Source organism: Artemia franciscana, chromosome 11, assembly GCF_032884065.1.
Source record: "Artemia franciscana chromosome 11, ASM3288406v1, whole genome shotgun sequence".
Taxonomy (NCBI): Eukaryota; Metazoa; Arthropoda; class Branchiopoda; order Anostraca; family Artemiidae; genus Artemia; species Artemia franciscana.
Window position 1 is genome coordinate 40,480,874 of NC_088873.1, and position 138,598 is coordinate 40,619,471.

At 34.5% G+C, this 138,598-nt stretch overlaps 3 protein-coding genes across 3 annotated transcripts; 2 read left to right on the plus strand and 1 right to left on the minus strand.

The window, feature by feature from the left end:
• The first annotated feature begins 16,523 nt into the window (after positions 1-16,523).
• On the plus strand, positions 16,524-63,063 carry LOC136033222 (mitochondrial ribosome-associated GTPase 1-like). The gene is made up of 8 exons (XM_065713934.1): positions 16,524-16,656; positions 19,186-19,250; positions 25,664-25,861; positions 31,186-31,339; positions 39,277-39,435; positions 51,910-51,991; positions 55,386-55,492; positions 62,915-63,063. The coding sequence occupies exons 1-8, from the start codon at positions 16,575-16,577 to the stop codon at positions 63,019-63,021; spliced, it is 954 nt and encodes a 317-aa protein (XP_065570006.1). The 5' UTR covers positions 16,524-16,574; the 3' UTR covers positions 63,022-63,063.
• An 8,758-nt stretch (positions 63,064-71,821) lies between these two features.
• LOC136033223 (secreted frizzled-related protein 5-like) lies at positions 71,822-109,426 on the minus strand. Its single transcript, XM_065713935.1, has 5 exons — positions 108,905-109,426; positions 89,100-89,183; positions 83,944-84,197; positions 78,499-78,743; positions 71,822-74,831 (listed from the first exon to the last, which is right to left on the minus strand). Exons 1-5 carry the CDS (start codon positions 109,380-109,382, stop codon positions 74,759-74,761), a joined length of 1,134 nt encoding a protein of 377 aa, XP_065570007.1. The 5' UTR covers positions 109,383-109,426; the 3' UTR covers positions 71,822-74,758.
• A 7,879-nt stretch (positions 109,427-117,305) lies between these two features.
• LOC136032625 (uncharacterized) lies at positions 117,306-117,644 on the plus strand. Its single transcript, XM_065712898.1, has one exon. The coding sequence runs from the start codon at positions 117,306-117,308 to the stop codon at positions 117,642-117,644; it is 339 nt and encodes a 112-aa protein (XP_065568970.1).
• Positions 117,645-138,598: the final 20,954 nt, after the last annotated feature.

The following is a 138,598-nucleotide window of genomic DNA, read 5'->3' on the forward strand; positions in this document are numbered from 1 at the left end:
CAAAAGTTACGAGCCTGAGAAAATTTGCCTTGTTTAAGATAACAGAGGGAAACACCCCCTAAAAGTCGTAGAATCTTAACAAAAATGACACCATCAGATTCAGCGTATCATAGAACCCTACTGTAGAAGTTTCAAGCTCCTATCTACAAAAATGTGGAATTTTATATTTTTTGCCAGAAGACAAATCACGGGTGCGTGTTTATTTGTTTGTTTTTTTTTGTTTTTTTTCCCAGGGGTCATCGTATCGACCAAATGCTCCTAGAATGTCGCAAGAGGGCTCATTCTAACGGAAATGAAAAGTTCTAGTGCCCTTTTTAAGTGACCAAAAAAATTGGAGGGCATCTAGGCCCCCTCCCACGCTCATTTTTTTCCCAAAATCAACGGATCAAAATTTTGAGATAGCCATTTTGTTCAACATAGTCGAAAACCATAATAACTATATCTTTGGGGATGACTTACTCCCCCACAATCCCTGGGGGAGGGGCTGCAAGTTACAAACTTTGACCAGTGTTTACATATAGTAATGGTTATTGGGAAGTGTACAGACGTTTTCAGGGGGATTTTATTTTGTTTGGGGGTGGGGATGAGGGGAGGGGGCTATGCTGGAGGATCTCTCCTTGGAGGAATCTGTAATGGGGGAAGAAAAATACAATGAAAAGGGCGCAGGATTTTCTAGCATTACTATAAGAAAACAATGAAAAATAAACATGAAAACGTTTTTTCAAATGAAAGGAAGGAGTAGCATTGAAACTTAAAACGAACAGAGATTATTACGCATATGAGGGGTTCTAAAAATATTTTAGCATAAAGAGCGAGGTATTTAGGAGGAGATATTTACCTCGCTCTTTATGCTAAAGTATTTTTAGTAATTTCAACTATTTATTCTACGGCCTTTCTGATTCAGGGGTCATTCTTAAAGACTTGGGACAAAACTTACGATTTAGTGTAAAGAGCGAGGTATTAACGAGGGTACAAACCCCCTCGTATACATAATAAAATATAAGATTATGAAAGTTTGTTACGTAAGTTAATTCTTGAGTTACGTATATTTTTTACTGATAAAAACGTTCGTTAAAAATTGAAAGTTCTAGTTTCCTTTTTAAGTAACCGAAAAATTGGAGGGCAACTAGGCTTCCTTCTCCACCCCTTATTTCTCAAAACCGTCTGATCAAAACTAAGAGAAAGTCATTTAGCCAAAAAAAGAACTAATATACAAATTTCATTTTAATAATTTATGTACGGAGAGCCAAAACCAAACATGCATTAATTCAAAAACGTTCAGAAATTAAATAAAAAAAAACTAATTTTTTTTAGCTGAAAGTAAGGAGCGACATTAAAACTTAAAACGAACAGAAATTACTCCGTATATGAAATGGGTTGTCCCCTCCGCAATCCCTCGCTCTTTACGCTAAAGTTTGACTCTTTGCCACAATTCTACTTTTTAAAACAATCAAAAGCTTTAGCATAAAGAGCGAGGGATTGCGGAGGGACAACCCATTTCATATACGGAGTAATTTCTGATAGCCATTAAAAAAAAGAACTAATATACAAATTTCATTTTAATAATTTATGTACGGAGAGCCAAAACCAAACATGCATTAATTCAAAAACGTTCAGAAATTAAATTAAAAAAAACTAATTTTTTTAGCTGAAAGTAAGGAGCGACATTAAAACTTAAAACGAACAGAAATTACTCCGTATATGAAATGGGTTGTCCCTCCGCAATCCCTCGCTCTTTACGCTAAAGCTTTTAATTGTTTTAAAAAGTAGAATTGTGGCAAAGAGTCAAACTTTAGCGTAAAGAGCGAGGGATTGCGGAGGGGACAACCCATTTCATATACGGAGTAATTTCTGTTCGTTTTAAGTTTTAATGTCGCTCCTTACTTTCAGCTAAAAAAAATTAGTTTTTTTTATTTAATGATGGTAAAAGTTAAAGCTAGGTTAGGCTAGGCTATGTTAGGTTAGCTTAAATTTGGTTATATATCTGAAATGGGTTAAAAGCCTAACCTAAGCTAACTTAAACCAACCTAATCTAACCAAACCTAATTTAACCTGTCATCATCAAACCTCCCATTAAACTGAGACAGTTGACTGGCTACGCTGACTACATCCAAGGAGAAAAAAAAAGATATTTCTGATATTCACAGATGAATGTCGACATTCACCAATTCTGGACGTTCACGTTAACATATCTATTAGTATGAAGACTCTGTTTCATAGAGTGTCGGTTACTACAGAGGCATCTGACTCCTCACTTACAATCAGAATTCCCACCAGTAGCCCGAAAGCTCAATTTTATTATGTGTAGCACTGTACCATGCACTCGGAGTTGCTAAATTAGCTTGAAAGTGCTATTTTAGCACTATGGCACTCAATTTTTTTCTATATACCCAGTGTTGCCAGTTGTTTGGTCTAAATTTGCGCCCCTAGAAGGGAAAATGAGCCAAAGGCTCCATTTTTTTAGTGAACATGCGCCGAATGAGTCATTTTCCCCATCAAAAAAGTGCCAACTAGAAATATTCAATTCGCAACCGCCTCAAAAAGCACCAAAATGGCGCAAATGTGCCCCTTCTGGTCACTGGAGCAAATAATCACTGCTGACACGCAAATTTTGGCAATTGTTGCGATTTAAGAACTGACTGTGGTGGCAACTTTACTTACAGTTCGTTACCACGAACTTTTCGAAAATTAAATTTTGGTACCGTATTGGCAATTTTTTATGTTCCAGAAACCTAATATAACTAATATGCTGAAGATTGAATATGAGGGTGTCAATATTTAATCTATTCAGCATTTCAAAAATTGATTAAAACTCAAACGACAGAAAATATCCATACGATCTTAGGCTCTTAGCTAATTTAAGATAGTTCTATTAAACCAACTTTATCAAAAGTCGATGATTCTAAAATATTATATTTCAAAGATTTTTGCAATTTAAAATTAAATTGTATTTTTCTTGTTTTTTAGAAGATATTTTTCATCAAAAAAATAAAAACTAGAAAGAAAAAATATTGCCTTAAAGGTGCTCTTTCGAATATAATGCTTTCAACTTTTGTCAAATCAAAATTTAATGACTACGTCTCATATAAACTAAGGTGACTGAGAAAACAACAAATATTGAAACATTCCTTTATGAAGAAGAAATGTAAGAAGGTGTTTGAATCGTCATATAAATCATCTGAAGTCATTGATAGACGATTATTAATTAGCGAAAGATCCTCCAGAAGGTCGATTTGATAGCCTCGAAATATTTAATTTTGTCCTACGGACATTAATTCAGTCCATTACCTGGTGTCTAGGGAAGTAAGAGTCCATATAAATAGCCAACAAAAGCTATTGAATCCTCAATTGGCGGATTGAAGGGACTGAATCAATTTTAAAAGCAAATATATTTTGGGGCAAACACTCTATAACAGGAAAATGGTCAAATTGCAGATTTTGGCTGCATCATTATATTAGAAAGTTTTGAGTTTAATAAATGAAATTCTCCTGGATCTGTCAAGCCTTAATAATTTAAGTCTCAACATTTGAACTGATAAAGGCTTTTGCATATAAAGGCTGATTTGATGCGTTCTCCTCGTCTCCATCCCTTAGACTTAGATAATTTTATATTTCCCAAACTCCTGTTCGTAGTGATTTTATTCGTTTTACATTTGATTCCAATGTTCATTATAAGTTTTATTCATTGTATGTTTGTTTGCTATGATTGTTTATTTAGTTTCTGTTCGTTTTGGGTGTCATTTATTCTTTAATGATATCTATTCGTTTCGATCCTGAATTGTTATAGATATTTATTATGCTTTTTTTTTAGTTTAATATGGCTCTTTCCTTTTCTTTTAAAAACTTCTTTTTTTAAGTTTTTTTTTAATTAATTAAGTGTAATTCCCTCATACATTAGAATTAAAAACATTATTAATGACGAAAAGACACAAAATTTCCTCAGAAAGAAAACCTGTAGGGAAATTTTTATTTGAAAATCTATCCAATGCTGACTTTTTTCAGGTTGCTAGATTGAAAGGAGTTTGTTTAATCATGATTTTCATATGTCAAAGGAACGACTAATTAAAAAAAAAATTGAAAGCCTGACAAATGGACCTTTGCTGAGTAACCGTATTTTTACTCCGAGATATGCCCCACCGACTATTTTTAATCTCTCTTCTACAACACTTGAACCTAGGAAAATCCAAACTCTAAAAAAAGGGTCCGAAATTCTTTTGTCCACCGGAACAAGTTCTTATGGTAGATATAGTTTCCTCTTTAGAATTCTCTTTGCACAAATGCTATACATTTGCTCCTAACCCAGATGAAGTCGCGTCTTTTCTTAGAGACACCCTTTGCAACAGCCAAAAATAAGTTATGGCTCCTACTAATTTGACACCAAAAATTTCGCACGAACTAGAAATATTATAATAACTATATTATAGGTCTATTATAATAACTAAAGCAGACAAAAGCAAGTAAATTTTTGTCATGGATACGATAGATTATGAAAACAAAATTTATTCAAACCAAAAAGACAAAAATACAGATAAAAAAAAATAACTTGCAATCTTACTGATTATTTTCACAATAGTACTGATTAGTTGAATGAATTGAAAAATCTAAAAGAGAATGGTAAAACACCAGATGGTTTACCACCAGAAAATTCGCACGAACTAAAAATACTATCCAAACTTCGCAAAGACCCGTCTATTATAATAATTAAAGCAGACAAAAGCAAGTAAATTTTTGTCATGGATACGATAGATTATGAAAACAAAATTTATTCAAACATAAAAGACAAAAATACAGGTTTGTAAAATCACCTCACAAATAAATAACACAAATAAATAATAATCCCAAATAAATAACAAATAAATTTTTCCCTCGTGGTAGCTTCTGTCCAAAATATTAAAATTTACCAAAATTACCTTTAGGTCATTTTTCAATTCTCTTAAGGTCTCTCGTAGTAAGAACGAAAGACTCCGCTTCCAATATATTGGAAAATGGCTGTGTGCAGCCTTTAAACTTTCGCTTTATTCCCAAAATTCTAATTATGTATTTCTTTATATTTGGTTGAAAAACTAAAAAAAAATTATATATCAGAAAACATGGTAGTAAGAAGTTTTGACATAATTTATATGCATACAAATATTGATGTGGCAGTATTTGAGCAATTTTTAAAAATTATATAAAAGAAAAATATCATTTAATTGAAGATTCGCCAACACGAATAGATTGCGATGTTTTACTGACCTTAGTTAAATTTTGCAATAAGTATTCAATGAATTTTCAGTTCCGTAATTCTTTTTATCAGTCTATAAAGTGTCGACTGATGGGGCCACCTCTATATGGGTTACTGGCAAATATTTATGCAGAACACCTTGAAACAATAGCGGGACCTAAGAATATCATCCAATCTCCACAAACATCCATCTATTATAATAGCTAAATCAGACAAAAGCAACTCACTTTTGTCATGGATACGACAGTTTATGACAACAAAATTTATTAAAACTTAAAAGACGAAACTACATATAAAACAATATGTCACGATTATACTGATTAGTTTAGTAATTCGAAATTATAAATGAATTAAAAGCCTAAAGCAGATTGGTAAAATTATCCCGTAATTGTATAATAATTTTTCCTGTACTGGTATCCGGGATCATTGCTTTTCCTGAGGCCAAAATAATTTCAAAGAATTAAAGAACATGAAAATTGGAACTTGAAATGTTACGACGTTAAAAAATGACTATCGTATCGACATTTTGACTGACGAATTCAGACGGTTTTAACTGGATTTATTAGGAGTCTCAGAAACTCATATCCCAGGGATAGGAAGCATAAAATTAGGTGAAATAGAATTTGTTTACTCAGGCAGGAAGGATGGGGTAAATAGACAGGGAGTAGGGCTCATGATGAATAAGGAAGCTGCTAAGTCTTGTTTAGACTGTGAAGGTATTAATAATTGAATACTAATCGTTCATTTTATGACTAAAAAGTTCAGGGTGTCAGTTATAGCAGTATATGCCCCTGTTGAACAAACTGACGGAGATACTAGTGACTCAGATGAATTTTGCTTACAGTTACAGGAGCAAATAGACAGGGTACCAGGTAGAAATATGGTGTTTTTGCAAGGAGATTTTAACGCCCAGGTTGGTAGAAATAAACATAGATGGTATCCTAGCCTAGGTAAATTTTGTGTAGGAAAAGAAAACAGTAATGGCTATAGACTTTTGCAATTTTGTAGGTATAACAACCTAGTTATAGCCAATACGGGGTTTGGTCACAAAATGGCCCATAAGTTGACGTGGTATTCACGTGATGGTAAGACAGCAAACCTTATTGATTATGTTATTGTAAACCGAGGACTAACAGAATCAATATAAGATACTAGGGTGTATAGGAGTACTGTTATTGATGTTAAAGGTAAAGATCACCATCTAGCAGTGTCTAAGGTTAATTTAAAGCTGAAATTTTGGAAGGATAACTACCTAGTAAAATATTATACTGGCATGTTAATAAATTGAAAGGGAGCAGTAAATCCGGACTAGTCTCAGTTAAACATAGGAAGGGGGCCACAATTAGTGATAAGGAAAAAGTTAAAGAAAGATGGGTGGAACATTTTGAGAATATGCTAAACCGAGATGCAGTTGCAGGAAAAGATATAGATGAAAATGAAAAGTTTGTGATACCTTGGATGTGAAGGAAGATTTGTTTTATGAGGAAGAATTAGCGACAGTACTTAAAGGATTAAAAAATAATAAGGCTCCAGGTGCTGATAGTGTGATAAATGAGTTTCTTAAATATGGTGGCTCTGAGGTTAGAAATAAGCTACTGAAGATTATGAATATGATTTTTGAAAAAGCGGAAGTACCTAATGATTCTTAGGAAAACCTTAATTAAACCACTGTATAAGAAAGGTGACAAGAGTGAGTTTCGTAATTATCGAGGCATTAGCCAGGTCTCTGCAGGTAGCAAATTACTTAGTAATATGATACTTTTTAGACTGAGAGATACTGTAGACAAAGTTTTAAGGGAAGAACAGTGTGGTTTTAGAAAAGGTAGAGTATGTGTAGACCAAGTTTTCACTCTTAGGTTAATAATTGAGAAGTCCCTTCGCTGTCGAACATCTTTGGTCCTCAGTTTTATCCATTATGAGCAAGCTTTCGATTCTGTTGATAGAAAAGCGTTAGCAAAGGTCTTATACTTATATGGCATACCCGAAAAATACATTAAAGTGATTTGTGCTATGTACGAGAATAATACTGCTGCGGTTAAAGTAGGAAATGAGGTTAAGAACTGGTTTTGTGTTAAATTAGGAGTTAAGCAGGGTTGTGTTCTATCCCCATTTATATGGATCATTTTGATGGACTTCGTCTTAAGGAGCACAGGAAAGGCAATTGGAAACCACGGAATCAAATGAAGAGGAAAAATACTCCTGGACTTAGATTATGCTGATGATTTAAGCATATTAGATGAAAGTGTGAGCTAAATGAACGAATTTTTAGAGGTTTTGCGAGTTCAGGGTGCTAGACTAGGCTTGAAATTTAATGTTAAGAAGACTAAGTCACTAAGGCTAGGAATAAGTGAAGATGAAAAGGTGACGTTGGGTAACGAAAAGATTGATCAGGTTGGCAGCTTCACTTACCTTGGTAGTATTCGTATTCGTATTCGTATTCGTTTATTTAAAATAGGTATCGTAGCACTAAAAATGAACGCTAAATTACGCTACTTTTACAATTACAAAACACTTTTAGATTACACTTTTACAATTCACTTGTTAAATGTTCATACGAAATATGGTACAAAGGAATTTTCGAATCTGTTCGTACGGCACTTGACTGGTTCTAGTTTGTTGTAATACCTAGTATGTCTGCTGATTGATGCGGATGGTGGAAGTATGGATTGGTGCTTCTCGTTTGTTAATATTGATTTCCCAAATTTCAATATTAGCTAATGTCTTCGATCGAATAAAGTGGGCAAATTCTAGAGCTCAAGGGCACTTTCGTAGCTGCTGAAACTGGATCCAAGTATTATCCTAGTAGCTTGTTTTTGGACATTTTCTAGTTCATCTGCAATGCAAGCTTTGTTCTGAGTTTTGGGACCCCAAACGGGACACCAATACTCAAGGAAAGGCCTGATGTAGGTTGTATACGCCAGCAGGAGCTGACGATCAGAGAAGCCTAACCTGCGCATACTTGTTAAACCCTGGATTGAGTAGTGACCTTTGTGCACAATATTGCCTACATGCAGCTTAAACGAGCAGTCACTTGTAAATGTTACGCCAAGGATTGTTGCAGAGGAAACAATTGGAAAGAGAGCATCTGGGATAGTGATATATCGCTTAAGTGGATTAAATCGTAAAACTTTGGATTTCTGTTCATTCACTTGTAGACTATTCGACTTACACTGGTTGATGAAGTCTGTGAAGAAAGTCGGGTCAGACTGCTGCTTTGCTACTGCATTTAAGACTGTATATTTGAGAAGTGCAGACAAGTCATCAACAAAGTAGAAACGCTCTTCAAATTCCGCAAGGATAGGGTTGATGACGGCAAGAAATAAAAGAGCAGCAAATTTCGTTCCTTGGGGGCATCCACAGGTTAATTCTGACCACTCAGAGCAGGTATCTTCTGCAAACAAAGGGTAAACTGATTGCCGTCTTCCCTGTAAAAATTCTCTCACTCATAGTAGTATTTGTTTTTTAGCTCCCATTTCTTTCAGATTAGTTAATGAGGTCATGTGTTTGATAAGGCTGAATGCTTTTTGGTAGTCCGCCAGAAATAAGTCGACAGTACTATTAGAAGTGTCCAACGACTAGACGATTAAGTGATACATTCGCACTAGATATATTACCGTGTTACTGCCTCGTATGCAACCATATTGGTGCAAATCACAGGAGCAATTTGTTCTAACAAAGAACGGTAGATAAAACCCTCAGCTACTTTTGTTAAGTTAGGAGTTATCGATATTGGTCTCAGTTGGTCACAGGACTAGGGTGTCTTGACTTTCGATATAACACGGACATATGCAGCTTTCCACATCGTCGGAAATGATTGTTCTGAGAAACATTGGTTTATCGCTGTTGCGATAGGCTTGGCTAAGAAAGGTGAGTACTCTTTCAATAATTTCACGGGGAGTTCACCTGGGTATGAGGCACAGTTGTCCCGTAGCCGTCCAATTGCATAGTGAACTGTCATTTCTGACACTTCGACGATTTCATCAGTACTACTGCTGTCAATGATGTCACACATTTGTTCATCACTTACGGTTAGGTGGGTAGTACAAATCTGAGTAAGGAATTCGTTGACTTCTGAGGCTTTTATCAGACTACCGTCTGGGCTATTGATTCGTATTTCGTTTCCTTTCTTTTTGCCACTAAGCCGTTTTACTGCACCATGCCCCTTATGAGAATCTGACTTGAGAAGCGGTGTTATTTTTTCCCATACATATCTTTTTCGGGAAGCTCGGAGGTCTGAGACGACTTTGTTTCATATTTCGTTTGCATTCAGTATGTCTCCTACAGCATGGAGTTTACATCGTTCTTTGATCATTTTTTTTTATATTAGTATCTAACCGCGGCTTATCCGTCTCACATATCGTGCGTTCGTTAACTGGAAAAAATTCATGGTACATTTGCTGCAGAAACGAGTATAATGTCTCTCTCAACCTTTTCATCAATATTGGTTATAACACAAATTGGATCAAAGTCAAAGTTAGCGATCCACCTGCCAAATGTTTGGATGGAGCTTTCACTGAGGGGTCTGTAAACTATTTTAACCTTTTTTGGTTTCGGTATATGATCTCTGCTCTTTGATTTCTACCAGAGAACGTTGTGGTCTGACTTAGCGAGTGGTCCTAGGGAAACCGGTGGTTCACAAAACACCTCAAAATTCGTTAGTATGAGGTCTAGTATGCTTCCAGTTTCATGAGTGGCGACATCGACCACTTGTTTTAGATCCAACACGCGTGATATCCACTTTTTTTCGCTTAAGTTATAGTTTCCAGCTACGATGAAAGCTGGATTACTGAATTGTTTTCGAAAGTTGTCAACTTGATGCTGCAGAAGCGTCACTAATTCACGTCTGTTGTGAGCACCTTCGGGATAGTATACTGCAGCTAGAATGATGCACGAGTAAGTTCTTGGTAACTCTCTCGGTCTGCACCACAGCCAGATTGTTTCATGACAGGAATCGGAAGGGTTATTAAGTTGCCTGCATGGCAAGTCTTCACGGCAATTGATGCCTACTCCACCTCCACGTCATGTGTCGTCTTTGTCTCACTTAGTATTGAAGAAGTTCCGATAGCCTCTTATAGCGCCTGTTTCAGTAGTAATATCCCAACATTCGGTAGTTGTTGCTAGTGGTGTCGAGTTGATGCGTAAGACAAGTTCTAACTCGTCCACTTTATTCATCAGTGATCTGGAATTGCACAGAGTTAGTCTTGGGAAATTTGTTTTGGCACTTAGAGTGACAGGTTTTAGCACAGGAGGGGGATTATCCGAGTTGTTCGAAGCCTCGTCGCGGTCGTAAGGCTTCAATGTTGGTTTAGGTTCTAAGGAATTTATAGTAACTAAGCATGTCTCATATTGCTTATTCTTTGACTTTTTTGTTCCGCTGTCATTGCAAACTATACTGATTACTGGAATACTGTGATCACCGATATAAAGTACACGGCACTTTCTACGTTCTCAAACCCTTCTACCTGCGCGCTTGCCACACCATTTCTTTTTCTTTTTTGGCTTAAGCTGAACAGTATTGACATCTTCGTAAGGTTTGTACAGTTGGTATGCGATGAGAATTTCAATTATAGATAACACCAGCGGTCAGGATTTTAAACGCTTACTTTTCAGAATGCTTTTTAGGCTAACATCAGCTTCTTCTGCTTCTATTTTCAGATATATTTGTAGCAACAGAATCACTGCATAAGTGATTGAAATTATTGTCACTCGAAAATAGGTATACCTCAAACACAAACAAGCTAAACTAAAGTAGCATGGTATGCAAGCCTCAAGCAGTGAACATATTAAAAATAGAATAGCTAAAGCTCAGGGTGTTTTTTCACAGTTAAAAAAAAGTTTGGAAGAATAGGAAGATAGGTCTGCAAACCAAGATTAGAGTACTGGAAGCTACAGTGATGACAGTGGTCAAATATGGCTCTGAAGCATGGGCGCTCCAAAAAGCAGACGAAAATTTACTAGACGTTTTTCAGAGAAATTGTCTACGGATTGCTCTGGGTACCCGGCTGACTGACCGTATTTAAAACAGTAGGTTGTACGAAAAATGTGGTTCAATCCCGCTTTCTATGGCTATAACGAAAGAAAGGTTGAGATGGCTAGGCCACGTTCTGCGGATGAAGGATAACAGATTGCCGAAGATTGTCCTTTTAGGCCAACCGTCTGGGGTAACACGGAAAGCAGGTCGTCCTCATCTAGGTTGGGAGGATGTCATAAATAAAGATTTAAAACGGTTTATCAAAATTACAATAGCAAGGTATTGCTTTAATGCCTCTCGTACCATGTACGAAAATCTCCACTTCTAACATTGGAAAATGGCTATGTACTTCCTTTAAACCTCTGCTTTATTCCCAAAATTCCTACATGTATTAAGAATCCTAAGTATTTCTTTAGATTTAGTTGAAAAACTTAAAAATGTTAGTAAATCAGAAAAGTAAATCAGTAAATCAGTAGTTTTGACACAATTTCTAAGTATATAAATATTTATATGACTGTGTTTCATCAATAAATCAGCGTGGTGCTGCGGTATCAAACAGTTTGTGGCAATAAACTGTAAATTAGGTGCGACACAACTCAATAGTAACTGAAACTCTAAAAAACGGAATTTTGATACCAAGAGATACATCAAAAGAATCGGATTTTTATGCAGATTTTGAATATGTAGGTTTCATAAAGTTTAGTCATACTCATAAAAAGTTAAGAGCCTGAGAAAATTTGCCTTGTTCTGGGAAAAAAGTGGAAAAACCCCTAAAGTCATAAAATCTTAGCAAAAATTTCACTACCAAACTCAGCGTATCAGATAACCCTACTGTAGAGGTTTAAAAATGATATCTTCAAATATGTGGAATTTCGTATTTTCTGCCGGAAGAAAGATCACGGATGCGTGTTTATTTGGTTTTTTGTTTTGTTTTTTTCTCTTGGAGTGATCGTATTGACCCAATGGTCCTAAAATGTTGCGAGAGGGCTCATTTGAACGGGAATAAAATTTTCTACTGCTCTTTTTAAGCTACCAGAAAATTGGAGGACAACTAAGCCCCCTCCAAAGCTCATTTTTTCCCAAGTCATCGGACCAAAATTTTGAGATAGCCATTTTGTTCAGCATAGTCGAAAAATATGATAGCTATATCTTTGAGGACGACTTATCCCCCACAGTCCCTGGGGTAAGGGCTGCAAGTTGTAAGCTTTGTCCATTGTTTACATATAGTATTGGTTATTGGGATGTATACAAACCTTTTCAGGGGGATTTTTTCTGCTGCGGGGTTGGGGGAAGAGGGTCACGTGGGAGGATCTTTCCATGGAAGAATTTTTCATGGTATTGAAGAAGTTCAAACCCCCTCATATACGTAATAATTTTTTTCGTTTTAAGTTTTAATGTTGCTCCTTACTTTCAGTTGAAAAGACTTTTTTTTTAATTAATCTATAAATATAAAAATAAGTTGTCTGTGTGTGGATCTGTGGATCTGTGGATCAGGTGACGTCACCTGAAAAAACTGGATCAGGTGACGTCAAAACTGAAAAAACTAAAAAAAAAGCAAAAACTACAAAAAAAACTAAAAACTAATAAAAAAAATAAAAAAGCTAAAAAACTAAAAAAACTAAAAAAAGACAAAAACTACAAAAAAAACTAAAAACTAATAAAAAAGCTAAAAAACTAAAAAAACTAAAAAAAGGCAAAAACTACAAAAAAAAACTAAAAACTAATAAAAAAAATAAAAAAGCTAAAAAACTAAAAAAACTAAAAAAAGGTAAAAAACTAAAAAAACTAAAAACTAAAAAAAACTAAAAAAAAGGAAAAAACTGAAAAATAAGCTAAAATAAAGGTAAAAACCAATAAAAAACTAAAAAAAAACTGAAAAAACTAAAAAAAGGCAAAAACTACAAAAAAAACTAAAAACTAATAAAAAAAGTAAAAAAGCAAAACTAAAAAAACTAAAAAACTAAAAAAAGGTAAAAAACTAAAAAAAATAAAAAATAAAAAAAAACTAAAAAAAAGGAAAAAACTGAAAAATAAGCTAAAATAAAGGTAAAAACCAATAAAAAACTAAAAAGAAAAAAAGGAAAAAACTAAAAAAAATTTTCATCTAAAAAACTAAAAAAAACTAAAAAAGGTAAAAACTAAAAGAACTAAAAAAGAAAAAAATAAATGACGACACTCAAAGAGAAAGCGACCAGGACAAAAGGAATGTTCGATTAGCAATCAACAAAGCACCGGGACACAGGGAGTATAAATGACAACCAGGACATAAGTAAAAAAAAAACTAACAAAACTAAAAAGAAGGTAAAAACTACAAAAAAACTAAAAAGAAAAAAACTAAAAAAAGGCAAAAACTACAAAAAAAACTAAAAACTAATAAAAAAGCTAAAAAACCAAAAAAACTAAAAAAAAGGCAAAAACTACAAAAAAAACTAAAAACTAATAAAAAAAATAAAAAAGCTAAAAAACTAAAAAAACTAAAAAAACTAAAAAAAAGGTAAAAAACTAAAAAAACTAAAAACTAAAAAAAACTAAAAAAAAGGAAAAAACTGAAAAATAAGCTAAAATAAAGGTAAAAACCAATAAAAAACTAAAAAAAAAACTGAAAAAACTAAAAAAAGGCAAAAACTAAAAGGTAAAAACTAAAAGAACTAAAAAAGAAAAAAATAAATGACGACACTCAAAGAGAAAGCGACCAGGACAAAAGGAATGTTCGATTAGCAATCAACAAAGCACCGGGACACAGGGAGTATAAATGACGACCAGGACATAAGTAAAAAAAAAAACTAACAAAACTAAAAAGAAGGTAAAAACTACAAAAAAACTAAAAAGAAAAAAAAACTAAAAACTAATAAAAAAACTAAAAAATCTAAAAATCTAAATAAACTAAAAAAGAAAAAAAAAGGAAAAAAATAAAGGAGAAAAACAAAACTAAAAAACGAATGTATATACAGACCGGGACACCGGGATGCAAATGACGACCGGGACACAGGGAATATAAATGACGACCGGGACACAGGGACACAACTACAACGGGGACACCGGGGGAAACAGGGGGATATAAATGACGACCGGGACACCGGGACAGGGAATGGTTGATTAGCAATCACCATCAACAAAGCTCAAGGGCAATCATTAGAATCATGAGGTATAGATCTGAATACAAATTGTTTTCCCATGGACCATTATATGTTGCATGTTCAAGAGTCGGTAAACCTGACAATCTATTTATATGCAAAGACAATGGGACAGCAAAGAATGTTGTATATTCGCAAGTTTTACGTAGTTAAAACCATATATATATATATATATATATATATATATATATATATATATATATATATATCTATCTATATTCACAGGTGGGACATAGGGACACAACTACAATGGCGCGTAACTATTATGGCGCGTAACGACTTACGCGCGCGGGGGGGCTTGGGGGGGGCGCGAAGCGCCCCCACCAACTAGGTGTTGGGGTGGCGCGAAGCGCCACCCCAACAGCTAGTTATAAATAAAATTGACTTCCAGAACGCCGTCTGATCAAATTTCGGAAACAAACTTTCGGCCTAAATTTCTCTATTCCCCGTGATACTCGTTTTTACTAAAAACTAGTAAAAGTCGGTAAACCTGACAATCTATTTATATGCAAAGACAATGGGACAGCAAAGAATGTTGTATATTCGCAAGTTTTACGTAGTTAAAACCTAAAAAAAACTAAAAAAAAAGGAAAAAACTGAAAAATAAGCTAAAATAAAGGTAAAAACCAATAAAAAACTAAAAAGAAAAAAATGAAAAAACTAAAAAAAATTTTCATCTAAAAAACTAAAAAAAACTAAAAAAGGTAAAAACTAAAAGAACTAAAAAAGAAAAAAATAAATGACGACACTCAAAGAGAAAGCGACCAGGACAAAAGGAATGTTCGATTAGCAATCAACAAAGCACCGGGACACAGGGAGTATAAATGACGACCAGGACATAAGTAAAAAAAAAAACTAACAAAACTAAAAAGAAGGTAAAAACTACAAAAAAACTAAAAACAAAAAAAACTAAAAAAAGGCAAAAACTACAAAAAAAAACTAAAAACTAATAAAAAAGCTAAAAAACTAAAAAAACTAAAAAAAGGCAAAAACTACAAAAAAACTAAAAACTAATAAAAAAAATAAAAAAGCTAAAAAACTAAAAAAACTAAAAAAACTAAAAAAAGGTAAAAAACTAAAAAAACTAAAAACTAAAAAAAACTAAAAAAAAGGAAAAAACTGAAAAATAAGCTAAAATAAAGGTAAAAACCAATAAAAAACTAAAAAAAAAACTGAAAAAACTAAAAAAAGGCAAAAACTAAAAGGTAAAAACTAAAAGAACTAAAAAAGAAAAAAATAAATGACGACACTCAAAGAGAAAGCGACCAGGACAAAAGGAATGTTCGATTAGCAATCAACAAAGCACCGGGACACAGGGAGTATAAATGACGACCAGGACATAAGTAAAAAAAAAAACTAACAAAACTAAAAAGAAGGTAAAAACTACAAAAAAACTAAAAAGAAAAAAAAAAACTAAAAACTAATAAAAAAACTAAAAAATCTAAAAATCTAAATAAACTAAAAAAGAAAAAAAAAGGAAAAAAATAAAGGAGAAAAACAAAACTAAAAAACGAATGTATATACAGACCGGGACACCGGGATACAAATGACGACCGGGACACAGGGAATATAAATGACGACCGGGACACAGGGACACAACTACAACGGGGACACCGGGGGAAACAGGGGGATATAAATGACGACCGGGACACCGGGACAGGGAATGGTCGATTAGCAATCACCATCAACAAAGCTCAAGGGCATTCATTAGAATCATGAGGTATAGATCTGAATACAGATTGTTTTCCCATGGACCATTATATGTTGCATGTTCAAGAGTCGGTAAACCTGACAATCTATTTATATGCAAAGACAATGGGACAGCAAAGAATGTTGTATATTCGCAAGTTTTACGTAGTTAAAACCATATATATATATATATATATATATATATATATATATATATATATATATATATATATATATATATATATATATATATATATATATATTCACAGGTGGGACATAGGGACACAACTACAATGGCGCGTAACTATTATGGCGCGTAACGACTTACGCGCGCGGGGGGGCTTGGGGGGGGGGGCGCGAAGCGCCCCCACCAACTAGGTGTTGGGGTGGCGCGAAGCGCCACCCCAACAGCTAGTTATAAATAAAATTGACTTCCAGAACGCCGTCTGATCAAATTTCGGAAACAAACTTTCGGCCTAAATTTCTCTATTCCCCGTGATACTCATTTTTACTAAAAACTAGCAAAATATTTAAAAAAAAAATCCATGGTTGACAAATGGCAATAAAACTTGCAAGAAAGTCTTTTATATTACCAAGCAAAGAGCTCACCCACTGGTTCCCAGGTCATATGAGCAAAGGTATAACCTGTTAAAGGTTGATAATATTGAGTAGATAATATAATATGAGTAGATAATAAAAGTTGATAATATTGATAATATAGCATACACTAGTGAGTATGTTTGGATAGGACTTTCTTGAAATGCTTAGCTTAAAAAGCAGTAGAAGCCCACCGTATTACAAACATAAAATAGGTTAGTGTAGTTTATTAATAGAAAAAAGATCCATAATGAAATATCACTTGGGAAACATTATGATAGAACTGTTATAAGGAAAACCTGGTAAATTTGTAGCTGACAATGTAATTTTGTAAGGATGAAAGGGAATACATGACTTGATGTTTTTTTGTCCTTTCATAGTTCAATAATTAATTCTAAAGTAAATTACATTTGATCTCTTAAAGGGCTCAAAACATCCCATTGTGACAAATTTTTTAAAAATATATTTCTGAAGAAAAAAACTGGCTAGTTAGAAAATAGTGGTGGCTGCTTCTGGAATGGTAATTACTATTTCCGTTTGGCTTAATAATATAATGTTATTATGAGAACACATTTGTAAAAAAAAAAAAAAAATAAGAAGAACCAGAAGCCCATCAAAAATGACACCAGTTTTGCTGTTGTGTCATTTTTAGGGGTTTCATAATCTTTTTCAAAAACTCTTACAATTTTGGTTTCAAAATGATATGGTAAAATTCTAGTTTAGTGAATTCTTGCTATCTTGGAAAGGGGTCAGGTTAGGAAAATGAAACTTCCAGGGATGGGTCTACAGGCTAAAGTATGTCCTGGGAAGGTATTTTGAAGTACCTACCTCTACTCCCTCTCCCTCTAGAGGGTCCTGAATTTTGATGACCTTTAAAAATATGTGTGTTGTAAAAGTGAAACCTTGCAAAATAGATCTTCTGCTTGAATGAAATACAACAAAATTGTTTTCAGCTTCACAATTTTGCTCAATCCTAATTTATAGGGTTTTAAAGATATTCAAATACATTTCCTAATTTTTGAGAAAAAAAAACATTGATATGGCTCAGAATTCTACTCAAATAACAGGAATTGCATTTTCAGAACTAAAGGCAAAGAAAAAGCAACTGGTAACTGAAAATTAAGGTAAAATGTTGTTTTGTCAAAATTTCAATAGGTCATGTAGGCAAACTTCAGGGCCCTCTAGAGGGAGAAGGAGTGGGGATGGGCACTTTAAAATACCTTTCTGGGATATACTTTATCCTGTAGACCCATCCCCAAAAGTTTCGTTTTCCTAACCTAAATAACTGTCATAGCAGTAATTAACAGCTCTGGGACATTTTTTGTGGGTAGTAGTGACCTTTTTTTTAAAATGATGATTGAAAATATTACTTGGACAATTGAAAATGAGGAAATTTTTTTTTTTCAAAAATCATGAAGTATTATATTGTATCAAATCAAAAGAGTATAGATTTACTTAATTGCATCAATCCTTTTTTTTCAGCATTCTCCTTCTTCAAAGCATTTTTACAAATAAATTTGAATGAAAATAAAAAAAACAGTTAAGAGGCTTTAACAGAACATACAAATTCTTAAAGGTATGGTTTCCTAGAAAACACTGCTGTTATCTAGTGCCTGTAATGTAACATTGAATGACATTACAAAAACGTTGTCTATACAAACTGCCAGAACAGGTTTCCCAGAACACATCAAGTCTCATCATAACATCAAGTCTCACCATAATGTCAAGTATGAGTGCTTTCAGCTGTATGATGATTATGATAGCTATAATTAACAGCTCTGGGACATTTTTTGTGTGTAGTAGTGACCTTTTTTAAAAATGATGAGTGAAAATATAACTTGGACAATTGAAAATGAGGAAAAACTAATTTTTTTATTCAAAAATCATAAAGTATTGTATTATATTAAATCAAAAGAGTATAGACAAGCAAAGTTGAAGAAAACTTTGTGTAAAAATGCTGAGATGACAATTTGAGATAACACTACACTCTTCTGCAAACAATTTTTTTGTCATCTGGTTACTCTTCATCACCCAAATATACTAATAATTCTATGTCCATTTTTTCACTAGTTCACATCACACTGCTCAAGTGGGTGTTGAGTGACTATAATTATACATGATTACACCACTTTTCACGAAACCAATGGCTAGTCACTGCAAAGATGGCTATTATTAACAGCCATCATACAACAGCTGCTAGATAACAGTACTGAACAAGGAAACTCAGGAAATTAATTAAAGAAAAATACACTACAAATAAATCACCCTTGGCATTAACGCTTTACAAAGTTGGATTATAAAAGTAAGAATGCATATAACATTAGAATCACAAGCATTGATGTGGTAGAAAGTAAAGTTAAGAAAGTGTAGACAGTGAAGACAAATACTAGTTTCAACATTATTGTTTTTTGTTTTTTCACCAATTTGACTTTTTAGTCCTTCCATGCAAAATCTTTTGATTCTGCTATTCCTTTGTTGTGTCAAAATGGACATAGGTCTATGATAAATATGTTAGCTGTATATGGTGTTTTTTATCCAGTTTTAGAGTTTTGAATATACTTTATTTTTAGGTATGAAGCAGATGGAGGCAAAAATGAGCAAAGTTGACTGTGTGATTGAAGTTCATGATAGCAGAATATCCTTTTAATTTTACTTTTAAATCTTATGCTTTTACTTTCTTTTTAAATGGCTACAGGGCTGCTTAAGAGCACTTTTTTATCGACAGCTAATATTTAATTGGTTGTATTCTGTTTGAAAGATTTCTTCTTGTAATAAATTGATGCAAAACTGCAAAGAAAAAAAACAACTTGAAATCAAAATAATTTTTTAAAACCATTTGTAAATCCATTCAATTAGAATTAAGATATTTCCTCACCCTATTTTAAATTTAGGAAGTGAAAATGAGAATAATATGTAGACAGTGCTGTTACTACCATTAGGATAAAAACAAATAAGTCTGTATTTTGTATTCTTTTAAATGGCTACAATGCTTTTTAAGAACACCTTTTATCAACAGCTAATATGTCAAGATTGCATTCTGCTTGAAAGATTTCTCATTTTCATAAATTTATGCAAAGAAAATAAAAAATTGAAATCAAAATGTCTTTTTTAATACCATTTGTAAATCTCTTCCATTGGGATAAAAATATGTCCTAGTCTGATTTTAAATTTAGGAAATGAAAATAATATGTTAACAGTGTTGTTACTACCATGGGGATAAAGACAAATAAGTCTATTTTGTATTCAGAACCATTGTGTTGGAAATGATAATATCATCTGATAATCATTATTTATGAGAGAGTCAAACTGGAAGAGGGGACTCCCCTTGAGCCTACATGACACCCCTGCTGTTGATTATGCTTGGTAATTGAACATTCCTGTAAGGTCAGTGAACTAAAATTTGGTTTGAGATAAGGATTTGAATGACGTTATTGGTGAAGAAATTATAAAAGGGAGAGAGGGGAGGCAATGGAAAGGTGTTACAGGGGGATTTCGCGATGTTTTTTTTTTTCTTTTTTTTTTAAAAATCATGGAATGATAGTAAGACAAGGTTGAAAAAAAAATCAACCTCGGAAAATGAAAGAAAATCAAAATTCATTGTGAATATTCTTAAAGGATCCAATTAAAGTTTTTCAAGAAAACTTGACAACCTGAAAACATGAATTTATTTTTTTAAACGGTTAGAAAAAAGGGGTAAATATTCCTTTATTTTATAGAAAATGTTACACCATCTTTGAAGGCTGGGGTGCTGTTTTACCATTGGGATTGAATTTACCTCAAGGACTAGAAATTATAATTATTAAAAAGATTAAATTACAGAACTAGAAAAGTAAAAGATGTCCAAACTGGACTTGTGTTTTCATTTGACTGAGAGAACAATTACCTTACCTTAATTACCTTAATCCATCTGAGAGCTTTAAGGTCTTCCAGACCTGTAGTGCTCTTGAGTTGATGACTGCCAGAAGTAGAACCTCCACTACTTCTTCTCCCACTCTTTGTCAAGTTGGTTTTTGAAGGACTGGATGGAGGGAGCACTGATAGTTGAATCTTTCAGTTTATTCCAATGATTTATGACTCTTCTCGAAAAGAATGTTTGGCGAGTTTTAGATCGGGAGCTTGACTTTGATAGCTTCTTGGAGCGTCCTCTTGTGTTGTGCTGGCTGGTACTGAGATTTCCGCCAAAGATTGACTTTTCGTTCTTTAGCTTGTAAGTAAGCATCATATCGCTGCGCAAGCATCGGTAAACCAGAGTGGGAAGTTTGAGGTACTTGAGGCGGGCCTCATATGAGGTTGATGCTAGACTTCTTATGCATTTCGTTGCTCGTCTCTGTACGTTTTCGATGAGCCCCACATCTTGTTGATAAGAAGGACCAGCAAGACACATGCCAAAATCGAGATGGGGTCTGACGAGAGCCTTGTATAATTTTATAAATATAGATGCCTTTCTGCTGTTGATGGTTCGTTTTAGTAGTCCAAGACTGGAGCTTGCACGGGAAACAACATGCTGGACATGTTTTGCAATTGATAGCAAAAATGTAAGAAATGTAAGAGCGCTTACTCAAGTATGAAAAAGGCTAAGACCAACAAATAGTATTGTAAGATACACTGGAAATATGGTATATGTTCATTTGATTAAGGTGATAGAATCCAAATACTGACTAAGGAAATAAAGTTATATGTAGACTAATATTTGATGTTGAAATTACCGTTGTAATTGTCTTTCAAACATGGAACAAACTTCTAACTTCCTTAAATTAGCCTGTAGTATTCAACAGTGACGTTGTTTCAGTAAAGAAATCACTAACACGCTTAAAAAGAAGAATAATCCTGGAAATTTTAACTGGTTCCCCAAGCCATAGGGTAAAATAGGACATGATTACCAAAAGCAAATAAAAATAAAAAGAAACCTGTTTACTGTATGTGTTCTCTAGAATGAGGTATTACTGCTTGCCTTTAGGAAAACAAAAAAGCGTGTGCTCTCTTTTGAGCCAACTGACTTATCTAGTCTTGCCTAACTGGGGAAACTATTTTGTTACCCACTTTTTTAGCATCTTGTCGGAGTTTTCAGTTTTCAGCAACATTCTCAATTATGTAAAGTAAAACTTCATGGATAAACATCAAAATAGCAGGAATAAAAATATTTTAGGGATACAGTTATTTACTTAAAACACAATTTTCTTAGAATGAAACCCTTAAATGATTTACCTTGGAATATAAAAAATTTAATTAGAAAATACTGAAAATGAAGTGTGTAACACATATCTTAAAATAACTTTATCAAACAGTTTGTGGGAACAAACTGTAAGTAAGATGCAACCCAGCTTTGGTAACCGAAATTCTAAAAAACAGAATTTTGATACCAACAGATACGCCAAAAGAATTACATTTTTATGCTGATTTCAAATATGCAAATTTTATCAAGTTTAGTCTTACCTATCAAAAGCTACAAACCTGAGAAAATTTGTCTCATTTTGGAAAAAGGGGGGAAATGCCCTAAAAGTCATATAATCCTAATGAAAATCACACCGTCAGATTCAGCATATCAGAGAACCCTATTGTAGAAATTTCAAGCTCCTTTCTGCAAAAATGTGAATTTTGTATTTTTTGCCAGAAGAAAGATCATGGATGCGTGTTTATTTGTTTTGATTTTTGTTTTTTGAGGGGTGATTGTATTGACCCAGTGTTCCTAGAATATCGTGAGAGGGTTCATTTGAATGTAAATTAAAAGTTCTAGTGCCCTTTTTAAGTGATCAAAAAAATTGGAGGGCCACTAGGCTCCCTCCCACGCTCAATTTCTCCCAAAGTAACCCGATCAAAATTTTTAGATAGACATTTTGTTCACAGTCCCAGGGGGAAGGGCTGCAAGTTTTGATCTTTGCCCATTTTTAACATATTGTATAGAATATTGCAAAGTATACAGAGTTTTCAGGGAGATTTTTTATGGTTGGGGGGAGAGCTGGTTATGTGGGAGGATCTTTCCATAGGGTAAGAGAATTTTCCATGAAGGGGGCGCCGGATTTCCGAGCATTTAAAAAAAAAAACGATCAGAGTTTATATAAAAAAGGTTTTTCTACTGAAAGTAAGGAGTAACATTAAAACTGAAAACGAACAAGATATTATTACGTATATGGGGGGGGGGGTTGTCCCCTCGTCAATACCTCACTCTTTGCGCTAAATTTTTTTTATTACTTTCAAAAGAGCTATTTATTATAATTAAACGACTTTTGTGATGCAGGGGTCATTCTTAAAGAATTGGAACAAAATTCGAACTTTAGCGTAAAGTGCGAGGTATTGACGAGGGGGGAACCCTCTCATATACGTAATAATCGTTTCAAGTTTTAGTGTTGTTCCTTACTTTCAGTTGAACAAACTTTTTTTTTTTTAAGAACACATAAATCAATCCTTAGAATAAAACCGATGGAATACTCGTGCAAAAAAAAACTAAAAAATAAAAATACCCTATGTAATTTCATATTCCTACTGTTTACCTAAAGATAATACTATATTAATTGGATAGCGTTTTTGTAATATTTTTATTCCCTTTGATATACAAGTAGTCTTACGCCTTGTTATAGTTCTTAGCTGACAGGTTGTAACTAAATTCCATTTTACTAAATTAATTCATCCTAAATTAGAAAGAATCTTTAAATTTAAAAAATAATAATTGAGCCTGATTAAGAAGGGGGGGGGGTACTTATTTTCGGCAGGAACCAGACAAAGATTGGTCCTGTCTAACACCAGTGGATGGCAGGATGACTGATATTCTTCTACATGATCTGTCAGCACTAGCCTCTTTTACAATCTTCTGCCAAGCATCCCAATGACGACTGTATTGGTGGAAGCCACCTCAAAGATCTATGTCATTTTCAGTGGCGGTCTTAGGAGGGAGGACTGAGGGGAACTTACCTCAGTTCTTCTGCACGATCTGTCAGCAGCAGCCTCTTCCATAATCTTCAACCAATCTTTCCATTGGCGACTTTGTTGGAGGGAAGCCACCTGAAGAATCTATTTCATCCTAAGCGGCGGTCCTAGGGGGGGGGAGACTTGCCTCAGGCGCAGAAATTTAGGGGTGCAAAATTTCAAATAGATAATCCAGCATATATAATCATTTTATAAGTTTGAATTTTTTTTCTTATTAATTAATTAATTAATTAATAATTAATTAATTAATCATTAACTAATTAATTAATCAATAACTAACTAATTTTAGTTATTAAATGAAAATAACTAATTAATAAAATTAAAGTTAATTAAATCATAATAATTAAATTGAAATTATTAATAATAATAAGAAAATAAGCCTTTTGATTAATGAATAAATTGAAAATAATTTATGAATATTAGACTTTTTTTGCGAGACAGGGGGGGGGCTAATTAAGATTTTGCCTCCTGTGCAAGGGCTTCCTTGGTTTTTAGAGGGCAGAATTCGCAAGGCGTACAGTACATACTTCGTCATATTTGTGAGAATGCTCCTTAATTTTCCGATTTTTGCTGTAAAATTGGTTTTCTCACAACCAGCTGGAATTGGGATACATGAAAAGTAGTTGAACTCCTCGCAGTACCGACGGATTCACTTTCAAGTTTAATTTATTTGTGATTTTGGGAGTTTGTAGCTTGCTAATCATCAGACTAGCATTCTTGTACATGCAGGAGGAAGACCATAGACCATTTTCTTGAGTTCTCCAGACTTATTATTCAAAACAGCTACTCAAAGGGTGAAGTCGATCTTTGTAAGGGTAAATATGTTGTCTTATTTCTGGCCGACTACCAACGCTTAAGAGAAAGGAGCCACCCTTGTTTAATTCTGACTTGAGACTTCAAATTATGTTATCTTACTGTTGGCAGATTAAGAAGAGGGTTGGTATTCTCCTTTGTCTTCTTGCTCTTAATAGCAAACTGTCACTTCTGCTTTACTTTAGACGTTGTCAAGAAGGTAGGCCTACTTTTACTCCAATGATCGAAAAATCAATATGCTTAACTGAGGATATGGTGAATAATACGCCAAATTTTAGGAAAGCTAAAACTAAATATTAGCCCTTGGACCTGATGGCCTAAGGATGCTTGGCAGTAGGCCAAGCCCCTTTGTTCTACTTGCACAAGTTCGAACATGTCTCGAACTATAGGTGCTAATGTGTTCAAGGGCAATAAGGCATGCACAAGGGAACAATCTTTAGAAATTTAAGTCTATAGTGTGGAAGCAATGAACTTTTTTGCATGCTGACCAATGATCTGCGCTGTGCAGCTACCGGTCTCCTGATTCAATGCCTTCGGCTAGGAGTGCAGTGCGTGGTTGGGGGCAAATCATCCGACGCTTCCTGTGTTTTCCCCCAGATTTCTCCACGTACCCATTTAGAGCTGGACAGACTCTGGCTGAGCTTACAGGGTCAAACAATTGACCCTCGTTCCAAACCAAATAACCAGCGACACCAGGACTCGAACCCCTTACCTCAGAATTTCAAGTCCGGAGTGGTAATTCCAGAGCAATATATCAAGTGTATGGCTAATGTTGGAAGTAAACTATTGGTTGTAAAAAATATATATATACTTTAAAAGCACTTTTTTTCTCTCCAAAGCATAAAAAAATGAACGCATACTCTTTTACGAGGATGGTTTGTATCAGAGGTGTGGCTAGCGTTTCCAGCGCCCGGAGTCAAGGTAGGTTTGGTTGCCCCCCCCCCCCCCCCGCCCTCGTCACTACCGCAAAACGAGTAAACAAAACATAGTTTATTTTTAGGCTAAAAAACCTGACCCCCTAGCTACACCACTAGTTTTGTTTGAGTTGTATTAAACCAGAAAACTGAATGTTGTCATTGCACTTGTTTATGGGAAATTCTTCTTTTTTTTCATATCTTGTTGTCGCAATTGTTCAAATTAGTGCCTTTGTCTCTACATCTTCTGTTTTTTTTTCTTGTGTGTGTTTACAGATTGTTTTCATATTTTGCTGCACTTGGTTCGTTTGCATATGTTGTAGGCTCTTTCATTGTTTTTCTTTATAAACAAACCTCATTTTAGACTTGCACGTAGATTTTCCTTAACTGAATTATTTACATACCTCTTACTGGTAGAAATCCGCTTCTGCGTGACGTAATAACGAAGAACAAACCTCACATTCTCGTATTGAACAAAATGGATTTAATCACTGCCGAAGATAGAAGAAACGCACATCAAAAATTACTGAACGAGAGGGTAGCTGATGAGATTATTTTTACTTATTGCAAAAATGAACAGTCCCCTGGAATAAGAAAAGTAAGATGCTTTGGCCTTGCTCAGCTTCAGAGATAATTTTAGGGGGGACAAAGGGGGCACTTGCTCTGGCTTCAGAAAATTTAGGGGTGCAAAATTTCAAACAAAAAATCTAGCGGTTGTAATCACTCTGTATTTTTTTTATTAAAATATAGTAAAGGGCGCAGTTAATAAATGAAAATAATTAACAAATCGTTTATTAATTAATGATATAAAAATAAATAAAAAAACTATTAACCAATAATAATCAAATGATGAAATAATTTAAATAATAAGCTATAAAATGATAGAAAAATTATTTTATCAATAAATAATCCAAATAATTTTGTTAAAGTAAGTAGTTGTGAAGTAAAATATTATAAATAGTTGTAAGAGTAAAATTTTGTTAAAATTTGACCTGAAAAAGTTTGAGAGACATCAGGGTGGCGCTAATCAAGATTTTACCCCGGGCGCAAGAGATGCCAGAACTATAGAACTATTTATTTTAAAATCATACATAACATACAAAATATGCAAATATCTGGTCGAGACACAAGCTCGTTTTGCACAGATATTTTTTTTATAAACAAATAGATGGATATTCAGTCAAAATGAAAGACATGATATAAAGTGAATAGTAAGAAAAAATCAATAAACGTAAAGCTAATTACTCACCACGCCACAGTGGTCATACAGGTTTTCTTTTTTTTTCTTTTTTTATGGTTTTTTATCCAGGTTTCTTCTCTTGAATTGAACGCCAAAATCGCATAACTGCATATCAAAGTCTTTTTCATTATTCAGGTTCATTTATTTTCAATCGTACATGCGTAACATGCTAAATTTAGAATTATCTTGCAGAGAGACAAGCTCACTTTGCGCAAATATAAAAAAAAACAATAAATGGCTCTTCAATAAAAATGAAAGATTTGACAAACAAAAAAAATTATTAGAAAGATTTATAAATGTCAGATTAACTGCTCACCAGGCCATAGTAGACATCCTACCTGACGATACATAAAGAAAACACGCTCAATCAGCGACACGAAGAGGGATATCAAGACCCGAGTGAAACCCCCAATAAATAAAATGAGAACAATAAATAACTAATAATTTTCCAAAAGGAATGATTTAGCATGTCTATTACATGTTTTACCTAAATTTTGCAAATTAATTGAGGATGTCTTTCCTCACTCGGAATTAAAGCTAATTAAATCAATTAATTCGATTAAATCTAAATTAATTAAATCTAATTAAATCTAAATTAATTAAATCTAATTTCAAATTAATTAAATCTAATTAATTAATTCGGTAATTAAAGCTAGGTTTCTAATCCTAATTAGTTGAATGTAGCTGCCTCTTATCTTTTCAGATTCAGATTCATTTATTCAAAAATTCATATTCATCAAAATCTTCAACTTGCCCTATGCTTCAAGTGTAAGACTCCCCCTTTAGGTTTCTTCCAGTTATCTAAGAAACCTCAAAGTAAACCAATAAATAACAAGACCAAAATAACTAAAAACCAACAAACATATTACAAAATCAATATAACCAAAAACCAGTTAATATTAGACAAAGCTAATATTATCGAGAACCAATAAACAAATATCAAAACCAATGTAACTAAAAAACAATTAATATGTATAAAAATTTGTGTAGCTAAAAACCAATCTGATGCATGACAAAACTAATATAACCGAAAACCAATAAAGATATGACAAAATCTATATAACCAAAAACTAATTAACATTAGACAAAACTAATATTACCGAAAACACAAGACCAATAAGAATGTAATGAAATCAATGTAACCAATAAACATATAACATAGCTAATATAGCCAAATACCAATAAAACACAAGGCAGAAAACCAATCAGACAAACGTTTTTGGACCCACAAGGACACCCTCAGCAATATTCTCAGAGGGGAGTGGGAGAATCTGCAATAATTGTTTCATGGCTGAGGGGCTAAGGTTTTTAACAACTTCATTTTATTTGAATTTAGTTATTTAATTAAATAATTAGATTAACTAATTTAATGAGATTTATCTATTAAATTATTGAAAAATAATAATTTTAAAAATGCATATACTGATTTTAAAAAATAATTGATTAATTAATGCATTTTAATTTATTAAATCATTTTAAATAAACTGGATTTAATTACCAAGTAAGATAGAAGAAATGTATATAAAAACTTCTCCATGAAGTGGGTGCTGAGGAAATTATTTTCTCTTATTTCGAAAATAGACGATCCCCTAGAATAGCGAAAATAACACCTTGGCTTAACATATATATTATATGTATGGGCCAAATTTTCCAAATTAAAATAAGGTTGTCTCTCCTCCCCCGGAATTGCAAGCTGATCAGAGCCAAATTTCTAATACTAATTAACTAAATGAAGCTACTGCTTCTCTTATTTCTATTTTTCTAACTGTGGCGGTGAAACTACCCATCATTTTTTCAGGGGAGGAGGGTTCAAAAAAAGTTTCGAATAACAAGCAAATTTGCCCCTTTTTTTCTTCGTTTTTCTTTTGCCTTCTAATGGAAGAAGGGGCTGAGACCCCGTAAATTCTCGTCTTTGAACCACTTAGACCTTTGGATCTCAAGGTGTAGTATATCTGCAAGAAGGTGACAAAAACCCGACCTCATATTTCAAAACACTGTCTAGGGTTTTACTGGATATTACTGGTTTTTCTGGTTCTGCTGAATTTATTGGAAAGTTTTACTGGATAAGAAGGGGTTAAGACCCCGTATATTATCGTCTGTGAACTGCTTGGGCCTTTGGATCTAAGGTGTAGTATCTCTTCAAGAAGGTGACAAAAATCCTACCTCACATTTCCACACACTTTCTAGAGTTTTACTGGATATTTACCCAGCTTATCAGTGAGCAGAAGGGATAGGTGATGGAAAGGAGTTTCAGAATTTCCTTGAAAAGTTACACTAAAAAAAATTAATGTGATTTGGTTGTTTTTTATTCAAGCATTTATAGGTAAAAGTGTAATTGAATTACAAAGCATGTTCTTTGGTCCTCCTCAGTTAGGGTTTCCATTTGATGAGCATTTTTTGTGTTTGGATGATCTGGCTTGTGAGGATATGTCCAAGGTATCACTATCTTCATTGTCTCACATCAAAAGTGATATCTGGTAAGTCCGCGCAGGCACGAATCTCGCCCTTGCTGATATTATCTCTCCAGATGAATCTTAGAATTTGACAAAGACAATTTTTCTCGAAAGCAGTAATGTGGTTCTCCTATTCAGCAGTTAATTTTATGTATTTCTTAGAGAAACTCAGAATAAACATAACATAGCTCTGGAAGAGTCTGAGTTTTAGCTTCTGAGAGTATACTATGGATTCCCAGACTCGTAAAAGTCTCTGAATTGCTGCGTTTTCTAGGGCTATTCAGGTGTGTAGTTCTTTTTCAGAGTTACCACTGCAAGCTACTGTACTTCTTAAGTACTTGAAGCCTTTCGCCTGTTTGGTGTCTTCGTTTCCTAGTTAGATACCTATGGATGAACTGCCAATTGACATAACTTTAGTCTTTGGTATGTAATTTAAACCGTTCAGCTTTCTTAGAGAGTTTGTTCAGGTATTTCTGAAACTACTTTTTATCGGTTTCTATGAGCCCAACATCGCTCCTTTAAATCTGTGTCTTGAACAAGCTTTCCAGTAATTTGGATTCCACGTCTATTTATCGGTCTAAAGCTGTGGTCTACAACTAGGACGAAGAGAAGAGGTGACAGACACGCCTTGCTTGACACCAGTCATGACTTTGAAGAAGCCAGCGCTTCTGTCAGAGGCTTTAACACTGCATTTTGTTTCTTAGTTCATGGCAACTATTAGATGAGCTAGTTTCTTGGGAATACCGAAGAACTGTAGTATCTACAAACATTATCTCCATTTGTAGATTCATTCAGTATCGTGCGGAGAGTAAGTAAAAATAAGGTCGGCATAGGATAATTTTTTCTGGAATCCATGTTGTTTTTTACGCAAGTGAAGATCTAGTGTAATTTGGAGTCTTCCTAGTATTATTGTCGAGATGAGCTTAGCCGAGATTGACAGAAGATGGATACTTCTGTAGTTGTCCTATTCTTTTGCATTTCCTTATAGTTCGACTATAGTCCCTGTTGTCCATTCTTTAGGGAGCCTTTTGCTCTGCCACAAGAGTAAGAAGAAGGATATCTAGATGACAAGGTGCGTTGCAGGTTGGACCAGATCGTTTCTGCTGAATCAAGGTCTGTATGATGGGCCTTCGCTTTTCCCCCTTTTTTAGCTGCTGAAATTATCTCGTCGGCTGCCGACTTATCATCACTTGTACAAAGATTGAAGAGAGGCTGATCTGGTATATCAGGCGGAGCTACAGGTGTATAGTGATTTAAAAGAATTTCAAAACAACTAGCCCATCGTTCATTTTTGTTCCTCCACGTCTTTCAGGAGCCTCTCTTCTTCATCTTATACTATTCGTCATCCTTTACGTTGCCCCGCTCCTATATTTTAAAAATACATTTACCCCCCCCCCAACATTTTTGTATTGGCACCGCTGGACGGAGTTTCTTTTTTCTGGTTTATAGTTCATACATTAAGCTTTTTTTTTCTTTTTTTTTTGCTCTAGAGTTTAAATGCTGAAATTTTTATAAAGACATTTCTGGAAGGACTAAATTATTCCCGAGAAAGTCCACTCGGGTTAAAATATGTGATAAATCAAGGGATTGTTATTTAACCCTATACGTAACCACCCATCTCCCCTGAAGGGCCATAGGCATAGATGCCTTTAGGGGAGGGGCATCTATGCCAAACCTCCAAGAGTTACTCTTGGAGATTATTTTAAAGTAGAGAGAGCATTGTATCGACGCTATTCGGCAAAATATAACATTTCTGGCATATTAGCCTTTTTCAGTCACCCCTCCCTCTCTGTAAAAATTTCTAGAAATACCCATGGCATGGTGGCCATCTACATGTTATACCATTAAATCCACCACTGAAAAACAATAAAAATGATGCAGAACATTTTTTATTACATTTATTTTTACGATATTAACGATTTTGTTATAGAAGTGTTTTTAAATGGTGTTTTTCTTCGCTTTAATTGTTTTGTTCAGTTGTTTAATTCAATTTTTAATCGTTTTTGTATTATCTTTGCTTTTTTTGTGGCCACGACCCTGGGGTTTTTTTTGGTATCAAATATGCTATACTATAATATTGCAAAATTGTTTGGTTTTTCTATCAATTCTTTTTTACTCTTATGCTACAAACAGGTAACCTCCTTAAATCTTTAAATGTCTTAAATATCAGAAGGACTTCAAATTTCAGTAACCAAGTGTTGCAACGTGCTTGAATCGTTTTCCTTCCAGATCCTTCCGACGCTTCAGAAACTTCTAAAAAGAAAGCTGTCTATATCTGTAGAAACAGGAAGAACATCAGATATTAATCTAATGATTGTTGGAATACCAAATGTTGGAAAATCATCGCTGATCAATATGCTTCGAGCTAAGCATCTTAGTAAAGGTACAAAATTTTAATATTTCTTTCATATTTCTATTAAAATTATGAATAACCGGTAGGGCAAGAATAAAAATTGGGGAGAAAATTTTGAAAAAATTATCGATAGCGTGTTTGTGGAGGAGCTGGGATTTATGAATTTCACAGCCTAGTGGGGGAAAGTCCTTCCTATTGTGCATCTTAACGTACAGGGACTAAATTCTTCATTTGATGATATTGAGCTGTTATGTAGGACGAATTTTCGTCCTGCAGTAATTGGCCTATTTGAAGTATTTTTAGGAATGAGAACCATCTGCTTATGGATATTCCTGGATGTACGTCTATGTTTTTGTACCGAAAGACGGCAAAAAACGGGGGACTCGGATTTTTTATTTTGATTGATTATTTTTAGAAATTAAAATTAATACTGGCGAAAAAATAATTTTTGGTGAAATTTATAGATCTCTAAGCGGATCTACGGCGTTTTTTTTTTTTTTTTTTTTTTTTTTTTTTTTTTTTTTTTTTTTTTTTTTTTTTTTTTTTTTTTTTTTTTTTTTTTTTTATCTTGGAAGAAGCTCTTTTGAAAATTCGAAAAAAATCTAAAAATAATCATTCAAAATAAAAAATCCGAGTCCCCCCTTTTTTACTGTCTTTCGGTTCAAAAACATAGCAAGGAAAATTCATAAGCAGCTGATTCTCATTGCTCAAAAATGTTTTACGTAGGCCAATTACTGCAGGACGAGAATATTTAATTATAGGATATTTAGGAAATCATAGGATATAGCAGGGCTTCTTAAACTTTTTTATATAGCGACCCCCTTCAAGCTGAGGAAATTTTAAACGACCCCCTCCTCCATATAATGAAATATATATTAACCGTAGATGTAGATGTAATATCGCACTATTTTACAATGTAAATAAAATAAGGATTAAAGAATACGTACCCAATCATTTCACATATATATAATTGGAAACGTTGACGGGATATCGGTCGTAATAAAACACAATAAATAGAATGACATAAAACTATATATATATATATATTTATTCAATAGAAAAAATAAACTTTTGTAACAATTTTTTTTATAAGAAAACATAAAACTATATGTATATATTCAATAGAAAAAGTAAACTTTTGTAACAAGTTTTTTAATAAAAACATATTATTAACATCAAACAATATTAATGTGACGGATGTGATTGTTTATTTTTACACAAATAATTAAATCTAGGCTCAATTTGAGTTAGTGCAGATCGTAATAAATTTTCAACGTTTATTAAAGTTGAACAGTATTTTGATTTTATGTAAGTTAATGTAGAAAAGGCTGATCCACATAAATATGTTTTACAAAATGGCAGTAATTTGTTCATTGCCATTTCCGATAGTATTGCCATTTCCGATAGTAGGGGATATTCTGATTTGATTTCTATCCAAAATTCATGCACAGGCACTTGAGAAAATCTGAGTCGCAAGGTAGTATCACTTGTTAATTCGGCAAATTCTTCCTGTGCTTTTAAGTTTAAATAATCAATTTCTTCCATTTCAACTGAAAATGGATTGCAAATCCATTGTTGTGTATCGATATCATTGGGAAAATACCTATGCATGTAAACTTCCATATCCTTCAAATGATTAACTATAATTTTTGTTATAGGAGTATCTTTTTTTGAAATATTGTTACTAATTATATACTCTTCAGTAAATGGAAACATTTCGAGCGAGCCTTAAGTTTATTTTTTAACATAAACATATTAAGGCAGACTCCCTGTATTGATAAATTCATATAATTGATTTTATCAAAAATATCTGCCAAAAAGCACAGCTTGAGAAGCCATAAATTATCGTGAAAATAATCGGCCAAATTAGAATTTTGCTCTGTTAGAAATATAAGAACTTCATCTTTTAAAGTTAATAATCGTTTCAAACTTCGACCTCTTGATAGCCACCTAACTTCAGCATGTAGCAATAATATTAGCAATATAACAAACTATTAAGTGCTCGACTTTTAATAAAGTTAATGATTTTGACTGCATCAAAAAACACAGTGTTTAATTCTGGTGCAGTTTTTTTTAACAACAAGTGCCTCTCGGTGAATCGTACAATGTGTAAATGTAATATGATCATTTCCAGCTTTAACAAATGCTGTAAAACCAAGATCTTGTCCGGTCATTGCTGCAGCACCGTCCGTGCACACACCAACACAATTTTTCCAATTTAATCCTTCTTTTTCGAAAAACTCATTTACTTTTTTATAATATATCTTTTCCACGAGTATGACTTTCTAGAGGACGACAAAACAGTATATCTTCATGAATGCTTCCCTCATAAATATATCTAAAAGTAACAACTGTGCCATTTTTGAAATGTCTGTCGACTCGTCCAGTTGTATTGCAAACTTTGAGCTGTCTTTAAGCCTCATAAGAAGCTGTTGAAATTGATCATTGCTAATGTCTGAAATTCTTTTGGACGCAGTGTCATTTGGTAATGGAATTTTACTCATTTCAGCAGCATACTGCTTTCCATGAACAATTTCAGACATTCTTATAGCTGTAGGTAGTAAAAGTTGCTCTCCAATAGTAAAAGGCTCTTTCGTTTTTGCTATCAAATACGAAACTTCATACGATGCCAATAGATATTTATCATTCAAAGTAACATACTTCTCCAAAGTGTTCTTTTCTTTATTTGATGTTTGCAAAAGATGCTCAAAATATTCTATCGGCTTTTTTGATAACGTTGCATGTTAAGTATTCAAATGATGTTGCAGTTTTGACGGTTTCATGCTTTCTGCAGCCAAAACTTCTTTGCATATTAAGCACACTGGTTGTTCTTCATTGTTGTGAGAAGAGCATGTGAAGCCATATTGCAAATATGATTCGTCATATTTTCTTTTTTTGTTTTGCTAGAAGTCGGATTTGAAGCACTGCAACTTGGTTGTGACGGCGTGGCAGACTTATTATTTGGAATTTTAATTAGCCATTTATCCATGATGGTTAAACAATTAAACAAAATGTAGCTGAACTTTAACGTAATAATTAAAAACACCGACTGAAAATTACACAGTAAATGCACACGTGTCACTACTAAGACAAAGTTGAGTCCAAACTGAAGTACAAACAGTATGTGTAAGCTGTAAGGCGACGCGGCGTCTGGGTACTTATAATCACTAAGTTATCTTGCAAACACTAACGCCGGCGGCCAGACATCAATGTCGAAGGTTCAGTTGAAAATCGAGGAGCGCGTTGTATTTATTATTTTAAATGCCACTTCCATATTTTCATTTATAGGCCCTGCATAACAGTTTTGCATTGCCACTTTTTTTGAAAAAAAGTTATAATAAAACTACAATAGTATTTTGTATGATTTTTATTTGTATTTATATTTGTACGTAGTGTATATACTAATTTTAAAATTTTATTTATAATAATTGAAAAGTATCAGATCTTTGCGACCCCTTTCAGTAGTCTCGCGACCCCCCTGAGGGTCGCGACCCACAGTTTAAGAAGCCCTGGGATATAGGATATAAGTTTTGTTATTTTTGCAAAAGTAATTTTTTGGAACGTTGTCTAAAATCTCCGACTAGTTGGTCTGAAAGATCAACACCTATAGCCCCGTGGACAACAAATAAATTTCTACCGTTAATAAAAAGAAAGTAATATCTCTTGAAAGCTTATAAGAAAAGACCAAGCAACGAACATTTAATGGAAATATGCTAAAATCACTGACACGCAAAGCTAAAGTGGCATATTTTACCAGGAGACTTGTAGATTCTGGAAATAATGTTAAGAAGATATGGCATGGGATAAAAGAGGCTACACGAAAATCAACAAAACCACTAGGTTGCCCCAAATCTCTGAAAATGGATGATAGGGTGAATACAGATGAAGACGAAGTTCGACATTAGCTGATGAAATTTTTGTTGAGGTGAAAAAAAACAACAGCGGAACGTGTGCCTGCTTCTTCTAAAGTGCAGTCTTGGAAACAGTTTCTTGGTCCTCCGTGCTCTAAATCAATGGTTGTCGAGCCAGTCACAGAGCAGGAATTGGAGAAAATAATTTTAATCCTCAAGAATTCTTCTGCCGGTTTCAACCAAGTTCCTACTAAAGTCAATAAGTTCGTTCTTCCATCAATTACAAAGCTACTTTGTCATTTGGTTAATAAGTCATTGCAATTAGGAGTTTGGAATGCGACTTAAGTTGGCACGAGTGATATCTCCTTTTGAATTAGGTGACTGTGGCCAATCTCTCCTATCCGTCTTTTCTAAAATATTTGAAAAACCAGTGCTGAAGTAACTAATGAGTTACCTCGACGCTAAACAGCTTTTTCATAAATATCAATTTGGATTTCGTGCAAAATATTCAACGGAACATGCCTGCAATTGGCTTTTGAGTTCATACGGTAGTCATTGGATTCTGGTCTCACACCAGCAGCCATTTCCCTCGATGTTAGGAAGCTTTCGACAGTCTGACCCACGAGATCCTTATTGATAAGCTGTCTCGTCACGGAGTTCGTGAGGAGCAAGTGTCATGGTTTTCTTCATACCTCACTAGCCGTTCTATCGCTACTGAAGATTCAGACGACCAAGCTCCAGTTAATTATGGAGTGCCTCAAGGCTCAATTCTTAGGCCTTCACTATTCCTCGTCTACGTTAATGACCTCTATCGGCTTTTTACTACCACGACACCAAATCTCTGCTGTGGATTATGTCATAAATATGATTCCCGAATCGCACCAATAGCTGCATCCAATAAACATGAAGAATTAATCGCATTCGCTGATGACAGTACGTTACGTGCATTGGTGATAGATGAAAAATCCCTTACGCATTTTTCCTTTTTCTATTCTCTGTCTTTTATATTTCTCTTATTTACTAGAGTCAGTCCAAAAACGGGCAACCAGGATCATCCTGAGTAATAGAGAAATTTCTTACCATGATGCCCTAGCAACCCTTGAACTCCAAAGTTTGGAACTCCGTTTGTGTGACGGAAAAATGCAGCTTTGGCAAAATGCTGCTGTCTAACACTCCTCATCGTGACATTTTACCTCTGGAAGCCCCGACAGTCAGCCGTACGAGACAGAAGCTAAAACTTGTGCATGTGCGTGCTTGACAAACTGCTACCGGAACTCTTTCGTCCCTTTTTTACGTCATCATGTAATAGTGCATAATAACATGTTTTGTATTTCAACATCAAATTAGTCATTTGAGCTACGATTGTTGTATTAAATAAACCTTCTCTCTCTCTCTCTCTCTCTCTCTCTCTCTCTCTCTCTCTCTCTCTCTCTCTCTCTCTCTCTCTCTCTCTCTCTCTCTCTCTCTCTCTCTCTCTCTCTATCTCTCTCTCTCTCTCTCTCTCTCTCTCTCTCTCTCTCTCTCTCTCTCTCTCTCTCTCTCTCTCTCTTTATCCTTATCTTTACTATTGCTCGTCTGCTCGGATGTCTAATTTGCCGTATCTACTTTCCCCCATCCGTAATCTCCAAATTTCTGCCAATCCCGCCACTTATCCTCCTGTCCAGCTCTTAAAGCTGAAGGATATCTTTGATGTGCTCAATGGCATTGAGCACCCATATACAGCTCGAAATCGGGAGCATATACTGGTCCCCCCCCCTTAGTGTGGTCAGACTTTGGTCTTGCCGTTGCTCTGGGGCATGCCTGGAACTCTATTCCTGTTGGCGTTCGGAATTCCCATACCCTTGGTTGCTTAAAAAAATACCTAAAAATATTTTGTTGGAGAAAAATAGTTGGATGTAATATTTTCTAAATATTGGAATTTTAAGTTGGATTTTTATGGGTTTCATTTAGCGTTAGTTCTTTATGTCGATGATAAAGTGAGATTTGTTGTTGGTGTTAGGTGATCTGTAGATTGGTAGTCTCCGTTTGAGCATTTGTATGAGCAGTACTTCTTATTTATTTTTGTCTAGGCCTAGTTCAGTAACCTGTAAATGATTAATATTTAGTTTTAATTTGTTTTTTTTTATTGTAGTGTTTTTTCTTTTAAGAAGCGCGAAAGAATTGACTTCAGCACCGAAAATCGTTGTTTAGCACGCAAATTTGGGCAATTTTAATACTTTAGGATAATGACCGTGGTGGCAACTCCGCACATTAAAATACGGAAAAGATAAGAAATTGCGCAATACTACGTGACAGATAAAAACGGGTAAGGTCTATAACTTGTAGGTGTGTAAATTTCTTACAAAAGATGTATACAGCACCAATGCAAAGAGCATCCCATAGAACTTGTATTAAAAGTTACAGAAAAATAATATTGAAAGTAAAATTAATAAAAAAAAATGGCAATGTAATATCGTTCGGTGCTTAGGTTTGGGCATATTCAAGCTTATTGGTTCACCTGCACAATAATATGGCGGTCCAATATATTAATAACACACTGTCAAAACGAATTGGTAGATAATTGATAAAACAAAAGAGAACACAATAGGAAGACTTAACAGAATGAAAAAAAAGAAAGAGACCTATTTAACTTATGAAAATCATTAAATCAATCAAATTATTTCACAAAAAAATAAATAAAAGACAATGTAAGTTCATCATCCACCGCTAGGCTAGGCTGTCTGGTAGACAGACGGGAACGTAATAAGTGTGACTACTAGCATTTAGAGCGATGCAGAATATTTAAAAGCTTATAGGCACTCTTCTTAGGAGTCGAGGAGTGTTTTTCTATCCATTATTAATTTCTTTCTGATTCTGAAAAGAACTGTATCCTTCTTTAACTCATGTTAGAACGTGAAACATGAATGAAAATCATATCTAAAAAAGTTAATCTCTTGGAATGTTTTTCAGGGGATGGGTCTTCCTACTGAAAATGGATTTTAGGGTCGTCAAATTTCAAGTCTTTTCTTCGTAAACCTTGTTTTTAGTAAATGCCCCTCCACCCCTAACCCATCTGTGTAGGTATGTAGAGAACATATGAATGTAATATACTAAGTTACCCACAAAAAAAATACTTTGTCAATGAGAGGGAGACTGTCACCTTGCAGTCTTCATATTGCAAAAGTAGCCTAAAAGTGTCCCTCATAATAAAGGAAGGTTAGAAGCCGTCCCTCCTTGTCAAAAAGACCCTTTCCAAACTCAGTCAATGAAGCTTAAAAGTAATTCTCTATACTAATGGTCTAAGATTAAAAGTAATTTTCACTAATCGTCTATTTTATATAGATTGCATGGATCTTTTGAGACAGATGCACCAAATGCGGTATTATGGAACTAGGAGGCTGTTCAAACAAGTTTTTGATGATTCTAATTCTCAGAATTTTCAATTAATAGCATTTTAGCCCTATTTGGGTGAGAATTAATGTGTTTAGGCACACACTGGTAGAGCGTGCCACTTTACCGTGACGTGATATCTTTTGTTAATTAAAATGACAATAGAACTTTCAGTTTTTGTTTGAACAAGCCCTCTCCCGATATTTTACAGCCACTGATAGATTTGCTCATCTCATCTCTAATGAAACCTTCCCTCCCCCCAGTATGTTTGACCGACTCGTAAAACGTAATAAAAATGCATAAAACACCTTTATTGTGCGTTTTTTAAAGTTTTTTTTGTAACCCCCCCCCCTTGAATTGAAACTTTTACTACAGGATTTTCTAATAGGCTGAATCAGAGAGATTACTTTTTACTGAAATCGTTCCCCTTTTTCTTTTCCCCCTTTTCTAAATGTATGCAACTTTTCGTATGCTAATCAATTTTTATGTCTAACCCTTAACTTACTGAATTTCAAATTTTTAGGACCATCTTGAAAATTAGATGAACTTATCGTTATCAATAATCCTATTTTTATGCTTTCATTTACTTTTGACACAGGTTGTACTTGCCTTCCATTGTCTTACCACAAACTTTTTGAAAAATGTGCCATTAAAGAAACATCTAAGATACGTCTTAAAGAAACAAAGATTTCGTGCTCCCTCATTTATTTTTTTTTTTTATAGTAAAATTCTGTCAATTTTTTTTAGGCAATGCTGCACCCGTAGGAGCTGTTGCTGGAATCACCAGAAGTCTTCAAGAAAAAGTCAAAATTTGCGAAAATCCAAAAATATATTTACTTGATACTCCTGGTATTATGATCCCTGCAATTAAAGATGCGGAAACTGGGATGAAACTAGCAGCGTGTGGTATTTTATTTTTATTTGTTTTCATCTTCCTCGTCTTAGATACGATATTTATTTATTTTTAATTTATATCACAAGCCCTTAACGGCCAAATTCGAATTCAGAATTTTCTATAACCTTTAAAATCATACCTTTGTCTGGTTTTTTAAATTTCTTTTAAGATCGGATGCTTTAGAAACAAAACGCTTAATTGCCAATAGATCAACCATTTCACATTTAGAAACAATAATGATAACGATTTTCTTTCTATATTTAGCTGTAACACATTTCATTGCTTTAATTGTGTATTCCATTCCAATGTCTAAATCTTCTTTCCCAATAATTTGATAATATTTATTTTCCATTTTCATTTCGTTTAAAAGTTTCTCCTTTTATTAGTAAATAATTTCATTAAACAAATTTCTAAATCGAAAATAATTTATATATTAACATATAATTTACTATCAATGACCTCCATGATTGCTTTTCTTTCTTAAAATATAACGCAGTAAGTGGTATACGGATTAGCAGGTACTTGATCTAATAAAAGTTTAATTTTCTATAGCAGCAGTTGATCCACTTCGACAAATATTCGATTCATTCTTTGAAACATCAAAAAAAAAAAAAAAAATAATGGATATACTGTTTTAAAATCATTGTAACTTACAATTGTTCCACTATCAACATTTTTATGTTTATATCCTAATTGTAAAAATGATTGATAGGCGTTAAAATAATCTTCATTAGCATCACTGAAATCACATCTAGAATCTTCTTGTGGATACATTCATTATAGTTATTACTTAGTTCAGCTTCATATTCAAATCCTAAAATAAAACATAAATCACTGATAAACCAAAATTTATAATTCTCTTTCAAAATCATAACAAATTTCATTGTTGCTATATTGGATGATATACTGATTGGGCATCGATCTAGTGATGAATTGAAATGAAGAGCTAAGAATTAATTTAAACCCTCTTCATCATACAACCCATTGGGTATAACAACGTTAACCCATTCATCCTTGTTTGTTCCCCTGTGTTCAAACGTATTGTTTTTAAATTGATCTCTAATGTTAAACCATGAATACCATAGTCTACGTTGAGTTAAAGCTATTTCATAATCAATATTTCGATCCAACGTGATCGGATTACTTGTATAAGACTGTTCGATTTCACCTTTGTTACCACCAATAATAATCAATAACATTAAATAGCAAAGTATTTTTCATCTTAAACTTAAAATTCTGAGATAGTTGTTGTAAATGGTATTATAGTTATTTTTTAATAATTTTACTTCTGAATAATAAATCGAGCAGGTCAATAGCTTCGTTTCTCATTTCATCGGATGTATTTCCAGCAGCTCTGCTACCTAGCAAACTATTTAACTTTTCGATCATATCATTTGCGCTCATGTTAATCTCAGTTCCTTGCTGAGGTTTTATAACATCAAAATTATCTTTAATAGCTTTTGACCTTCTTTTGTAGATTTTTACGAACTGAGGCTCGATTCACTAGATTTCACACCTTTCATCTTGCATTCCTATCTTTAGTTAAGTGTTCCTGATTCATTTATTGCCTCTTTTAAATATTAATAATTTTCTAAATAAAATCTAGGCATTTCAAAATAGAATCCCTTAGGGTCATAGTCCTTGTGGATTTCTCTCAATAGTAATTTCATCTATCCTGGAATCGACATTAGCAATGAAACTTGGTTTATTTGGGGCTAAAATTGCTTGACTTGAATGAGCTTGATTGCTTGCTTGCTTGAAAACTTGATGCGTTGCTTAAAGGTTGATCCAGTCGTTTAAATCATCTTCTTAAATTAGTGTCATTTCCATGAAATTTATCAATAATCATATTTTTGTTTTTATTTCCTGCTTCAGCGATTAGAGCAACCATCTTTTCAGCATAGTCACGAAATCCAGCTTGCTCTAAGGAACATTTTTGAACTATACTTCTTTGTATCTCTCTACTTTTCACTATAATCGCTAGTAATTTATTCAACTTTTTAGGATCCATTTATAGAATGAAAGTGTTTGTTGAATGACTTTCGAGAGTTCTTTTTCGGAAGAACTACCAATAATGAGTTCACCATGTTTATCCGACAGTCCATACGTTATAGGGGTTTTATGTTTCACTGCTGCTATTTGAAACACTTCAAGTGTAATTTGGTAGGTAACCTTTATCAGAAACATCCTTACTTTTATTAATTCCAACCAAATCACCATCATTGAATTTGTTTGTGGAAGGTTTTTGAACTTCGAGATCTGGAAATAAATTAGTGTACGTCTTGTTTTCATTGTCTTTTTTAATCGCTTCTATTAGTTTCATTTTGATGGATCGATTATAATAATTGTTATAATTGTAAACGAAAGAGGGCAGTACTTCTATCCAATGTTCTGTGTTGTTATGAGTAAAATATTTCAATAATTTCTCTTTGATTAAACCATGTTCTATTAAACCATTCAACAATTTGAACTTTCAATTCACCTTCAGATGAGAACCAATGAATTTCATAACTCTCAAAAATATTTGAACATTTTTCATAAGAAATTCTTTACCTTTATTTGTTTGTAATTTTTTCGGTTTTCTATTTTTAAATAAATCCGTAAAATCGTTAATAATTTCCTTACCCGTTTTATCCTTTAAAGGAATACAACACACATATATACTAAGAAAATCGATGACTATAGGAATGTAATTAAAATTATTATTTTCACTTTTATACTGCTGCATATGAACCAAATTTGCTTGACACTGGTCATCGACGCTATGAATGTAAACGTGTCTTAGCTGGATGGTGTAAAGAATAACTGTTTGATTTTGAAACACTTCATTGATTTTAGTTTTTGATACAGTAGAACAATGTTCTTTTAATTTTCTACGTAAATCACCAATCTCCGAAAAGTGTGAATACTAGAGTTCTAAAAGTTTCTTTTCTATGCTACTCTTTACAGTACATAGACCACTTCCTTTTATCCAGGGTCTTTGCTCATTGCTTCCTTTTTTTTAAACGATTTTTCTTGCAACCACAAAGTCTACAAATACCTTTAATCAATGGCACATCATTTCTTTTTGAAACTGCCCTATTTAAAGACTCGGTTGCAATAACCTTTTTACGTCGCATACAAGAAATTTCCAGTTATTACGGATTTAAACTATTAAACAAATTTAAATTATTAAGTATATTAATAAACAGTATCAAATTTTTACGTTCTCAAGAAAGTCTCAAGAATAGTAAATAGGAAGAAATAAAATTCCTCAGGCTTGACTATTTTATAAGATTTGGAATCTTGATTAATCAAATCAGCTCTTGATAAATGGCTGACATTGCAGAAGTCATTAAAAGTTGTTTGCATCGAAAATCCAAATTCGTCAAAATAAAAATAAAATATCGCGTTGCGCAATAAATGGATTACGTGGAGCAGTGAAACTATTTGATATAAGAGCTGTTGGTAGAAAAGATAAACTATTAAATAAAATCAATAGTCATCTTAATAATAAAATATTAATTGAAGATAATCTAATGAGTTAGAATGTAATGCAAAGCGTCAAGATGATAAGAAATCATCTTGATTTAATATTTTATATTTAATATTATATACTAATATATTTTCAGTTTTCTTGGTTATATTACTATAAGGTTAAATATATTATATTTCTTGGCATTCTGAGTTGTATTAGTTTTCTTGGAAAACTAATATAATTATATCTAATATTTAATACAGATTTAATATTATTCCAGGTTCAAAAACAGGATTAGAAAAGGAAAGAATAAAAAATATAAAACCATTTCAGATTTACGAAATCAATTTAACACAATGAGAAATAAAGATATTATTGAACCTAAAAATTTTTTTAATGAAAACATTCCAACTACAGGAAATTATAATAAAGTGAAGAATAAGTAAAAGGTTATTTCGATCAATCAGAACTAGAATACTGTACTAGAATACTCATAACATACAATCATAGGAACATACAATCTGGACTAGAATCCTCAAAAACGCAATAGAGATTTAATCGGCACAAACAAAGCTAAAAAAGATGGGAATATTGACATTTTGAATCTATTTGTAAATAAGAAAAAAACAAGAGAAGTTCCAGTTATCCCAGAGTATATGTTTAAAGAAGAAGAACACGATAATTATCCAAGTATTCAATGGATTAGAGAAAATTCTCTTACAGTTAATTTTTCAATTATTGCAAATGGAGCTGATTTTTGACCACTTTTGACTGTTGTTAGAGATTATAAAAAAAAATTAGAATGAACGATAGAGATGGCTACAGAGTTCAATTTACAACACGGGTAACTTTTTATTCTTAGAAGGATAATGAAGAACTCGAGCCTATCCTTAACCATAGCTTTTCGCAAATTTTTAATAAAAATACTGACATTTAATAAAGCCATCTAAATAGTAATCAGTGGAATATACAAACATTAGCCATAGGGAATACACCCGAAACACGTTTACAATTTGAAAGAGTTGACGGAATTGATTATCGAATGACAAGATTTCCAAGTTATGTTGGAGGTACTTATAAAGAACTACTTGAATTTGTAAAAAAAATATAATGTAATGTTCCAAGTTATGTTGGAGGTACTTAAAAAGAACTACTTGAATTTATAAAAAATATAATGTAATGCAATGGAAAAACTGCTTCACCTGTGATTAATTTACTATATTTTGATAATCATTATGTTTTAATTAAAGATATAAGTAGATTACTTGCATCTCAAATCACTAAAAATGAGCATAAAATTTGTCTATGTGCATTCTGTGGAAAACACCTTAATGAACAAGACAAATTTGAAAGACATAATAAAAAAGAGAATTGTGAAGATCCGAACATCATAATGCCAAAACCAGGATCTAAAATTGAATTTAAAAATATAGCTAAACAAATGAAAGTACCTTACTGTTTTATAGCTGATTTTGAACCGTAATGCAGAATTTAATCAAAAGAAAAGTAAAAAGACAATTAAAGTAGCAGAGCGAAGGCCATTTGCTTATGGATTCTAAGTATGTTGTTCTTTTGGCATAGCAAAAAATAACTGTTATGAATACTTCGATGAAGATGCTAGTGGGTATTTTGTGGCTATCATAAGAAAATGTGTACCGAAATAGCCAATGAGCATTATTTTGAAGAATTTAATCAAAAGAAACGTAAAAAGACAATTAAAGTAGCAGAGCAAAAGCCATTTGCTTATGGATTTTAAAAACGTTGTTATTTTGACACAGCACAAAATAAATATTACAGATACTTTTGTGAAGATACTAGCGGGCATTTTGTAACTACCATAAAAGAAGTGTGCAAAGAAATAGCCAATGAGTATGAAAATAGGCAGAGAGATCATGGTTATACACGAGAACAAGTAAGAGAAAAATGGAATAATACAAATAATAAAAGCCGCCATATTTGTGAAAGGATATGGTAGATAATAATTTTCGTTAGGTCATGACTATATGACTGGTAATATACGTGGATTTACTCATTAGAATGTAATAAATCCTTTAGAATTCCCAAAAATATACCTATTATAATATACAATCTCTAAAAATATGACTCATTTATTTCTTAGAGAATTAGTACCTGATAACGGTATTTTGGATTCAGTGGAAAGTTTTATATCTATACTAGCTGTTGGGGTGGCGCTTCGCGCCACCCCAACACCTAGTTGGTGGGGGCGCTTCGCGCCCCCCCAAGCCCCCCCGCGCGCGTAAGTCGTTACGCGCCATATTAGTTACGCGCCATTGTAGTTGTGTCCCTATGTCCCACCTGTGAATATAGATATATATATATATATATATATATATATATATATATATATATATATATATATATATATATATATATATATATATATATATATATATATATATATATGTTTTTAACTACGTAAAACTTGCGAATATACAACATTCTTTGCTGTCCCATTGTCTGTGCATATAAATAGATTGTCAGGTTTACCGACTCTTGAACATGCAACATATAATGGTCCATGGGAAAACAATCCGTATTCAGATCTATACCTCATGATTCTAATGATTGCCCTTGAGCTTTGTTGATGGTGATTGCTAATCGACCATTCCCTGAGTCGCCATCGTCATTTATATATCCCCCTGTGCACCCCGGCGTCCCCTTTGTAGTTATGTCCCTGTGTCCCGGTCGTCATTTATATTCCCTGTGTCCCGGTCGTCATTTGTGTCCCGGTGTTCCAGTCTGTTATTTCTCTTTGAGTGTCCCGGGCGTCATTTATATTCCTTGTGTCCCGGTGTCCCGGTCGTCATTTATATCCCCCTGTGCCCCCCGGCGTCCCCATTGTAGTTGTGTCCCTGTGTCCCGGTCGTCATTTATATTCCCTGTGTCCCGGTCGTCATTTGTATCCCGGTGTCCCGGTCTGTATATACATTCGTTTTTTAGTTTTGTTTTTCTCCTTTATTTTTTTCCTTTTTTCTTTTTTTTCTTTTTTAGTTTATTTAGATTTTTAGATTTTTTAGTTTTTTTATTAGTTTTTAGTTTTTTTGTAGTTTTTACCATTTTTTTAGTTTTTTTAGTTTTTTTTTTTACTTATGTCCTGGTCGTCATTTATACTCCCTGTGTCCCGGTCGTCATTTGTGTCTCGGTTTTTTTTTAGTTTTTATTTTTTTTTGTAGTTTTTGCCTTTTTTTATTTTTTTCAGTTTTTTTTTAGTTATTAGATTTTTACCTTTTTTTAGTTTTTTTTAGTTTTTTAGCTTTTTTAGTTTTTTTTTCTTTTTAGTTTTTTTTTGTAGTTTTTACCTTTTTTAGTTTTTTTCTTCTTTTGTATTAGTGTGAAATAATTCAGACGTCATATGCGGACAAACATGACGTCACCTGATCCACAGATCCACACACAGACAACTTATTTTTATATATATAGAATCTATATATATAAAAATAAGTTGTCTGTGTGTGTGTGTGTATGTGTCGAGTGACGTCATGTTTGTGTGTCGACTGACGTCATGTTTGTCGACTGACGAAATTAAAGACCGGGACATCGGGACACAAATGACGACCGGGACACCGAGACATAGGGAATATAAATGACGACCGGGACAATCAAAGAGAAAGCGACCGGGACACAAGGAATGTTCGATTAGCAATCACCATCAACAAAGCACCGGGACACAAATGACGACCGGGACACAGGGAATATAAATGACGACCAGGACACATAAATGACGACCGGGACACAGGGAAACAACAACAACGGGGACACCGGGGGGCACAGGGAATGTTCGATTAGCAATCACCATCAACAAAGCTCAAGGGCAATCATTAGAATAATGAGGTATAGATCTGAATACAGATTGTTTTACCCATGGAAAATTATATGGTACATGTTCAAGAGTCGGTAAACCTGACAATCTATTTATATGCACAGACAATGGGACAGCCAAGAATGTTGTATATTCGCAAGTTTTACGTAGTTAAATATATATATATATATATATATATATATATATATATATATATATATATATATATATATATATACATATATATATATATATATATATATATATATATATATATATATATATATATATATATATATCTATATTTACAGGTGGGACACAGGGACACAATAGGGAATATAAATGACGACCGGGACGCTCAAAGAGAAAGCGACCGGGACGCAAGGAATGTTCGATTAGCAATCAGGGACACAGGGAAACAACAACAACGGGGACGCTGGGGGGCACAGGGGGATATATAAATGACGACGGGGACAAAGGGAATGTTCGATTAGCAATCACCATCAACAAAGCTCAAGGGCAATCATTAGAATAATAAGGTATAGATCTGAATACAGATTGTTTTTCCCATGGACAATTATATGTTGCATGGACGCCGGGGGACACAGGGGGATATATAGATGACGACGGGGACACAAGGAATGTTCGATTAGCAATCACCATCAACAAAGTTCAAGGGCAATCATTAGAATAATGAGGTATAGATCTGAATACAGATTGTTTTTCCCATGGACAATTATATGTTGCATGTTCAAGAGTCGGTAAACCTGACAATCTATTTATATGTACAGACAATGGGACAGCCAAGAATGTTGTATATTCGCAAGTTTTATGTAGTTAAAAATATATATTTATCTATCTATATTCACAGGTGGGACACAGGGACACAGCTACAATGGCGCGTAACTTATATGGCGCTTAACGACTTACGCGCGCGGGGGGGGCTTGGGGGGGGCGCGAAGCGCCCCTACCAACTAGGTGTTGGGATGGCGCGAAGCGCCACCCCAACAGCTAGTCATTTTATAAAACGATAACTGTTAATGAAACCCGATACGAAATGCATTTCATATATTCACTCCGTTTTATGGCTTCGTTGTTAGATAGGCTTTCTGAAAATTTAGCACAATGTGAATGTAAGGTAAATTGCAATTGTTTAAGGAATAATCTTAAGTATACTTTTGATGTATGTTGAAATACTGAATAATCCAACGAAACAATGAAGAAAGCGATTGATCCCTATGAATATATTGATAGCTATGAAAAAATAAATGATACTAAATTACCTTCAATAGACAAGTTTTATCCTAGATTAACAGGGGAGAATATTTCTGAAGAAGAACGTATAATAGCAAAATCTATTTGGAAATTATTTAAATGTAAAACATTATTAGATTACAATAAATTATACCTAAAAAGCGACGTTTTAATTTTATCAGATGTCTTTAAAAAGTTTTGAAATGTATGTTTAAAGAATTATAACTAGATCCACTGCACTTTTTCTCAGCATCAGGACTAGCATGGGAAGCTTTTCTCAAACACTCAAAAGCTGAAATTCCCTTATTTTTTGACAAAGATTATTTTTTAACAATGTTAAAGCTAATAATAAATATATGGAACCCTTTGATAAAACAAACCTTCAAATCATTTAATTTATTTAGATTATAATAACTTATACGGTTTGGCAGTGTCTCAAAATTTACCTGAAAAAGATTTAAATTTGTCAATATACCCAACCATTTAAAAGAAAACAACACCTCAGACTATTAGCAACAGTTAAGATATTACGTTCAATCAGAAATGAATAAGGATAATGTAGAGACAATTTATGAAGTTGATTTAGAATATTCAAGTGAGTTACACAATTTACATAAAGATTTACCACTAGCTCTTGAACATTTTCAATATATTTTAAGTACAGCTTTACTTAATAATATAAATTATGTTGTTCATTATAAGAATTTAAAATTATATTTAAAGTATGGCTTAATATTGAAAAAGTATATAGAATACTAGCATTTTCTGAGTCGCCTTATTTAGAAGAATGTGTTAATCATAATAATAAATTACGACAAAGGGGAACAAATAGTTTCGAGGAAGTTTTTCTTTTAATTAATGAATAATGCTTGTTTTGAGAAAACCATGGAAAATTTTAGAAAAAGAGCTAGTATTGAAACAATCACTAGTGATAAACAGAGACAAAAAATAATCAAAAACATAACTTTAGATGGGAAATAATCTTTTGCGAGAATTTCCCGGTAGCTAGCCAGAATGTTCAAGTCAAAAATAAATCGAGATAACCCTATTTATATTATAGTCACCTTAAAGACAGGTGACTAAGAATGAAAAATGTAAAAATGAAAATAGAGGACGTGTTATTGATTTATCCTACAAACAACTACTTCACAATCATCCAAGATTACCACTCTAATTTCTTCTCGATAAATTTGAAATCAATAAAAAAGCTAACTTTATTGAATACATAATTCATTTATCTCCTCTTCAAAAAGTAAAAATAAACAGATATTTTAAGACAAAAAAAAATTGCCAAATTCGAATAGAAAATATTGTTATTGGTAAAGAGTCTGTTGAACTATTGCTTAAAAGAAAACAAATTGAACAAATTGAATGAGGAAAAATAAAGAATAAAGATGTTTATATAAATATATCATACCATCAACTGATTCAAAATGGCGGCTTACTTTCATTTTAACACGATTAGCAGCTACAACAGGTAAAGCTGCTCTAACAAGTTGTGCTGCTGCATTAGGTACATACACTGGAAAGAAAATTACTGATAAAATTAATCATCCTTCAGATGCTAAAGGTGGAGGTTTAACATTACCGGGGATTTTACCGAAAGGTCGAGGTTTAAAATTACCAGGTACACACAAAATTGTTGGATCAGGATCGGAAGCCGTTGTTAAAGATCCTAAAAATGTGGTATACCCAAGGAAATACAAGTAGAAATGGTTAAAGTATCTAAATAGCAGAGAATTGTGAGATTTTACAATTCAAAGAACGATCACTTCCAAAAAATGAGGAACGCCAGAAAGAATCAAAAATCACATGATACCGCTGACAAATATTTAGTACATTGAATGAATTAGGTCATATACCTTATTTTCGAGGTGTTTTTTCCTGAGATAATTTACTAAGTAAAATTAAAAAAGAATGTCGTGTAATCAATTGTGACTGCATCGGATCGAGTGGGATGCATTGGACTTGTTATTTCAATGTTATTTCTATTTCAAATACTCATTTGTAGAATGTTATGATTCTTTTGGAATCCAACCTGGAAATGAAATCGTCAACTACTTAAAGACTTCAAATAAGCAAATTGCCTATCATTCTACTCAAGTCCGAAATTTTAACGATGTGAATTGTGGTTGTTTGTGTTTTGATTAAATAAAAAGAAGATTTAAGGAAATGAATCCACAGAATTTTGTCACTACTCAGTTTGTTTCTGACGCGTGTTTGGACTTCCTCCCAAAAATCTTTCACTGGTGAAATTCATCTGGGAAAAAAGCCAAAGTTTATTAAAGGAGCACCTAAGCGTTCAGTATCTGATGTTAAAATGATGTAAAATGAACTGAAAATTATGTAAATTTAGTGAATGAGATAGTTGAGGCCGAATCGGCAACTACTATACTACTGCTGTAGCCTATGATTCCTACTTTCTTTAAGTATGAAAGATATAGCCTACCCTCTTAAGCTGTTTGTTCCTATACTTTTTTAGATTATTTTTTGCTGACTTTAATTGACAAAAAGAAAAAAGGTAATCCCTAGATATTAAATTGTACATTTTGCCCTATCCCTCCTCCGACATTTTCGTGTCGACTGAAAATGTGAAAGAAACATTAAAAAGGAATTCCGAAAGTCGTTAATGTGAATTGTAATTCTGCCCATAATCAAAGAACAACTCTATTTTGACCAAAAGTGCAGTTTGTGAATTACCAAACTACCGATGCAATGCATGTTACCAAATTGCAATTACCCGTGCAAATTACCGGAAACTGATTGACTTCATTGGATGTACTTATCATTAAAAATTGAATTACCAATTTTTCTTAATAGCCGTGTAAGTTTTCAAATTGTTCAGTAAAAACATTTTCACTGTCCTTGGTAATTCAATTTGTTTATGTCCCTTTTCCGTACAATTTTTTTTTTATGCCAAACAAACTGCTGATTAACATATTATTTAGCTTATTCACTCTGCTTTAAAGTTTCCTGTCTTGTTACATGACGCTTTTTGAGTCACTGTAGCCCGCTTGCAGTGGTCTGATGCGAAAAAACCCGATCTCACTTAAGCATATGCTGAGAGTTTTTCTGTTGCAGCTTTAGTAACTGAAACCATCGTGTCTTAATTTATTCAAAGGGTTTATAATGGTTTTAATAGTTTTTTATGAAGGGTCAGGGGCGAACTACCCCTGACAGACGTGTTGAAATTCTCCCTCGGTGTGTCGCGCTCAAAAGCTGTTTTAAGGGAATATTACTCCTTACCTATTCCTTGCTTATCCTTTTACTTTTGTATCCTACTTTTTATGCATCCATTTATTATATGTTATGTTTTTATAAATTTTTCACCTTTTTGGCCAACCGTCAAGGGCCAAACGGAAAGTAGGTCGTCCGTGGTCGGGGTGGGTGAAATTCATAAAGAGAGATTTAAGGGAAATGGGAACTTCCTGGGAGTCTTTAAACAAATCTGGGTGGAGGAGGAGTGTGCGTGGCTGTGTTGGCCTCAGGGATTTGGTGACGCGCTGAGTTGTTATTAATAGTAGCATTATTTTTTTCAAATTTGGTATGCCCTTGTAAATGGTCCATGTCTATTAATGTTATCAAACATAGAACATTCATGATATACAATAGAAGTAAGAGGAAAGAGGGATGAATAAGCCTTCATCATAGGCCTTCATTAGGCTGTACAGTAAAGCTCAAGATTTCCTTTTGTTTAAAATCGGTACCTTTCTAGATGCTTTTTTTTATAGAGCAATAAGGCTTGTCTCTCTCTTCTCCTCCCGCTCTAACCAGAAAAAAAGTGCAAGTAGATATTTATATATACTAGATAGATCAAACTATGGTGAGTTAGTCCCCCTTTCCTCCTCCAGCTTTTTGGTCACATTCTTCCCCCCGCGAAAATTTAAAATACTGTATTAAACCTTAGTGTATTCGTTTGACGGGTTTAATATATTCGTTTTGTTTTATTTTTAGCAACTTTGAAGGATCATCTTGTTGGCCCAGAACTGATCGCTGACTACATTCTTTACTGGATGAATAAAGAGGGCATTTACTCGTGAGTTTTAAATTTTCAATATTTTGGATGTGTATGGTCTGCTTTCTTACGGTTTAATGTGTCAACAAAAGACGGCAATTTTGCTACCCTTCAATAGCTGAGACTCAGTCCCATCCATCTACTGAGTTGCATTTTACAAAGTTTGGTGCACATGGTTATTTAGATTTAAAACGCGTTGATATTTGGTTGGAAATTGTTAAAAAAGAACAATTTTCCTATTTTAAGCAAGTTTAGAAAAATTCTCCTATTCTAACCAAGTTTTCAAGAAAAATCGTAAGCAAAATACGATTCTGAATCGGTGAATGGATAGATCTAAGACTAATAAATTCAGATGTATCTTATCTTTTTAAAGCACATTACAGTTGTGGGGTTGTCGCAAATTCATTTGTTTCCGAGGGAACATATACCTTAATAAAAATAGCTTGGTATATTCTTTTAATAAATAAATACTCTTTATTTCTATAATAACTTACGGCTAGCGGTGGACGTTGCATAACAAGAAAATATAACACAACAAAACGAAATTGATATGAAAATGAATTGTCAAAACTTTGCACAGCATTTTTATCATTTTGTATTTTTACAACATTTTCAAGTTCACCATTGTAGTACTTCAAAAAATATAGAGCAGAGGACGGTAGATACCATTTTGATACCATGTCTTTGCTGTGCAAGTCTTCAGTGCATCTTTATTCTTCTATCAGTCAGAGCTGTTCCTAGAGTTGGTGGTGTCGGTGGAAAAATCAATTTCAGCGCACCCTTCGCGACTCAAATATAAGATAAGAACCAAATATGGCGAGAAATTTAATCAAAGTTTGTAACATCCCAGCTGTAGTGCCCCGGTACTGCGGTCAGCTAGTTTGGTTGCAATCTCCTCCTCCCCTTGAAAGGCTCTGACTGCAGTCCTTATAATATTCCAACAGAAAATGAGCAATTCGCTATTATTTGTTAGCTGAGATTTTGGTTTATCCATCTACCGATTAACATTTTTGGAATATATTATCCTTTTTTTATGGCACTTGGTATTTACCAAGTGACATATAGCGATTGCAAATCCTGTCGGTCTGTCTGTCTGTCTTTCCCGGTTTTGCTAGTTTAGGCACTTCCATATAAGCAAAGACGATGAAATTTGGCAGGCGTATCAGGGACAAAACCAGATTAAATTAGAAATATTCGTTTCCCCGATTCGACCATATGGGAGGGATTGGGGGGCCGGATAATTTGGAAAAATTAGAAAAAATGAGGTATTTTTAACTTATGAACGGGTGATCAGATGTTAATGAAATTTGATATTTAGAAAGATATCGTGTCTCAGAGCTCTCATTTTGAATTCCCGACCGGATCCTGTCACATTGGGGGGAGTTGGAGGTGGAAACCTGAAATCTTAGAAAACGTTTAGAGTGGAGCGATCGGGATGAAACTTGGTGGCAAAAATAAGCACAAGTCCAAGATACGTGATTTACAGAACCAGAATGGTTCTGCTCTCTTTGGGGGAGTTAGGGGGGTTAATTTGGAAAAATTAGAAAAATGGCATATTTTTAACTTACGAATGATTGATCGGATCTTAATGAAATTTGATATTTAGAAGGACCTTGTATCTCTGAGCTCTTATTCTACGTTCTGACCGGATCTGGTTACATTTGGGGGAGCTGGTGGGAGAAACTGGAAATCTTGGAAAACGCTTAGAGTGGAGAAATCGTAATGAAACTTAGTGGGAAGAAGCTTTTGGCTCTTGGCTCTTCCGACCTCGTCACAAGTGCCATATGAGCTATTGGCTCTTTTTTTAGATTGAAAGGTCCGTTTGAAATAGGGCAGAAGCGTAAGAAAATTAGTCAATTTGCCTATTTTTGAACATGTTCAGACCATTCCCTAATAAAAAGTCTAAACAGAATCATAATTTGATTGGTGGACCTGAAAGATAGACCTGAAGCTAATGAATTCAATGATAAAAATATATTGTCTTTTTCTCCAAATAACATCCATAGGCTTGTCAGAAAATCTCATTTTTCAGAGTGAACATAAACATGAAGAGAATGATACTAATGGTTGCAAGTTCCTCATTATTATCACTTAACTTATAGTAGTTGTTTATTCGTTTCCCTTTAGTTTTCTATTTGGAATGTATTTTTAGATAAAATATCCTCTGGCAAATACAAAAGGCTGATCATAATACTGTTTCCTTATTATTAATTAGTGTTCTTTTAAGTGTCTTTTTGTGGGTGTTCATATTGTGGTTTTCCACATTAAATATGGTATGGGATTCCCCACTGACTTTTTCGTATCTGTTTAATGAAGTGGTTTAAAAAAAACAAGTTTTTTCAACGGAAAGTAAGGAGCAACATTAAACTTAAAACAAACACAAATTGTTACGTATATGAGGAGGCTTGCCCCTTCTTCAACACCTCACTATTCACGCTAAGGTTTTTCGGCACTTTTGAAAAAGTTACTTATTGTTCTAATTAAACGACCCTTATATTTCAGGAGTCGTTTTCAAATAATTGGGACAAATTTTAACTTTAGCGTCAAGAGCGGTGTGTTAAGGAAGGGGCAACCCTCCTCATTTACGCAGTAATTTCTATTCGTGTTAATTTTTAATGTTGCTTCTTACTTTCAGTAGAAAAAACTTGTTTTTCTATTTAATTTCTGATTGTTTTTAAATAACACCAAGAATCTGGCACCGGTAGGGAAAAATCCCCTGCCCACGGAAAAATTCTGATGAAAATTTAGCCTGGAAAATTCCCCTTAACACATCCACGCGTAAAATTGAGTCGGTAAAGAGAAAGCAAGACATATAAAGAAATTTCGTATAGGATTTCTGGCAAATTCCCCCCGTATACAATTTCCCCTGAAAAGTTCAACTCTTGGAAACTTCCCTGTCCATGGAAAATTCTCCCCGTGCAAAATTCCCCCATCAGAAAATTTGTCCTTCCCTCTCCACCCGAAAAATGTGTGCTTGCTTTTCAATAACAAATACTATACGTAAACAATGGGCAAATTTTATAACTTAAAGAGCTTTCCCCAGTGGCTGTGGGGGGGGGGGTCATGTTATCTTCAAAGACATAATTATTAGGGCTTTCAAATTAGCTGTCTCAGAATTTTGATCTAGCGATTTTGGGAAAAAAGTGACGTGGGAGGGGGCCTAGTTGTACCTGTTTTTTTTTTCACTGTTTAAACAAATGGATTTATCCTGATTTGAAAATTTATTTGTTCTTGATAGAACGGCAATGTGGTCTAAGGAGGGAACACCTAGTTAATTTAAGGTGCTACGTCGAAAATACGGTAGTCAGTACAAGCGTGGCTGTTATACAACACGAGTCGGCCGAAATCTGGGAACTCAACTTACTTAAATTTATGCTGATTTTCTTCTGTTATGTGATAGTTCAATTGTTTTCAGGTATGTCGATGCCTTTCAGCTCCCTACGCCTTCTGATGATATAACAGAAGTTCTGACGCGGATTGCTATATCGCAGAGCAAGTTTCTTAGTATACGACAAGGAAATGGTAATTATATATATATATATATATATATATCTCTCTCTCTCTCTCTCTCTCTCTCTCTCTCTCTCTCTCTCTCTCTCTCTCTCTCTCTCTTTCTCTTTCTCTTTCTCTTTCTCTCTCTCTACAGCATAAATCCTGATATCTTTCTCAATTTACTATGTATCTATAGTACATAAAAAATTATATGAAACACTAAGGTATAACTTTGCACCAAGAATATAGAGACACACTCTTTCTAGAAATCTCCCGACAATGACTAAATTAATTCGGATCAGAGCAAAAAGTTATACGCTAATGATAAGAAATTCCGGGAATTATCTTCGGGGAATTATTCCGGGATTCGGGAAATTATTCCGGAAGCACATATTTTATGGCTTATATTAATGATTGCCAAGAAATTGTTTTGGTATCATAACAAGATAGTGGTTTATGTACCATGATAGTGGGAAAATTTATATATATTTTTGCAGTGTATATTATTATTATTATGATGAGGGTGTACCCCATATCCCTGGATCAAGACTCGGGCCTCCAAGGGGAATTGCTACTACACCCCAAAACTACGCTATTTGTGGCTGGAGGGGGAGGGGGCAACGATGGATTTGGCCTTCCAATCCTTACCATAAATATTGCCAACTGTCGGACTTCTCCTTCCCTGAATATGTCCTCTAGCATAACAATAACATTATAAAATGTCTTAAGCCAGTGTCTAAACCTAGCTGAACATTCTCTTATCAGATGCTTTCTTGCTTTGATGGCAGCCAATTTCACAGTTTTGGCATAATGTGGATTCTGTTCTCCCTACTCTGGAAAGATGTTTCTTAAAACTTCCAATTCCTGTAATGGCCTCTATAACCAATCTCATCTCAGACCTTTTCAGTAGTAGAAAATTTTCTGTCAAGGTGGATATAAATTTTGGGAGCAATTCCTTTGTTTCCTGACATCTCACCTTCCTGTACTAATTTTGTTCCTCTCTCTTATTGCCCCAACCCCACATCGCCGCCTTCCCACAGCCCTGAGGAATGGGGATGAAAGGTTGGTTTTGAACCATAGTATCACGGCGGTGTCCCAGCCGTTACTGCTTCATCTGCCATTTCTTTATCCTTACTACCAACATTAAGGTGATTTGGCAGCATTCCAACTGTCTTTTTTTACAGCTCTTTACATTCTGAATAGTCTTTACACATGCTTGATTGTCAGTTAAGACGTACAAATTTTTCCTGTGCTTCCTTTTTCTGACAGTCTTCCAGTCGCTCTTTCTATTCTAAATATATCACCCTGAAAAAACATAGAAAGTGTTCCTAGATGATAACTAATTACCTCCTCGTCAACATTGGGAGTATCAAACTGCGAACAATCAGTATAACAGACTATCGAATTACTTTGATGGAGCAGCCCTTTCTCCTGCTCTACTTATTTCCTATCCTTTATGACAACCTGGAATGGCCTCTCCGCTTTTATTTTAGGGATAGAACTATCTTTTTGCATCGGCAGCTCCCTGCACGGAAGTAACGAGTTACAAAGAGTCGACATGGGAATTATTTCCCCATTTTGTATTCGCTGTCGTTAGGTCATTGACTATTTATCTGTAAGCCATATATTACTTTTTATTGCTTCCTCCTCTAGAAGATTTTCTTCGGATAAAAGTCCCAAGATAGGATCAATGGATGCCGTAGGGGTCCCATGATGTGCTGATGGCATTCTTACCTTTGCACCCTTATAAAAGGGGTAATGTGGCTCGCAATTCGAGTTCAATTGATTCAAACAACTATTTTCGGTCAGTGAGCTTTCCAATTTAGCTGGTGTCAATTATTACCTCTAGATATTTCACCTGTTTCTTCATCAGCTACTTCACTCTTTTCAAGAGCTAATCGCAGTTTATGTGACCATTTGAGTTTCGTCCAGCATGTTCTGTCCCAATTCAAAAAGGGTCCTTGTATGTTTTCCTCTCAATAGGGATGCTATATCATCCGTTTATGCCTGGCTATGTACGTATTGCTGCTTTAGAATTCATAAAACTATTCATGACCAAATTTCACGTATATTGGAACTTATATCCCTACCCTCTGCGAAAAACCTTTCTAAATAGTTTTTGATTTGTTGATTCTGTCTAAGATTACCTATCCCAGAGCATATTGGAATTCAATTTCTGAATAGTTAATCTAGTTTTGCCTCCTCCATAGCCAGTTCTATGGATTCAAAGGTAGCATTATCAAATGCTCATTCTATGTCAATGAATATGCCCAAGGCTTATTTTTTACGTCCTAAACCTTGCTCTACCATTAGGATGAGCAAGGGTAGTATTCTACCCTTAGGATACTCCTCCATCCCAGTCTCTTCAACGCCTCCCTCTTTACACCCTCTGAAAAAGTTCCCATTTCTCTTAAATCTTTCCTTACGATATCCTTATCCTTATAATTGATTTTAAAAAAAATGAAAAAGAACTTGTTCAAGCAAAAGTAAAGGCCATATTGAACTTAAGATCAACAGAAATAAACTCCTATGATAATTAAAACTCAAAACGACCAGAAATTACTGTTAAAGAGAAAGTAAAACCGAAAACGAACAGAAATTAAATAAACAATCATAGCAAACAAACATACAACAGGTAATAAGGATAAATATATTTTAAAACGAGTAAGGTTTAAATTGAATATGTAAATCAAGCCTATAACGAACAAAAATCACTACAAATAAAAGTTTGGCTACTGCTTCCTTTCCTAACTGTAAAAGTCTAAAGCCTACTGTGTCATTGGTGCTTCACGGAAAATGAATTATATTACAAATATTTTCTTTTGTACTTATTAGAAAATTGGAAAACAAATTGCAGTGAAATAAAATCTTGAACTGCTGAGCCTTCAGTAAATAATATTCAATCAAATTATTGAAGGCTGAGCCTTCTGCTTTCAATCCAATATTCAGTTTAATTGTATGTGTTCTTTCCAAGGACCGTATCTGTCATCCTTCATCCGCAGAACGTGACCTAGCCATTTCAAACTTTCCTTCATTATAGCCCTAGAAACCGAAATTGATCTACATTTTTCGTGCAGCCTACTGTTTGAAATACGGTCAGTCAGCTGAGTACCAAGAACAATCCGTAGGCAATTTTTCTGGAAAATATCTAGTAAATTTTCATCGGCTTTTCGGAGCACCCATGCTTCAGAGCCATATTTGACAACTATCATCACGTGTAGCTTCCAATATACTAATCTTGGTTTGCAGTCTTACCTTCCTATTCTTCCAAACTCTTTTTATTTGTGAAAAAACCGAGCCTTGACTATTCTACTTTTAACATCTTCACTGCTCCCACCGTCTTTACTAATAATGCTACCAAGGTAAGTGAAGCTGCCCACCTTATCAATCTCTTCGTTACCCAACGTCTTTCTGTCTTCACTTATTCCTGGCCTTGGTGACTTAGTCTTCTTAGCATTAATTTTCAAAACCTATTCTAGCACTTTGAACTCGCAAAACCTCTAAAAGCTCATTTATTTTGCTCACACTTTAATATGTTTAAATCATCAGCATAATCTAAGTCCAGGAGATTTTTTCCTCCCCATTTGATTTTGTGGTCTCCCATTGCCTTTCCTGTGCTCCTTAAGACAAAGTATAGATATAAAAATAGCGACAAAGACCACACTACCTTTCCATAGCAAACAAACTCAAAGTAGAAGCAATAGGGAATTTTTTTTCCAAGACGGTGGAATCCAATTAGGGGGATATTTCGGCCCTATGTCCAAGGGCCGTCTATATATATATATATATATATATATATATATATATATATATATATATATATATATATATATATATATATATATATATATATATATATATATATATATGGTTGAGGACACTCTTGTGGATGTTTTAGGTATGAAAATCTTTCGTTCCCCCTCTCCAAGGCCTTACTTTTCGCGCTAACTGAAATTAGAGACAGCTCAATACAAATGATTGACTGGCCCTTCTGGTCATATTATTCATATTTTGCAGATATTCAATCAATGGATTAGTTAATTATGAATTCTGTCATCTAACACGCTTCCAAATTATCAAATTTCTTTTTAATAAATTCTCTGAATAGGTTATTCAACGGTTTTGTTTATTTGATATCTGACATAGTACTTTCCAAATTTAAAAATTCTACTGTTATACATGTGTTCATCCACATTCTACATGCGGGAATCTTACATGTATTCTACATGTATGATAACCCCTGCGGGGGTTATGGATTCGATTCCAGAATGAAGGGGAATTGCCAGGGGGGAGGGGAGGCATTATTCTTCGGGGATTTCCCGCGGGGGAAAATTTTTCGAACATTTTAAAATTCAATCGCTGTTAGTCATTAATATGCAGGGGAGACTTTCTGTGATTGCGGAATTTCCCTAGAATTTTCTTTTTTTTTAGATCGCAGCACAGCGTAACGGGTAAGCTACTCCCAAATAAACCCCAAAACAATAGTGCCTCACTTCGAAAGCGGAAGTAATTAGCTTATAAATATTTGAAATACAGGGGTGTGGCTGAGTGTTCCCTCCTATGTTGTTGAAATATGAGCCAAGGTGGAAACAAAACTAAATGGTCATCAAACAGTTCGCGGTAACGAACTGTACTAAGGAGCGACCAGGCTGAATAGTAACCGAAATTTAAAAAATGGAATTTTGATACCAATAGTTACATCAAAAGAATCGCATTTTAATGCTGATTTTCAATATATAAGTTTCATCAAGATCAGTTATACCCATCAAAAGTTACGAGCCAGAGAAAATTTGCTTCATTTTAGAAAATAGGGGGAAACACCCCCTAACAGTCATACAATCTTAACAAAAATCACACCATCAGATTCAGCGTTTCAGAGAACCTTATTGTAGGAGTTTCATGCTACTATCTACAAAAATGTGGAATTTCGCATTTTTTGCCAGAAGACAGACCACGGATGCGTGTTTATTTGTTTTTTGTTTGTTTTTTTCCCAGGGGTGATTGTATTGACTGATCAGTCCTTGAATGTCGCGAGAGGGCTCATTCTAACGGAAATTAAAAGTTCTAGTGCCCTTTTTAAGTGACCAAAAAAATTGGAGGGCACCTAGGCCCCCTCACACGCTCATTTTTTCCCAAAAGTCAGCAGATCAAAATTCTGAGATAGCCATTTTATTCACCATAGTCGAAAAACCTAATAACTATGTCTTTGGTGACGACTTACTCCCCCGCAGTCCCCGTGTGAGGGCCTGCAAGTTGCAAACTTTGACCTGTGTTTACATATAGTAATGGTTACTAGGAAGTGTACAGACGTTTTCAGGGGGATTTTTTTGGTTTAGGGGGGAGATTTGAGGGGGGGGTACATGGGATGATATTTCCATGGAGAAACTTCTCATGGGGGAAGAGAATTTCAATGAAGGGGCGCAGGATTTTCTAGCATTATTTGAAAAAACAATGAAAAAATAAGTATGAAAAGTTTTTTGTACTGAAAGTAAGGAGCAGCATTAAAACTTAAAACGAACAAAAATTATTACGCATATGAGGGGTTTACCTCCTCGTTATACATCACTCTTTACGCTAAAGTATTTTTAGTAATTTCAACTATTTATTCTACGGCCTTTGTGATTCAGAGGTCATTCTTAAGGAATTAGGACAAATCTAAGCTTTAGTGTAAAGAGCGACGAAGGTTGAACCCTTCATATACGCAATAAAAACATACGAATATAGAAGTTCGTTACGTAAACTAATTCGTAAGTTACGTATATTTTTTACCAATGAAAATGTTTGTAAACAATTAAAAGTTCTAGTTGCTTTTTTAAGTAATCAAAAAGTTGGAGGGCAACTAGGCCTCCTCCCTCACTCATTTTTTCTCAAAATCTTCCGATTAATTGCAATTAATTAATATGCAAATTTTGTTTTAATTATTTATGTGTGGAGAGCCAAGATCAAAACATGCATTAATTCAAAAACGTCCAGAAATTAAATTAAAAAAAAATAAGTTTTTTTTTAAATGAAAGTAAGGAGCAACATTAAAACTTAAAACGAACAGAAATTACTCCGTATATGAAAGGGGCTTTTCCTCCTCAACGCCCCGCTCTTTACGCTAAAGTTTCTTACTGTTTTAAAAATAGAGTTGAGAGAAAGAGTCAAACTTTAGCGTAAAGAGTGAGGCGTTGAGGAGGGAAAGCCCCTTTCATATACGGAGTAATTTCTGTTCGTTTTAAGTTTTAATGTTGCTCCTTACTTTCATTTAAAAAACTTGTTTTTTTTTATTTAATCTAAATAAACGTTAGTAGAAGGCGATCTAGGCAGTCCAAAATCAATTCATGTAGATGTTCATCACGTAGATGAACAATTAATAAAAAGCCCTTCGTGAACCACTTGCTAACTATAAAAAAGGCAGTTTTTAGCTATTCAAACTGTGCATGTTAAGAATACAGTTTTTCACAATTCGATAAGGGAAAGGAGAGGGCATCAAAAACGGAATTCATCCTGAATATAACACTTGTCAAACACAAAAAGCATTAGTCTACGACTGAAAATATCTTCGAACCATTCGAATATAGTAATTTTACCATAAAATTTGGAGGAACCGAATCGCCACTTAAATTTGCCCTTTCCCCTTTTTATATAGGCCAATTCAGTTCAGAGCATTGGACAACAGCTCAGTCAGTCTATCCCCTTTTCTGTACGTAATGGCTATAATGACATAATTTTTAGTTTGTTGTATTCACAAAACTTTTATTTATTGAAAATTCTTAGTTGCTTGCAACTCAACTGGTAAAATGAAATGAATAAATCGGTTTATCAAAAGGGTGGTTTTATTTTAAAAGTGAAATGGAATCAATGAATTAGGTCGTTAGACAATAGCTTTATTTTACAGGTGAAATGAAATGAATGAATTGGTTTATTAAAAGAGTGGTTATATTTTACAAATGAAATGAAATGAATGAATCAGGTCGCTTAGGCGATAGCTATATTTTACAGGTGAAATGAAATGAATGAATTGGTTTATTAAAAGAGTGGTTTTATTTTACAAATGAAATGAAATGAATGAATCAGGTCGCTTAGGCGATAGCTATATTTTACAGGTGAAATGAAATGAATGAATTGGTTTATTAAAAGAGTGGTTTTATTTTACAAATGAAATGAAATGAATGAATCAGGTCGCTTAGGCGATAGCTATATTTTACAGGTGAAATGAAATGAATGAATTGGTTTATTAAAAGAGTGGTTTTATTTTACAAATAAAATGAAATGAATGAATCAGGTCGCTTAGGCAATAGCTATATTTTACAGGTGAAATGAAATGAATGAATTGGTTTATTAAAAGAGTGGTTATATTTTACAAATGAAATGAAATGAATGAATCAGGTCGCTTAGGCAATAGCTTTATTTTACAGGTGAAATGAAATGACTGAATCGATTTATTAAAAGAGTGGTCTTATTTTACAGGTGAAAAGAGAAGTTATCCTAATTTTAAGCATGCTGCTGAACAGTTCATTAAAGCCTTTCGGACCGGACAATTTGGAAAACTAATGTTGGATAGTGATCTAATGTAGCTTAATTATAACTATAGGCATATTAATTATGATATATATATATATATATATATATATATATATATATATATATATATATATATATATATATATATATATATATATATATATATATATATATATATATATATATGTTATATATATATATATATATATATATATATATATATATATATATATATATATATTTTAACTTATAATATTATGTATTATATATGTGTGTAATATAAAATTAAATATTAAATATGAGAATCACTAACTTTGCAAATCATCATCTAGTTTTTAAATACTTTTTCAATTACATTGTGCTTCCTCTATATTATCTTGACGATTTTAGCATCTTAGGCATAGGTACATTCTTGCCCTCAAAGGGGAAAAGAGAAGATCAAGACTTCCTAAATTAGACTGGAAAGATTGGCTTTTTACTTGGCTGCAGCCAAGGTCGTATCCAGGATTTGAGAGGGGGAGGGGGTATTCCCTGGAGGGGGACAAACAAAATTTGTTACGTGGATTGTTGTTACTTTTTTTAAAAAGCTTGAGTGGGGGAGTATTTCAAGCCGATCAACTCCCCTCCTGGATACAGTCCTGATTGCTGCTATTACTGCAACCATGAACTATTTCATTTACTGTTTTCATAATATTTTTGCCGCAAAGCAGTAAATATGGAAACCCCCATCACAAAATACGACTTCACGTCCTTTGTGTTTCTCCTTAATTATTACTTAATTAATATACGTACAAAGAGTGTGAGTAAAGTTATAGCTGGATCTAGAGGAGGCAAGTGCCCCAAGGGAACCTAACTCCAGCTTTGAGTAAATTATAAGAGCAGGAGCTGTTATCAACAAAAGAAATTATTAGCGCCATCTAGCGTTTGGCGACACTTGGCATACACTCTACTTCGTAGAAAATGAACTACTATGTTCCTAAGTACTGCTTAAGCTGGAGTACTTTAAGAAATAAAATGAACTACATGTTTCTAAGTACTCCTTAAGCTATTTACCTTAAGGAGTACTTTAAGAAATAAAATGAGTTATTGTTATTTGGCACGTTCCAAATTTTGACTGGTTAATGCCTCTGACATCCTTTACGTTTTCAGAAATACGAAATTAAATATTCGTTTTCAACTCAAAGCTGGTGGAAAATAGTTTTTATTACAAAAGACCTTTCAGAATTAAGCAAAAAACTTTAAACAAAATTATTTTAAAACAGATACGTATGCTTGAAAATTGTGGAGGGAGGAAATAAAAAAGGCAAACTGTATTAAGAAATATAAGAAACTGTAGAGGGGGACCCGATATCCTTGGTTCCTTATCGTCGGATGAGTCTCTCAAAGAAAAAGCGCTCATTAAGGAATTCGCTCAGAGCAACAGTTATCATTGAAAGTTAGTGAGAATTTGTGGTTTTTGTGTGAAATTGTATTGAAAAGACAGTATAAAAGTGTGTCGACAGGATATTCAATCAAAGCAGGTAGCACCTAAGGGAACTCCCAAAGTTTCAAAACTGATTAAGCTACACTCTTTTTGAGCGGACTCTTGTGTAGGTACGCTGGACATTTTTAGGGACTGCTTTTCCTAAACCTTAAAAAGAAAATATTGCTCTGTTAAATCGAGAAACAACATTCACACCTTCTAATGATTTTCTTTCTCATTAAGACTTAATATCTATATCTTCAGCACATAATTAGAGAATCTAAATTGTTCTTCTAACATTTCTGGGAACATAGGCATCACTTTTTAGCTTTCTGTCGTTTATTCGGACCTCTTACCAAGCTACATATGGCAGAGATTTTCTCAATGTCAAAGGGAATGTGAAACCTACAAGAGCTGTAAAGCATGCTGGCTATTTAAGATGTAAGGCTCTCCGAAAATGTTCAGAGACGAGCAACAAAGTACGGGAAAAGCCTAAACTCAGCTTTTTTTCTAACTTCAAGTTTTTATTTCAACATTCACAAATAAATAAATAAAATACAACACTTTCGCGCTGGGGAAAACCTATGAGGGTTTGTATTCGCGCGAAAGTCCACATATCTTCTTACCTATAATAAAAAATCCAATCTCTCTTATTCATTAATACACATACTCTCCCTCCCCCCTTTCATTCCTCCCAACCTAATCTTAACCCCCCCCCCTGCCCACCCTTACCTCCCAAAACCCATCCTTCCTCCCTTAATCACCCTGCCACCCATAATAAAATTCAACAATTATCCCCAAAAAAATAATCTTTTAATTTCTTTTTAAACTGAGGTACGTGTTCCGCCGCCCTAATGCTCACTGGTAGTTCATTCCATACACTTGGACCCAGGTGTTTCATTGAGAATGAAGATCGGGTATCATGACGTAAATCCACAACTATATCACTACTATGCCTTGTTCTATAATTATGCAGATGACTCTTTGTTTGCTAAAAACTCTTAAAGACATCCGGGGCTAGGCCATTCATACACTGAAACACAAATACAGCAGCCTGGTAATCTCTTATCTGACCGATATTAAGGAGCTTCAGCGATATTAAGCAAGCACAGGTGTCATGCACATCCTGGACATATCTACCTATTGTTCTAACAGTTTTATTTTGTAGACTTTGCACTCTTCTATAGTTGGATAAGAAGTTGCTACGCTATAGGAGGCAGCCCTAGGAGATATATGGATAAACCAACGAATAATAAATAGTTAGAAGTATCCTCTGTGGGAGAAAGTGCTGTAGACGCCGAAGTATGCTTACCCCACGGGCGATTTTTGATGAAATAGCGTCACTGTGACATTTCCATGACAGGTGGTAATCCAGATAAAAAACCAAGATAGCGGAGATGATAAACTTGCTGAATTGGTTTACCACATAAAGTTACGAGTCCATGCGCATCTAGCGGTGTACCAACTCTGCAGAACGTCATTAAAAATGTCTTGCGCACATTTACGCACAATAGACTTAATGAGGTAAAGACCTCTAGCCTTTCCAGTGCAAGATTGGCTTTTCTCACAAGACCCTCCACAGATGAGGCAAATACAGTTAAAACGGTATCATCAGGAAACGAGGTAAGACACATCTTTCAGGTAAAAACGCACGAGATTAACATAGATAAGGTAAAGAAGTGGACCCAACACTGAACCTTGTAGTACTCCAGACATCACTGGAAATGCTGCTGAGTTCACATCACTCCAGACTACTTTGAGAGATATTCCTGTGAGACAGCTATCAAACCATTTCAGGGACTTTCCGTGGACAACTAACGACTCCATCCGACTTAGTAGCGTTTGAAATTCAACTGTATCGAATGCTTTGCGAATATCAATAAATATATATCGTCGTCGAGTGCCCTTTGTGAAATCCGAATTGGGTATCACTCAGTACACTATTAGCCTGTAGGAAGCCATATAGACGATTATGAAACACTTTTTCTAGTAGTTTAGAAAACAATGGGAGAATAGAAATCGGTCTCCAATTCTCAATTTCCTTTTTAGGGCCACCTTTATGAAGTGGTATCACTTTCGCAACTTTTAGCTGATCAGGAAAACTGCCCCTTTCAAGTGACACATTAATGATGAAGAGCAAGCACGGTAGTATATAATGCATTATTGCTTTAAACGCTCGAAGAGATAAATCGTCTACTCCAGCAGAATTTGATTTAAGAGATTTTAACTATTTTAAGTAGTTCATCACGTGTACACGGATCAAACGCTAATTCAAAACTCTCGCCTCTATTATCACATATTATATGTTCTTGAACCTGTTGAAATCTATTTTTTACACTATTTTGCACTTCACAACCAATATTAGAGAATAAACTACCAAACTTATTTACAATTCTACTCTTATCTTCATGGACAAAGCCCATGAAGTGGAACTTCATCCCCCCTCCAGTATCAGCATTCCTCTCAGTCACTTCTTTAATCAGTATCCAGGTTTCTTTCATATTTCCTTTACTATTTGAAAACTTTATATCATAATACTCAGCCATTGCTTTGCGACGTAATTTATTCACTAAATTGCGTTGCTTTTTAAACAATTTAAATGAAGCATCACTTTTATCATGTAGATATCCTTGATAAAGCTCCCTCCTTCGCTTTCTCTCTTCCAGTATATCACTTGTTATCCATGGCTTACGGAATTCCTGTTTCTTCACTTTCATTTTCTTAATGGGACATGCATTATTATAAATAGGTAAAATAATAGTCATCAGATTATAAAGTGCTCTCGTAGGGGATTCTTCTTCAGAAAATGTCCAATCGATGACACTAACTTCCTCCACAAACTTCCGAAGATTTTCTTTTTTCGTCAACCTTGTCTTTATTTTCTTTTTATTGGGTCTACCTAAGTGACACTTAAAAAACCAACCAAAGGAAGATGGTCAGAACCAGGGAAAGTCACAACATCAGCATAACAAAGCTTCAAATCAGCAGAACGAACGAAAATGTTATCAATTAGGGTTGAACTCTGTCCAGTAATTCTCGTAGGTCACTGACAAGCGGGTATAGATCATTCCATATCATAAAATTTGAAAAATCAACATTATAACTAGATAAATCCAACAGGTTAAAGGTAAAATCACCCATAACAATATGACTTGCTCCAAACGGTACTTTCGATATCAGCTGACTCATTTCTTCCACGAAATCATCCAAGTGAGGACTGGGCGGCTTATACACCATACTAATTATATTCTTTTTTCCATCAAATCAAATTTCAATTGAAAAAACTTCAACCTTACCTTTCGTCCATATACCAAGATCATCCCTTTCCTGATACTTCAACCCATTCTTTACAAAGAAACCAACACCACCACGACCCATCAATGCTCGGTTCTTGATGCAAAGATCATAACCTGGAAATGAATACAGAGGGATCGACTGGTTTGAGCTAAGAAAAGAAGAAGAAAATTTATCAATTAATTCTAAAATATCTAGGTAACTCGTAGTTACGTGGACATTCCAAGAACATAGTTGCAGAATCCTTTCATTTACATCTTGATTATACGGTAGCCGAATATAATCACTCTGTCTCATAGGCTTTAGCTCAACACGCGTTATACCATCATCACCAGCAATACCTCTCGATAAATAATACTAAAGACTAAAACGATCTTGATCAGACGTTGCCATTTTTCACATAAAAAAGGACAAAAAGTAAAACTTCAGTATAAACAGGAAAAAAAACAGAGGAAGAAGAGTAAACAGGGAAGACAGATAAATCACGGGGATAAGAAAAGATAATAATGAATCTAAATAATAAATTAAACATAAATATGCGTAAAAAATGCGAAAAAAATACCGTTAAAAAAGAATAATAGAAAAGAAATAAAGAAGAATGGAAGAAAAACAGTTTTAATACGCATAAATCGAAAATGCTATATGAGGTCGGTTTCGCGCACAAAAATACGGCCTTGATCGGACCACACACTGCGAATTCCGAACTTATCTCTTAAGGCGCTCAGAAGATCACGCTGTCGTTTAGTAAGATTCTCGGCAACAAACAATCCCGAGCCAATAAGCTGCTTCTTTGCTTTAAATACATGGCGGGATCAAAATTTCTTTTGATCGAAACTGAACGAGGACAGGGGCAACTTTATCTGGTATTTGAGCAATATTTGAACCAACACTAAATCGCTTAACACTAACTATGTCTGAAACCGCAATATTAGTTAGGCCCATCTTTACAAACAATACGTGTTTTATAGCATCACCAACACTTTGTGAAGAAATCTGTTTGACACCGTTGACTAGTAGGGAATCATTTCTCTCTTCCTGCTCTATGTCATCTAGTTTCAGCTCAATCTGATTAATACGATTTTGTAGTAATTCAGTCATATGCATTCAGGTTTTCAGATGTTTTTCGATTAATTCAAATCCGGGCTGAAACTCAATGTTTACTGCATCATAAATTTCAGAAAAGATCGTTTCAACCGGAAATTTAGCATGAATATTAGCTGTAGTTTGGAATGTCAAATCTTTAGGCTTTTCAGCAATTGTTTCTTGATTTCTTCAGCTAGATTTGACTTTGTAGCCGCAAGTTCATTCTCTGTAGTGGCCACTAGGCTACGGAGACTAGCGGCGGGAATCGAAAGCTGGCTATACGTTACCGAATATTGCCCTTTCTTTAGAAACTGCCGGTAAACATCAGGATGATTTTTTAGCCCATCAAACGCATAATTTACACCCTTAGTTTTCTTTGTTGATGCTTCCTTCTCATTATCATTAAAACTAAGAAGATTAGCGACTGATACAAGCTGACGATCGTGTTTTTCGCCGTAGCAAAAAACAACAAATTTTCAGTCTCCGGTATTCGTCGTCATTACCTTTAGGATTCGAACTGGCCGGAGGGGATATCCCGCAAATTTGGCTAGGAATAAACCACCGATTTTAATGTTCGCAGGATTCATGCCTTATAATTGAAAGATTATAAATTGAAAGAAACATATCTTTCTGTGAGGGCCAAGCCTCACTAATGTATCCAAGTGAACAATCAGTCCAAACTGTGCGAGGTCGGCCCAACTGCTAATGCTTCTTGACACTAAACAATGTAATTAACACCCAGGTAAATTATATCTCATTTTCTCTACACACCACATTTGGCTATCGTATCTAATTTTCTCAATTTAAAATGCCAAAAATCTGATTGTGTGATAGATTCAATTATCACATTGCACAATTTCTGTAGTCACTGAATTAATTCATGGTTAAGGAATCAATTTCAAACAATTCAAAAGTTCAAACAGGTGTAATCCCTTTGAGAGCTAGTTCAATAATGATTGAACTTTATATGAGGACCGCTTCAAGCGACTAAAACTACCTACTCTCGTCTACCGACGCATGCGTAACGATATGATGTTAATTTAAAAACTAAAAAAAAAAAAATACTTCCTTCATTGGCAGTCATAGTACCAGCCATCATCACACAAGAGGAAACTTAAAGAAGCTGCCAAAGCTAAGCACCCGATCGAGAATCCGGTAAATATGCTTCTCAAGAAAAGTAATAAGCCACTGGAAAGAGTGGAAGGACTCAACTGTCAGCGCTCCCTCCATCCAGTATTTCAAATACCAGCTTGACAAAGTATACGAGAAGAGGGAGTAGAGGTTCGACTGCTAGTCATCAATTTAACTTCGACTGCATTTTGATTTTAGATAATCCATGAAAATAAAAAGTGCTGGTTAACTTCCCCTTACGGACAAATTTCAGCTCTAAAATCTGTTGTATTATAAGTTAATCATTTCAAAAAATAATTTTCTTTGAAATTTTGACTTTATAATCAAGTCGAGGAGGCATTGCTATATTTTCTTTGGACTATTTTGAGTAAAATGGTTATCTCAAAATTTCATTTGGATGCATTTGGCAAAAAAGAGTATACAGGGGGGGGATTATTTGCCCTCCATCACGTTTGACTCTTAAAGGGAACTAAGAATTCCAATTTTCAAGCAAATGAGCCTCCTCTTAACTTTGTACCACCATCTCTTCAATAAAAATCTTGATAAATAAAACTTACAACACTTGCCCCCTGGCTCTGGTTTTTTTTTTCAATCCCAGAAGCCTTTTTATATGATCTTTGAACTATTTTTAATAAAATTCCTACATCAAAATTTCTATTAGATTGATTTCGAGAAAATACGACGTGTGTGTTGGAGAGGGGGGGGGGGCTGGCTGCCTTCAAATCACTTTGACTCTTAAAAAGAGCACTAGAACTTTTGAATTCCAATCCAATGAGCTCCCTCGAATTTTATATGATCAGCCTTTCAATAAAATCCTTATATACTCCCAGGGCATAACTTAGAACTCGTGCCCTGAGGGCTATGGGGGTTGTCATCCTCAAAGGCATAATTTCTAGACCTCTCAACTAAGCTGAACGAAATTACTATCTTAAAATTTTAATTGGAGTGTTTGGGGAAATGATGGGCGTGGGGAGGGAGGGGTGTATTTGCCTTCCGTTCACTTTCTACTATTAAAAAGAGCACTAGCCCTCTCAATTTCAAATTAAATGAGTCCCTTTCGGAGTTTCTGCGACAACTTCTAAGCGAAGTGCCCTGTTCTAAAAACAAACCAAAAAAATATAAATAAATAAAATAATACATCGTGCCTACATTGTCATAATTTCGTCAGTGCTATTGCAACCATAGGCAGGGCTGTTGCCCACCTCTGATTCCAGTGGCTTATGACTCTTCTTGAGAAGTAAATTCTCAATAAAATCGGAAGTTTTTCTTCTGAAGTTTGTAAGTCAGCAGTATATTGCTGCGCATGCGTCTGTAGTCAAGGGTAAGTAGCTTGAGTCGCTCGTGGTGGTCCTACTACCAAGCTGAGTTTAGGCTTTTCCGTACTTCGCTGCTCGCCTTTGAATATTTTCAGAGAGTCTTACACCTTGCCGTAAGAGGGACCAGTAAGGAACATGCCAAAATCGGGATGGGTTCTAACAAGAGCTCGAAAAGTTTTATCAATATTGTTGTCCCTTGGCTACTGATGGTCCGTTTCAACAGGTCAAGGATTGAATTTGCTCGGGAAACATGCAGAACGAGGCTGTGGATCGTCAACTTTCGTCAATGGTGACACAAAGGTTCCGTTCTTTCTATCTATTCTCTAGATGCCCCTTTATTTTAGTGATAGGATTGAAAATTGAGTCGGTAGCCATTAGGTTGACCCAAGTATTCTTTGGACCCAACTTGTGTTTTCCCGTATTCTTTGCTGAATGCTAAAGAAAGGCTAGTTTTTTTTGTAAAACCTAAATTTTCTGTGCCGAACTCTTCAATTCTAACTGTTTTCGCTGCCTTGCAAGGCAAATAAAACTGAAAACCTATTCCAATTTCTAAACTCATTCTGTTAATGAACAAGCGAAGAATACTTTATTTCCACCAAGGAATTTATACAATAATAAAGCTTACATTTCACATTTACAGTTTTTATACAAAAAAAAAAATTCCATCAAGAAATAAATCTAAAATATCAAAAGCATAAAAGAATAAACGCCGATACTAAAGGATTGCACAGCGATAAATTGGCTTTCAAAAGCAAAATTCAGAATTTTTTTCGTGATTATACTTCATTGCTTTTAGGGAAGCCATTTAAAAGATGCTTTCAACCAGGGCCGTATCCAGGAGGGGTACCTGGTTTGAACCTCTCCCCCCCTCCGAAATTTTGGGATGGCTTGTAAATCGTGACAAAAATGCGAGTAAACTGATTTTTAATATATTTTTAAAGTTTTTTGTCCCCCCTCCCGCCAAACAAAAATCCTGGATATGTTCTTGCTTACAACAGAATATAGGCCTACACAACATAGTGACAATTTTTTTATATGGGTATCGCACCATTTTTTACCCGTCTTCCCTGCTGGACGAATGCTATTTTTTTAATTTCAAAAGGTTTTTATTTTTCGATTTTTTTTTAATTTTATTCCAAATGCGTGATCTATGATAAGAGGGATTATAATTGTACAAAGACTAGCTAAGGAGCTGATTGATTACTTTTTTTTATAATTGGTTGAGAAATTAAAGTACTAAGGACATCAAAATGAAAACATTTTTTGTATCCTGAAATCATTCTAGTATTTTCATACCTAAAAACGCCTTTTTCTAAGATTAATTTCAGAGGGGGGTCAAAATGTTTTCACCAGTATTGCCACATTGAACCATTAAATATAAAAGCAAAACTAATCATTTAAATTTGACAACGCTTTTCGTCCATAAAAATTCATGCATCAACAATCCGTGGATTCCGAAAGACAACTACACATTCAAAAGGAACCAACAAATTCTTAAGTTGTTTGGTACCACATATTTTCAGCCTATTTTTGGCCGATTTATCACCCACGTTTTCTCCTAAGTTTGGCAACCACTGCTACCAAAAGAAATAGATAACTACCAAGTTGGAGCCAGGAGTTTTGTACGGCGGGGAGGGGGAAGGTACAAAAATAACTTTACAAATGCTTCAACGATTTATTTTATATGCATTTATATTCTTTTTGTTGATTCAGGAAAAAATTTTCCTGGGGGAGGGGGTCACACACCAGTCCCCTAGGTCCAGCGTTGATAACCAAATATGCAGATCTTTTTCATTAAAATTTGAATTATTATTTTTCCTAATTATAATCAATTCAGTTTTTACTTGACCAATTCAGACAGTCAGATTAGGTCTTCACTGCCCTTGGTACTTTAAAATATATCTGTTGTTTTGTTAGATAGCAAAAGAATACAACTTGTATGGAATGGGCTATCCTTAAGACGTGTATCCTGAGATATATTGAGTGAAATCAGGGGGTCAAAATTTACCTCTCCAGGAAGCGTTGCGTTGCCATTTATATGAGTAAAGTAAAAGAATAAATCACAAAAAAAATAAGTTAACTGTTAATAACACTTTTATATACACATCGAAATCACTGGTAGCATATCTAGCAAAACTAAATTATAATTCACATAACTGTCTAACTTTTAACTTCAATTCCAGGCTCGGAACTATTTCCCCATGATCACTCTTTTTATTGTGTATAAAACTTATGATCTATGTAATTGTTACTAAAAAAAAGTTTTTGCTTATGAAACTAAAATTATTTACTCGGTTTAATTTTTCGTATGCCTTAGCCTATATAACCGACCATAGCCTAGCTCCACGGGTTTGAAGATACATAGAAATTATACTTATAATATTCACAGAACATCATTCAGAGGTTATTTGTATACCGAAGCGTATGCTGGGGGACACATGAGCCCTCTCCTCTCATTTTGTAATAAATCTTACGGTTTACCACAAAACGGTCCATGTTTTCCATATATTTTACACATAATTGACTTTTCACTCGTTTTATTTACTTACAAGGCCACATCCAGGAGTTTTCTGAAGGGGGAGGGGGTTATTTTTCTTCGAGGGGAGTGGGGTAGAAAAAACTTTACAAAACGCCACAAAATTTGTTAAAACGCAGTTTAGATACATTTTTACGAGTCGAAAAAATTTCGGAGAGGGTTCAAACTCTATACCCCCTCCTCTTGGATATGGCCTTGCTTCCTATTTTAGTCAGTGCATCATACTGAAAATATTTTTCGCGAGTTTCAACAAAGAGAAATAGAAAGTTCACTTCTATATCTTAAAACTCAAAAAATTTTCTTCTTTTTACAGAAAACTAAAAGACTTGAAATTCCACATAGAAATCAATTAAAATTTTAAAAATGCAGGGTTTTTTGGCTTCTTTTTTGGCATATGTTTAAAGATTAGTTTACGAAATAAGTCACAGGCGTGCGCCGCTTTTACTGAATCATACTTTTTACAACAAAATTATTAAAAAGTAATATATCTTGTTCCCTTTAGTTTCAATCTTAAATACAGAATAAGTCACCCGTTCCTGGGGCAACTTATAAAGATATACTGAAATCAAAATTCAAGCCGTTTTTTGTACTGTTTACTAAAAAAAAGTTTTAGTTGTGATTTTTTTAAATAGTAAAAAAACTGAACTATCCCCTATATTCCCTCTCTATATCGTTTTGGCGTACTTTTATTGAAAATGCCTTTTATTTGTATTGCTGTTGAAAAGAAATGAAAAAACTTCCCGTCAGATCCACACTCCCTATTTTGAAAAATAATTTTTTTAAGGTATACCCCCTATTCTTAGACTTAAAAATACATTTTGACCCCCCACCCCCTCGCCCCTCTAAATTCTCTGTGAAGCTCTGTACTCTGTGTGTTCTTTTAGCTTTAAAGTGTTAAGAATTAAGCATAGATCATGGGGAAAAACTGTCTAGAGATCTTCATTCAAGACGCGCACTTTCACTGCAGTTTATCTCCACTCAAGTTTGTCTTCGTGATAAGTTTTTAGCTCCATCTCTTTCCTGCCCTTCTTTCCACCATTCCTAAAAGAAAAAAAACAAGTTTTATTAGAGATGCAATACTCTTTTTTGCCTGATTGGGAAAATTCAAAATCTATGATCTTTCAAAATATGAGTAGATTGGATGGTAGTAGGTAAGGGCAAAGTACAAATAAGAGTGAATCTAATGATAGCTTCGACAAAAAGCCGTCGATGCAATGTAGCTTTTGGCGTTTCTTCATGTTTTTTTAGTGAAATAAGTAGGGTAAAATTAGTCTAACTGACAACATGAGTGTAGGAATGAGTGTCTAGTCTCAATATCCGAAAAACACAATTACGAAGCTTGAAAAAATGCCAAGAAGCGCAAAATGCTAGATGGTGCTAGTTTTTATGTCAACACTAGGGCCAGATTCCGCTCTTATAAGTTGTCTATATTCTTTGGATAAGGGTGAGAATTCTGGAAAATTCACAAATTATGATTGTCCAAAATAATAGTAGAGGGTTGCAGCTGAGGGTGAAAATTTGATATTGGTATTATGATTTATGCCGTTTTTTAGAGGTCTGCTTCTTGATTTACAAAGTAATTATAGAGCTTTCAGTGGCTGTGGGTACATCAATAAAGGGTGAGAAAAATTTGCTCTCATTCATTATAGGCCTTTTCTGCTAAACATATTAAAAGTGATTAACAATCGCGACAAGAGATTTATTCATCAACAATTGTACATCAGCAATGTTTCTCGTGAGAGCATAAATTTTTATTTTTGTCGGAAATTTTCATTCGAATTTTATTGTCGAATACTTATTGTAAATTTTATTATCGAATTTTTATTATCGAAAAAATGGCGATATTTTCCTAGTCAGTTGAACACTGTTTTATTATTTTCTATTAGACTCGTTGTTTACTCTGGTTATCTTCATTGTCAACGCAAATTTTCACTCTTTCAATTCTGAAAAATTGAGTTCTGCACCGACAAATTTGGCCCATGTCCTTTGGAGAGGATAGGGGTAGAAAATTTAAAATTATCTTCTTGTGTCTTACTTTAGGCGAGAAATCATGCTAATAATAAACCCAACCATCTTTATGGCCAAGTAAATGTTTTTCTCTTCGAAAATTACAAGACCAAAAAAGTTTTCCTCATGATATTCTGCATCATTTTCATCAACAAAATCTTTGCTGCTTTCTAGAACACAGTTGTTAGTCAACAATGTCTCAGGAGAATGAGATTGCTGACCAATGTTGACCAACAACGTTGCCAGAAAAGGCCTTGTAACTACATAGAAAAACACCACTAAGCCGTTTAACAGGTTTGTTAGAAATGTGAAAAAAGAATGATGGAGATCATCCATGTGGGTGATCGTGTATGATCGTACCTAGAAGGAAACAGTACGTTCGATTTGCAGTCCAATTCTCTATCTAAATATTATTTTCGTCGCAAACATCGACAAAATTGTCTGAAAAAAAAAATGTTCTCTATAAAATTGAATAAAAGGACACGCATTCAATAAAAGAAACTAAGCTTGATCGAGTTTTGTGATGTATGATCGTTTTAGTGTGTTAGTGATACTTTTGTCGAATAAGCCACGTTTTACTAACAAACAAGACTAAAAATTCAATAGATACCGAGGCTCGTTGGTGTTTCCATCTGTTGACTCTTTTTCTACATCAAGGCGGGTAGCTCGCCCAACCCTTTCTTGACTCTATTTCTTTGAACATCAGGACAGGTAGCTCCCTTACCTTAGACCCACCTGTGCCGCCAGAGGCGCCCAGGGCATCCACGAAACTTCGCCAATCTTTTCTGAATTGGGCAGCTGCGTTCTTCCCAATCGTGTTAGAGAGAAGCATGGCCACTACGCAGATCAGACTGGTATGTTCGTCGCAAAGTGTTCCAAGGTCTTCCCCGTCTTCGACTTCCGTTTGGGCGCCAAAGGATTGGGTATCTCCTCCAATCCTTCATTTATTTCGTGCGAACTAGGGTAGGTGTTTAGATATTATCAGCAGCAATACCAGCTACACCGTAGTCATGTCTGTCGACAAAGAGCCAGGTTTTATGACTGGAATTTTTCTTAATTTTAGCGTTACACCTGCGTTTCAGAACCAAACAATTAAAATGGCAAAAAATGGTTTGGAAAGCTTATTCCAACACTAATTCATTCCCAACTATGTATCTTTCATCCAGAGGACGTGTCGTAGCTACCTCAAACTTTCTCTCATTATAGCCCTAGTAAGCTGGATTGAACTACATTTTTATCACAGCTTTTTCAACATGTTTATTTTGTCTGTACGACTCCTCTTACAGATGGAAAAAAATGCTATTTTGAGCTTCCATCTTCTCTGCTTTCAAAAAATTATGCCTTAATTCTCAACTCCGATGGGCCAATCTAAAGTTGAAGCTGAACTATGCCCGGCCCGAGAAATTATGAACGACGTGCATTAGTGAGGATTTTACTGCGCATAATTTTATTCCATCGTCAAGTTTGACTGTAATGTGGCCCTGGCATAATAAAGGCCTTACCAAGATTGAGATCAGGCTGAAAAATGCGCAAATCATGTAATGAAGTGGCAGAAACATAGATATACCTGTATTCATGATGTCTAAGAAATGCAAAAGAAGAACTATTTATAAATCGGCTATACCAGAATTCAGACGCTTTAAGCGCAAAACTAAACTTTCGGAAATTATTCATAGAAGTGGGAAATTAAAGTTTGGGGGGGAAGAACTTTATTAAAATTTAGATTTTCTTAAAGGTTTAAGGTTACTATCTGGTTCAAGCTGTAAAATTTGATCCCCCCCCTCCAAAAGTGTTTGTCCGATCCGTAAAGTGGGCGTCGAGGAGGGGACAACCTCTTTCATATACGGAATAATTTCTGTTCGTTTTAAGTTTTAATGTCGCTCCTTACTTGCAGTTGAAAAAACTTGCTTTTTTATTTGATTAATAATAAGGATAGTCGATGTAGAGAAGATGTCAAAAGTAGAATAGCCAAAACCCAAAGTGTTTTTTCATAGTTGAAAAAAGTTTTAAGAATAGGAAGATAAAGCCTGCCAAGATTAGAATATTGGAAGCAGGCGTGATCACGGTGGTCAAGAATGATTCCGAAGCTTAGTTCCTCCTAAAAACGGAGGAGGATTTGTTTGATACTTCCAGAGGAATTTTCTTGATTCCTCTCAAGAGAGGGGCTTAGAATATATGGGATGGAAGAGGCGTGTGCCTGTCAGTTTTGCGCTCAGGTGACTTGGAGGTCAAAATTGTTAGTAGCAGTGGTTGGTACTTTAGAAATTTAGAGTCTGACAGCAAAATTTTTGTCAGTTTATCCTTAAGTAAGTTTTATATGATTGATACGAATTCGACAATGTTTTTCTTCTAGCCTGTGATTTTGTTTTATCACCCACCCTGTTTGTGTTTTTGCCGTTAATCGCATAAAGTTCATTTTAGTTCTTGAACCTGGATTCTTTTCTTTTTCCTCTGTGTAAAATTTTTGTTGACCATTTTTATGCTTGTTTAGTGTTTCTTTTACTTTTGTCTTGATTTATTATATGTTTCTTTGTTTCAGTTTTTCTTTTTAGATATATCAAAATTTAGAAGCGAATTCGGCTCTATTAGACCTTATGATAGCCTTTTGAAAATAAATATTATCTTATATTATGAATGTTTCAAATTGGAAAAAAGGCGACTCAGAGACAATCCATAAAAATTCAAAAGAACCTGGTCTTACTTTTGGCTTGCTCCTTTCTTCTTAAGAAGTGGAACTTTGGGTTTAGCCGTAGCTGACATTTCCATTTTCTTCTGCTTTTTCATTAATGAATGCTTGCTATTGACTAATTTTCTCTCCCCATTTTTCTTCTTCTTCCTCTCCTTGATTGGCAAATTTGGAATTGGTGCAACTCCTTCAGCGGCGAAGACTATCTTTGGATCGGAGCAGTCAAAAGACTTGAATTTTTTTACAGCGTTTCGAATAGCCTGAAATTAGATTTAGTTGTAATCATGGATACATGACGATTAAGACATTAATTTTTACTAAGGGGAAATAAGACTCAGGATAAGTTTCAGTATTTCTTCATTGAATTCAATGATCACCAAGAGTTGGTTTGAAGGTTTGAGATACACCTCCTCCCCTTTAACAAAACTGTCCCTTAAAGTTTGAGCTCTATCCCTCAGACGTGAGACAAGATTTGAATTTACTCTAATTTACTTAGTTTTAATTAATTTACTTATTTCATTTACTTAATATTAATTGATTTAATTTACTTAAATTTACTTAAGATTTAATTTACAAAGATTTGAAGCAAATTTACTATGACTTTGCAAAACTCCTTCATGAAGAAAAAGATGCTCTTTAATAATATATTTACACGTATCACCCATATCTAAATAGTTTAATACCAATTTTTTCCCCGCAGAAACAAGTTTTTCCCCAAAAAAGAATTTACTCTACGTATTTTAATTTTCGCCGATTGAAACAAAACCTAGTATTGAACTCAGAATTCTGACTCTGGATTGAAAGTCTAATGCTCAAATATCTCAGATAGCCGGGCTTGCTATCTGGTTTACACAGAGGTGCCATTTGGGGGGGGGGGGAGGCAGAGGGGGCAAATGCCCACCCCAGATTTTCCAGGGGGCCCAAGCTTCCACCAAAAAGGGCCCTTTGCCGGCCATAATAATAACACTATTTGCTATTAACCATTGTAAACTTTGAAAGCAGGTTAGATACATAATTAAATTCTCAAGTTCTGTCAAATGCCCATTTCCTAGATGATTATATTAATGTTATAAATTCTGAATATTTGCAGTAATTCCTCTAAGTTCATAGACTAAAATAGGTCAGTTCCTGGCCTATCATTCCTTGATGGAATCGTTCCTTGTTATCTTCCAATTGCACTAAATAGAAGCAATTATGCGAGCAACGAAATCGCTGTTTCAGCAGCTCCATGCCGTCACCATCGACTTGGTTATTTCTCGATCGCGCACCCTGATTCAGGCCACAAGAAGCAGACTCACCAACCTGCGTTCAGATGCTTCATTTGTATCGTTTTTCAAGAAGGCTAAAGAGTTTGCATCAGAACTCAAAATTGAAGTACCTGCTGTGAATGGACCCGATACTAGACCCTCCTCTGTTCGTCAGAAAGGACGACCTTGAAGAACTCAAAAGATCACTAAGCATCGGAAACAATTTGTGACAACTTTGACACTAGGAAAGAATTTCATCGAATCTGGAAATTGGACTACTACTTTGGCGGATGAAATGAAGCAAGAATACTTCAAAACTTTTGACCGTCTACTAGCCGAATTTGACAGAAGGTTCACAGATAACTTTCCAGTGCTGAGTACGCTCGAAGCCTTGGATCCAAGCTCAACCAAGTTTATGGACACAGAGCTGCTCAAGCGTTTCTCTTCTCTTTACTGCAAGCTGGATATCAACAGCATTTTTCTCGAATATCAAGCTAGTATTGCCAAGCGTTTCTTGCTCAGTGAGGAGAAAAAGCCTGAAAACTTCCTAGACATTGTTGACCATCTTCAGGCATTACCAGTGGCTTACTCAGAAGTAATTAAAGTACTTCGTATTGCTGCCACACTTCCTGAGACAACAGCAAGCAATGAGTGTTTGTTTTCTAGCCTAGAAATAGTGAAAAACTACCTGCAGTCTACAACAGGAGATGATTGCCTCAGTCACCTCCTTTTGATATTTGCAGAGAAGGATTTAGTAAAAAATTTGGACTACAACCAGCTTGTTGACAATTTTGCAAAGATGAAAGCTCGGCGGTTCCCCTTGTTACCTTGAATGTTGTTATATATTTTTTTTTTATCTTGTTATCTTTTTCCTTTTTGCAAATATATTTGATCTGGAAGATTTCTGCTGAAGGAAAACTGAGATTTTGGTTACAACCCTCAGCATAACAACGAAGGTTACTTTCACCGACGTATTGTTTACTTAAATAAGAAAGTTTCTTGCTGAGGAATGCCAGCCTGTAGTCTGGTTGAATTTTTCACTTTCAGTTTAATCACTTAACCTTGTTGATTGTATTCTTTGTTGTTATAATTAATCTTAGAGGTCAGTGTGGCTGAGTTCCACATTTGGTTACAGTACATTTTCAAGCAACATACGGGTGCTGAAAATGCATTTTTACTTAGAATATTTGATCAATGTGCTGCCAAAACCTGGATTTGTCATATGCGACACAAAGTGAATTGGGGGGGGGGGCAGATGGAGTTCATGCCCACCCCAAGATTTGGCCGAAATGGCGCCTCTGGGTTTACACCTTTGATGCATTAATATATGCAAATAAATGGCCTTTTTTCTAGAGTTGTAGACATCTACTAATTTTATAAAATAAGATAATAATTATTCTCGTTATTGGTTACCAAATATTACTATCATTACTGAAATTACGTATGCTTTTCTGTCTGTTATGAGTGCTTACTAGAAATGAAGACTATAAACATATATCTTATAAATCATGCAGCACATGTAGATTGTTGCACCACGACAAGTGTCTTCAAGCCTACAGCCACTTCGATCGAAGTGCAGCTTTTCTTTTTCTATATTTATTATTTTCAGTAGCTGCAAGTGTGAGCATGTAAGGTGAAGTGGTATATGTATAATCTGCTGCAGCACAGAAACGGTTTTCAAGCCTACAATCAATCGAAGTGCAGCTTTTCTTTTTCTATATTTATTATTTTCAGTAGCTGCAAGTGTGAGTATGTAAGGCAAAGTGGTGCATGTATAATTTGGTGCAGCCCAACAAGGGTCTCCAAGCCTACAATCATCACAATCTAAGTGCAGATTTTTTCTACATTTATTATCTCCAGTAGCTGCAAGAGTGAGTGTGTGAGGTAATGTGGTGCATATAAAAAGGGGTGCAGCACAAAAAGTTTCTTTTAGCCTACAACCATTTCGATCGAAGTGTAGCTTTTCTTTTTCTATGTTATTCTTAGTAGCCGTAAGAGTGAGTCTGTGAGTGGTTTTCATTGTGAGTTAATCTTCGAGTGGCACAAAAGTGATTTCCAGTAAGTCTGTGTAGAACCATTTTTGATATGAGATAGAAAGTTATGCTTTGCTATTTTTTGGAAAATATATATTTCAGTTATAATTCTATTGTAGCTAAGAAAAAAAAGAATAAAAAAAGTGGTGACACCAAACTTGCCTTCGATGATTCAGTTTCAGTTTGGCTTCAGTTCAGTTGAATTCAATAGTTTTTGTATTACGAGATAGGAAGCTATGCACACTGATTTCGGGCATAATCAAATTTTTAAGTTTTAACCAAGAGCGTATCCAAGATTTTTGCTCGGAGGGGGGGGGATGCTCACTAGAATACAGTTGTTGGTCAACAATGTCTCGCTGGAATGAGATTGATGACCAATAATGATCAACAACGTTGCAAGAAAAGGCCTTATCAATGCATAACCAAACACTACTAAGCCGTTCAACAGGTTTGTTAGAAATGTGAAAAAAAGAAGGATGGAGATCAATTTGGGTGATCATGTATGATCGGGGAGGAGGGTACAAAAACAATTTAAAAACGGCTTTGCTTTTAACGGTCAAGTTCATTGCTCGCAAAAAGTATTTAGGGATTTCTTGTATAGTTAGCTAATACCACCTAGAGATGAAAAATTAGAGATTGTTTATCTTGAATGTATTATGTTATTGACACATTGTGGAAGTAAGGGCAGGAAATAGAGCAGGTTTGATAAAGGTGTCATTGAATATGCATTTAAGATTTGACATTTCTCACTACTCTGTAATTAACTTTATGCTAATAGGTTTTTTTTAGATTTAGAGCTAGTCAGCACGCTAAGTTACAAAAACTTTGGTACTATCTAAAATGGTCTGTAGAAAATAAAAAAGTTTTAACTCAAAACTTTCGTCAAAGAGAATTCTCAGCAGCTCCCCTCCCCCTAATATAAAAATCGTGTGGTTATCTATGTTTCAAGGTAAGTTAGAATGTAATCGTATTTTCGAATGTTTTGCTTTCACAATATTTCCGTAAATCAATGAATTACTTTATTATTCACTGGTTCAGTATTCGAAAAATGAAACATATACACGAATAGGGAGTTATGCGGGGGGACTCGGGGCCCTCCTAAAATCCTAAATTTTTCTGTAATTTCTGGAAACTTCTTACTCAAGTTATCAAATAAAATTTGTCTTACTAGTACTCCTCCCATCCGAAAAAATATTGTGTATGTGCCTATATGTAAATATTCTACGTTTTCTTACCTCCATGTTGAGGAGGTTTTCTTGTAACTCACCCCTCCCCTCTCTAAAGTAAATTCATCAAGCAAAAATTGTTAACTATACTTCGTTATACAGCTTAGGCTTTAACTATAGCGCTTGTGTTTAATTCATTTTATCGTTCTTGTTTGAATTACATGTAGGCTATCATTGAGCAAGAAGTTTCATACCTAGCATACATACCAATCTTAAACTATCATACTCTATCATTTGATTGAGTTCGTTTGCCGGTATACATAAAACTTGGAAGCTGCAGTCCTTTCCAAAATGTCCTTTCCTTTTACTCATTCGGAGAGATGATTAGTAAGCGGAGCTTTTTAATCCAGGTTTTTTCGCCGTGTCTCTGATACTTAAAAAACCTTTCTTGTAAAGAGACGCTGATTGGGAGGGGGGCTTTAAAAATACCTTTCTTGTATCTTCATTAATAGGAATCGACCCCCCTCTTATTTTGACAAATACCTTATTAATGTTTTCTTAAAAAATGAAGAAATATCCCCCCCACTATATTTGGTGGATTTACTTAACTATCCTTTTAAAAACAAACGGTTCGTAATAATAGTAAAAAGGATTACCCAATTGTTTCTTTTAGCTCTGCTACAAAATTCATCCATAGAACCTTGTAAATACCCTAATTGGAAGACAAAGCTATATGACCAATCCATTAGTTCCCCTTAATTCAACCGAAGCCCGAAAATCCACTTATTAAAATCATTTAAATGATTTTCAATTCTATTACTGGGAACAGCAGGCTTAGCAAAGTACATATGATGCATTCCTAGAGTGAATTAATGGAGAAATGCATCATTAGGGTTATTGTGGGACTGTCAGAGAGGGCAAGTGGGCTGCATTGTCAGAGTAGTGACTATTGTATTGAAAAGAAGCATAATACAAGGATCCTTAAACTAATTTAAAAGTAACTGAAATTAATACCTTTGATTTCTTAGTCCATGGTAAAATCAACGTTGGGAAAAGTTCTCCATTCTTCTTTTCTCCCATGAGTAGGTATTTTGTAGCTCCTGTACCCTTTCCAACCTCTTCGCAACAACCTTCTGATGTTGGGAATTGGAGCTGTCGCTTTGCGATTTTCAGGTCGTCACGGACCTCTGAGGTTGCTTTTAGTACTTTGAATCCTTTGGTAACTAACTGTCCTTTTTTCCCATTCCGTTTTAATTTCGTTCTTATCACTAAAAAAAAGGCTCATAAAATTAAATATTTTACCATTAGGAAAACAGATAAAGAGGAAACTCATGGTCGTTTTTGAGAGAAAATGGCAGCGCCATCTAGCCTTAACCAGAAAAATTTTAAAGTTTATAATTTAAACCTACTTCTCCTGTTTATTTTTCCTTTGATTTACACTAGTTTGCATGGACAAGTGTCCCTTTTTTTCAAGCGCAATATATATTCAGCTGCCAAGTTTTTTTAACTATCCTTTGTTTTACTCGTTAGCCTATTATATATACTTTATACTCTTTTTTTACCTATTTTTTTTCATTTTTTTATTTATATTTTTTAAACTATTCTTTGTTTTACTCGTTAGCCCATTATATATACTTTATGCTCAATAAAAAAGTTTAGAAACAAAATAGACTGCTGATATATAAAAATTTACCTCTCGGTCCAGCAAAATTAGCTTTTAATAAAATATAATTCTTAATCATATTATGTCTGTCGGATAGGAAAAATCAATCGAAGAATTAAAACATTCTTCTTCTAAAAGTGAACATGATGACACTTATAATTTGCAATTGGGCTCATTCCTGCACAGGTGGAGATATTTAGCAGTTATTGTACTGTTCTAAGACATAATACTTCCTTTTAATAACAATATTAAACTAAATAGTAAAAATATTATTTACCCCTCCCCTATGGACCCATATTAGGTCTATCCATGCATGAAAACCCCAATTTTCTAAGAATTTCTTTTACTTATTGGAACAAAATCGTGAAGCTTTTAGGGCACTGCCACGTTTTTAACAACGTTGTCACATTAAACGGTGAAAATAAATAAATAAAGCCGATTAATTAAATTTGACAACGCTTTTCGTCGGTAAAATTGCAATCACTAACTAACTATCTATCGATTCCCAGAGACAACTAACCACACCTTCTTCATCCACCTTTCTTTTCTTTAATTTGGAGTCCGCTACTACCAGTAACTGCATAAATGTACAGTGGGGTGTTTACGAATAGCAAAAACACTTCTTGCCCCCGGACCCATACTAGGTCTATTGATACAAGACTATAAAGTTTTTAGTGCATTACTTTATTCTAATCAGTGTTGTCATGTTTGACTGTGAAAATAATTAATCAAAGCTAATTGATAAATTTGGCGACGCTTTCCGTCCATAAAAATTCAATTGCTAACTATCTGTTCATTCCCAAAGACAGCTAACTCCACTTTCAAAGGAAAGCTAGGACTTCTTAAGCTGTTTAATGCCATATGATTTAGCTGATTTTTGGCTGATTTTTTATTCAAGTTTCCTTTTTTAAGTCTGGTGCCCGCTACTGTCAGCAACTACATAAATATGTATGGAGGCCTTTTCCATTAAAATGATTTTCCAGTTTTTAAAGTTACCTACTACTACTACTAACAACTCACTGCAGCACCAAGCCGCCTGAGGCCAACACAGCTGCGCACGCTCCTCCTCCAACCTAAACTTTTCAAAACCTCCCTCTTTACACCCTCCCAGGAAGTTCCCATTTCCTTTAAATCTTTATTTATGACATCCTCCCAACCCAGACAAGGACGACCTGCTTTCCGTGTAGCCCCAGACGGTTGGCCAAAAAGGACAATCTTCGGTAATCTGTCATCCTTCATCCGCAGAACGTGGCCGAGCACTTAAACAATTCAAAAGACTGGATTTCGTTTTTAATGTCCTTGGTACTTTGAAAATAGGACCCCGGATGTATTGAAACTTACTTTTTAAAGATTTGGCCCATTTTCATACTCAATTCTCCTACTTTGAATGAATATGTTTAGCTACTTTGGTTTCTCAGGGTCGCCAATTCGGGAGACAGACATTTAGTCTCCTTAAGTATTTAGATCTTAATTCTCTCATTAGATATAAGCTGACACATCTTCCTGGTAAGGCCCTAAAAGCCCAAAGGAGAATGGGATAGTGTTTAAATCATCATTATAATCAGTCAAGGTTTGGAGAGACTATCCCTCAGACAGATCCTTACCTGAGAAATACACTTGTCGCCCAAACATGTCAAAATTCGATATCTGAATAGCCTATCTAGTAATCTGACAAGGAACTCATGTCAAGTTATGTCTTGCCACACGATAAGACAATAAATAAAACTTAAGTTTTTGTTTACTTTTGACAATTTACGTGTGGGTGTGAATCTGTAAAACTCTTGGTCTAATTGTTTTCTTACTGGAGATATTGGCTTTTGTTCTCTTTGACTGACACAGTACACCTGGTGATTTGAAATCATAGCACTATGATACAAAAACCTGCAGAAGGGCTGTCTCCGAGGTGTAGACAGGGCCGCTAATTCATGACATTTAGGGGGAGGAAAGGTTTTCTTTATTTTACAAAAAAGGTATTTTTCAAAGTCTAGGAAGGGGAGGAATTTTGTTTCCTTTGATTTTTCCGATGAAAATAACAAAGAAATTATTTTTACTTGGGGGTGCTCAAATTTAGGGGGGGGGGGCAATGATCCCTCCTTCCCTAAATGGTGCTCATAGGTATAGAAAGGACATGAACAAATAATTGACCCTTTCCTTATTAATAAAACTGCGAAAACCTGCAGAAGTGCTGTCTCCGAGGTATAGACGAGGCTGCTTATTCATGACATTTAGGGGGAGGAAAGATTTTCTTTATTCCTGTTTTTTATTTAACAAAAAATGTATTTTTCAAAGTCTAGGAAGGGGAGGAATTTTGGAATAACGAACGAAATAGGATGATTGAAATATGATTGAATTGAAATATGATGGATGAAAATAACGAAGAAGTTATATTTACTAAGGGGGTGCTCAAATCTAAGGGGGCAATGATCCCTCCTTCCCTAAATGGTGCGCATGGGTATAGAAAGGACATGAAAAAATAATTGACCCTTTCTTTATTAATAAATACGCGCTAAGATCTTTCAACTTTTGAAAGAAAACGATTCTTCAAGAAAATCTGAGGCCTCTTATCTGCAATTTTCCATTTCTTTTTTTTTAGAAAATCAAAGCTAATTTGCTCTGATCAGTTATGTAAGGAGTTTGAAGAGGACATCTTGAGACTCCTCTGGTTAATATCCTATTACTTTATTATCATATTACCTATTACAAGGGTTAATACCCTTAAGGTTCCTCCCCGTGGTTTCTCATCTACACTATTCCAATCTTTTTTTTATTACTTTTTTTAGAAAATCGATGTTCAATCTTTTCTGTTCAGTAGTCAAAGGACCTCGAGGAAAATACTGCGAAATCTTCTGTTTAGTGTCCAATTGGAATAAAAAGATTAAATTTAAACATTTTTACTGATACCAATAAGCTCTAAGATCGTAGCAATTTGATTAGACAAAACAAACAGAAATTTAAGCAGAAAAATAAAGTTAAGAGAAGTAAGATCCCTTGCCCACTAATTACCTTCACTGGGAAACTTTCTGACTGGGAAATCTAGGGGTTTAGAACTAAAGTGGACCAAGCCGGGGAAACTAGGGCTGCTCTTGAGGCTATTCTTGGAAAATTGTTATATTCCAGTGGCAGCCTAATTAGAGAGTAACCTTTGAAACATCAGACTGATCGTGTTTAAAAGAGTAAGCTGAACGAAAAATGTGCTTCTAACCCACTTTCTACAGCTATAATGAGAGGAAGGTTGAGATGGATTGGACACGTTTTGCAGATGAAGGATGACATATTTTTCGGTCATCCATCCAGGGCCAAACGAAAAGTGGATCGTCCCCGAATGGGGTGGGAAGGGGTTGTAAGAAAGGATTTAAAGGAAACTAGAACTTATTGAGAGTCCAGGGCCAAACGAAGAGCAGATCGTCCCCGCATGGGGTGGGAAGGGGTTGTAAGAAAGGATTTAAAGGAAACTAAAACTTGTTGAGAGTGACTAAAGAGGGAATCCTCGAACTGATTGGGATGAAGAAGGAGCGTGCACAGCTTTTTGTTCATAGGCTAAATGATCTCTGCTGTAGTGTTAGTAGTATTAATAATTCCTCAAATTTAGTTATTAAAATAGAATCCTTTACTTCTCTGTTATAGGTGCCTAAGACCAGGGGAATATTTGGTTGTGGTAATTCAAAAGACGTTATTTAACGTTGTCGACGCTTTTCAAGGTGAAACACGTATCATACATTCTTAAATTGCATTTAATTCACGAGAACCCTACCTTTTTAGGCACATCTCAAGGAACCTAAGATTAGATATCAGATTTGATTATTGTCCCACGAAAATGCCCGTAAAACACTTGCGTGCGCCTATCTAAGCCCGTCCTCGTGCGTGCCGTGCTTGGCCTCAATGGTTGTCGGCTAGTTATGTAAGATCGAGTGTGATTTGAGCTACAAGCTGTTAATTATTCTGTTAAGCCAATATTCTATGATTAGCATAAAGTTTCAATAGCAGACGTGGACAGTGTATTCGGTTCATACTGAATAAATACCTGTGGCGGTTCTGGCCTCTCTTGCGCCCGGGGCGAAATCTTGATCGGCGCTCCCTCCTGTCTCCTACAAAATTTTCAGGCCAAATTTTAAAAATGTTTTCATTTATTAATATAATTATCTTCATCTTATTAATTAAATCGCAATTTATTTTTAATTATTTTTTAATTTGTTATTTAGATAATTTAATTATTAAAAGTATTTTGATTTGACTATTTTAATTATTATTTTTACTTCCTTTTTATTACTTAATTAATATTTTACTAATTAACTTTATTTTCAAACTATTCCTCTAAATTATTTTAATAAAAATAATCTTTCAAAAATTACGTTATAACCATTAGATTATTTATTTAAGATTTTCGCCCCTAAAATTTATGCGCCCGCGGTAAGTGCCCCCTCCGTCACTCCCCTGAAACTGCCTCTGATAAATACTGAAATATTAACTGGAGAATTAAAAAATAAAAGTTAGAAAAAAATAAACTCACCAAAATCTGAGCTGCAAAAATGATCCAAAATATTTTCATAGGTTTCAACCTGCGCACAGGCCTCACATCCGCTTCTTTGCTCATCTGCAATTAAAAAATTACAATGAAAATTAAATCATTTAAAAAATGTGAAAAAAAAACTGAAAAGATTTCTTTAGTTAGATAAAAAAAGGATTTAATAAGTAGAACTTGTTTAAGAGCTGATACACAGTATATATTACGAATATGCAGACATTTAATTTCCACCTGTTTACAAAACAAAGCGCAGCAATTAACAAATAAGAACAAAAACTACAACGTCTTTCCATAGGGACATACTTATAATTTTGTTTCAGAGTGAGGAAATCTGAAAATAGTTTTTTTCAGAAAGTGTCGACGAGTGGTTTGCTAGTCAAATGTTTTTATGACTACTGTAGGGGTGGGACGTAATTTTCTACGTGGCAAGGGGGCTATTTCTTCCCCCGAGTGGCATCGTTGGGGAGGGAGGCAACGGGGGCAGTTGCTCCCAATAATTTGTAGAAAAACTGTAATTCCTTGAGTAACTTTAAAAGTGTCACTCGTTTTAAGCTTAGAATTTGCTCTTTACTTCGGCCAGATGATTTTTGTTTAATTAATCCCAGATCGTTTTTAATATAAAAAACGCGAAAATAGTGGTCCATTGCACTTTCTATTTAATATTTATTCAATTATACTGCCTTTGAAGTGTTACCATCAAGGAAATAGGTCATCTTCTTCTTATACAGGATCAATGTAACATCAACCAGGGAGAATTTTGCTCTTGTTGACAAGTCTAGTGCTTGAAATACATTATAGTGAGAAACAAGTTCGACTACTTTCAATATCTAAATGTGACTATGGTATGTTAATTTTGCATTTTAAGCTAGATTAAACAATTATTTGATACTTGGTCCAGGCTATCCCATAAGGCAGTGCCAAAAGGATTCAGACCTACAGTGGTCTAAGAACCTAAAATCCCGAGTATTAAATGGTATTAAGAATTTGTTGATATTGAAACTAGTTTCAGTGGTACCAATCACGGGATTTTCTCCATCCCTTGATTTCAAAATAAATTTTCGTTTGGTATTTTCATTGAAAAAAAAGAAGAAAAAATTACCCTCCTCCTCAAATTTTTATAAGTAGAGAATTGAGGCGGTTGAGAAGGAAATATGTTTAAAAAAAAAACAATTCTTAGACCTACTTCATAATGTGTAGAATAATTGTAGTTAACACATTTTAACTACAGCTGCACTAAAGTTTACCCACAATTCCCCCCTAGTATTTAAATATATAGCCAGAATTATATTTGTTTCAACCCGTGAAATTAAATAAAAACTATTAAATATTTAAGATATTGAAGATAAATTGTACTTTTAATAACGTGTAATAAATAACGTGTACTTTTGTTAAAAAAACTTGTTTTTTTTTTTAACAAAAGTACACGTTCTGGTGTCATATGGCACTCTATGATTGCCTTCAAAGTTCAGAATCAGCTAATAAATATGGTTTTAGAGGTTCCTAATTGCCCCGGAAATGCGAAGTTCCAGTGAAATTAGGTGGGGCTCAACAGTTCAATATGAGACAGTACAAGAATTCTTCGAAAATACAGTGTTGAATCCTTTTATTGATGTTCTAACTACAAAGATTGAAAGTAGGCTAGAAGAGAACACTTTGGACGTTTTGAACAACTTAAGCGTAATTCTATACGAAATGAAATAATTCTATACTAATCCTAATTCTATACTAATTCTATACTAAATCCTAATAAATATAATTACTAAATCTATAGTATAAATATAATTATATAAATAGTATAATTAAATAGTAGTTAGTGTAATTAAGTAATTAAATAGGTAAATAGTATAATTATATAAACAGTATAATAAATATAAATAGTATAATTATATAAATATAATTACTAAATCTTAGTATACTAAATCTATACTAAATCCTAATTCTATACTAATTCTATACGAAATGAATTATATAAACAGTATAATAAATATAAATAGTATAATTATATAAATATAATTACTAAATCTTAGTATACTAAATCTATACTAAATCCTAATTCTATACTAATTCTATACGAAATGAAATAATTCTATACTATAAACGAAATGAACTAAGACAGTGTAAGCTCAGTGTGTAAATACTATAAGCTCGATTTTGGACGCTGCATGTCTTGAGTTACAGTGTTTTACACAGTTGAGGATACAAAAAACAATAACATTCTCAAAAAAGTATCTGTTTTTTTTTCTGAAAAATGCTTGAAATAAGTTTCCTCTGATATTTGATCTATTTAAACTGTACTGCACTATTCCTATGAATTCTGCGTCGTGTGAAAGATATTTTCCTTGCCTTCGATGGTTGAAGATGTACTGCCGCAACACCACGGGATAAGAAAGATTATCTTCACTTGCACTGTTGGCAATTGAAAGAGAAGTATAAATTGACCTTGATAAAGTGATCAAACATAGACGACTACAATTTTCGGAACAGGTCTGTGTCTATTGTAGGTTTATTCTACATGTACATTCCTCTGATTTTGAACTATCATAAGGTTCATGTTACAATATGATATTAAACTTCGAATTATATGTAATAAAACTTGGAACTGTCCTGTATTTTTGTTTTTGCTTTATGTGGCCCGCTTATTTCAATCCTGTTTATTAATATATAGCAGCGAACCCACTATCAAATCAATTTAGTAAGAAGTCATAAGTAATGTTTCATTGAATCGCACAAAGTAACAGTTTAGCACAACAAATTTAATCTTACGGAGTCAAAATCTGTTCAAAATTGCGTGCAACTGAATACCAAAATACACGGGGCTGTTAGAATGGTGCTTGGTTCAACTATAAGATAGAGAATCCTGTGCTGGGATGGGAGGTTGGGGAAGCGGGGGGGGATGTAGTTTCTGCTACATTAGTGATGAAGCCTATTGAAAAAAGCCGAATGTATATGTAATACACCTTAGCTCAAGCCAAGGGGCAGTTGGAGATTTTTTTGAAGGTGCAGTTGGCTTTGGAGATCAACTGGTTGTTAATGTTTGAATTTTGGCGGTTGAAAAACGTTGCCAAATTTAACTCATTGGTTTTGCTTATTTATTCTTCATGGTTTAACGTGGCAAAATTGACTAAAATGTGGTAGTGGCGAAGAAACTTTATAATTTTATAACAATTGAAATAAAAATTTTACAAAACCAGAGTTTTCAGTTATGAATAGTGGTCAGATGAATTATGGGAGAAAATTTTTGTTAAAATTTTCTTGGTACTTTAAAGGTGCTAAAGTCGAATAGCAAATGGAAAGGTACCCGATTAATTGTTAAAAGTTGTATTGGCTCTATTATTATATCTTAGGTGTTTTCTTCGTCTCTCTTTTAGTTGACGGTGCAATGTCACAATAACTATCCCCCTTTTTTCTATTTCTATTCTCTTTTTTCTCCATTTATAATACTTCTTTGGCTCCGTTGTTTCGTATTTGAATTTTTTAGCTCTATTTTTTAATCTAGTTTTTACATAAGCCATTTTTTGTTTATGAATATTTTGATTGTTTCTCTTGTGCAGTGGCAAAATTCCGTCAAAATACTGGGGGGGGCAAATTTGGAGCCATTTTTCCCAACTCAAGTGAAAAATGAGCCATATAGACCATAAAGGTAAAGATATGCTAAAGAAAACTGACCTGTTTATGTTGATGCTTGAATTATGCAGGTCGAAAATTCAGTTGGGGGGAATGGGTCTAGGCTGGGGGCAATTAATCTTTATTAATTAAATCTAAATTATCTTTTTTCTTGAATAACATAATATGTTTACTTCTGACTTCCCCTATTATATATATGAAATCAAGCCACCTGTCGTACGTGATTTCCTGAAGTGGGCAGCCCCTCGACCAACATTTGACTGAACATTTAGTCGGTAAGAAATCATATTTAAGACTACATTTATACATCATAGCTTAACTTGTGAAATTATTCATCACGAATGTGACTCGTATCAAGATTTTTAGAAAAAAATCGTAGCTCAACCCAGTTAATTGATTTGGCAAGAAGTACACAAAACTTATAAAAGTTAGACACATGCAGTTTGATACATTTGACTTTTACGAGTATTAGTCTGGTAAACAGGAGCCAACACTGATTACATATTTCATTTAGTGACTGAATAATTTCCATATTAGAATCCACTCGCCCCATAAATCTTTCCGTATTTAAACTCGAAAAAAAGAAAGTACCCTCTATTCAGCTAGTACGGCATTGAAATTTGATAGACCAATAAGTAGGGTCGTATCCACGGTGGGGGAGTTTATCCAATATGACCCCCCCCCAAAAAAAAGAATTATAAGCCGACTCTTAAAAAATTAATAAAAGTACATATATTTTTTTTGTTCGTCGTTAAGTTTTTCGTTCCCCCCCCCCCGAAAAAAGGTAATCGTTTATCAATGAAGTATTATAAATCTATCAGCCGGCTTCGATATGTCCTTGGGGTAAACTTTACTAACTAGCCCCCAAAAGGAAAAAGAAAAGAACTCCTAATCTGGAGTCCCAGATTAGGGGAAATGTGAAAATAAAAAAAATAGCTTCCGCGCTATTTCATGAAGGTAATCAAAGTAGACATTGCAATGAGCGTTGGACAGATTGGGAATGTCGATACTTACCTAATCGACACATATTAATTACATACTGTCGATACATATTAATACCTAACAATTGTACCTTTCTTAGACCTAAATAATAATTCTAAGTGAATTAGGGTGTAGAAATTATTCTCAAAAAGGACAGGCCAACCCACTAAAGATACTCCTGAAGTGCGATTGAAGTCAGATAAGGCTGAAAAGGCCGCCCTTCAGAGCCCAGTACTCCTATGATTGCATGCTTTTATAGATGAACTTCTTATGATGTATAAAATGATATGCCTGTTAAAGCACATAGCCTGCGCAGGAACTTACTTCCAGGGTAACAAAAAAAAAAAAAAAACAGACGAAGTTATAGAACACTTTTCTGAAGCTCGTAAAAAGTGAAGATTGATCTAAGAATGGAGGCCTAAAATAAAGTGTTGTGGCCTAAGAAATCGTGGCACAAACTGCTACATCGTATTATTTTTTTGGCACTTCGTAAGTACAAAATAAAGTGGTTTTTGGGGCAAACACTTTGAGGTACTATACGCATATCCTAGGATTTAAGATGCTCCCTTAATCTCATTTATCGTTAGTTGTTATCGAAATTTCAGTGGTAAAAAAACTTTGTTGATTCTTTACCGTTTGCATTCACATGAATAATCCATAGAGATAAGGGATACCAATTTTTTTTGTTGTCAAATGCTACCTAATGTTTTTAGACGTTTTTCGCCTAAGACCATCCGGAAATGGGCTTAAACTGCAAAGGTATTTAAAATTAAACATTTTTTGCCCCCTTGGACCATCCTTAGGTTTATTTACACCTCAAAACCGCGATTTCCTAATTATTTTTCTTTTGGACGTTCCAAAATATTGAAATTTTTAGGGCATTATCATATTTTTGTCAGTTTTGCGACGTTTGAGCTGTGAAATAGGCTACATAAGAAAGACCAAATATCGGCAGTTAGATTTGACAACACTTATCGTCCGTAAAAACTCAAAACACTAGGAATCTCTTAGTTTTAAAGGACAACTAGGAAGGTGTTTCATTGATAACCGTAAATCCCAATTTTTTCCTAATATCTTAAATATGTATGGTTGTCCAAGTTTCAACATCACCAATTCAAAGAATCACGTCGCTTTCATTGTCCTCGGTACTTAAAAGAAAACTTTGTACCCATACAAGAGAGCCTTTGAAAGGACTGGAAGGAAGGAGGAGCTTGCTTAGCTGTTTCGGCTTCAGGTAGCTTGGGGCTATAGTGAGTTGTTAATAGTAGTAGAAGCAGCATACACAGACATATTATATATATATATATATATTTTTATGTGTTTGTGCTGTTGCATTGGTGATTTCTCTTTTCATAATATATATATATATATATATATATATATATATATATATATATATATATATATATATATATATATATATATATATATATATATATATATATATATATATATATATATATATATATATATGAGATTCTAACCTAATTTCTAACCCATTTTTAAGATTTATAACCTAATCTACCCTGTCACCATCAAACCTTGCATAAGATTGATAAAAGATGACTGGTCAACAAATACATAGTCGCACGATGTATATCCGAATTTGTTCAATGTCCTTATATCGGACTTTCACCCGTGAACATCGCAATTCCCCGGATTTCGGTCTTTCACGGGTATATATATATATAAATATATATATATATATATATATATATATATATATATATATATATATATATATATATATATATAAATATATATATATATATATGTATATATATATATATACATATATATATATTTATATATATATATATATATATATATATATATATATATATATATATATATATATATATATATGTATATGCGTGTTTGTGTGTATCAAAAATTTGTTCATATACATTTTTACGAGTTTGGCAAACACTTCGGAGGGGGGCGGTCAAACCCCCTAACCCCCTGGATACGGACTTGCACCTATGATCATGGATACGGCAGCCTTTATTTTGGCGGGTCATGTGCAGGACAAGGCCATACTCCAAAATCAAGCCCTTCATGATGTTCCCCGTATAACTCAGAGATCCTGTAATTTTTTCCAATCTGATGATAGGTAGGCCTAATCAAAACCATCTACAAATCTTCTTTTTAAGTTTGTCTCTTCTGTTTGTTTTAATGACATACAAAATTTAACTTCTGAGTGGTTTATGGCCTGGCCAAAAGTATTGCAACTCTTCATATTGGGAAAAAAAATGCAAAGATAGCACATTCCTGTCCCGACTTGTCAGCAAAAAATACAGACAATGTTCTGCTGTGCTACAACTAAAAAATCATATTTCTGAAGGTCTATACCAACAAAAGCAGAGCCTTCTGAGGGGTTAGCCATTTCCAATAAAATTAACCAACAATTCTAGGTTATATAGAAATCTCCTTGGCAAGTGAATGGGTACGCGAAAATGGAAGGGGATTGGGGAAAGATGTATTTTAAATAGTCTAGGGGAGGGACAATTTTTTGATTTGTGCAAGATCGAAAGTATTTTCCAAATTTGAGGCCCCCGCTCCAACTGAAGCACCTTGGCAATTGCTGATTTAATAAGGCTGTCACATTATGCTATACAACTTTTCTAACTGGCATAAGTTAGGGTTTTACGTTACATAAAGTTACGGAGCAAATTTTGTCTTTATCGCCAAGTAGACTCGAGTTCTACATCGAATTTTTCGTTATGTAGCCTTATGTTCGGTTATGGAAAATTTAAGAAACTAGCAAGAAGAAGGAATCTCTGGATGACCAGTTAATAGGCTACGGAAATAAATTAGTAAACTTTTTCTTGAAAGTCTTTAGCGTCGTCTATTCATCACATAAGTTCGTTATCAGAACCTGAATCATCATATTCATTACAGACTTTTAATTTTTGAACATATTGCTTATGATGAGCATCATGATTTCAGACGGTGATTTTATTATTTATATGTTAGCTTAGTGTACAAGGATTTGTTTTATGGTGAAAGGTTATAAGATAACATAAAGTTATACATATAACCTTACGTTATACAAGATGTAACTTAACCACTTAGTGTAGAAAATAAGGTACGCAGTGTGAAACCTGCTTTAGGCCTCATATGCTCTAGCTAGAGACGGCGTTATTGATTCACAGGGCGTTGGGTGAATTAGTGTCATATGAGGTATTGAGAATTGTAAGATCAAATTAGCTGTTTAATTACTTTATATGTTAAACGAGGCTGGTAGCTTTAATCAAATTTATTAATAATTCAAATTAATTTACTATGTCAAGTCAACAATGACGATAACAATCACTTTTGGTTAACCTGCTAAAGTCTGTATTCATTCAATTATGGAGGAGAACCATAACGCCAGTAAAGGCGTAAGGCTTGCCTCAGTTGTCCTAGTCGTCAGCCCCCTAAGGTAGCCCCTTTTCAGTAGGCAATATAAATTAAGAATTGTAGTCAATATATTATATTCAAGCACATATAAAACCCAGTTTGTCCATTGAAAAAAAATAATCAAGGAATCACAAAATAAAAATGTTTCTGTCTAAAGGTAATGGACAAAATATTACTTCAGTAGGTGGCTTCGGGGTAAACTTTACAAAAATTTCCGAGTTCTAGAGCATTTTCGGTTAACTTCTATAAATTCCTGGAATTCAGGGTCTAGTATTTCAAAAGTTGTTATTTGACATTTTTTTTCGATCAGTTTTTGGGCGGTTCTTAGTGATTCCTAAATGAAAATATTTATTCATATTCAATTTATTTTTGAGTAAAATAGGGTTTTCTACTAAGGGAATTTAGAAAATTTTCAATAGAGCCCTTACTGAAGTCAAAGCCAAAAAATCATATTTAAAAGAAAACCATAGATTTTGGTAAATAATTTTTATGAAGATGCCTACCAGACTGCTCTAGAGGCGTGTTATTATTTATTAATTTTGAAATATTTCTGAGTGCGACATATTTTTCTTTTCCATGCAAAAGATTGGTTGACTTTTTGACATATACAAAGCAGGACAAATATTCAAACAGACTTTTACGCTTATCACGACAGTGTTCTATATCCCTTGAGGGCACCCATAGGAAAGGGCAAGGAAATTCTCCCCCTCCCCAAAAAGAAGACCAACGATGTAGGAAAAGGCAAAATTGAACAATATGACATTTTCCCGAAAAAAGCTGTGCTTTCCTTTGCAAAGTCCCCCCTTGAAAAGAATTACGGATACCCTTATATCCACTGCTTTTTTTCTTCCGTACTATTCATAAATTATTAAGATCTTCGAATGCCATGACAAAATCACATTTGAATTGAAGTATGCTTTCAATATATGGCTGTGTAATTCAAAAGGCGTTATCTGACATTTTTTATATTTAATTAAAACAAGCCTGCACAGTACTTTGTCTCACTGAGAATAAGGTAATTATCTCTGAATGCAGACAGAGAAGCCGGTTTTACTCAGATCAAGAACGACAGTATGGTTGTTAAAACGTTTGGCCCCAGATGGATGGCCGAAGGACACAATCTTTGACAAACTACCATCCTACAAGAAGGATGTGCGAAAGCTCAGGATGGCTGGCCTCCAACCTCTTCCTGGCTGAAAGGCCACGAAACGAAGATCAGCGCCACCGGTTTGGACCTTGAGGGTCTAGGACCATCATGCTTACTTTTATTCTATCATCCTCCATTTGTAAATCGTAGCTTATCTCATCTTAAAATTTCTTTCTTTATAACCCTGGAAAGTGGAATTTTGCTAAATAACTCTTTTTGGACGCCTGTAGCCATAAGTTCTTCTCAGCAGCCCCGTGGCTAAAAATTTCAACCATGACGCGTGCCAAGAGAAATACCCATTTATCAGTTTGTGTCTGATTGATGGTATTAGTTATCTCAGCTTGAAGTTGACACATGGGAGGCCCAAACTGACAGAATATCTAAACTACATGACTACCATCCACAATATAGGTAGAAGATTAATTATGAATGGGTCAAAGAAATAGTTGTCAAATTGTTATTCATGATCCTAGCAGTCTATCTGACATAGTTGATTTAATTGAAACACCTGTTTAGTAAATATGCCTTCGAGGTCGTTGTAGAGCATGGTAACCAACCAGGAAAAGTAAAATATATTACACATTTTGAAATTAAAGCAAATGCAACAATGCACAAATATATTTATGATGCTTTCTGATAAGGTTGATAATTAAAGAGCGACATTAAAAATATCTACATTTTGTGCTGGTTCTAAGAATAAAAAAATCATTTAGTTCAAAATTATCCATCAAAATTTATTAGCATAAGGAAATTTGCATAATTTTAGGAAAATTTTTAACGAAAAAGCTGTGTGATGCTGGTAAAAAAAGGCTAAATTATTAAATCCAGCGTGTCTGATACCTCCAGACCTAAGATTAGAGCCATCTTTATAAACAATTGAGCGTTTTGTTTTTTCCTGGTTTTCTTTTTACGAGAGCTTAGTCTTCAGTAGAAAGTTGCCATGGCATTAGTACAGACAGGGATATATCCGGGGGATAGCTCCCCTTCCCTGAAATCCTGTATTTTTAATTTCTGGGAACTTCTTGTTCAAATTATGAAATATTTTATTTAAGTTTTATTAGGGTCCCGATTTTCTTTATTATTGTCCCCCCGCCAAAAAAACCTGGGTACATACCTAAAATCGGAAATCGTCTTGGGCCTTTGGAAAAATGAATTTACGAATTTTCGTTTTTTTTTAAGAAATAGACTAACTATTAATAGGATTGTCGGATTTTATTAATGAACGCTTACGCTTTAGCGTTATCTGAGTGTTGAGAGCAAGGCCGTATAGGTGGTTGGGCAACTGATATAATGTTTCAAATAGGCCTATAGCCTATTTCGCTATTTCTGTCACGGACGAAAATTTATTCAGTTTCAAAAATAAATCACACGCATCGAATCAGAATAGATAGTGATTTGATTTTTACGGAAGTAAAAAAAATAATGTAAAGGGGTTAAATGATTGCATATAGTTTTTGATTCAAGTTCTTATTCAATGTCTTATTTTCAGTTGCTATAGCAAGTCAAATTGTTGGTGTCCACTCTTGATATCCACTAAGGGGCGCTGATTTCTCGCTGTATGTCTCGGAACGCCATGTGTGCTGCATAGTTCTGCCGCACTTTTCAAAGTTCCGCGGCGCTTGGCACACTACCCAAAACGCTTGGTAGCTCTGCCACACTGGGCTTGGGTCACCTGGTGTACATGATTTCTGAGAGAGAGACATGACCCCTCGGATATCTCCGTGTTCAAATAAGAAAAAAAAAACAAGTTTGAATAATCAAGTGTATGACTGTAAGTTATGAATCATATGTAGGTTTATAAACAGGTTTACCAGCCTGTTTCTAGAGACCAGTAAATATTTTCATTAAGGCCGTAAGAATGTAACAAAAGTGCAGATAAAACAAATTTTTGATGCGTTTTTAAAAAAAGTTTTTGCAATCATCCCATCGAACAAAAATCCTGGCTACGGCCTTGATTTTCACTCCTAGTTCCTTACTAATGACCCGATGAATCCACGATCCATGGAAAAAATAGTTGAAAAATCAATTTCGTGACTTTACATTGTATGAATTTGCCGAGTTCCCTTGTTCCCCATTTCTCTTGTCACTGTCATTCTAATATATGGCAAAAGATGTGAGCTTTACCCCTTTGGCAATTTTAGTGCCCTATGTAAGTCATATATATATATTGAAAATAAAATTATTCTATTCAGTTATAAATAGCCTTCTTTGCAAATAGTAATGACTAAATTCACGTTCACAATGAATACCGAGCTAATACCGAGCTTTAGTGTCCGTTAATTTACGAGCTTTTAGTGTCCGTTAATTTACTAATACCGAGCTTTAGTGTCCGTTAATTTTGAGCCAAATAGAATTTTTCATTGTATTTTTCGATCGGTTGATACCAATCGAAAAATCTCATACGTTAATAGCCCTTAAAAGATCATGGACAGACAGGAGCAAAAACAACCAAGAGCGGCGCAGTTAAATTTTCCAGGGGGAGGCAAGTACTACCAGGAACTTTGTTTTTACCGATATTTTGGAATATTTCTCGAGAATGGGAATATTTCTCATTTTCCAATTTTTAAGCATTTTATTATTTTCTTTTTTTCCGGGGGTATCCCCCCTGCTGCTGTCTATCAAAGCAAAGTTTAAAAAAGAGTGCGGAAATTTTGACACTGCTCAAATTCTATGTCACTTGTCCTCATATCTGCATGAAGGGGGGGGACTCTGTCCTCTCAAATGGAGCAAGGGCCTCGTGGATAGCAGAGAAAAGGTGACCTGAAACACACTTTCGGTTTTAGAACATCCATTCAGTAAAATTCTTCTGACTCCTCCATTTTGATCAGTTTTTTATGCATATATGCTTATGTCCATTGTCGTCATGTCAACTGTCTGTTTCTCATCAAATGGTTGACACATACAATATTATTACACTACTAGGGAAGTGTTACTTTTCGCGTTGCAAATGAGCCGGTTAGACGCCAACCTGGGGAAATAAAAAAAAAAAAAAACTTTCAGCAGAAAAATTCAGCGATAAAATCCATCGGTGGTTTGGACTGCACCACACTAATCGGACTGAAAAAACACCCAGCGGTTTCTGGTGTTTGATTATTTTCTTGAGCATAGAGAACATTTAGGCATGGAGTTGGTCAGACCAAATCCATGTTGGATTATTAAAAAAATAAAACAATTAAAAAAATATTTAATTTTTATCGTAAGAGAACTGTCGTCTTTGGTTTTAGTTTTTGTCTTTAGGGAGCATCCTTCTGAATATACACGTAAAGAATCAATATCTTTGACGGAAAACCTTAAAAAAATGTAATGAGCGGACCTGATTATGTTGTCTTTTTGAATGTCCATAATTCTAACTTTTCCCAAAGTTTGAAATGTTTTGATTTTATGTTTCAGAAATTTGTGATAGAATTTAAATAGTAAATAATTATAATAAATAATAATAATATTATAATAATTATAATAATTATTAATAATTTCCAAAATAAAATAGTCATTACAGTTGCAACTGTGTCGCAGCCAATTATTATATTTAAATCATTATAGAAAATCCTTACATTATTATACATAGAATTATTATGCTTAAAATTTTACCAGTTTTTGATCAACTACGACATCAAATTGAGCAAGTTTGTAGCAGCCATGTACAAAACGTCAGGGCCACATCTGGCTCTTGAGCGCCATTAACGGATCTTATAAAATTTTATAGAGAATAACCTAATAGAAGACCCTCTTCTACTAAAAAGTATTTTCTTATCATTTAAAGATAAAATAAGGGCATGCAATCTCCTCTCCCCCACAAAAAAAAACTTTAAAAAGGCTTTGAAGCTATGGAAAGCCATATGTCAAAGATAACATTTTTGAGGATGTAAGAAGGCAATTCCTAATTCATAACTGCTAAATTACCATAATTTGAACATAATAATTCATATTCTTAAACATAATTATCATATTGCCAGAATTACCTTGCTTGCAATTGCCAAGATAGTCATTCGTCGTGTTAATAAGTTTGTGTGGCTAGATAATCCAACATGAACATAATTCGAACCTGTGAAATTTACTGGGCATTAGACATGAATCCATAGCCACCGCTACCACAGTTTGCCACAAAGGTTTTGAGTGGTACTTAACATAATGTAAATTCACGAAGGGTAACATAGAAAGTGGTACAGTCTTTTTAGCCACTTGAGTCTATAATCAAGCCTAGTTCTGCACCTGAAGCTGTCATTTCTACCAGGATTTTGACAACTGCATCGTGTCTCTTGAATTTAAGGTCATGAAGATGTGGTGACTGCTATGCTATTTCTAAGACTTGTAAAATGGCATGCTTGTTTTCTTACATCATATAACTTTTTTTGGAGCACCTTTGCCCCTTTTTTTCTAAAGTGGCTGACAAGTACGTATCCAGGATTTTGTTCGGGGGGGGGGCTACCAAAACATTACACATCGCACTAAAATTTATACGGATTTTTTCTAGTTTTTTACGAGCACCTTTGCCCCTTTTTTCTAAGATGACTGACAAGTATGTATCTAGGATTTCGTTCAGGGGGGGGGGGGCTACCAACAAATCACACAACGCACCAAAATTTATACCGATTTTTGCTAGTTTTATTTTTTACGAGCACCTTTGCCCCTTTTTTCTAAGATGACTGACAAGTATGTATCTAGGATTTTGTTCAGGGGGGGGGGGGCTACCAAAAAATCACACAACGCACCAAAATTTATACCGATTTTTGCTAGTTTTATTTTTTACGAGCACCTTTGCCCCTTTTTTCTAAGATGACTGACAAGTATGTATCTAGGATTTTGTTCAGGGGGGGGGGGCTACCAAAAAATCACACAACACACCAAAATTTATACGGATTTTTGCTAGTTTTTTACGAGCACCTTTGCCCCTTTTTTTCTAAAGTGGCTGACAAGTACATATCCAGGATTTTGTTCGGGGGGGGGACCAAATAATTACACAACGCACCAAAATTTATACGGATTTTCGCTACTTTTTTACGAGTGCGATAGAAATTTCTAGGGGGAGAGGTTGAAACTCTGTAACATCCCTCCTGGATACAACCCTGGTGGCTGGAAATACTCTCTTTTAATGTTATTTTACCGTATCCCGTCCAAATCAACAATTTCAAGATGAAAACTCTATCCTTTAAATTGGAATAATGTCCTTTTCCTAGAATCTAGACTCTCTTGCAAACTACGTCAACCGTTAGAAAAACATCTGTTTATCGAATATTGTATTTTTGCTAAATAATGGTCATTCTAATTTTAAAATCCTTCAAATGACTTCTATAAATGCCTTCTTCATACTTGGAGAAAAACTGAAGATATCTTTAAGATCTTTGGAATTGCAGCGAAGCAAATGACTCTCGAATGAATGGCTTTAGATATCTCTTCTTGATATTTCGCGATTTGCGGCCCATCCATTTCCTCTAGTAAACCATGGATCCTTTCTCATGTCTCTTCGGATTACCAGTCCTAGTCTGAAAGACGGTACAAACTGTTTTCAAAAGTGGCACCAATTATTATTTTTTTTTTTTACTTCTTAATAGTCATCCAATCTCTGCCTGGGAACGGGTTCAGACAGATGCCATATCCTTCGACAGCATGAGATTTCATGTAACAACACTCAATTTTCCGTCACAATTGTCCCTGGATCACACAGGCGCTTTTTCATACAAAACGGACGACTTTGCGACAAGGAGGAAATATCTGGAGTCGAGTGGTTTTGAACCATAGGCGCTCCGGAGTACGGAGGAGGATGCGTTGGATATTTTCCAGAGAGATTGTCTAAGGATTCTTTTGGATACCCGTCTAACTACGAAACTGTGATTCTATCCCGCTTTCTAGGGCTATAATGAGAGAAATGTTGAGATGCCTAAAACACATTCTGCGGATGGCAGATTGCCAAAGATCGTCCTTTTCAGCTAACCATCTAGGGTCGTCCCTGAATGGGGTGGGAGGAGGTCATAAAGATAAATTTAAGGGCAAGTGGAACTTATTGTGAGGGTTTCAAGGGGGAGGCCTTCAGAAGATCGGGAAGGAGAAGAAGCGTGCGTAGCTGTGTTGGCCTCAGGTGGCTTAATGACGGTAGCTGTCAAAGCTTTTAAGATCACATTATGGGCGACGCGTCAGACCCCGTATAGGCATTGTTGTCAATGCTACAGAAAAAGGATCCAATAGAGAAATCATCTTAAATAAGAGAAAAACCTCAGTAAAAACAGAATTCTATTGGGGTTGTGTTAAATTTGGCATTTCACATCAAGACTATCAAATCAAAAAAAAAAAGTAAAAAAAAAGCGATTTCAATTGACACGGTTTTTGTATGAAACCTAAAATATGCTTTGTAATGATAGTAACTTCGGGAAAAAATACAATTAAACAGAAAATATGTGCCGGCAAACTACTAGAACTTGTAGTAAAAAAATCAATTGAGAGGAAATCAAATCCCTAAATTTATTGCTAAAGCAGTAGGGGGTGGCAACCCCGCGGACATGCAGCAAAACAGTGAAGCATCTGTGTGAACCAAGGGACAAACATGCGCAAGCTAACACTTAAGAAACATTAACGCACAAAGAGGGATATTCCATTGACATAGCTATGAAGAAATCCTAGAAGATGATAGAACCTCCTTTATTTTGCATGTTTTGTATTTTTTCCTTCAAGCAACAATTTTTCAAATGGCTGACTCTATTCCAGATATGATTAGGAGCTCTGGAACCACAGTTATGCCAATTGGAGTATCCATCTCTGTCAAATTTGAATAACATTAAAGGGGTTGCATAAGCAGAAACAACTTTACAAAACATATAAGAAATTGTTTATATGCATTTCTGTTACTTTTTTACAAGCCAGACAAAAATTATAGGGAGGGGTGGGTTAAACCGAATACCCACCTCCTTTGGTACGACCATAATACCCCCTCATGGCAAACTTGATGCAAGTAATTAAGTTATCTTGAGCACAAAGCTACGATTAATATATTAAGTCAGGCACGTAAGTATTGATTAATTTCAATAGGGGATTCGTCAATATAGCAAAAGGAATTGCTTTAAATCACAAGACATAATGGCAGAAATACTGAATTCAAAACCAATAATTTTAAAAAGCTTTCAATCCCGATGGGGAGTTAAAAGAAAAAATAATGGCGATAACAAGAATGGCGTAAAATCCACTTTACTAGATTTTATCCTAAGCAAAAATCCTATTTTCTTTTGATTCATTTTTTCTCCCTACTGTTTTCTTTACAATTTTCACTATGAAGCATTGTACAGATACACAAGTAGGAGGAAGGAATTTGATCATATGTCCCTCCTCCTGAATACGGTATATTTTACGATCTCCCTCTGAATTTGCAATATTTTTTAAATGATCAATTTTTAGCATTTTTTAAAACTTGCGCCAGTGGCGTTAATTCACAAAAAATTAGGGGGGAGGAGGTCAAAATGTATTATTCAAAATCTAGGAAGATGGAAAATTAGTCGTTTTTTTTTTAATTTGTTCAATGAAACTACCAAAATAAACGAATTTTTCAATTAAAAACTCCCAATAAAAATGTATCTTTCAAAGTGTAGGGGGGGCACATTTCATCCCTGCTTCTCCCCTTTAACTGAATTACGCCAAAATGCTACGTCATCTAACAAAATTCCTGCGTCCGCTTGCCTGACATTGTGATTAACTTTCGCATCTACACTAAAATCAAAAAGCATAGTAAGCATCACCTTTGTATAAACAAGAGTAAGCATAAAAAGGGTAAATTCCTTTTACTAAAGCGTAGCTAGGATTTCATGGGGGTGGGTCCAGATAATTTGTTTCTTAAGGCGGGATTCTATGTCTATCCATAGCACCTACATTATCAAAAGCGTATATCTTAGTAATTTTTCACAGCTTGAGAGGAGTTGGTACCCCCCCCCCCAAAAAAAAAAATTCTACGCCAGGTGCGAACATTTGGAGAGCCCCAAAAGTCCCTCCGAGTCTTAAGATTGTTTTCATTATTTTTGCCATAAGTCGCCGTTTTTTTTTATTTGGTGCCTTTCTCCTCCTGTTTACATGCTTCCCGCGCTTTCTGGAACTTCTTATTCAAATTATCGAGTAAAATTTGTTTTTTATTTTTGATCTCCTCTCCCCGCAGTGGCGATTCTGGCCTCTTTTGCACCTGGGGCAAAATCTTGATTAGCCCCCCCCCCCCACACTGTTTCCCACAAAATTTTTAGGTCAAATTTTAACAAGATTGTCATTTATTAACAAATTATATTTAATTTATCAATAAATTAATAATACATGTTTTAATCATTTTCAATTTATTATTTAAATTATTTAATCGTTTTAATTATTATTTATTTTCTTATATATTATTATATTCTAGATTATTGCACGATTAATTAATTTTTTGGATTAAACAATAATTTATTAGTTATTTTCCTTGGGTTAAACGGAAAGCAGGTCATTCGCAGTTGGTGTGGGAGGATGTCGTAAAGAAGGGAAGTGGAAACTTCCTGTGAGGGTGTAAAGAGAGAGGCTTTGAATATATTAGGACGGAGAAGGAGTGTGCGTAGCTGTGTTGGCCTCAGGTGACTTAGTGCTGCGGTGAGTTGTTAGTAGTTACAGTATTAACAGCGCCCTCTACTTCATTTTATTAAAAATAGAATTTCTAAAATTGCAACATGATTACAACCGTTAGTATTTTTTATTTAAAATTGCGCGTCCGGGACAAGTGCCCCTCCCCTAAAACCGCCTCTGCCCCCTCCCAAAAAAAACTTCTGCTTACGTGTCTGTTTTTATATATTTAATTCATGATGTTTATCTACTTAACTCTAATTGTCAGTTTTTGACAAACAATCAAGCTGTGCCATAACAAACAACATCTATAAAATAAAACTTAAAGTTAAACCAAGAATTAAACCCAGCACTTGTCTCCCAGCCCTGCACTTACTAGTGCTTAAAAGGCAGTAATTACATGTCCATGCGTCACTTTAGATCTTATCTTTATGTGTATGAGAATAGTATTTGCTTAAATTTCATGTTCTACCTTAACCAGGATGTCTGAATAATTAAATCTCCATAAATGGAAAAGCTGACATAGACACAAAATAAATATGACTTACATAAAGTTAAATGGTACTTCCCAACGTCTCACGAAAATTCAATTCAAAACGTGTTTTTTTTTTCTTTTTAATGAACAATATTGCTACACAATAAAAGATTAACTGAAGACGAATCGCAGTTTATATTAAGTAAAATTTTCGTCAAGTGAATATTTAGACCCTCCGGAATATTCCTCAAACTGAACTATTAGAATAATCGGTAAATTTATTGATTAGCTCGCGGGGTCACTCCCTCTCAGAAATCATGTAAAGCAAGTGGTGTGTGTCAATTGTTTTGGGGACAGTGCCAAGCGTGGCGGAACTGTGCGGTGCCCGAGATGTACATCAGGTAGTAGGGAGTCATAGCCCCTTGGATGGCCTGACAATTGAAATAGCTAAGAAATAGACAAACACATAGAATCAAATTCATCCTGAACCCAAATACAACAAACATTTTGATCACAAATTTATTTTGCTCTCTTCACACAATGAATTTTCCTTTGTTTTGATACCATTAAATCAACTTGTACAAGGAGTGACTTGCGGGAGAGTCATTACATTTATACAGTTCAGAGTACATATTAGACCAAAAGGGAGGCGATGGGGATAAACTTCTGATTCGAACAGTATGTCTATTTGTTAGCAATCTCAATTGTCAGATAATATATAAATTTATCAAATATTCTGTCGCCATTGTCTTCTGAAAATTATTCTATCGATTTTGAATGAGTATAACACAACTATAATCCAAGAACCACTTGACGGGAATATCTTAATTTAAATTAGCTGTCCAAAACCAAGATGCGTTATGTACTCGAGTGTGTATAAATCTTGGAAAAGGACGAATCGAAACGGAAACATCAAAAAATCATACGGGGAGGGGACACAAATGTTGGCCGGAACGATTTGACGGGGAGGGACACGAATATAGAAGGCAAATTAACGGCAGACAAAATAAACACCCACCCCTACGTAAGAGCCTCATTTCTTTCTGAAAAATTTTCCTAAAATCGTTTCAAATGCCTAAAATTGACCGAATTTTGATTAGTTAATTAACATCATGCACAAATGGTGGATTTTGAGCATTTTTGATATTTATATTTCTGAGGTTCTAACCCATTTCTAAGATTTATAACCAAATCTAGCCTGTCACCATCAAATCTTGCATAAGACTGACTGGTCAACAAACACAAGTTGCTCGATGTATGTCCGAATTTGTTCAATTTCCTTATTTCGGACTTTCACCAGTGAACGTCGACATTCAACAGATTTCGTTCTTTCACGGGTAAATATGCATATATATATATATATATATATATATATATATATATATATATATATATATATATATATATATATATATATATATATATATATATATATATATATATTAAAATATGTATATATATTCATATATTTCATTTCCGGAAATGAATTTAAATATGGATTCAGGATGCAATTCTGACTATATTTGTGAGTTTGTTTCTTAGCTATCTGGATAATCCGTTAATATAAACATTACCCAAAAATTTATGACCTTCAACAAAATAACTCACCTTCCGAATTTCCAGAAAGTGGCGTAATGCACATATCATTATCTTCCGGAAATTTATCACACTTCAACATATCGGGCCACGGATATCCATAGTTTTTCATTCTTACTTCACATCCAGCTTTAACTCTCTCACATAATCCACGACAAGGGTAAATAGGTCTATCTAAACAAACTGGACTAAACAGAGAGCATAAAAACAACTGAGTGTCCGGGTGGCACCTGACATTCAGCAATGGCACCCAAGAGACCGCCTGTTGCATCACCTCTGACATACTATCATGGTCAAGCAGATTGGGTAATCTCATTTTAGTATATCCTATATTATGACACAATGACATATTTTTGGGTATGTCAACGCAAGTTGGCTGTGCAGTTCTTCCCCCAATAACACCCCAGTCAGAAAAGTATCCATCAGAAAAATCGTTTTGGTAATAATCAGCGCTTACTGTAGTCACAAGCATCAACAATATAGTAAACATGATGAGTGCTTGTTCCTATCTGGATTGAGACTGAAGCATCTAGTGTTTCTTCAGTCTCTGCAGAGCGAGTGGGCAGGCTACTTCTTCTATTTGCATTCTGGTCATAAATTCTTTGGATATGTAATCAAGATTAAGGTGTTAAAAACATCTTAACATCTGATTTATTTCGTCAATATGACAAATCAGGATTTTAATGACTATCTTTCAAACATTCTGACAGGGTAGTGTTAGACTACTAAAATCAAAGAAAAAATGTTGGGCTATTTAACGAAATAGATGAATTTATCAATTACAAAGATTGTATCTTGCTCTAACCAGCATGTTAAAGTTTATTTTCGCTTTTTTTCTTTTATGATACACAAGTTGTGTTTAAGGGAGAAAGAAAATTCCAGGTAATATTTATATACGCATCGACAAACTTCAGGAAGTTGATACCCAGCACGCAGCTTTGATTGATAATTCCCTCAAAAACTAAAAAAAAAATCCCGAAGATATTATAAAGAATCCATATCCCTTCGCTTATTTCCAGTGATCTTTTTTTCCGTTTAGCTCTTTTATATGCCACAGGCTGAGACGTACATAGGGGAGGTGGAAACCCTCTCCCAAATCCTTAATTTTTGAACAAATCTTCAGCGCAAGTGTTTGGCCACAGTTTGTCTTTAAGGGAGAGAAAAACAAAAACTCTGTTGTGCGTATCAACACCCACTGACACAAAATTCATGGGGTAAATCCCCAGCACTCCACTAAGAATGAATTTACCAATTACAAAGGCTATAATTATGCCCGTTGAAGAAAAAATAATAATTATGATTCTTAGTATATTGTCACTTCTGCTCTTTTATGTAGCAGAATTTTGTCATTGAGGGCAAAAAAAATTCCTGATAATATTTCTATACGTATCAGAGACCATTAATACAAACTTCAGGGGGAAATCTCTATCACGTGGGTTGGATTGGTGAATCCAACTCCAACAAAAATCTTGCAAATATTCTACAAAATGCATATCCTGTCGCAACTACTTTATCTTTTCAAAACTCATCTTACACAAAATGACGAGTCCCAACCGCCTACGTAAAAACTATAACTCGCTACCTACCCTGCTACTAACTGGATTAACTTTGAATTAATTTTAGATTGCATTTATGTTCATCATCGTTATCGGGCAGGAACATACTTAGGATTTTTTTCGAGGGGAGGGGGAGTACAATAATAAATGCTAATAATTACCTATTGTTGCATTATGGTTTTAAGTATAAATAAATTTCATTTCAAAACTAGCTGGAGACAAAGCAGGTACGTTAACACGGTATATGCCTCTCCCCCCCCGTTTGGTGTCCCATCCCCCGAAATTTCGACATTCGTACACTTGTCTGTAATTTTTACATTTTACATATATATATATATATATATATATATATATATATATATATATATATATATATATATATATATATATATATATATATATATATATATATATATATATAAAATTATTTTCATATTTTTTAAGCAAGACACGGTCTGAATGCTCTGTTTCTTTTTTGGGACCGTGGAGTTGGAGCAATCTGCCATGGATTGTACAACTCTGTATGTCTTCCTCCTTGATAAAGCTGGTAAGCTGGTAAAAGATTGGGAACTTCACTTATAACTTATCCTCAGCAAACCCTAGGGGGGAATAGCAAGACCTTAGAAGGCAATGTGTCCACTTTTTAGTGATTAGCATGCATGTGAAAAGGGCAGCCCACGGAGGAACAGAGATTTAAAAAACGGTGTCAAAATGTTTTCATGCTTTTTATTGGCTTTAAAATTCTTGCAAAATAACCAATCAGGCTTTGAACAGTATGCATTCATCGTGCAACATAAATTCAACAGATGCAAGTTCTCAAATTTATGTGGTTGTAAAACCAGTTGAGTTCTAAAAATGTAGAGCTGTTTGTCTCTCCAGAAATAAGAAATAATGCGATGGCTTACAAAAATCCATCGCAAAAAACAAACCTTTGGAATTAAATCATATTTTTTACACGTAGTTATAGGATACTAAACTCTCTTTATTAAACTTTTTTTGTGTTTTCTCTATTGCCAAATTCTGAGAAGTTCTTGGTTGCAATTCTCGCCTTCCTGTTTGAGATAAGGCGCTTGCGCTGCTGTGTTGCCCTTGGGTGGCTTGGTGCGGCAGTGAATTGGTAGTAGCAGTAGTCAAGACCGAACCCAGAGAGGGAGGCTTACCCGGTTTGAACACCCCCCCCCCCCGAAATTTTTGTCTGAATCGTACAAAATTAACAAAAATGCATATAGACTAATTTTTTCAAACAGTAACGATGATAATTACTAATCTGTTACAGTCAGTAGGTCATACGTTGCGGAACTTGTAATTGTGAAACAGGAAATATAAAGGGGTCACAAGACAGTTTGTTCTTTCAGTTTAGTTTACGACTTTGGTAAGTGAAGAGCGATTCGAAAAATGAAAAAGAAATGTGATATAACACCGTTTTTTGCACCCAAGCGAACAAGGTTAGTTATTTTTAATAGTGACGGTGGCATCTCGTCTGTGGATTTTTCATCTGGCCCTGCGGGCTTAAATAACACGGAAGTGGTTGCTGATGTTCAGATTATTCTTGAGGATGCCAAACGTGATTCACATTACAGTCCACTCGATATAGTCACTCCGCAGCACGCTATTACCCAATCTTATTTGGTTCCAAACGACATCGGACGGTTTGTCTACAAATCGTCGTCACTCAACAGAGCGTCCAAACTTCGTCAGATATTGCATATTTTTCCAATGTCTGGAAAAAGAAAGCTACAGTTTCAGTTGGATTGGCTGATTCGTTTCAGCTGGTTGTCCTATTCCCCATCTGAGGACGGTGCTTTTTGTCGATTCTATCTTCTTTATTCGTTCGAAAGAGCTGGGAAAGGTAGCAATCAACACTTAAGTAACCTTGTCAGAAAACCCTTCAGGAACTGGAAGGATGCATTTGAATGCTATACAAGTCACCGAAAAACACAGTTTCAAGAAAAATATACTTTAACCGCAGACAACTTCATTTCTGTTGCGGAGAAAAGGTAGGGTAACATCATCAACCAGATAGACACAGCAAGGGCAATGCAGGTTCAGGAAAAGCGTCAGAAACTGAGAGTGATTGTTGAAACTGTAATAATCCGCGGGACGCAACAGCAAGTCTTCGGGGTATGGACGATTCCGGTTTCATTTCACTCACGGATCCATAACCATCTCAAAATGATGGCCAATTTCGAGGTCTTTTGTGACTAAGGGCAAGGGTTGGCGACAAGAGTCTGATGAGACATCTTCTTTCCGTAGCAGCAAGTGCCACGTATATCACCAAAGGTTCAGAATGGTCTTATTTTCATTTGGGGAGAAATTCTTCAACAGTCCAATATCGAAAAATCAAATGCAAGTACTTGCATTTTGGTGCTTGCTGAAGAAACGGTTTCCAATATGGAGCAGCTATGTGTTTGCTTCCGCTACACATCTACTAGAAATCTTCACCAGGATTTTCATGGTTGTGTCCCAGTTACGGATCTATCTGGATAAGGTCTCGCTTCGGCAATTCTACCTTTTTGGAAAGCCTTGGGCTTGGTCTAAAAGAAATGGTTGGCCAGGGGTATGATGTCGCGGCAGCGATGAGCAGCCATCTAAGGGACCTTTATGCCGTAATAAGCCGACAATATCTAAAACACTTTGTATCCACTGTATCGCACATAGTCTCAAACTTGCCATTTCACCTGTCTGCTATATTCCAGCTTTTAAGCATTTCTTTGGGACTCCTATCGTAAATTTGCAGTTTCTACACTGTTTCGCCACTCAGAACCCGAAATCTGAACGAAAAGAGCAACGAACTCTTGCCAGATTCCTGAAAACAGAGCATGACCAGACTCTGCGAAACGAGGTGGGTCGAGCGTCATGATTCAGTTATGTATTTTCTTGAGCTCTGTCTGCTCAAGCTGCGTTCTCGCGAAACTCTTGAGGAGAACATCAACGCAGAAACGTCTGCGAAAGTGTCGCAAACGCTGGACGTCATGAACCAGTCAGAGTTCGTTATGTGTCTCCATGTCATAAAGGAACTTTCCTGCCTGACGCTGCCTTTGTGCAAGACTTTTCAGTCGGCTGACTGCGACTTGGCTGCCGCTTGTAGACATGTAAAAACTGTTCTTTCTAGAACAATGACAATACGACAAAATTATGTCGCCACCTTCGCTCCTCTGTTCGACAAAGGTCGGTCTTCTGCAACTACTTTAGGGCTTGAGATGACTCACCCAACAACAAGAGGTGGAAGGAAATCTAATCTTGACGACCCTGATTTTCTCACTCACTATAAAACCTCATTGTTTATTCCTTTTCTAGACTACTTCATATCGGAGTTGAAACAAGGCTTTGAACTCTACCAGAATCTGCTGTCTCATCTCAGCATCCTCGTCCCTTTGAAGATCGTATCAGTTGATCCCAAACCATAAAGTTGGAGTCTTTGCTTGAGTCATATGACGATATTCTTCCCGAGCCAGACTGCTTAAAGCAAGAGGTTGAGCTTTGGTGCAGCAAATGTGAAAAACTTCTTACCACAGAAAGGCCTTCTTGTGCTGTATCTTTTCTTCACGAATGCAACTCCACCTTTTTTCCAAATATTTCAGTTCTATTGACTGTCCTTGAAACATTGCCTGTCAGTACTGCCACTCCGAAAAGAAACTTCTTTGCACTTGGAAGGTTAAAAACCTGGCTAAGAAATTCAACGGGACAAGAATACTGGTTGGTTTAACTCTTAGTCAGCTCTGTAGACATATTATGATCTTAAATACTTTGTTTTCTAATGTGATACTGCAAAAAAAAGAACACCCCTTAAAGAAACAAAAGTATGCCCAGTGGATGAGCCCTTGCTCACAAGGGGTGGAATGATGGTCTCCATGGTTGAACGTTAGACTAAGTCTATGGGAAGAATTTTTTGACGTGACCCCTCCCCCCTCCCAGAAAAACATCCAAAGGTATGGTCCTGGTAGTAGCAGAATCAACCACTTCTGAATCAATGAACACCAAGAAAATGAAAAGTTTACAAAGATAAAATATTACTAAAAGTCATAAGGAGAAGGTAGTTGTAAACGCTTGTCTTTTTTCTGAACGTGACGAAGGAAGTTAATTAGGAAGGAAGTTAAAAATCGTTTAAGATAAGGTTATTCTTATCTATAAACATAATTTTGCCATAAAATATTTTGCACTTTATGAGCAGGTTTATTGCATATAGACCATGACAAGAGATTAGGCAATTGTTAGACTTGAGAAAATAAAAATAAAAAGTCTTATATAAGGGGTTATACGCTGTTTTTCAGTGGGGTGTACAACTTAGCATCTCTAACTAGGTCCCCGGATTCCTCCACAGAACTTGCAAGCCTCTATTTGGTTGTATGCCTCATGTATTTTGTTTTGAAAAAGCCACCTAGTTCATAACTACTGGCTCTAACAATACTCATATCCTAGTTTAAAACAAGACATTTATCTAAATACCTTTGTTTATTCTAACATTTCTTATTTTTAGTTTTATTACCTTTTTTCAATTTAGTAATAATCATTCTTTTATCCATGAAAGGGGACAGAGGTTAATCCGTAGTTTTATTGCTTAGGATTATTTTACCTCACTAGTGTTCCTTGCAAATCTGCTTTCTAAAAAAATAAAATAAAAAACATCCTAACTCTTCTCATTAAAACAAAGGAAGAAAAAAGAGCTTTTAAACCGAATTTTAACTATTAATTAACAACACACTAAATAGAATGAATGTAGGTCTTCAGACTAAATGTTTGCAGATAGAATGAGGAAAAGTTGGGTGGATTCATCAAATATTCATTTTCCTAATTTAGGCTTAAGTAGGCTAGCCTTAAGTCGGCTAAGTCATGTCAGATACCCGAACATTTTCTAATTTATGCCAGCGTTGCATGTCAAGTTATGCATTTTTTTCTTCTTTTTTTTAAAGAAAAAACAAAGAATTATCTTCTTTTGCTGTGCAATAATTAATTCTTTTATTGTTGAACATATTTCGAAACTTTAGAATATATGTTATAAACCGTATCTTTAGATTAACTTATTCCCAGTTAAAGGGCTATAAATCAGCCACTCTGTAGCTGATGGGCATGAACAGGGGTCAATTGGGGCACAGGAAGGGGACGACTGTCTCTTTTAGATTTTGAAAAATACTACTTTTTGGTATTTTCTTTGAACCTCCGGTCTTACAATTTTGTGAGTTGGCATCCCTGGAAAAGCATGTTAGTAATGGCTTTTTCATGGGATTTTGCAGTAATCTTTTATATAGTAACGAGTCGTTACCGAATTTTTGATTGTGCGCAAAGAAACTCATATTCCAGAGGTAGGAAGCATGAAATTAGGTGATATAGAATGTGTTTACTCAGGCAGGAAGGATGGCGTACATAGACAGTGAGTAGGGCTCATGATGAATAAGGAAGCTACTAAGGCTTGTTTAGGCTGGGAAGGTATTAATAATAGAATACTAATTGGTCATTTTATGACTAAAAACTTCAGGTATCAATTATAGTAGTATATACCCCTGTAGAACCAACTGACGGAGATACTAGTGACTAAGATGGATTTTACTTACAGTTACAGGAGCAAATAGACAGGGTCCCAGGTAAAAATATGTGTTTTTACTAGGAAGATTTTAACACCCAGGTCGGTAGAAATAGGGATAGATGGTATCCTAACCTAGGTAAATTTGGTATAGGAAAAGACATTTGCAACAGACATTTGCAATTTTATTGGTATAACAGTCTAGTTATAACTTATACGGTGTTTGGTCATAAAATGGCCAATAAGTTAACATGGTATTCACGCGATGGTAAGACAGCAAACCTAATTGATTATGCTATAGTAAACAGAAGACTCGACAGGATCAATGCAAGATACTAGGGTATATAGAAGTGCTGTTACTAATGTCAAAAGTAAAGATCACGATCTAGTAGTGTCTAGTGTTAATCTAAAGCTGAAATTTCGGAAGGGTAACTACCTCCCGGGAAGTTATGATAATGGTAGACTCCAGGATGAGAATTTGAGAGAAATTTTCCAGGAACAATTGAATACTAAACTTGAGAGCTTAAAATTTGATAACGTGGAAGATGGTAGGACTAATTTTAGAAAAACAATTTGTTAAGTTGCTGCTGATGTCTTGGGAAGAAAGTTAGGACTGCAGCAAGGATTATTAGTGCAAAAACTTTATGTTTAATAGAGAGGTGCTTGCACAAGAATTATCTAAGTGATAGATCATATGAAAACAAAAGGAATGTAAAGAAGGCGGAGAACTAATAAAATATGAACTAAGAAGATTCATAACATACAATATGAACTGAGTTTTGAAGTGGATGCCATGGATAGAATTACCGATGATCTTGAAGATGGATATAGACGGCATAATAATAAAATATTGTGCTGGCATGTTAATAAATTCAGAGGGAATTGTCAATCCGGATTGGCCCCAGTTAAAGGTAGGAAAAGGGCCACAATCAGTGATAAGGAAAGAGTTAAAGGGAGATGGACAGAACATTTTGAGAATGTGCTACACCGAGATAAAGTTGTAGGAGAAGATATAGAGGAAAATGAGAAAGTTAGCGATAACTTGGATGTGAAGGAAGATTTGTTGTGTGAGGAAGAATTAGCGACAGTACTAAAAGGATTAAAAAATAATAAGGCTCCAGGCACTGATAGTGTGGTAAATGAGTTTCTTAAGTATGATGGCTCTTAGGTTAGAAATAAGTTACTGAAGAATACGAATATGATTTTTGAAAAAGGGTAAGTATCTAGGGATTTTACGAAAACCTTAATTAAACCACTGTATGAAAAAGGTGGTAAGAGTGAGTGTGGTATTTATCGAGGTATTAGTCTGGTCTCTGCAGGTAGCAAATTACTTAGTAATATGATACTTTTTAGACTGAGAGATACTGTAGACAAAGTTCGAAGAGAAGAACAGAGTGGTTTTAAAAAAGGTAGAGGATGTGTCGACCAAATTATCACTCTATGGTTAATAATTGAGAAGTGCCTGAGTTATCAAACATCTTTGGTCCTTAGTTTAAACGGTAATGACCAAGTGTTCGGTTCTGTTGATAGAAGAGCTTTAGCGAATGTCTTATCCTTGTATGATATACAAGACAAATATATTAAGGTGATTAGTGCTATGTACGAGAATAGCACTGCAGCGTTTAAGGTAGGAAATGAGGCTAGCAGTTGGCTTTGTTTTAAGTCAGGAGTTAAGTAGGGTTGTGTTCAATCCCCCTTTATATGGATCATTTTGATGGACTTTGTCTTAAGGAGCACAGGAAAGGTAATGGGAGATCACGGAATCAAATAAGGAGGAAAAACTCCCCTGGACTTAGATTATGCTGATGATTTAAGCATCCTAGATGAAAGTGTGAGCAAAATGAATGAACGCTTTGATGTTTTGCGAGTTCAGGGTGCTAGAACATGTTTGAAAATGAATGTTAAGAAGACTAAGTAACTAAGGCTAGGAATAAGTGAAGATAAAAATGTGACGTTGGGTAACGAAAAGATTAATCAGGTGGGCAGCTTTACTTACCTTCCTAGTATTATTAGTAAAGACGATGCGAGCAGTGAAGATGTTAAAAGCAGAATAGCCAAGGCTCAGGTTTTTTCTCAGTTAAAAAAGTTTGGAAGAATAGGTAGATAAGTCTTCAAGCTAAGATTAGAATTTTAGAAGCTACAGTGATGACAGTGGTCAAATGTGGCTCTGAAGTATGGGCGCTGTGAAAACCCGATGGAGATTTGCTAGATGTTTTCCAGAGAAATTGGCTACGGATTGTTCTGGGTACCCGGCTGACTGACCGTATTTAAAACAGTAGGCTGTACGAAAAGTGTCGTTCAATCCCACTTTCTAGGGCTACAATGAGAAAGAGGATGAGATGGCTAGGGTACGCACTACGGATGAAGGATGACAGATTACTGAAGATTGTTCTTTTCGGCCAGCCGTCTAGGGCTAAACAGAAAGCATATCCTCATTTGGGGTGGGATTAAGTCATAAAGAAGGGTTTAAAGAAATCGGGAGCTTAATAGGAGGGTGTAAAGAGGAAGGTTTTGAATGGATTGGAAAAATGGAGGAGAAGCGTGCGTAGCTGTGTTGGCCTCAGGCGGCTTGATGCTGCGGTGAGTTGTCAGTAGTAGTAGTAGTGCAAATGGAACGGGTAAAAACTAATTCATTCAAATTATGTCAAGTGTTTTCGAATAACACTAGGAAGCTTTAAAGCACCAAGAACACTAAAATACTGTCACCCTTCTCTGGAGCCATCTAATATCTGAAAACTACGACCTTTTTAAGATTATTCTTTGATGTTCTGAATAAGGTTGGGCACCACTGTTGATATAATTTTGAAGCATTTGAAAAAAATTGACAATGACAAAATTGACAATTGAAAATTTTCAATTTTTCAAAATTTGAAAATTGACAAAAATTTTACAAAAAAAAATGATGAAAACCTTAATTTCCCCTCCTTCTAAGAAAATTTACTCGATTGTTCCCTCCCTCACAAAAATATTCCTGAGAAATCCTTACTGGTAAAAATATCTATGTCAAAGCGACTAGTTGTTTAAGGTCCACTAGACAAGCTGTTTTTCACTGTAACCCATTTTTGGAAAAAAAAAGTGCTGGGGAACATCCAAGGGAGGGGACGAAGAAGAAACTTACAAAAAACCTTTACAAACTTTACAAGAAAAAATGTATGGAAAATTTGTTTATAACAATTTTTGCTACTTTTATAGGAGTCAGACCAAAAAATTCGAAGGTTGGTCAAACCAGTGCCCCCCCTGGAAATAGCCTTGGGAACACATTTTCATTCTAAGGACGAGGAAATCAACTACAAAGGTGCAAAGACAATTTATAAAGGTTGGTGATGTATGGCATCACAAGAACAAAGTTAATTTAATAGATACTGCTTTCTTCTACCTAGGATACCAGAAAAATATAATTACATCGCTCTCGCAGTTGTCCTGGTGATTTATCGAGTTCTAGTATTATTGCTAGTTCAATTTTCTCTTTGTAAAGATACGAGGGGGGCATTATAGAGTTTAATGGCTTTGTTGTTTATTTCCAGCCTGTTTCAAGGATAAGTTTTCATTACATCTTAATAGAAGATCTAAAGCCGAACTGACCTACTATGATAAAACAAAGAAGAAAAAGCTAATTTTGTGGCTTCATAAAGGTAGCTCACTAATCTTTCTATTAGTTACTTTCGTTTATTATCTGCACATTCTATTTAAATAAGAAAAAAAATACAAAATGATTATAACCGTTATTAGATTATTTATTTTGAATATATTTGCCCCTAAAATGTCTGCACCCGGGGCAAGTACCCCCTCCGCCCACCACCCCCGAAGTTACCTGTGACTAATAACTTTGAATTTTTTTTAAACAAACAAAAGAAACATCTTAGGAAATTGCGTTTATAACCGTTATATATATATATATATATATATATATATATATATATATATATATATATATATATATATATATATATATATCTTTGCGCTAAAATTTGACTCTTTCTCTGAACTCTACTTTTTAAAACAATAAAAAACTTTAGCGTAAAGTCCGAGGCCTCAACGAGGGGACAACCCCTTTCATATACGGAATAATTTCTGTTCGTTTTAAGTTTTAATGTTGCTCCTTACTTTCAGTTGAAAAAACTTGTTTTTTCTATTTAATTTTTGAACGTTTTTGAATTAATGCATGTTATCATTTTGGCTCACCGTACATGAATTATTAAAACGAAATTTGCATATTATTTTTATTTTTGCTAATTGGCTTTCTCTTAGTTTTAATCAGACAATTTTGAGAAAAGGGGGTGGGGGAGGAAGCCTAGTTGCCTTCCAATCTTTTGATTACTTCAAAAGGCAACTAGAACTTTTAATTTGTTACGAACGTTTTTATTAGTAAAAAATATACATAACTTACGAATTAACTTACGTAACGAACTTCTATATTCGTACATTTTTATTAGGCGTATGAGGTTTCCCCCTCGTTAATACCTCGCTCTTTATACTGAAGCTTAAAATTTCTCCAAATTTTTAAAGAATGACCCCTGAATCACAAAGGTCGTTGAATAAATAGTTGAAATTACTAAAAATACTTTAGCGCAAAGAGCGAGGTATTCAGGAGGAGATGAACCCCTCACATTCGTAATAGTTTCTGTTCGTTTGAAGTTTTAATGCTGCTTTTTGCTTTCAGTTGAAAAAGACTTTTTCATATTTATTTTTTCATTATTTTTTTGTTTTAAATAATGCTAGAAAATCCTGCACCCCCTTAATGAAAATTCTTTTACACCAAGACAAATTCCTCCACGGAAAGATCTTCCCAAGCAACCTTTTCTCCTCAAGCCCTCCCCCCCCTCAACCATAAAAATCCCCTGAAAATGTCTCTACGCTTCCCAATAACCATTACTATATGTAAGCATTGGTCAAAGTTTGTAACTTGTAGCCCCTCCCCCGGGGACTGTGAGGGAGTATGTAATCCCTCACCAAATAGAGAATCACCATTTTTAATAATTGCAATTTTTTGTTTTTTTGGGGCCTTCCTACTGATATTATATAACTGGTTACGCTAGAAAAATTTCTTTGTTAAGGGGTTTTTGGATTGTTTTAATCCCTTGTTAAAAATATATACAAATATTTTTGCAGCCAATAGTTTTTTTTTTAATCTTTACTCACTTTAATGTCTTTTCATACTGTTAAATATATTATTATATTGTCAAATATACTTAATATTGTCAAAACAGAGAATCATCATTTGTAATAATTGTAAATTTTCGTTTTTGGGCATTCCTACTGACATTATATAACTGGTAGCGTTCAAACCTGTAAGCTTAATCGCGTAGTGACTTGATTTTATCTAACAAAAAGGCAAACTAATTTTAAAATTTTCGGGTATTTTTCTAGTTTGGATTAAAGCATTAAAATTATTCCTCAGGCATCTTGAATATTTTGCAGTTCACATAATAACTTTAGCGTTTCTGAACTGAACTTAACAAATTTTTCAACTTTTTTTCATGTCTTAAAAAGACATTTCTTATGCTTAAAAGATAATAAAAAGGTAATTATGGTAATAAAGGTAATAAAAAGGATAAAAGGTAATTATGGTTTGTTTTAACAACAGTTTCTATAAAGCTTCAAACTTTTGGTTTTCTTTTTTAAAGATTTTGAATTATTGTAATTCCTTGCTAAAACATATATTCAAATATTTTTGCAATTACCAATTTTTGTCTTTTTACGCAATTTAATGTCTTTTCATGCTTAGGTCCATTCAAAGATATTGGATTATTACTTCAAGTCCGATTTCTAACAACGAATTCTACTTAGCTTTAAAATTTTTTTCGAGATTTTTGAATTGTTACAATTTCTTATCAAAATATATGCAAATACCTTTGCGATTGCAGTTTTTCGCTCTTTAAGCCATTTAATATAAACTTCTTCATACATGAAAACCTTCAATTTTCGGAAACAAGTAAGGAGCGACCCGGCTCAGTAATAATAGAAACTTTAAATAACGGTATTTTGATACCAATAGCTGATTTAAAATGCTGATTTTAAATATATAAGTTTAATAAATTTAGTCTTACCAATCAAAAGTTACGAGCCTGAGAAAATTTACTTTATTTTAGAAAATAGGAAACATCCCCTAAAAGTCGTTTGTATTTTTGCCAGAAGAGAGAACACAGATGCGTGTTAATTTTTTTCTTTTTTTTCCAAGGGTGATCGTATCGACAGAGTGATCCTCGAATGTCGCGAGAGGGCTCATTCTAAAGAAAATTAAAAGTTCTAGTGCCCTTTTTAAGTGTCCAAAACTTGGAGGCCACCTAGGCCCCCTTTCACGCTCATTTTTTCCCAAAGTCACCAGATCAAAATTTTGAGATAGCTATGCTATTTTGTTCAACATAGTCGAAAAACCTAATAACTATGTCTTTGGGGACGACTTAACCCCCACAGTCCCCCGTGGAGGGGCTGCAAGTTACAAACTTTGACCATTGTTTGCATATAGTAATGGTTACTGGAAAGTGTACAGACGTTTTCAGGGGTACTTTTTTGCGTCGGGGTGTGGGTGGGCCAGGGGGAGGGGGTTACGTGGGAAGATCTTTCCATGGAGGAATGGATTATAAGGGGAGAGAATTTTCATAAAGGGTGGCACAGGATTTTCTAGCATTATTTTAAAAAATAATGAGAAAATAAATAAAAAAAGTTTTTTTCAATTGGAAGTAAGGAGCAGCATTAAAACTTAAAACAAACAGAAAATATTACGTATATAAGGGGGTTCGTCTCCTCCACAATACTTTGCTCTTTACGCTACAGTATTTTTAGTAATTTCATATATTTATTCCACGGCCTTTGTGATTCAGGGTTCATTCTTAAAGAACTGGGACAAAATTCAAGCTTTAGTGTAAAGAGCGAGGCATTGACGAGGGAGCGAACCCCCTCATATACGTAATAAAAATATACAAATATAGAGTTCGTTACGTGAGTTAATTCGTATGTTACGTATATTTATTACTAATAAAAAAGATAGTAAAAAAATAAAAGTTCTAGTTGCATTTTGAAGTAACCAAAAATTGGAGGGCAACTAGGACTCGTTCTCCGCCCCTTTTTTTCAAAATCGGCCAACCAAACTATGAGAAAGCCATTTAGCCAAAAAAAAAATAATATGGAAATTTCATTTTAATTATTCGTGTTAAAATAAAACCCTACGAAACAAGTTTTTTTAAATAAAAAAACAAGTTTTTTTAACTACAAGTAAGGAGCGACATTAAAACTTAAAACAAATAGAAATTATTCTTTATATGAAAGGGGTCATCCACTCTCCAACGCCTCTCTCTTTTCGCTAAAGTTTTTATTGTTTTAAAAAGTATAGTTGGGACAAAGAGTCAAACTGTACCGTAAAGAGTGGGATGTTGAAGAGGGGACAACCCCTTTCATATACGGAATAATTTCTGTTCGTTTTAAGTTTTAATGTTGCTCCTTACTCGCAGTTAAAAAAAACTTGTTTTTTTTTTAAATATCGAAACTGATCCTAACTTGTCTGTATATGAATACTGATTAATGAATACTAAAGTATATAAAAATGAGGTCACTCACATAAATATTTTATTTCCCAAATTAAGGCTCTTAACAAATTTTCTCAAACTTCTGACCTATCTAAATTGTTTTCTTAGGCCAGAATATCCAAGGCTGCCAATATTTCCCGAAAAAGTATAGAGCCGTCTCGAGAAAAAATACTAATTTAACGCTAAGAGGCCTTGTCGTATACGGGTGAAATATCCTTTTGATTGTTTCTGTTATTTTTCCTCATACTGGCCGTAAATCCGTTTCACTTCTCTAGATTTACCTCTTTGTATTGTGTTTTATTGGAAACCAAATTGCATTGAAATGCACATCGGAAGGTATGGGTTTGCACTGGGAGAGGGGATTGGGAGTTCGGAATATTGCAAGGATACGTAACAACTAGTTCACTTATTAATGCTGTGAATGATATTTCACAATGATATTTTGCAAATTTCACTATATTTCTAAAGGTTTTGTCCGTTTAAAAACTTCCATTTCATTTTAATTATAAAAGGGGAGGCAGTGTGGTCCAAGAAACTCTAGCAGGGACGTAATTTGCTATGGAGCAGGGTAACTGATGCCGAAGACCTCAGTCCCCGACCCCAGTTTGCCCCTCCCATTTTAAATTTTATTCCTTAAAAGTTTTTGTCAAAACTACGATAAGGCTTCATAATTTAATCATCCATAGAAACGGGTCAATTTTCTTCAATATATTGTTGCCTCTAGGGTACTATATGGCATAGTAAGTATATTATATACTATATGGCAGAAATAAGGTTTATTTTCTCTTTAAAATATGCCATGCGCATAGCTGTAACTTAGACGCCAGTATCATTGGTTCATTACTTTCAGATCTATTCTTTCACTTAGGTTTCACTTGTACCAAATTATGGTATCACGCGGACTTTTTCTTAGAGAATAATCTAAATGTTCTTACAAAATAATAAATTTTAATTTCTTTCAAACAATTTTCAACGAATTTTCAATGTATTCTTTAATGCAAAAAAAAAAATACAAAGCACATTTTGATATTGTAATTTAGTGGATGTTAAAGGAATCTCACCTATCGAATAATAAGAAAGTTACCGTTTTGTATCATAAAATCAAGCCGAAAAACAGCAGAAATTTAAGTTAACAAAAACGTGCACAGTGAGCATTAACATTTTAGTACCAAGGGCATGAAAATAAAAAAAAAGGCCCAGGACTCATCTAAGATCTATTCAAAACTGTCAACCACAATTTTTTAAGGTATTTCTTTTATTGGTTCAAAGTTTTTTTGTCGGAGGCAACTTTAGAAGGGGCAGAGGGGACACTTGCCCTGGTCAAAAACATTTTAGGGTCGCATAGTTTTAAATAAAAAATCTAACATTTATAATCGTTTTGTAATTTTTGAATTTTCTTATTTAAATAAAGTAGTTAAGCAAAAATTAAAATAATTAAATTAAAATAATTTATAGTAATTTAAAAAATGACAAATAAACTATAAAAATTATTAAGAAATAAATCATTAAATTGGAAATTAGGTTCAAAGTTTTTTTTTGTCAGAGGCAACTTTAGAAGGTGCAGAGGGGACACTTGCCCTGGGCACAGAAATTTTAGGGTCGCAAAGTTTTAAAAAATAATTTAGCGGTTATAATCATTTTGTAATTTTTGAATTTTCTTATTTAAATAAAGTAGTGAAATAAAAATTAAAATAATTACGTTAAAATAATTTAAAAAATGACAAATAAACTATAAAAGTAATTAAAAAATAAATTATTAAATTGAAAATTAGATTCAAAGTTTTTTTTTGTCAGGGGCAACTTTAGAAGGGGCAGACGGGACAACTGCCCTGTGCACGTAAATTTCGGGGTTGCAAAGTTTAAATAAATAATCTAACGGTTATAATCATTTTGCAATTTTTGAATTTTCTTATTTAAATAAAGTAGTTAAATAAAAGTTACAATAATTAAATTGAAATAAATTGTAATAATTCAAAAAACGACAAATAAACTATAAAAATAATAAAAAATAAATTATTAAATTGAAAATTAGGTTCAAAGTTTTTTTGTCGGATGCAACTTTAGAAGGGGCAAAGGGGACACTTGTCCTGGGCACAGAAATTTTAGGGTCTCAAAGTTTTAAATAAATAATTTAACGGTTATAATTATTTTGTAGTTTTTGAATTTTCTTATTTAAATAAAGTAATTAAATAAAAATTAAAATAATTAAATTGGAATAACTTATAATAATCTAAAAAATGACAAATAAACCATAAAAATATTTAAAAAATGAATTATTAAATTGAAAATTAGGTTCAAAGTTTTTTTCGGCAGATGCAACTTTAGAAGGGGCAGGGGCCCAGGACTCAAACTATAAAACTAATTAAAAAATAAATTATTAAATTGAAAATTAGGTTCAAAGCTTTTTGTCGGAGGCAACTTTAGAAGGGGCAGAGGGGACACATGCCCTGGGCACAGAAATTTTAGGGTCTCAAAGTTTTAAATAAATAATTTAACGGTTATAATTATTTTGTATTTTTAGAATTTTCTTATTTAAATAAAGTAGTTAAATAAAAATTAAAATAATTAAATTGGAATAACTTATAATAATAAAAAAATGACAAATAAACCATAAAAATATTTAAAAAATGAATTTTTAAATTGAAAATTAGGTTCAAAGTTTTTTTCGTCAGAGGCAACTTTAGAAGGGGCAGAGGGGACACTTGCCCTGGGCACATAAATTTTAGAGTCGCGAAGTTCTAAATAAATAATCTAAACTTTGTAATCATTTTGAAATTTTTGAATTTTCTTATTTAAATAAAGTAGTTAAATAAAAATTAAAATAATTAAATTGAAATAATTTATAATAATTTCAAAAATAACAAATAAACTATAAAAATAATTTAAAAATAAATTATTAAATCATTAATAAATTGAAAATTATTTTGTTATTAAACAAAATTTTGTTGAAATTTTGCCTTAAAATTTTGTGGAAGACAGGTGAGCGTTAATCAAGATTTTTCCCCGGCCGCAAGAGAGGCCAGAACCGCCACGTTTTTAGTGCAGAATTACATTCTCGGTACTGTTGCCACGCTGAACTATGAAAACAAGTACGTAAGAATAATTAGTGAAATTAGTTAACACTTTTGTCCGCAAAAATTTAAACGGTAATATTTTATTGATTTCCAAAAACAATTAAACATTTCAAGGAAAGATACACCTTCTTAAGCTGTTTGGTGCTATATGTTTTAGCTCCATTTTATAATTTTTCAAATATTCCGATTTCTAATTTTGGCGCCCATTATTACCAAAAACTGCTTATGGACACCTTTATTTTTTATTAAAAACTGGATTCACGATTTTCCCTAGTTTTTGAATTATATTTAGTTGTATAAGTTCCGCCTCAACCAATTAAAAGAATTCAGAAATACATTTTCACTTATCTTGGTACTTCAATCACTTTCTGCATATAATATTTGCCAATAATAATTTGGTTTCAAGAAAGGATAATTCATAGCAGACAGTTCGAACAATACCCAAAAATAGATGTACTACTAAATTGGGCTATAAATTGATTACCACCCAAAGATCTGATGTTACCATGTCTATATGTCTTACAAACAGTCAAACCCTACTGGGCTAGACATGGCTGTGTTGTCAGCCAAGCATGGTTGTAAGCAGTGAAACACAAGATAAATTGATGGCTTTACGATAAGACTTGTCACGGTTGCAACCTTTCGTGTTTCTATCTTGGACTTTATCTAGATTTTTGACATGATGAAAGTGAAAAACTGAAATGGCTGCACAATTTCTTAGACGTTTCAATTAATTCGCTTTGTGGATTATATCGATTTCTTGCTAAATTCTTTCTAAATTGCTTTCAATTTTGACAGCTTTGACAAGAAACTACTTTGTCTTCCGTTTATATTGTCACACAATCGAATTAGGCAAGTAAGCAGACATTTTTCAGAGGGGGGGGGGAATACTAAACAAACACTTTTCTATGATAATTTAAAAGTGCCCAAAAATTCAGGAAAACTTGTGGGTTCGGGGGGGGGGGGGTCCGTGCCTCGAGACTCCTGTCCCAGGGATGTTTTTGAATAATTGAACCAATGAGTCCGATGGATTATATCCCCCCCCCTTATATTTTCTCTTAAGAAAGAGAGAGATTCAAAAAACTCTTCCAGTCCCACATTTCTCAGCTTCTAAGATAAAGACCCAAAACAGAGTAATATTTTAATGAGGATGTTTATATTTCAGACTTAGAAGTATTCCTTGAGACACCCTTCAATATTGTTCTGAAGGCTGAAATGCACCTTTTTTTAATTTTCCACCCCCTATATCAGAAAAATCCTCAATTTTCAGAAAGTTTCCATAGTTAGGATTCGTGTGAAATCAGTGGATGCTGAGGTCCTTTTATCACCTACCATAGCTAATCAGCTAATCAGGCATTTGCGCAGGTACTTTTTGGGAGGGGTAAAATGGTCGCAGGGTGTAAATGTACCCCTTGTAAGGCTAAATGCCTGGCATAAAAGCAGGCCCAGATTGAATAGGTGCGGGCCCGATTGGATTTTTGCGGGGCCTTCTCTACATATTAAATATTTAAATAAAATATACCTGCATAGTAGCTTACGTAAAGTAGTTCTTCCTAATATAGGATTGCAGAAATCTCTCAGAGCAAAATCTTTCTAATATAGGACTATCCCGTTTAAATTTAATAAATTTGACACCAAACTTTTACGGGTATCAGTTTTCTATATTAGTATATATCATATAATAATAAATAGAAAAATAAATCTCATCCAGCAATGCAACATTAAGATAAATATATTTTTAATTATTTGAATGATTCATAATTCCCTTATCTTCAAAAACAATTTGCTTTAAATTTCAAAATCTTTTTTTTCATTTTGATGGTAACGCGGAGTCCTTTCAAAGGAGGGGCCCGATTGTGCCCAATCGCTCCAATCGTCCTTTATCTGGCCCTACATAGAAGGAGACACCGCACACCATAATAGCTACTTAATTAAGGAAGATTAAATATAAAAAATTCAACTGAAAGTAAGGAGTAACATTAAAACTTAAAACAAACAGAAATTATTGCGTATATAAGGGGTTGCCCTCTTTTTAATACCTTGCTCTTTACGCCAAAGTTTGACAATTTGTTCCAATTATCTAAGAATGATTCCTAAAACACAAGTGTCGTCTAATTAGAATTAGACGCTTTTTTAAAAGCTCTAAAAAAACTTTAGCGTAAAGAGCGAGGTATTGAGGAGGAGGCAACCCCCCTCACAGATTTTACTATTTCTTTCTTTCTCAGTGTCAATATCGCTCCTTACTTTCAGTTGAAAGAAATCCGTTTTATTAATTTGACTTTCGGTCGTTTTTTAAATAATACCGAGAAATTCGGTTCCCCCTCTATGGAAAAATTTATCCATGAAAAGATCCTCTGACGTAAACCCCCTAAAAATATATGTATACTTCCCAACAATCAATACTATATGTAAACAATGGGCAAAGTTTACAGCTTGGAGGCTTTCCTCCGGGGCCTGGGGGGCGGTGGTCGAGTCATCCTCAAAGACATAGTTACTAGATCTTTCGACTATGTTGAACAAATGGCTATCTTAAAATATTGACCAGGCGATTTTGGGGAACCAAAGGACGTGGGAGGAGGGCTAGCTGCACTCCGATGCTTTTGGTCACTTAAAAAGGGCACTAGAACTTTTATTTCCAATCAAATGAGCCTTCTTCAATCTTCTAGGGTCACTGGTTCGACATGTTCACCCTGGAAGACACAAACAAAAATACATAAACATGCCTCCGTGATTTTTCTTCTGGCAAAAAAATTCCACATTTTTATGTATAGGAGCTTGAAACCTCTACAGTAGGGCTCTCTGGTATGCTAAATCTGATGTTGTGACTTTCATTAGGATCACTTGATGGTTTTTGGATGCCCCCCCCCTTTCAAATTTTTCAGCCTCGTAACGTCTGATGGGTAACATTAAACTTGATGAATTTTACATATTCTGAATAAGCATCAAAATTTTTATTTTTTTATCTATCTAAGGGGGAGGAGTAAAGTGAAGCAGTCTGCATTTAGTAACGATTTAAGTAATTTAGAATGTTTTAAGTAGTTTCCAGAATAAGGAAGCTTCCAAAACGTAAGGAATTATGTATCACTTTAGGGTCCATTTAAGGGTCTTGAATTTGATTTCTGATTGAAATAATTATAATATTTATTAAGAGCTCAAAAAAGCCACCGAGTTTTTGGAAGCTAATATGTAAATTATTAGAACTATAGAATATGATAGAATAAAAAAAAGTAAAAAAAAGATAAAAGATTTTTATTTAATATAATGTTATATTAATATAAAATAATTAATTAAATATAAAATAATAAAAAATATAAAATATAATTATAAGCCTTAAATATAAAATAATAACAATAAAAATAATAGATAGTATATAATAAAAATAATAATAAATATTATAAATAAACGGTTATTTGTTACATATTCTATATTACTATTCTATATTACCATTACATATTCTATATATATATATATATATATATATATATATATATATATATATATATATATATATATATATATATATATACGAGTTTTGGAACCTAATATGTACATTAATAGCCCAACTTATGCATACTCAACGAATTTTCAATACCGCGATTCTTTTCTTCCACCACATGCTATTCTTTGTAGTCCAATTAATAAGAATAAAAAAAGTTGCGCTACAAAAATTCATTGAGTATATGCAATTTCAGCTTTATATGTAAACACACGGTGGGAGGGTGAGTAAGGTGAAGTAGTCAACATATAAAAATTGAATAAGTGAGTTTCTTCATACTCATGACCCATTTGCCCAACGTTCTTCCTCCATAAATTTCAAGCCGATCGTTAAAAAAATCAGGAAATCTCAGCTGAAATCTGGTGGTGGATGGAAGTGCCTGAGGGATCATGGATCCTCTATGTAACTCCAATCATATCCTAGTACCATTTTGCATAAAGAAGGTGCGACGTAGCCACGTTTCTGCTAAAAAGTAGTTGGGGGATGGGTGGAGGTGTTGGGGGGGGCATAAACTCATTTTATACCTCAAATGATTTGAAAACTATTATACGTTGGCGATTTAAAAAAAGGGAAGATGGTTACATTTCTGTAGCCATGAGAATCTTGGAACGGTCTCGTGTCCACCTGGCCCTCCAGTTAAAGAGATTAAAAATCCCTGGATAATCCTATTCAAACTAGGTACAGCATGCCCACCTTTGCGTAGAAAAACAAACTGATAGACGTAGTAGAGGGGTTTCTGGACCACTCTGATAGTTTAATCATACCAATCCAAAATCCTTCCGTGATTCTAGTTGAACTAAATGCAAAATGCCTACCTTTTTTGTTATAGAATAAGCAGGTACAGGGGCGATGACATCTGAGAATGACAATCTACTTATGACCGCAGTAACTTACGGTGAAAGTTTACTTCATTTTGCTTAAAATAAGGTTTGAAGTGCATTCCCTTCTGCAAACAGAAAAATAGCAAAGAGTGGCAACCAAGGGCCAATTTTACGATTTCCAATCACATGCACTGATAAATCCATGCATGATTACAGTTGAAACAAAATACGAATTGCTAACCTTTATACTAACAATTTGACGGTCAGGCTACCTCCCTTCTTCATTCATTCAATAATCAGTGGCGGATCCAGGGGGTGGGGGCGCGTGCCTCCCTGAAGTGGTGGTGGATAAGTGGTTGGGACTGCTTGCTCTGCTTTGGGACGAAGTTCTTTTTGTAATTTGTTTTTAATAGTTGAGTTTTAAAAAAATTTTAATGATTAATTAATGTCGCATATCGCCTAAAAGTATTTAATTATATTTAGGTTTATCAAGGGACTGTATCAAACAGTTCGTGGTAACGAACTGTAGTAAGGAGCGACCCGGTTCAATAGTAAACGAAACTCTTGAAAACGGATTTTTGATGCTAAAAGATACATCAAAAGAATCGGATTTTCATGCTGATTTTAAATATACAAGTTTCATCAAATTTAATCTTTGTCATCAAAAGTTACGAGCTTGAGAAAATTTGCCTCATTTTGGAAAATAGGGGGAACACCCCTAAAAGTCATATAATCTTAACGAAAATCACACCATCGCATTCAGCGTCTTAGAGAACCCTATAGCAAAGATTTCAAGCTCCTATCTACAAAAATGTGGAATTTCGTATTTTTTGCCAGAAGACAGATCACGTGTTTATTTGTTTTTTTTTGTTTTCTTTTTTTTCCTCAGGGGTCGTCGTATCGACCAAGTGGTCCTAGAATGTCGCAAGAGGGCTCATTCTAACGGAAATGAAAAGTTCCATTGCCCTTTTTAAGTGACCAAAAAATTGGAGGGCACCTAGGCCCCCTCCACGCTCATTTTTTCCCAAAGTCAACGGATCAAAATTTTGAGATAGCCATTTTGTTCCGCATAGTCGAAAATCTTAATAACTATGTGAAATAACTGATTATTGGGAAGCGTACAGACGTTTTCAGTGGGATTTTTTTGGTTTGGGGTGGGGTTGAGGGGAGGGGTGTATGTGGGAGAATCTTTCCTAGGAGGAATATGTCATGGGGAAAGGGAATTCAATGAAAGGGGCGCGGGATTTTCTAGCATTACTATAAAAAAACAATGAAAAAATAAACATGAAAAAGTTTTTTCAATTGAAAGTAAGGAGTAGCATTAAAACTTAAAACGAATAGAGATTATTACGCATATGAGGGGTTCTAGAAATACTTTAGCATAAAGAGCGAGGTATTTAGGAGAAGATAAACACTTCGCTGTTTATGCTAAAGTATTTTTAGTAATTTAAACTATTTATTCTACGGCCTTTCTGATTCAGGGGTTATTCTTAAAGAATTGGGACAAAACTTAAGATTTAGTGTAAAGAGCGAGGTATTAACGAGGGGACAAACCCCCTCATATACATAATAAAAATATAAGAATATAAAAGTTTGTTACGCAAGTTAATTCTTAAGTTACGTGTATTTTTTACCAATAAAAAGTTCGTTAAAAATTTAAAGTTTTAGTTGCCTTTTTAAGTAACCGAAAAATTGGAGGGCAACAGGGCTCCTTCCCCACCCCTTATTTCTCAAAATCGTCTGATCAAAACTAAGAGAAAGCCATTTAGCCGAAAAAAGAATTAATATGCAAATTTCATTTTAATAATTTATGTGCAGAGAGCCAAAATCAAACATGCATTAATTCAAAAACGTTTAGAAATTAAAAAAAAAAACTAGTTTTTTTTAACTGAAAAAGGAGCGACATTAAAACTTAAAACGAACAGAAATTACTCCGTATATGAAATAGGTTGTCCCCTCCGCAGTCCCTCGCTCTTTACGCTAAAGTTTGACTCTTTGCCACAGTTCTACTTTTTAAAACAATTAAAAACTTTAGCGTAAAGAGCGAGGGATTGTGGAGGGGACAACCCATTTCATATACGGAGTAATTTCTGTTCGTTTGGGTTTTAATGTCGCTCCTTACTTTCAGTTAAAAAAAACTAGTTTTTTTTATTTAATTACCACAAAAGCCAGCTGGTAAGCAAAAATCTTCATTTCGTAGTAACAAGGAGGGAAAATTTAAAATCCTAACTTCTTTAGGCTGTTGAAATGATATTTCAGGATTGTGCTGTCACAACGGGGCTTAAAAGCAAAATATTTACTTCTTTTTACTGTCAAGAATTAGTTTTTGAGTCTTGCTATGGTACTGAGGTGAAGGAATTGATGTCATTGCTTTTTTTTGGCTGTCTGTTTTGTTTTTTTTGGGTTTGCTTTTTTTGTAAAGCAGGGTGTTTTTTATAACATTGTTGTTTTTTAGGGGATTTGCATAATAGAAAGTAAATGTATGAGAAGTGCAAAAATTATTAATTTAAGTTTTGGATTTTGGTGAGGAAATGGTGGCCGCTTTACTGCCTATTTTCATCTAATTAAAGCTTTGCATTATATGACATATCATCTCCTCTGTTCATCCTAAAACATTAAAATAAAGGCCGAACTCTTTAGAACTTTACAAAAGTTCGTCTAAGTATGTACTTAGAACTAAGTATATGAGTCGAAATACTCCTTCGAAGGCCGGAGTAATCATTAAAAAAAAAATCGAAAAAATGTTTATAAAAGAAGGACAAATAATTATGTTTTTTTTATCTAGCCGGCATAGATAGGTCTCTGAATTCTCATTTTGAATCATTGCAATGACATCGATTTTTTTTCAAACATTTACTAATAAAATGTTGATAGACAGTGGAAATTCATACCACTTGAGTTAACCACTGAAACGGAATGCAACTACAATATTACTTCAGAATTTCTCACCTTCTCCATACCAACCAGTCAAAAATATAGTTATGTTTTGTATAGGGGTTGCATATATTTGTCCACAAAATTGTCAATACTGCTATATATACCGATGAGGATTTTTATACTTACTTTGATACAAGCCATCCAATCATATTTCCACGATTAGTTGTTTATAAATCAAAATTGTTACAGGACAGTTCTCTTACTTAATATTAAATCTGAGTCAAATTTCAAATTTTTATTTTTGTGCTCAACAGACGTATTGAGATTTAAACACTTGAATTGAATACGTGAAAACCTCAGGATAAAAAAAAAAACCTAATTAGAAATCTGAAACCCTGAGAATTTAAATCACCAATCTTTACCTATCATATACAAAAATAACAAACACACAATAATTTGTTTTTTAAGGAGTATTTTGATCATATACTTTGAAGCAAATACCTACAGTTCATACTTCTCTGACGATTTTTGTCTTTATTCGAATATTTTTGGATGAAAAGAAGAGGAAATACTAACAAAGAGCTCTAAAATGACAGGATCAGCCATTATAAACTTTTACCGAAATATTGAAATAGGCATCGACCGTGTAATTAATAGATATGGCGGGAATGGAAATAGAGAAATAGACTTTTCATTATAAAAATGTGAATTCTGTAATTTAAGCGAAAAATATCGAACTTTAAAACGTGGAAAGATGCGCAACGTCGTTATGAAAACTAAATTTTAAGATTTCGTCAAAGTTGACACTGTTTACGAAAACACTATTTTTAAAAAGAAACAGCGATTAGTTAATGCTTTATTGCCTATACTTAAAACCCTCATTTTAAATGTATTCTATGCACTTCTATCGTTCCGTTCTTTTTTTCTTGTTACATTCCTAAAAGAACTAGTATTCAATGTTTAATATATCTTTTACGAATATACAAGTTGTATCTTTATCCTCATTTCCTACTCTTCATTACTATCATAGTTACTAAGCGACATGCTAAATGGTTTGACCTATACAAATTGTCACAAAGAGTGCATGACCCCAAGAAATGGTTCAAGACCTTTTCTTTTTTTCTTTTTTTTTACAATAAAAAGCTAACTCACTCGCTATAATGGTCATAAGTGCAAAGGCAAAACAGGATGCAGAAAATATTTTATATCGTTTTTTTTATAGATGGTGAACAGCTTTTTATTTTTTATGGTGGGATGGTTTTTATAACTGCCTTTTTTTTGTACCAATATTTTTATATCATTTTAATTTCAACAGACTTATTAGAACTTAAACCCTCACCAAATTTTAGATTAAATTAACGACCATTTCCACTACCTATCTACGACACATCATCATTGTTGAGGTTCTATTTAAATTGCAGGCATTTCTTTGTTCGCAAGTTTATCCAAGCAACCTATTATGCACCCCCCTCCCATAAATAAAATCCTGGATCCGACCCTGTCAATAATATAGGTCTAACATTCGTGTGTGATTCAATTTCAAACAAGGTTGCAACGGCCTTTATGCAAACAAAACTGCGAGGAAATCGGAAGAGGTTTGGAGGACTGAAAATCCTCATTGGATATAATAATGTGCATTATGGCTACCTTTCTACTAAAAAATTGGGATGGGACAAGAGCTGGTGTAGTTGGACGGATCACTGCCCCACTTTGTCTACCTTTTGTTTGTCCAACCATACAATTACAATTCCTTGAGGTTCTGGTTCAAACAAGGTACAACCTGGCTACAATTGTACTAAAAGTTGGATGTCGGAGGGGTGTGGACGGGGGATTAGTGGGGCCAAAGGCAACCTTTAGTTATCTCATCACACAGATGAAAAATGGATACTTTTTACAGAAAATTTTGTAGTGAGAGGGCTAAAGGAACGTTTGAAATGTTTTTAGAACATTTTTTTTAGGTTACAGACCTGCTTCTCATAACACAGGTGGAAAATGCTTGATTCTACTTCAAACAAGATGCAATATTTCCGCTAAAATGTTGACAGAGAGAGGAGTTAATGGAGCGGTCCACTTAGCGCCTCTAGCTTGTTTTTTCACTGAAGTATGGCTTTGTACCGAGCTTGCTTGTATATAGTAGTTATTCTGTGCTTTGCTGGGGGCCGGTGTTGTCCCCCCCCCCGGAAAAATCCCCAAGACGCGAAATTGGGCAGCCATAAAGAAAGTACAAAATATATACCTCAAAAATATCGATCAGGTGTCCTAATGGGGTAACAAAAGGAACAGATGCCATAAACAGTTTTACGCCAGGGGCTAAATGGTTTCCAATGACTTTCGACTCAAAAAAGAACTAAAACTCTCAATTTTCGATCGAATGAGCATCCTCCCAAGTCTCTACGTCCGCGAGGAGGAGGCTGGGGACGAGGAAGGTGCAGCCCCTTCCTATACGGAATTAATTGTGCTAACTTTGGGGTTTAACGTTACTCCTTACTTTCATAATAAAAGCGTAGACCAGAAAAATTATCAGAAAATGAGAGAGATTAAACATCAATTACTAACTTCACCCTACCCCTTGTTCCTTCCTTAGATCTAATTCTGCTTTTACCTGAAGGATTAATGATAGTTTGCATGTTTTGGCATTAAAATGCATTCTTTGAGGCATATGACTCCCTTCAAAGCTTACAAAACCACCCTTCCCATGAAAACCTTATATCTTAACATTGGACATCTTGCATAGCTTACAGTTCGTGCCCCAGAGGCTGGGAGGGGGGTTGTCAAACCTCGAGGCATGCTTATTTGATCTTTGGACTATTTTGAACAAAATTGCTATCTCAAATTTTTATCGAATGAGTTTGGCGAAATTAAAGCTTCCGCAGCAAATGAGGCAAAGAGTAAGCTCCACTATCTTGACCAATGGCAAAGCTAATACATTTAGAAAGATACATGTGACACCGGTCATTTTTCTCAGTTCTTTCTTTCGGAGCCGTGTGAAAATGCTTCTGTTTTGGATCTCTACTTTTTTGTTATTCTACTAAAATATTTTTGGTGTTTTGGACCAACGATTTCTCGGATATCTTAAGTGGTTTTAGCCTAAGTTTAATCTGAAACTAATGCGTGCTTACTTTATAGCTTGTACAGTGCTTTTAACTTGAAAGCAGAAGCATGGCTTGAAGAAATGAAAGCTTCGAGGAACAACTTCAAAAACTCTACTTTAGGTATAATACTGTAGACTACGGCTCGAAAGAAAGCAAAAACCATCCCTTTTGGTCCCTTGCAAGAATTATTCGAAACTTCTCAAAATGTAGTATCATATTCATCAATTCGGCCTGAATTCCAGACTTTCCGAATAAACTCTAAAGCTTAGACTTTTAGAACTTTCTTTCAAGACTGAAATCGGCAGTTTAGAAAAAAAGGACAAAGCCAAAGAGTTGCTTTCGCAACATAGCTATAAATCATGCAACAAGGCAGCAACTCAGTAAAAGCCACAAGTTCATCATGAGCACCAATACCAATTTGTGATACAATAGTTAATTATGTAGATAGGGAGCAAAGTGGATAGCACATCAGGACAATTACAGTTCTGGAATTAGAGTTCTGAGCTTGACATCTTAACGAGTTTATACATTTTAAACACTAGTCTCCAAAAATATTGAAATAAAACGATTACATTCGTATTATCTAGTAGTGTCTTGGATTTTTCGCATGTAACTCTTGACAATATTATAGAATTTTTAATGTTAAAGACCCTTCTTTAGAGTCTAAATTTTTATGGTTGAAAACTTATGCCACCTGGATGTTTCCATACTCTCTTAAGTCCAAACGGAAAAAATGTGAAGCCTGAACCAACTATGAAGTTGTTTATTAAGGTATTTCCTCCTGAACAGGTCAACTACTATTTATTTACCTAAATTTCATATTTTTGTCGGGAAACAGCAATCACAACTTTTGGTGTCTCCTCATACTATGTTATAGAGTCCTGGTTGAACTTCACTGAGGTAAGGATGCTGGGACTGTTTTGAAAAACTGTTCATTTAAGTTTTATTGATTTTATCCTTCAGTAAGTTGTTTTTTTCTTATTTGTATTGCTGAGGACGGCCCTTGGACATAGGGCCGAAATATTCATTATAATTTGTTTCCCACTGTCTTGAGAAATTCCCTATTGTTCTTCTTGTTTTTTGGTGTTTATACTAGGACCCGAAAAGCAGTGGCGTAATTTTGTCAAAAATACAGGGCGAGTGGACAAAGTTGGAGCCAATTTTCCCAAATCAACTGAAAATGCGTGAAACTAAAAAATGAGCCATATAGTAACAAAAAAGGTGAAGATATACTAAATAAAACTGACCTTAGTTTCTCTCTGGATGCTTGAATATTGCAGGCCTATCTTAGTTTTGACAAAGTTTTCGGAGAAACTAAATTTCAGCTGGAGGGGGGGGGGGGCAAACTGAGGTCTGGCAGGGGCAGTCCCCCTACCCCACACCAAATTACATCCCTGTCAAAAAGTCGAGTGTGACCTTTCTTTTGTATTTTTGTTGTTCTTCAATGGATCTTTAACTTTTTTATTCGTATTTCTGTATTCGTTACATTTTATTATTTGATTGCCTTATTTCTGTACTTGATGTGAAATGTGTTTGATCCTTTTTTTCATTTTCTTTTCTCGAAAGTTGCTTGTTTGAAATCGTTGTATTTATCAGAAAATATATGTACTAGATTACGTTGTCTTTTACTTTATCTCATTTTCTTGTTTTTTGCCCATTCTTTGTCCTTTGTAGCTTGACAAATTCTCAATAAATTCATTAATTAATTAATAAGCCTCATGTTAAAAAACCAAAGATACCCTTTTATTT

What these genes read in the sequence shown, in the direction of transcription:
- LOC136033222 (XM_065713934.1), top strand. Translation starts at nt 16,575, where the DNA reads ATGGCAATAAAACTTGCAAGAAAGTCTTTTATATTACCAAGCAAAGAG. An exon ending in AGCTAAGCATCTTAGTAAAG is followed by an intron (nt 31,340 to 39,276) that starts GTACAAAATTTT and finishes AATTTTTTTTAG; the next exon opens with GCAATGCTGCACCCGTAGGA. An exon ending in TAGTATACGACAAGGAAATG is followed by an intron (nt 55,493 to 62,914) that starts GTAATTATATAT and finishes CTTATTTTACAG; the next exon opens with GTGAAAAGAGAAGTTATCCT.
- LOC136033223 (XM_065713935.1), bottom strand. Translation starts at nt 109,382, where the DNA reads ATGTTTACTATATTGTTGATGCTTGTGACTACAGTAAGCGCTGATTAT. An exon ending in ACTTTCTGGAAATTCGGAAG is followed by an intron (nt 89,184 to 108,904) that starts GTGAGTTATTTT and finishes TTTTAATTGCAG; the next exon opens with ATGAGCAAAGAAGCGGATGT. An exon ending in CATGGACTAAGAAATCAAAG is followed by an intron (nt 78,744 to 83,943) that starts GTATTAATTTCA and finishes ATCTAATTTCAG; the next exon opens with GCTATTCGAAACGCTGTAAA.
- LOC136032625 (XM_065712898.1), top strand. Translation starts at nt 117,306, where the DNA reads ATGATACTTTTTAGACTGAGAGATACTGTAGACAAAGTTCGAAGAGAA.